Raw genomic sequence first — 106,931 nt, 5'->3', positions numbered from 1 at the left:
GGGCCTGGGTCTGCTCAGATGTCCCCTTGTCCCCCATCCTGTCCCCACCTTGGGGAGGAGGAGGAGGAGGGCAGTGAGCCCGGCCCGAACCTTCTCCCAGCATGGGTTCATGAGCATGGTGTGTGTGTGTGTGTGTGCGCGCGTGTGTGTTGTATCCGGTGTGTGCGGCAGCAAGCGAGAAGCAGAGTAAACTATCCTGGTAATATCGGTAAAATACAAAATGGGGAAAAAAAACCCCTCAAAAAACATCTCAGAGGGAAAAGGAAATTGACAGCAACACCACCAAAAATTTTAGAAAGAAAAAAAGAGAGAAAGAAGGAAAGAAAATTCAGAGAGGAAAATGCGTCCCTCTCCCCTCTCTCTGTCGTCCCTCCCCCCACGACACGTGTTCTGTCCGTCAGACATGGCTTGTCCCGCCCCCATGTGCGGCCCTGGGGGGTGGGAGGGTGACAAGTTGGGGGTAGGGGCCAGGACCCCTGGATGTGAAGGGGCTTTGGTTTCAGGGGGCCTGGCTGGGGCCCAAGATTGGGAGGATGGGATGTCGATGCATTTTTGGGAATGGGCTTTGGGGGCTCACCACTAGAGGGGGGGCTGAGGTAGCTCCTGTCCCTTTTCCAGTGGGTCCCCTTCTAGCCAGGTGGCGTGAAGGCAGGGCTGTAGGGAGGGTGGGAGCTTGGGGGGTGTGGGACTTCCTTCCTCTCCTGGAGCCCTTATTCCTGTTGGATCCCACCTCCTCTTTCCTGAGGCCTAGGGGACCCCCAGGGACTGGGGGAGGAGAACCCCAAAGCCACACCAGCAGACATGTGAGGCACTGCTTGGGAAAAGTCTGTTTTGGTATCGCTGGCAACAAGTCCTGCTGGGATCGCTCTGGGTCTGTCTCCCTGCCTTGCCCGGGGAAGGGGCCGGGGGGGAGTGTGGGCCTCTGGGGCCAGCTCGGACCCCACGCACTCTGAAACGCTTAGGGATACATGGATGGCGGAGAGGTGGTGTCAGTGTGGAGATGAGACCCTCAGGAAGTGTCCAAAGTGGCAGAAACAGGGAAAGATGGGAGGATGCAGGGGATGCTGGATTTGAGGATGGGTCTCTGGAACCTCTCGCCCATCACCCTCCCTCCCCCCCGCCCCACAAAAAAGTAAAAATCAGGGTCTCAGAGAATCCAGGCCAAAATAAAAAGTAGCCACTGTATAATCTGTATTATGAGAAAAAAATTCCAAAATTATACACATATATATATATAATGTATAGTATAGCCCTACGCTGGAGGTCAAAGTACCGTCAGAGAAGCCAGAGGAGGGGTGTGTGTGGGGGGGTCCTGTGTGCTGTCTCTTCCAGGGGTCTGGACGGTTGCTCCGGGCCCCGGGATCCTGCCTCACTGGCCGCTGTCCAGCCAAATCTGCTTGCTCTTGAACACTGCTGTCTCTGGGGACACAGAGAAAGTTCCGGAGCAGGAACCCCCCCCCCCATGTCTCCTCTGAGGTTCCTTTCCGGTCTGATTGTCTAGCTCAGGGTGGGAATCTGGGCTCAGAACTCGTCCAGAACCGGGGTTCCAGACCTGGGCACGGGGCACCCCGGACCCCCGCCCCAGTCAGATAGGGCCAGGTCAGCTTGACCACTCCACACCTCCCTCTCCACCCGGGTTGGGGTCCGGTGCCCTCCCTCATCCAAAGAGAGGGATGGGGGCAACTTGCATATATTGGGGAGGTCTCCTTAGTCTTTTCCACAGCAAGGGCTGGACCCCGAGGTCAGGCTGGGGGACTCTGTATGGGATGGACAATGGGCCAGTGGGCCGCAGGTTTGAGATGTCAGTTTCATCTATGTTCAAAAACAAAAACAAAAACAACACCCAACCCCCTGCCCGCCCCCCCTCCCCGGGCATCGACCCAAACTGCAAAGGCAGGTGAGCAGGCTGGTTCCTAGTGTTTCTGCCTTATCCTGACGCACAGCTGGGGGCGAGGAAGGGTGGAGCTGTGGGGCCCGGGGTGCTGTGGAGTGCGGCCCGTGAGGTGGTCCCGGTGAAGCCCATGGGGGAGGGGTCCTGCAGGGGCGGGCCACCCACCCCCTGTGCCACTGGCTGCTCCCACTTCCCTGGGGCGGGCAGGGAATGAAAACCAGAAATCAGCCCCCATGGAAACTGACAAGCATGGCCTTGGGCTCTCAGGCCAAAGGGCAGTTCTCAAGGGCAGTGTCAAGGCCCAGCTGAGGCCGTGGTCTGGGCTCTCCCTCTGGCCCCTGGGGCTTGCTGAGGTGACTTTTCGAAAGAAAACATGACATGAGCGTATGGTGGTGGATGAAAGCCCGGGCCTGTCTGCAAGGCCGCACCCAGCTCTGGAGACAATTCTAAAGTCTGAGGTGGTGGCCGGGGAATGAATGGGGACCGTCTGCCTGGTGGATCCCCAGAGGAGATGTCTGAGGGGCCCGGGGACGGCCAGCCAGAGGTGGCGAGGTTGGAGGACCTGGCCCTTTGGTCCTCCTGCCTGGACACCGCACTAACTGCTACTGTCTCAGCTTTGGTTGAGTGAAAGGCAAAGGAAATTGGGAAAAAAAAGAGAGAAAGAGAGACAGAGAAAGGAAGGAAGGAAAATACGAGAAAATAAAACCGAGAAGACAACAGCACGGCCAGCCCCCTGCCCACCCCTGCCAGGGCCTGGGACGCGGTGCCCCCGGCTGCCCCTGCCCCCTGGCCCCCCGGCCGGGCCTCCAATGGCTGAACTAGACCTACAGGTACAGACAGACAAATATTGCATATATTGGGTTCGGTTTTTGTCTTTTTGTTTGTTTCACACCAGACCCCCCTCCACAGTTACAGCTGGAAGACGTAATAGAACTGGGTGGGAGGGCAGGAGGGTCCTTCCTGCCACCCAAGGCCAGTCTCCAGGGGTGGGGTGGGGTGGGTCCTTTGGCAAGAAGGCGGGGGGCTGCACAGGGGGAGAAGGGGCTGGGGGCGGGACAGCGATTTGACCCTGAGCCAGGGGGACGCCAGCCTGTGGGAGAGGTGGGACGGGGTGGGGAGTCTGGCTGTCGGCAGGGCGGCCGCCCCATGGGCGGACCGCATGGGTCGCGGGTGCATGCGTGGTGTCTGGGGGGCTGGCCTGTGGCCCGGTGAGGGGAGAAGCCCTTGCCCGGTGTCAGGGGACACCCCTGAGGTCTGTCCGCCAGCCTCTGTGGGCAGGGGATTCGGAAACAACCCCTCTGGAGACCGAGGGTGGGGCTGGGGGGTCGCAGAGCACCAGGGGGCACCCCCAATGCAGCAGGAGACATGGAGACGCGGCCAAGGGTGGGCTGGGGGTGGAGCAAACCGTGGGGCGATTGTTCCGTGGATTGCTTTTTTCTCAGCAATGTGATTTTTAAGCGTGTGATTTTTTTTTTTAAGCAATGTGATTTTTCTTTTTTTTAATTCTTAATTTTTTTTTTACAAATAGAAATACATCCCTTTTCAATTTTTACTTTTTATTTCATGTCATTGCTTTGTCTTTTTTTTTTTTTAACTACACGAGCAGGGCATGCAGCTATCTGTGTGCGCTGATATTGTTTAAAGGTAATACTTATTTTTGGAAGGCAAGGCACATCATGTGGTAGAAAATTTCGTGCAAATTAGGAAACATGGAATTTTTTTTAAGGTTTTTTTTTTTTGTATCTTTTTTTTTTTTCTTTTAAAGAGGAGGGAGTGGGGGGGAGGGCTGGGGGAGGGCTGGGGGAGGGAGATAGAGCCAGTATCATTCGCCATGCAGTTTCAGCCGCCGCGAGCTGACGTCAGGAGCCAGGTCACAGGAATCCTCGACTAAGCACCATGCAAAGTTAGGTAGCTGGGGGCTGCCAGGCGCCCCCTCCCCTCCCCCACCTACCCGCACCCTAAGGTTCCCGGCTGAGAAGCTTTCCGGATACCCCAACTACACAACCCCCTGCTCTCCCGGAGAGCGGCCCATGCTTTGGTCCCCAACAGCCACCCGGTGGAGGGGCCCTGGGGACAGAGGGACGGACCAAGGGTTCTTGAACCCCTCCGGACAGCGGGAGTGGGGCTGGTGGGGAAGGGTCTGGGGGGGAGGGGTCGTTTCTCTTTATGATCGAGTGGGTTCGCCAAGCCCCTTGGGCTGGTTTGGGAGGAGGAAAGTCTCGTGTCTGGGGAGGTGGGGGGAGGCTGGCCAGGCCCGGGGCACGGGGGTTTCACCGGGAGAGGGAGGGGAGGGCCAGGCTGGGAGCAGGTGAAGCGGAGGCCTGCCCAGGGCCATGGCTTTGGCCTGGGCCCGGGGATGGAGGTCAGGATTCCCCAGAGCCAGGCATGGAGGAGGCCAGTTGGGGCTCAGACGGATGGGCCGGGAGGGGTCCTTGTGTTTGGGCCTGGTGACCCTAGAACACCTAACACCCCCTCCCAGGCTCCCCACCCAAGATGGCCATCCCGGGGTGGAGGCATGGATGGGGCCGGGCAGCTGGGGTGAGGGGGCACCCGGTGGCCCCAGGTTTAGTGTTTTTGGAGCGGCTCAACGGAAAATGTTTAGCAGATGGGAGGCCCCCTACAAGGCTGCAGGGAGCCCCGAGGCGCTGACCCTCCCTGCCCCCAGCCAGAACCCCCTGCCCTGTCCAGGCACACGTGGACTGCACCCGGCCTGGCCTTCTCTCCTTCTGGCGGCCCAGCTGCGATGCACCTCCCGGCTGTGCCCCACTTCGGCGGGGGGTGGGGGGATGAAAGTGCAAACCGTGGTCCCCCTTTGGGCCGGGAGGCACCAGGGAGGGGGTGTCGCTCCAGGATGTAAGGCACTGGCAGAGGAGGCGTTGACGGGGGGCACATCGCCTTCCCCAGATCCCACCCCTGTGCCCCAGCACGGCAGGACGCTGGGGGGATGCCCAGCTCTGCCCCTTGGGCCCACTGGGCGGGGTCCCATCGCTCTAGCTCTGAGGGGGGCATAGCAATGAGGGGTCAGCAACTGGAGGGGCCGGGTTGCGGGGGAGGAGGTTGGAGGATGCCCACGGCCACTCGCGTCCCGGCTGGACAAAGGGGAGGGGGGGCGGGCGGTGGGAATCAGGCACTTAAACCACTCGCTCTCACCTCCCACACCTCCATGGGCTAAGCGGGGTGGTGGGGTCCTCCCCGTTCAGGGCTTGGGTGGATGGAAAGTCCAGAGCAGCTCCGGGCCCCTCCGCTCCACCGCCCCCAGCCCCTTCCTCGGAAAGTGCATTTCTTACAGTGTGTGCAACGCGGGGCCCTCCCCCGGGGGCTGGGGTGCGCTAGGGTGGCCTCCTATGCCTGGGGGGGGGCGGGCTGGGGGTCATTTGCATAGAGATGTCTCCCAAACCGGGCCGGCACGCGGGGCTTCACCAAAGACCGAGTCCCCAGCGCGCTCTGGGGAGGGGGGCGGAGAGGTCCATGACCGCGGGGCACTCCTGAGAGAGTATTGGCCATGCGTCCTTGTCCCCCGGCGATGCCCGGGGTCTCCCCGCAACCCTCTTCTGCCCCCGTCGCACCCCTGCCCACCCCGGCCTCCGCGGTGGCCTCTGCTGCCTGCCGCCGGGGTCCTCGCCAGCCCCCCAGGGGCTGCCTCCCCACTTGGCAAACACTGTCCCGGTGGCAGTGGCGATGGGGGCGCGCGGGAGAGGCGGCCTCGCTGGGTGTCCTGCCCCGTCGGCCGGGCACGGGCACCAGGCTGCGCTCACCTGGTCCAGGGCGGAGGTGGGGGCAGCCAGCCCTCCCAGAGCAGCAGCGAGAGGAGATGAATAACTTAGGACGCCCCGAGCGCCCGCTCCCAGGGGCGGTGGGGCCTGTCCCTCCGGTCCGGTCCATCCGGCCGCGGCATCCCAAGAGTCCGAAGCGTTGCCATCTTTACCTTTTATCTTCTTGGTTGGGTGGGTTTATTTTTATGTGTGGTTTTCTTTTGTTTTTTTTTTTCCCCGTTTGTCTTTTTTTTTTTTTCTCCTTTTTTTTTTTTTCTTTTTTTTTTTTTCCTCCTGTGTGTTATGTGTCTGTGTGTTTTGTCTTTCGGCCGGGCTGGGAGTCAGCGGGGTGTTCTTGCTTGCTCTAGCTTGCCACCGAAAACGTGGGCCGGGGGCCGGCTGTGCGGCTCCCCGCGATTCCCTGGACGAAGGAGCAGGGCGTGGGAAGAAATCTTTCTTATCCCAGATACCAGGACTGGGCGGCCGAGGGGGACACAGAGAAAGAGAAAGAGAGAGAAGGAGAGAGATGGGGGTCAGGCTCTGCCAGCCACTGCCCATACCCACTGAGGCCCCCCTACCCCCTGGGACCTGGGACCTCTGTCTCCCCTATCCCAGACCTGGCATAACCTGCTGGGTGACCCTGGGCAAGTGACTTTGCCCCTAAGCAGAGCTGCTAGATAAACCTCAGGATGTACAGTGAAATCTGAATTCTAGATAAACTATGGACAAACCTGTTAATGTAAGTCCATCTCATGCAACTTTTGGGATATACTTATGCTAAAAAAAAATTTTTTTTTTTTAAATCCTTTATCTGGAATTGAAATCTGCCCGAGCATTCTGTGGTTTTGTTTGCTAAATCCGGCAACCTCACCCCCGCACCTCATTGCCCTGAGTATAAAATAGGGGAGGGGATCTGCCCACCTTGTCCGCGGAGGGTGACATTTTCCCATTTAATGGTTCCCCCAGAACCCCCATGAAACAGGGACTACTGCCCCCCGACCCCGTTTTGCAGTGAAGAAAACCGGGCTCAGAGAGGTAAAGTAACTTGCCCAAGTCCACCAGCGTGGGAGGGGAGAAGCCAGAATTCGAACTCAGGCCTGAGAGGCCTCAGTCCTCGCCTGTCCCCCTGCCTGGGGCTGACCCCTTAGCCTGGCCTTTCCAGAGGGGGAGACTGAGGCTCCGGGTCAGGTGGCCAGGTCTGCACGGACAGCTCTGGCCTGGGTCTCCACAGGGAAGCCGCTGTACAGACCCTTCCCCTGGAAATGCATCCAATTCGCCTGTGTGGGGCAGGCCTGGGGGTAGGTAACCCCCATCCCCACCCCGCTGGGGTCACAGCGGCGCTGCTCCCCCGCCCCCTGCTGTAAATCAATCGCACCCCCTCCAACCAGGCCGCCCTGCAGCCGCTGGGCCATCCCATCGAACTGGCGCCATGGCTCCCAGCCCCCCACCTCCAGCCAAGTTCAAGTTCATCTTGGCCATTACCTCATGTCTGGTTTCCGTTGGCAACCAGACAGATTCTGGGCGTGACCCTCCCTGGTGGTGGCCGGCCTCTCCTAGGCCCTTCCTCCCTGCCTCCTCCCCTCCTAGGCTCTCTGCCCATAACAGTGGGGGGGGGGGGCACCCTCAACTCAACATCGTCCCCCATCAGCTGAGGGGGAGACGGAGGCCACGCGGTGCCAGTAGTGAGGTCTGGGCTCTTCTGGCATCCCCCTGGCCTGGCTGGAGCCACCAGTGTGGCTTTGGGCATGTGGCTTAAATTCCTCTGGCCCTCGGTTTGCTCATCTGTTGAATGGGTGTGATGGGCAAAGGGCTTCTGGTGTAAAATGCTCGGCCGGGTGGACCCCTTTACACAGGGGAGGGGGCGGGGGTGTCAGAGCCCACAAGAGCCCCACTCTGGGGGCCAAAGTGATGGATGGCTCAGGACTGGGGGGACTGATGGAGAGAGACGGGGGTGGAGGGAATGAAGAAGGTGGGCAATTGATCAGGGAGAGATCAACCGACATCGATTGGGGGAGGGGCGCTGATTGGGGGAGAGGATATTGATCAGGGGGCAAGGCACTGACTGCGGGGAGGGCAGGAGATGGAAGGGCATGTGGTGCGGGGAGAGTAGCCGCTGCAGGCTGGGGGGCAGGGGCGGGGGGTGGGGGCAGAGGAAAGCCAACTGGCCAGGAATAATGAAGGCGGAGGAAGTGCTGACTGGGCCAGAAAGGAGAGGCCTCTGGGCTCTGAGCCCTTTGCACAGGGGCTCCAAGAGGAGGGAGCGGGTCTCATGGCCCCTTCCTTCCCCCCTTCCCTCCTTCTGGGGTCTGCCGGGGGTGGGGGTGGGGGCGCCTGAACCCACTGGGGGACTTGGGCGCCCTTAGTCCAGGGACCGGTGGTCCTGCCTGCGTGGTGCTGGCGGGGTCCTCCACCAGACCTAGATGGGGGGCCTCGCCTTTCCCATAAGCCTTGGGGTCTCTCATCTGTCTGTCACCTTCCGTGCCACCCTCCCCCACCAGCCCCACAAAGTTCTTTCCAACTCCCAGCCCTGGCTGTGCTCCTCCCTCCCTCTCATCCCTTCAGTGGCTCCCTTTGGCCCCCCCAGGCCAAAGCCCACATTTGAGGTCTTCCACATTCAGGCTGTTTCCCCATCATTTCCTGCCCTTGCAGCGCTGATCCCCCTGCCTGGACACCCTGCTCTACCTGACACCAGGCTCTTACCCCTCCCCACCCAGGCAGGGCCCTGGATGCGCCCCCCGACCCCCAGGTTCCTCCACAGCCCCAGACCCACTCTCTCTGGGTCCCCAGCGGGGCCTGCTGGCCAAGGGGGGTGGTGACCAAAGGTGCCCCCCTCCCTGGCACCTTGGTTTCCCCCCCCTTGCAGGCCATTGGCTCCGGTGGTCCCCCATCCCCCCATGCAGGGGTTGACAATGGGGTCGGGGGGAGGCTGGGGAAGGGTTAAGGGGCCAGGGCCCCCTCCCTGTCACTTTTATTAGCTTTGCTTTCTGCAGCAATTAGGACATTCCCAGCCTCCAGCGGGGAGGGCTGTCAGGTGGGGGTGGGAGAGGAAACGCCTGGCTCCCTGAGCACCGGGGGCGGGCAGGGGTGTCTAGGCCGGGACAGAACCCAAAACCCAAAGCGGGGAATCCTGGGGCCACCCCAGCTTGGTGGGTGACCCTGACCAAGTGATCCCTCTGTCTGGATCCTGGCTGGGGCTCTGTAAAGCAGGACACTTATATTTTGGGTGTGCGAGGGTGGTCTTGGCCTTTCAGTGCCCTTTCTGGATAAAATTGGTCCCCTAATGCTCCAGACCCTTCAAAGACTCCCAGGAGGTGCCCAAGGCCAGAAGAAGAGACTGAGGTTCAGAGCTCCCCGCTGTTAGCCCTGGTGCCCTGACCCCAGCACCCCCAGCTAAAGTCTGGGCAGGGAGGGAGGGGGATAGCCAGGTCCTGCCCACCCACTCTGTCCCACTGAGTTGCCAGCAGCAGCCTGGCCAGCCTCAGACGGTCGCCAGGGGCCCAGGCTGTGGCGGGAGGTTCCTTGGGCCTGGTCAGCCCCTCCCCATGAACTCCACTGCAGGGGACCCTCCCAAAGTGGCTTGAGGATCCGAACCTGACCCCTGGGGACCCCACAAATCCCCATACTCTCTGGCTCTGGGGATTTGGAGATGCTGGGGAGCCCTGAAGAGGTTTCTCTGTGCGTCTGGGCCTCAGTGGGCCTGCAGCAGCTGGTGCTGCCCTCTGGCTGTTTTATATCCCGTGACCCCCTCCCCAACACGCACCAGGGAGCACGGCTCTGGGGTCCAGCCACCGCCCTTGAACACCCCCCGCCAACACACTCCCGGCTTGCACGCAACACAGATGTGGACCTCGGCCCGAAGGCGGGTGTCGGGGACACGTGGGCAGGGGCTGAGGCCACCTCCCACCCCGAGGGAAGCTGGGAGCCATGAGTCTCAGTTCCAGACCCATCGAGGCTCTGCCCTGCACTGCTGTGCAGCCTCAGGCAACTCACTCCTCCTCTCTGAGCCTCCTTGTCTCGTCCTCAGCCAGCCTCATGCCCCCGACCCTGGTGCACACTCAGCTGTAGTGATGCCAACCCTGCCTCTGCCGCCCCACTCCCACTTCGCAGGCTGGAGCCAGGGGTGAGGGCTTGCATGTTCTACCAGGAGGCCCCGCCCCCTGCCATGGGCTGCCTCAGTTTCCCACCTGCCCCTGGTGTCCTGGGGTCCTCTGGCACCCCCTACCTCCCTCTCCTGTGGTCCCTCCCTCTGGCCGGCGTGGGAGGGGATGAAGGCTGGGGGGTTGAAAGCCTGGGCTGACGTGCTGTGTGATCCTGGGCAAATCCCCTTGCCTCTGCGAGCCTCAGTCTTCCCATAGGTACAAATGGGGCCAGAGCGGTGAAAACCCCAGCCCCACAGCAGCTCTGCCAGGAGCGTCCCCTGGCAGGATTTGGGGCCATACGACGTCCCCGGGCGTGGGCTCGAGGCCCTGGAAGGGGCTGGGAGGCTGGCCACCGTGCCAGGGGTGCGGCTGGCGGGAGCGGCACGGGACCCAGCAGGCCGGCCTCTCCCTGCGCGCCCAGGCCGGCCCCTCTGCCCTGCCCCTCCCACCCCCCCACCAGCCGGCCTCTTGGCCCCTACCTGTGCCTGATAAATGCCCGTTGGATCCCTTGGTCCTAATCCCACAAAGGAACGGTTTGCAGGGGACGTGCCGGGCGTAGAGTAGGCTGCGGGGAGGAGAGAGACCGAAAGCCCGTTAGCGCGGGGGCGGCGCGGGAGCACCAGAGAGGGTGGCCGCTGCCCAGGGTCACACAGCCGGGCCTTCACACCCAGCACCCGGCGCCTCCGAGCTTGCCGCCCTCCCCCGATGGTCCGGGCACCCCGAAAAGCCCACGGTCTCGGGCCCCCGGGGTCACGCGGGCAGGTGTCTGCCGAGAGGGAAGGCGCAGGATGAAAGTTTCATAATCCAGAAACCGCCTGTGAATTATTCAGAGTGTTCCACTGCCTGGTCCATCCTGCTCCTGCGGCCTGCATCCCACCGCGGGGGGTGCCATGAATTATTGAGGGCGTTTTATTTATTAATTTCCCTCCTGGAGAGGGCATGGGGAAGGCTGCGTGTGCGCACATATATATATGATTATATTTTAATCGCACTATGTTTCGCCGGTGAGTGAATGATTCGCAACCCAGGCTGGGGAGGGGACGGGGGTGGCGGGAGGGTCCCCACGTGGTCTCCACCAGAGCGCAGATAAGTGGGAGGTGCTGAGGGTTAGGGGATTGGGGGGGGGTGGTGGGAAGCAGGCTGCACCTGCAGTTCAGAAGCCGGTACAGGGGAAGGAGAAGAAATCCATGTTTCTCCCTCGTTTATTAAGCGTCACTGTAAGCCAGGCACTGGGCACCATCCCATTTTAACCCTCGGCAGCCTCAACGCGGCAGACGTGATCATTATGCCCATTTCACAGATGAGAAAGCAGGGAGAGTAGGTGAAGACCAGCGCCACATGCCAACTCTGTCCTCTGCACCCGGCCTCCCGCTAAATGTTCTCCCTGATCTATTGCACTGACTCACTCGCCACCACCCGCTGGTGACTCTCCCATTTTGCGGCTGAGAAAACTGAGGCTCAGAGAGGGGAGGACATTTGCCTAAGGTTACACAGGGAGCAAGATGCAGGGGCAGGATTGCAACCCAGTGCCCTGCGCTCCATCATGCTGTTTGGAGAAAGCCCGTCTGCACGTGAGGCTGCCCCGGGTCTCGGCAGGCAGTGGATGCTGGGGAAGAAATACTGGGGTGCTGCATGCGGGGAGGGGGGCCGATGGGGCCCAGGTGGAAGGGCTGGCCCCTCCTGCTTGGGTGGGGTGAGGAATCTCATCTGGGGAGCGAGGGAGAGAGAGACACCCAGAGAGGAAGGGGGTTTAGGGAGAGGCTGGGGGCAGAGCCACCACTGATGGGGTAGATAGACCCCAGGATGGGGATTCTAGGAACCTCTTCCCAGCCTGAAGCAGCCCTGGAGTGGGGTGGGGGGGTGGCGGGGGGTGGGTGGGTGGGAGGTGCCCTGGGGGCTGGCGAGCCGTAATCTGGAGCCACATCCAGAGAGTGGAAAGTTCTAGCAGGTTAGGAGACCAAGCCAGGGCCTCCCACCAGGCTACCACCTGGACCCACATCCAGAGAGCAGAAAGTTGTAGAAGGCGAGGCAGCCAACCCAGGGCCTCCTGGGGTCAGGTGGGCAGGCAGGGTGTGTCCTGTCTAAAGATGTGGCCCAACCCAGGTTACCAGCAGGAACAGGGCCCACTGGGGCCAGTTTCCCCGGAGAATCCGGAACTCTGGAATTTCTATGTGAGATGTCCTGATTTTAAAACCACCATCACCACAACAGATTCTCATTTTCCGCAGACAAAAGGCTTCTGGGGGCCAAGTCGGGCCCTCCCACCTCCAGTTTGAGATCTTCATCTACTGCCAGCTGCTTGTTGCATGGAAGAGGGTTTAGAGGCCCAGAGCGGGGACATGGGGGCCCCAGGCCACTCGGCCAATGGGGGTGGACCCCAGACTTGCCCCTGGCCATCCCCTCAGGCTGCCTTGGCCCTGTGTGGACCTGACCACGTGGGCCCCAGGCCTCCGTCTGGGGACCCACCAAACTCGCCGGTACCCACCGGGCTGGGCCTGAGACCCCGACCCCAGAAGCAGGGCCGGGGAGGGGAGGGGCCCCTCGGGGACGCCTTCCCGGGTGCTTACAGGGCGAGGTCGGCGACGAGCTTCCTCCCTCGGAGGTGGGTTTGGTGGCGGGGGGGAGCGCCAGCCGCGGCAGCCCGGGGGGCGGGGGTGCCAGCATCTGAGCAGAAAGGCAGTGACTGGACATTTTGAGCTGGCCACTTCCATTTAACTGGGGGGAACAGAGAGACAGGTGGTTAAGGCGGCAGGAGCCCCCTCCGCCTCGGGCTGCCGTCCACCCCAGGGCTGTGGACCGGCCTGGTGGGCACGGCCGGGACGAGTTTGGTGGGTGCCCGGTGCTCGCCTGACCCCGCGGGCCTCCAGCATCCTGGGATCGCCATGCCTTCCCTGCTTCCTCAGGCTACTGTGTACCCACTTGCTTTCCTTCCACGCCTCCTAAACAGCATCGCTGGACCTCATGGGCGGCCTAGACGCATCTCCCCGCATTTGCCGCGAGTACGCATTCATTCATCCACCACCTCGCCCGCGGTTCCCAGATCTGAAAGGCTCCGAACACCAAAAGCTTTGGTGGAAGTCTGGCCAAAGGCGGCCTGAGCTCAGCCGTAACCGTGTTTGATTTGGGGGCTTCCTAAAATACCGTCCGCTCAGACATCTGAAAAAGCCTGAATTCCCACCCGGTCTGGCTCCTCCAGGGGCTGCGGACCCCGCCGTTTGTAAAATAGAAGCTGCCCCTGGCAGAGGAAGGGTTGCCCGACACTCGCGCCAGGGCCCCAGGGAGGTCGTGCCCCCCAAACTCACCGGTCCAGGTTGCTGACTGGCCGGATCGCAGGCCAGTGAGACAAGATCTTTGAGCGGGTCCTGGGGGTTGAGGTGAGGTGGGTAGCGGATGGCCGTGTGCGGGAAGTAGGTGGAGGCCGTCTGGGGCAGGATGGACGTGGTGGGGAAGTGCAGGGCCGAGGACGGGTGAGGGCTCCGGGCGATCCCTGTGGAGAGGAGGGGGCAGTGGTCACCGGGGGCTCCCGCCAGGCCGCCCTGTCTCTGGGTGACTGTGCTTGTGGGTGTGTGTCACGCCCACGCTGCGGCACCTTTAATAATACGAGTATGTGGAGACCCAGTGGCATCTGCCATGACCGGGCCCTGCTGTCATTTACACGCCCAGATGCGATGACTCTACTGTGACCCCACAGAGTTCTGGCGTCACCCCTTTGAGCGTTTTTATTTATTTATATTTTTTAAAATTTATTTATTTTTGGATTGCAGGATCTTAGTTCCCCAACCAGGGATTGAACCTGGGCCCTCGGCAGTGAAACCGCTGAGTCCTAACCACTGGACCGCCAGGGAAGTCCCAGCACGTCTTTTTTTAAGGCAGAGGATGACCGTGGCTCTCAGAGGGAATGTCCTCTGCCCCAGTCACAGAGCAAGCAGGTGGCAGACCTGGGGTTCGAGCCCAGCCTGACTGGCCACACCCTGACCCGGGGCTCGGCTAGCTCTTTCCATAAATGGCTGGTGGGTCAATATTTTTTTTAAATTGAGATATTATTTGCACACTATAAAATCCACCCTTCTAAAGTGTACAATTCACTGTGTGTTTTTAGAACATTCTCATCCCCCTGAAAGGAAGCCCCGTCCCCATGAGCACCACCCCCATCCCCTCCCCCAGCCCCTGACAACCGGGAAGCCACTCTCTGTCTGTGGATATCCCATCAATGGAATCACCCACTGTGTGTCTTTCTGTGTCTGGCTTCTCTCACTGAGCACTGTGGTCTCAAGGTCCATCCACGTTGTAGCGAGTGTCCGTGCTTCACCCCTTTTCATGGCTGAGTAATATTCCAGTGTGGTATTTGCTTTTTTTTTTCTTTTTCTAAACAAGTCAGTGACTTTTAGTATATTCACTTTGTAATTCCAGAACCACTTCACTGCCCCCAAAAGAAGCCCTGTGTCCACTAGTGGTCACTCCCCCTTCCTCTCTCTCTAGCACCTGGCCAGACAGTAAATACTTTTGGCTTTCCAGGCCATAGGAACTCTGATGCAGCTACTCAACTCTGCCCTTGTTGCCTGAAAGCCGCCACAGATGACATGTAAACAGATGGGTGTGGCCCTCCGCCAATAAAACTTTATTTACAAGAACGGTAGCAATTGGGGGGCCTGCTTGGCTGGCTCCTAGTCTAAACTGTTGTGCTATTTTGATGTTTGCCTCTGCCCTGTATGTGTATTTGCCCTTGTATGGAACTAAATCACCATTATCACAACCAAGGGGCAACAGGTGACATTCAAGCTCTTATTTAACTCATTCATTTGGTCCTACGGACAGCCCTGGGAGGGGGTCGTTTATGAGCCCAGTGGACGGTGACGGGCTCAGCTCACATCCCACGCTGTGAGCGTGCTGCTTCCTGTCTGTGTGGCTGAGAGCTCCCGTAGCCCTGTGTGGCCTGTGTGTGTCCTTCTGGGTGTCTGCCTCCTATTGCGGCCATCCCGCCCCGGGGTCTGTCGGTGGGTCGCTCGAGTATGGCACGTGGGGAGCAGGTTGAGGGGTGAGTCCCAGGCTGCACCTCCATGTACAGAAGGGGAAACTGAGGCCCCCAAAGAGTCAGGCCCAGGTGCTCTCTACCATGGCACCTGCAGGATTTCCTGCCCGGGTGGGAGGCTACAGCAAGAGGACTCGTGGTCAGACGGCCGGTGGGACTTCCCCGGCCATACGGGGCCTGGTTAGAGGGCTCAGCCGCCCCTCCCCGCCCGGGGCCCGCGGCGCTCACCACTGTGCACGGCGATGACGGGCCGGTGGTGCTGGGTGAAGCTGGAGAGGCGGGGCGAGTCCTGGGGAGACGGACTGTTGAAAGGGGACTTGTCCATCTCTGTTTTCTTCACCGGGGATGAGATGCCTGCAGGGAGGGCCAGAGGGTCAAGGGCCGGCAGGCAGGGTTGTTCCACTCCCAGGACCCCTGGACCTCCCCGCAGAGCCCCTGCCTCCCCTTCTCCCAGCAACCCATGGGCGAGGGGCTGGGAGCCCACTGTAAGGAGGGGCAAACCAAGGCTGAGAGCTGGGAAGGGGGCCGCCCAGGGTCACACGGCCCACGGGAGGAGGAGTCTGACGCCACACGGGCCCCTGGACGACAGAGTCCGGCCCCCACCTTCTCTCCTTCCAGACATAAGTCGGCTCAGGGCTGCCCTCTGCCCCCCAGGGACACCAGAGCCCTGGAGAAGGCGGCAGGGTGGGCAGAGAGGAGGGATTGGTCCAAAGCCCCAAAGCCCAAGTGGCTCTGTGCTTGTGCCCCCCCCACCACCAATCCTTACCCGGGGGAAAGAACCTTCCCTGTAGGGTCATCGTGAGTATTAAATGCGATACAACATGTAAAGCCGTTAGATCAGGGCCTGGCACACACCCACGCACTGGAATTACTTGCTGCCATTCCTCTGCAGACGGGGGTCTCACTACCTCCCCTGGTGGCCCTGGGGAACCCAGACGGTCTCCAGCTCGGCCTCAATGAATAAAAGGTGTAAAATGGGCACATACAGACTCCGTGGAGGCCGTGGCACAGAACGGACGCTGGCTCAGGAGGAGCCTTGTCATGACATGGAAGACGGACCCCAGAGATGCGGGGCACACGTCCGCCCTGAAGAACCATGAATGCCCCCCGCCTGCCTCCCTGCATGCCACCCCCCACTCCCACCACCCTCTGCAGAGGCTTTTTCTAGTGACAGCAAAGGATGATGACGTGTCTGAAAAAGGCAGAGTCCTTGGCCTGGCCCCTTCTCTGGAATTGGGCTCTGGGGGAAGTGGGGAACTGGAGATAGACACGTTTAGGAATTGTTTTAAAATTCATTTTACGGTGAAACACACCCACTGAGGCCCACAGTGGATTCACACATGGTGAGGGTTGTTTTTTTTTTAAAAAATAGTTTTTTTTGGAGTATAGTTGATTAACAATGCTGTGTTAGCTTCAGGTGCACAGCAAAGTGAATCAGTTATACACATACCTATATCCCCTCTTTTTTAGATTCCTTTCCCACATAGGTCACCACAGAGCACTGAGTAGAGTTCCCTGTGCTACACGGCAGGTCCCTATTAGCCAGGTATTTTATACAGAGTAGTGCGTATATGTCAATCCCAATCTCCCAATTTATCCCTCCCCCTCCCTTGCCCCCTGGTAACCATAAGATTGTTTCCTACATCTGTGACTCTACTTCTGTTTTGTAAATAAGTTCGTTTGTACCATTTTTTTTTTTTTAGATTCCACACATAAGCGATATCATGTGATACTTGTCTTTCTCTGACTTACTTCACCCAGTATGACAGTCTCTAGGGACACACTGCCTGCCACCCCGCAAAAGGTGGCCTCTCAGGCTGCACACATCAGGGCCGGGGTCATTCTCTGTGGGTCGTCCTCGGTGCCGTGGGGTGTGGAGCAGCCTCCCTGGCTCTACCCACTCGACGCCAGGAGCCCCCCCAGTCATGACAACCACAGATGTCCCCAGACACGGCTCAGTGTCCCCTGGGGGCAGAGCCACCCCGGTTAGGACCCCCGCCCTCCTCCGAGGCCTGCCACCACTGTTTCTGGGGTCTCGGGTTGATGGTTCTGTGAGTGGGCATCTGCGTGGGTCCCCAGGGCTGTCCCACCTGGGATGCTGCTGCATTCCCCCCACCCCTACTGTGGCGTTTCCACGTGGGGTGCTTTCATCCTCTGCGATGGCACGGCCAGGGGTGAGCCAGATCTGGGAACCAGCCCCCCGACGGGCACTCAGGCCACCATCTGCTTTTGCTGTTACAGACGCTGCTGCCCTGGTCGGCTCTGGGTGCGCATCAGTGTGTGAGTGGGGGAGCGTGTCCTGGGATGCGGTTGGCGGCCCAGAGGGACCTGGCAGCCAAGCGGGGCCTTGGGTGCAGGCCCGGGCTTTCCCAGGGACAGAAGGAGCTGGTGGCATCCAAGGCGGCCAGCAGGGAGGAGGCTGGCCCTGCTGTGCGTGCGTGCGTGCGTGCGTGTGTGTGTTGGGCTCCCGGCTGGCTCAGGGCTGCAGGGGGAATGAGGTTACGGCTGTCAGACGCTCACTTAGGAGGATTTCCTAGAACAGCCTGTCCTGGATGGAAATAGCCCGGTGTGGACCCCGCCCCCAGCTGCACCTCCACAGGCCCTTCTAGAGCTTCCTGAGATGGGGCCTTCGGGAGCCAGGGTCCAGGAGGGGGGCGGGGGGCGCCTGGCGCTGCAAGAAAGAGTCACCCTCGTGCCTGCGTTCCTGCATCTGAATGTCCCCCGTTCCTTCAACAAACACGCTGGGAACGGCCCCACATGAACAACCGATGTTGGTTAACACAGTGCCCGTATATGCCCCATCAAAACACGCGTCTCTCCATTTAACAGGCGTGCCCTTGACCTCCCCGATCCGAGTGGCCATCTTTCTGCTTAACATACATATCTGCACGTCCGCGTCAAGTATCCCTACGTCCCCTGTCGAAGATACAAACCTTAACGGACGCACGTGCCTGTAGGTGCCCACCCCCAAGTATCTTTCCACTTGCCTGTCACACATGCCTGTCTGTCCCCCGTTTAAGCACACACGCTTCATCTAACAGGTGGGCCTGTACATCCCCCATCTGAGCACCCACCCGTCTGCTTGACAAACTAGCCTGTCCCCCTGCAATGCCAGCTCCCCTGGGGGGCCCACTGCAGCCAACCACTGGGTCTCCAGGGCCCGGAACACAGGGTGGGCAGAGAGTGTGCGGAGTGTACGGGTGGGTGGACGGAGCGCAGTTCTGCTGGGATCGGCCACCACTCACTGGGCACTTACCACGTGGGATGGCCTCCCCCACTACCCCCAGCACTGCTGACACGGGGGCCACTCATCCTCAGCGGGCCCGTCCTGGGCGCTGTGGGGTGTGGAGCAGCGTCCCTGGTCCCACCCACTGGATGCCAGGAGCCCCCCAGTCATGATGGCCAGAGATGTCCCGGACACCGCCCAGTGTCCTCTGGGGGCAGAAATGACCCTCTGTGAGGTCCTGGGGAGCCAAGAAGTGGTGCAGCTGGGATTCAAAGGCAACTCTGTAACTCCTCAGGCCACGCTCTGACACCCCCTCCTGCCCCCCCAAGTTCAAAAAGAGATGGGGGAAGAGGAGAGAGATGGGAGTTCCCCGCTTCACTCCGTATAATAACTGCCTGTGGGAGGCCCATGTCCCCTGGGGGAGGGCCACAGAAGCAGCAAGAGCAAAGCACTCTGGGACCCCCTTTCTGCCCCGCTTGGCTGGGTAATCAGGGAAGGCCTCAGGAGGAGGTGGCCAGGAGGAGAAGGGGCACTCCTGGTCCTCCTGGCCCTGGTCCGGAAGTGGCAAAGGGCTGGAAGCTGGTGTATGGGGTCTGAGAGATGTGGCTGCAGGGCTCTTGCCTGGGCGGGGTTGGCAAGATTTCCCCCAGGCCTCTGCCCCCCCAGGCCTCTGCCCCTCCAGGGCACCGGAGTGAGGAGGCTGGGGCTGGGGGGTTAGCTGGGCGCTGCCCATGGTGGCCACAGCGGAGGAAGGGAGAGAGTACTCTAATCAGCTTAACCCCCTTAATGAACAGCTAATTGGGGGCTGTCTAGACAGGAAGCCGGAGGAAGCCAGGAAGAGGAGAAAAAGGAGGAGGAGGAGGGGCAGGAAGGGGAAGAAGAGGGAGGGAGAAGAGGAGGGGGAGGAAAAGATAGAATTCATCTCCCCACGAGCCTGTGAGCACCCGGAAGGCAGGGGCAGGCACACACTAGGGGTTTGTACTGAGACTCCCACAGGGCGGAGTGAGTCTGCCATCACCTGAGGCAACCACTGGGAGCTATAGGAGGACTGACTCCCTCTGGCATTCCCTTCCAGCTCTGTGATTTCCCCATCGCACACCAGAAGCTGGTACGGGCTTCCTCCTTGTCCTCCCCCATCATGGCCACTTTATTCTCAGTGTAGGAAGGTTGGATCAAGCCCCAGTGACTCTCTCTAGCATTTCCTTCCTTTTAAAATTTTGTTTTTCTTTTTTGAGCATCCTGAATTGAATGCTGGGTTCTTTATTTCCAGCCTTTCTCTTTTTCCAATTAAAGCTATAATTTTTCCTCTCAAGGCTGCTGTGGCTACATCAGCACAGGCTGTCTTTCAGCTCTAAATAGTATTCACTTTATATGTAGACAACCTCTTCAATCACAGTGTTAGTGAGAAGTGCTTTTGAGTTCCCAATCAGTAAATGATAGGGCAGAAGTTAACTGTCTCCCAATATCTGCTTTATCCTTCTTCCTTAGTAACAGAACCCTTGATGTGAGATGGGCACATAATTGGCCCAAATAAGATTACATTTCCCAGCATCCTTTGCAGCAGAGTATGGCCTTAGGACTAACTCAGGGGCCCAGAGATAAGCAAAAGGGGTAAGTGCATCTTCTGAAAATTATTCTTAAATGGAGAGGACATGCCCAGACTTGACCCTTCTTTCCTGCTGGCTGGAAAGCAGACATGATGGCTGGAGCTCCAGCAGTCATCTTGGACCATGAGGTAGGAATGAAAACCACATTCAGTGGCGCATAAGGCAGGAGACTGAGTCCCTCACATCACACTTGCCCAGGGCGGCTGATGGCTGGACATTTATTTGTGAGAGAAATGCACTTCCTTTTGTATTTTCTGTTATCTACTATCAGACTTAAAGCTTATTGAATACAGGTCTCTATAGAGACAAACTTTAGAGAGATAGGGAAACCACAGAGACAGAACCGTAGGGACACTCTGACCCATAAATTAAAGCCTAATAAATAGAGAGGTCCTCCCAGCATTAGATACCTGGGAGCCCACACTGAGGAAGAGGGAGGAGGCTTGGGACCTCAAATGTCACAACCAGCTGTGTTAGAGACCGATTCCAAGAGATGGGAATTTTATAAAGACATGAACACCAAAGAAACTCTCCTGGGCTTCCCTGGTGGCACAGTGGTTAAGAATCCGCCTGCCAATGCAGGGGACACGGGTTCGAGCCCTGGTCTGGGAAGATCCCACATGCTGCGGAGCAACTAAGCCCGTGTGCCACAACTACTGAGCCTGTGCTCTAGAGCCCGCGAGCCACAACTACTGAGCCCACGTGCTGCAACTACTGAAGCCCGCGCGCCTAGAGCCCGTGCTCCGCAACAAGAGAAGCCACCACAATGAGAAGCCTGTGCACCGCAATGAAGAGTAGCCCCCGCTCACCGCAACTAGAGAAAGCCCGCATGCAGCAACGAAGACCCAACACAGGCAAAAATAAAAAAATAAATAAATTAAAAAAAAAAAAAAAAGAAACTCTCCTGTTTCCTGGTCACTTATGTGCCAGATGGTTGCTTAAGTCACATTCTACCGTGTCCTCCTTCCAACTCTCCAAAAGAACGATGGTTCTCATCACTCCCACTTTGAAGAGGAGGCAACCGAGGCTCAGAGATGTTAAGTCACCTACCCAAGGTTACACAGCCCACACAGTGAGACAAAGACAGAGCTGGGATTTGAACCCTGGTCTCTCTGATGCCTGAACCTGCCCTCTTTTTCTTTCTCTCTCTCTCTCTCTTTCTTTCTTTCTTTTATTGAAGAAGAGTTGATTTACAATAATTCAGGTATACAGCAAAATGTTTCAGTTCCATAGATATATATATGTCTGTGTATATATATATATGTATATATATATATATCAGATTATTTTCTGTTATAGTGAAGCTGTCTTCTGAATCATAATGTTATATTGCTTTTCAAGAATCCTATAGGTATGGCACTTTGTATAGACAGATCTTTATAAGAAATCAGACTCTACAGGGAAGAAGGAAAGAGGAGGAGGGGGAGAGAAGAAAACAAATCCTAAGGTATACTGGGTACCTATTATGTGCCAGGCCTGTTTTAGGGACATCAAATGTATTAATTCACTTAATCCCCACAATAACCCTATGGGGTGGGTACTGCAGGTATTAACACCCCCATTTTACAGATGAAGAAACCGAGGCCCAGAGAGGTGGGGTCACCAGGAAGCTGTAAGGGCTGGGGGACTCGAGTGTCCACGTTCATAACCACTAGGCTATACGGTGGGGTGAACCCTTGTTAAGGGATAAGGGACCGGGTAGAGACATGCTTCTAAAACTGGGGGCACAGACCCCGCTGAGAATCTGAGGAATGCCAGGGGCGTCCTCCCCACAGGCTACCCTGCAAACCATTTCCTTTAAGTGCAACGCTGGCCCGCTGGAGAGCAGAATCTTAAGGTGAAAGGGATTTTTTTTTTTTTTTTGGCCGCGCGGCGCGTCTTGCGTGATCTTAGTTCCCCTACCAGGGATTGAACCCGGCCCACAGCAGTGGTGAAAGCACCGAGTCCTAACCACTGCACCACCAGGGACTTCCCAGAAAGGGATTCTTTAGATTAGAACCGTGATGGAGATGGAAACTCCAAAGAAGGGAAATCTTTGGAGAATGCCCTTAGGGAGACGGTAAGTAAACAAAGAATCAGGAGGAGCCAGCGCTCAACAGAAAAAAGCTTCTACGGAACTGCTGACCCTACAGAACAGGAGCCCCATGAGACAGACACTCTGGAGAGGACCCTATGAAGACAGAGGAGCAACAAGAAAATCTACCAGGAAAAGGATGCTATAAGAAAAGAGGCGGGGCTCCTATGGAACTGGACTCACAGAGAGCAAGATCCCATGGAGATGGGAATCTTGCAAAAAAAAAAAAAGGACTCCAGGGAGGACCCCAGTGGAAAGGGAACCCACGTATCAGGACGCTCTAGTTGAGGGTCTACGGCAGTCCCGAGGATGAAGCACCCTGTTGATCAGAATCGCTGAGTCAATTCTGTATAGCAGGAACCCCACAGAGATGGGCCGTTAACAGGCAGAGGGCAGGAAAGTCGGGCAAGGGATAATCTCCATCCTCCCCGGCCAGAGCGGAACCAAAGAGCTCCGGGAACGCGAACCCGGACTTTACTTCCAACCGCGCGCAGCCTGCGAGACTACAATTCCCAGGAGGCCCCGCGGCTCCAGGCCGCCTCTCCGCCCCGGGGCGCCCGCGCAGTGCCTGCCGGAACACGTAGTCACTGCCGCGGTAACCTAGACCGGAAGGTCGGTCAGCCCCCGCCGCCAGCCCCACCTCCTTCCATGTCCTCCGTCCAGTTGCGGCTGCTACTCGTGGGAGAGCTGGGCGAGGTGTAGTAATCACCGCCGGGGCTCGTGTCCACGTCTTCCTCCATCGAGCCCGATTTGTGCCGCTTGCTCCTAAGGGGCGAGGAAGGAAGCCAGCAGACCGGTTACCACGGAGACGGGCCCGGCGGGCTTTGCTACTTCCGGCTCTTAGGGGGCAGGGCGAGGAGGGTGCTATCGCGAGACGTCACGCGAGCCGCGGACTTTCGGCCGCTTCTCAGATGACATCCACTTTAACCTGCCCATCACTTGGGTGGGACACCTGGGGCCAGAGGCAGGGAGGGACTCAGCAGAGGGCCAAGCTAGCAAGCTAGCAGAGTGGAGACTAAAGCCCTGAAAGCCTGGCTGATCGCTTGACCTACTGTAATCCTCAGAACAACCTGGTAGGATTATGATCCTACTTAGCAGGTGAGGAAACCGAGGCAAACAGAATGTGACCGGCTCACGATCACACAGCATATCTCAGCAAGAACCGGTGTCTGTGTTCTCATGGAGTCGCAGAGGCTAGGCCTGTAGGACTCGAGGCTGTGGGAGCCCAGCGTGGGATGTCAGGGCTGGGGAAAGAGTCACTTGGGGGCTGGGTTTTGAAAGATGAATAAGAGCTTCCCAGGTGGAACGTGAAAACAGGGAGAGGAATGAACCAGCTGGAGCCAGATGGAGGTAGGGGTGGGGCGTGAAATGCCCAGAGGTGGGGTCCCGGGGACATACCCGCTGGAGGATGTGCTGGGTAGCGTTCTTCTCATGCCGGTGCTGGCTGGATTTAGGTCATACGCCAGGTGTCCCTGCAGCTCCCCCAGGGAGAAGTTGGGTCCTGTTCCAGTCACCACAGGTGCTGTGGAGGGCGACAGAGAGGAGGATGAGGAAGGAACAAGGTCTAGGGCTGCACTTTGCCCTGGAGTGGTGGGGAGAGCCATCTGGGGGCTGGCAGAACGAAAAGGAACCGCTTCCCAAATTGGCCTGATTCCTAATTTGGCTGAAACTGGCCTTATACTATGGGTCACAAGAACAAGGCCATTGAGAGAGGCCAAGGTCACACTGTGAGGCAGAGGCATAGCCAGAGCTGGAGGCCAAGCTTCCCAGAACTCTCAGAGGCCAGGCTCTGCTGATCTGGATGGGGAGGGCAAGGGTTAGGGTTAAGGCAGGATAGTGCCCAGAGGTCCCTGGGGTAGGATTCAAATGGGGGTGTCTGGGGATGGGGGTGGGTCCCCAGCAGGTCCATAGGTAAGAGGACAAGAGGTGAAATAGGCGGGGGGGGGGCCCCTCTGGGGTCTCCTGGGTGGAGGTGAGGGAGGTCCCAGGAATGGGGGATACTGGGGCAGAAGGTTCTTTAGCCCTTCCACCCAGCATCTGGAGTCTTTTCTGGGGAAGAGCATGTCACCCTGACCTTGGACTCTGGGAAAGGCCTGGATACTGCCCTTCCTAGGGACTTAGGCTTGGTGACAAGGGTGGCTGGAGAGGACGTGGGGGAGTGGGGCAGGGTGATGGGCTCCTTCCTCCTCCCTCCCCGAGTCCCTTTCCCTCTTAGAGCCCCCATCCCGAAGGCATTTCTCCTTTCCGACAGTCCTCCCCTGTGTGAGCCCACCCCCCCCACCTCGGGTCCCAGCACAGGGTGGGCAGGGACACTTACTCCGGGACACTTGGATGAGCTCAGTGACGCTGAACACACCGGAGGTGACGAAGCTCTCCTGGAAGTCGGTGGTGTCTGGAAAAGAGAGGAAGGATGGGGGTCAGCAGGCGGCCAGCTGAGCTGGGTCTGTTCCACGCCTTGACACCTCCGGGCTGCCCAGACTCCGGGGGCTGGACCCAGCCTGGCCAGTCACCCTGTCTACCCCCCTCCCCAACCACCACAGCCCTGTAGCAGGAGGATGGCCAGCTCAGCCCCTCCAAGCCGACGGGGACTCCTCCACCCTAACACAGCTGGAGCGGATCTCCTTTCCTGAGTCTCTGCTCAGTCCTTCTCACTGCAGCCTCAGCCAGCCTCCCCTTCTCCAGCCTGGGCCTTCACACCGCCTCCCAGCCCTCCTCGGGAGCCCCCGTGCTGTGGCAGGCTGCACACACAAGTGGAGGCCAGACCTGGGTTCACAGCTCAGCTGCCCACTTGGCGTGTGATCGTGGATAAGTCACTTTACCTCCCTGAGCTTTGATGCTCCCTGATCTCAAAAGTGGGGACCATACACCCTGTTGTCTTGGGTGGTTGTGAACTATGAATGCTACTACCTAGGAGGGATCAGCTTGCTTCCTTTGCCTCACTCATCACCCCATGCAGTGCTGCAGTCTCTTAGCCTTCTGCCTCCAGGCTGTGAGCTCTGCGGTGTCCCCAGTGCCCGAACCAGAGCCTGGCAAACGGCAGGGGCTCAGAAACATGGGGTGAATGGAGGGTCCACAGACAGCAGTCAAAATCCCCAGTGTGCCCGGACCCATTCCCGCCTAATGTCAAAGGAAGAGGGACCCTCCTCTCTGGGCTGGGGTGGTTTAGACCCATTTCATGGATTTGGAAACTGAGGCTGGCCTCGAGAGGGCGGGAGCACTGGCCAACCCAAGACAGCTGGGAGCAGGCCTGTCCCACCTGGAGACCCTCACAGGCAGGACCCCTTACCAGGCACCTCCAGTGTCCGCCCCCTGAGCTGGGCACTGGGGACACAGTGGGGAACAAGACATACAGGAGCAGCTGCCCTCTTGGACTCACAGCCCAGGGTGGGCAAAGGACGCCACATAAAAGCAGGAAGTCAAAAACACTTGTACATGAATGTTCACAGCAGCATGATTTACAGTAGCTGAAATTGGAGACAACCCAAATGTCCATCAACCATGATGGATACACAAAATGTGGTCCCTCCACACACAGGAACGTCACTCAGCCGTGAAAAGAGGTGAAGCCCTGACACTCGCTACAATGTGGATGGACCCTGAGAACACAATGCTCAGTGAGAGAAGCCAGACACAGAAGGATACACAGTGTGTGATTCCACTGATGGGAAACGTCCAGAACAGGCAAATCCACTGAGACAGAGAGTGGGTTCATGGTCACTCGGGGAGGGGGAGTGACTAATGGAGATGGGGTTGCTTTGTGGGTTGATGAGAATGTTCTGGAACTAGACAGAGGTGATGGGTGCACAGCTCTGTGAATGTACTTAATGTCATTGAACGGTACATTTTAATAGGGTTAAAATTCTACATTTATGTGTGTTGTACCACAATTTAAAAAGAAAGTTATTAAAGATGATTCAGTTAAATGTGAGATGTGTCAGGCAGTGGTGAGGCAGTCAAGGTCGGGGGAGCCTGCTGGGGAGGGGACCTATTTTACACGAAGGGCTCAGAGAAGGCTTCTCTGGGAGGGTGACATTCAACCAAGATCTCAAGGTAGGGGTGGATAAGGCGAACACGTGAGTTAAAATTTGGGTAGTGCCCAGACAGCGCCTGGCACAGGGAAACTGCCTTGTGAGAACTGGCTGCCCCGATGAGGATGATCGTAAACTCGACGTTTTGCCACCTCCCTGTGGGTTACGATGTTCCTGGCAGCGGGAATGGCTTGTGCAAAGGGCCTGGGGTTGGGATGCACTTGGCAAATCGGAGGCCAACAGGGCTGGAGTTGAAGGAGCCAGAGAGAGTGGTCAGAGTGGAGGTGGGACCCACAGAATGGGAGCTCTTGGCTTTGGGGGGTGGTGGGAGCAGTTCTTGTCCAGGCCCCCAGGGGGCAGCAGTGGCCGCAGGGAGCTCACAGCAGTGCCCAGCTCCCCAGCTGTCTGCCACCCAAGCCCCCTGCTTATGAGCTTTGTGTCCACCATTCATTGAGCAATTACTACCTGCCCAGGCCCGTGATGGGAGGCTCGGGACCACAACATCCCGAGGAGGACAGGGTGGTGGCTCCCAGTGTCCAGGGGGAAGTGGCCGTGGCCACTTCCTGCTGACCCAGCTGGCCGGCTGCTGTCAGCACGCCCCTCCGCCCCACCCCCACCGGGGTTTCCTGTTTGTGCAGTGCTCGCCCAGCTCCATCTCCAGGGGACTCCCTGGCGGGCGGGGAGGAAGTGATTTCCTCTACCAGACGCTGGAGCTCCCCACGGGACCAGGCCAAGCGCCATGGCCCCCGCCGCCTGCCTTGAACATCTGGCTTGGAGGGAGGCGCCTGGGGATCACAGGAGGTCAAGGAGGACTCGGATCACAGATGGCCAGTGAGGTGTGGCCTGGGGGCCTGTGAACCTCCTGGAACCATCCAGCCTCCCTGTGCATGCCTGTGACGGACCTTCCAACGGGGATGCCCTCACCCACTGGCTGTTTCTTCCTTTCTCCCTTTTCATCTCTCCTCCTTCCTTGCCCCTAATATACTATCCCTCTAGTTTCTCTTTTTCCCTCTGCTTCATCCTTCCTTCTCTCCTTTTTTGCTTTCTAGAAATGTTTTTTGAGCACCTAGTGTGTACCAGGTCCTGTTCTAGGTACTGAGGACACAGTAGTGATCAAAACAAACACCTCTGCCCTTGAGGAGGTGATGTTCCACTACGTGAGATAAACAAACACATTTGCAATCACTAAGCAACTAAGCAAATACATACGCAATCACTAACTTCCTCAAAAGGAAATAAAACAGAGGGCTGAGATTGAGAGTGACTGAGGCTGCTTGAGCTGAGGGGCTCAGGGAAGATCTTTCTGAGAGGGAGGCATTTGAGCTGAGACCTGGGTGATCTGGAGCGAGAGAAAGCAGTTAGCTGTCCAGATAGCGGGCACAGCACGTGCAGAGGCTCTGGGACAGGATGGTGCCTGGCGTGCTGGAGGAACAGCGAGGAGGCCTGTGTGTCTGGAACAGAGTGAGCGAGGGGGGAGAGGGAGGAGGGGAGGGCAGGGAGGACTTGGGCTTTTACCCCCGGCAGGTGGGGGCCCTGGAGGGCTGTGGGCAGAGGATGGGCGGGGCCTGACTCAGGTGCTCACGGGCACCCTCTGACCACTTCAGGGAGGACAGACTGTGGGAGGGAGTAGGCAGGGAACCAGAGTAGAAGCAGGGACTCTGAAGCTTCCAAATCCTCTCTGTCCTTCTGGCTCTGCTCCCACACCCGCAACATAGAACTGAGTTGTCCTACTCATCCACTCAATGTCCCATGAGACTGCAGGGACCCCCACCCCCAGGGCCTCTCCCATGGGGGGAGCACCTCAGAGTCCAGACGCTGGAGCTCAGGGTCGTGGGTTCCAACCCCAGCTCCCTGGATGCCCCTGGGAAGGCCCATATTCCTCTCCGGACCTCAGTCCCCACCTCTGCAAAATGGAACAACAGCAGCACCTACTCTACAGCATGGCTGGGAGGAGTGACTCAGGTGCTCACACAGGACCACACAGAACCCACAGGGGGCGCTCCGGAAACGATTCCTAAATAAAAGATGTGGATGGGCCCGTGCCCTCTACCCCCGGCACCTCCAGACTCACCCAGTGTGATGGGCTTGCTGTCCTCCTGGTCGGAGCCCATCCCCGCCCGGGGACTGCCGCTTTGCTCTGCATCTGCAAAGAGAGGGAGGGGGAGTTGGTGACATCGCAGGGACCCCCACTCAGGAGGGGAGGAGACATCAGCCCAGTGCTAGGCTGGGCCAGCGCCGTGGTCTGGAGCATGGCATGGCCCCCTCCCTGGCTGCTGCCCCAGGGGGTCATGGACGTCTGAGGTCACTAAGCGCCAGCCTGCCTGTGTCCTGAACCATGGCGAGAACCCGAGTGGAGGGGCTGGCTCAGTCGTGGGGAAGTGCTCTCTGAGCCTCAGTTTCCTCATCTGTCAAGTGAGGATAACTCATTTAATCCTGCCTCTGCCGTATAAGGTGGGGACTCTCATGCCCATTTCACAGACAGGAAAACAGAGGGCCAGAGAGGTGAGTCCCTGGCCCCTCGGGCCCCCTCCCCACCGCCTCTGCCTTCCGAGTCCTGGGGGCCCAGCCTGTGGTCTTGGGTTGCCACTCAGGATCCCCGGAGAGGGGGCCGAGGGGCATATTTCTGCAGCTGTGACATTTCCGGCCCCACCCGCCTGGCTTGGGGGCTCCCTCCCACCCCGGCGCCCGCCCCTCCATCTTATCTAAAAATAATCAGGCTCCTTGGCAGCCGGGTAAAGCAGACAGACGCTGAGCTCAGCGTTATTGGCTCCGGAGGCCTAGATGGAGGGCGAGTAGAGCCAGCCCCCTCTGCAGCCCTCACACCCTCCACCCCAGACTGCGGGGGGGAGGAACTGGACAAGCCCAGCCAGACAGGACCCCTAGCCCCCCCCCCCATTTGTCTCTCAGGTCAAGGACAAAGGTGGCGGGAATCACCATCAAATGCCAGAGAAAGAGAATCAGGCCCCTCCCACCTGCCATATTCCAAGGCCCAGAGCTAATTGCTGTGTGACCTTAGGCAAGTCGCTTAACTTCCCTGAGCCTCAGAGTTTTCTCTTTCAAATGTGCGAAAGCATCTCACAGGCCTGACTGGGTTGCCAGGAGGTGGCAAGGAGCTGATACATATGAAGCGCTTAGGGCATACTGAGCTCTAGATCCATGGTAACATCCACCCCGTTATTATTATTACTGTTATTTTTAAGTCCCTAACATGACCACAGATGTGTTTTCTTGTTCTCATTTCATACTTTCCCTTAAATCATGAAGAGAGCCACAAATCTGGCATTGTTAGTGTTCCCATTTTGTACACAAGGAAAAGGGAGGGTTAGAATGACGAAAAAGTGCCCCGCCCCACACCCCTTGCTGTTGTTTTTTTACACAGTAGTGTATCATTTTATTTTATTTATTTATTTTTTGTCCGCACCGCTTGAGGGATCTTAGTTCCCTGACCAGGGATCGAACCCCTGCCCGCTGCGGTGGAAGGGCAGAGTCTTAACTCCTGGACCGCCAGGGAATTCCCCTGCCCCTTGTTGTTTTAATTCGGTAGCTAGTGCTTACATCCCGACATCCAGTACGGCGCTTGCGTGAGCCGCCTGGATTCTGTGATGAGACGCGCGCGTTCCCATCCCAGCTCTGGGAGCCTCCAAGGACACGTGGTCCCGGGGGGCGGGGCTCACTTCCCCTGCTGGGGCCTCAGTGCACCCAGGGTTGCTTTGGGGATAATAATAACGATGACACTTCGCACAACAGTCACTGGGCCCTCGCCGGCTGCCTGGCATCGCGCTTTTGCCTTTGCACACGCTGTGCGCTGAGCACCCACTGGCGGGCAAGACCCAGGGATGCTGTAAACAGCACAGAAGCAGCCCCACCTGCCTCAGTTTCCCCATCCACAATAGGAGTGGATGCAGGCAGCCCTCCTTGGCTGGGCTGAGCAGCCCCCACGTGGCCGACTAGGCTGGGCAGGCTGGGCAGTGGTGAGAGGGCTGTGCCCGGCTCGGCCCCGCGCCCTGTGGCTGCTCCCGGCCTCGGGCAGCCAGCGGCCCCTTGGAGCCGGCCCGTCCTGCTTGGATGGCCGCATGGCTGGGCACGGGTGGCCACTGGGTTGGGAAGGGCCCAGCCCGGGCAGCCAGCCGTCGGGCTCCAGGCCTTGGGCACAGACCCTCTTCCGGAACCGGCACCCACACGGACTCAGCGGGCAACAGTGCCCGGCTGGCACTCAGGGGCCTACCCGAGAAGGGGGATGTTTCTTGAGCGCCGCCGGTGTGCTTATGCTTTGGAACCAGGCAGCCCGGGCTGTGGGCCTCAGACGCCACCCCTCATCTCTCTGTGCCTCACTGCCCGCATCTGTGAAATGGCCACAATTACAGACTCTCCCTCAGAGGCTGCTCGGGAGGGAAAAGGTGATAATGAATGCAATCAAGGGCCCCAAACAGTGGCTGACATGTAGTAAGCACTTCACCAACTGGAGGGAGGGTTTTATTATTTTTATTATTGCTATCTCCTTGCTGTTTTTGTCTTGGGTGCTATTACTTTGTACCTTGAAAGCCATGGCCCTAGGCTACAGCTGGCTCTAGTCTGGAGCACTTATTCACTGCTCTTGACCTCAGGCCAGCCATATCACCTGTCCGAGCCTCAGTTTCCTCATCTGTAAAATGGGACTATAATAAAACCCACCTCCCAGGGTTTGTTGGGTCTCCAAGTCAGCTAATAACAAGTGTAAAAGGGTTGGTGCCAAGTTGATATTCAATACATGGTAGGTTTGAGGAGCAATTGTAAATGAGAGTGTGTTTTTAATTTTGGTTTCTAATTGATCATTGCTAGCATTTAGAAATGCGATTGGTTTGGGGGGTTAATCTTGTATTCTGCAACCTTGCTGAACTCACATATTAGTTCTAAGAGTCTTTTTCTTTTTCTGGTAGATTCTTTGGGATTTTCTATGAAAACCATCATGTCGCTTGCAAATAGGGCAAGTTTTATTTCTTTCTTCCTAATGTGTATGCCTCTGATTTCTTTTTCTTGGTTTATCGCACTGGCTAGGACTTCCAGAACCCTGTTGACTGGAAGTGGTGAGAGCAGGTGTCCTCGTCTTGCTTCTGATCTTAGGGGGAACCCATTCGGTCTCTAACCACTAAGAACAATGTTAGCTGTGGTTTCTGCAGATCCCTTTACTGGGCTGAAGAAGCTCTCTCTCTTTTTTCTCCTATACTCCTATACTCCTGGTAGTTCTTTTTAAATTTAAATAAGTGTAGTTTCTAAATAATATGATGCTGTAATTATACACCATCTCATTAAAAATTGTTTTAATTTGATTTTTAGATTGTGTTGAAATATACATAACATAAACTTTACCATTTAACCATTTAACCAGTGTACAGTTTAGTGGCGTTAAGTACATTCATAGTATCTTGTGACCATCCCCGCCATCATCTCCAGAACTTTCTCATCTTCCCAAACTGAAACTCTGTCCCCATGAAACACTGACTCCCCACCCCTCCCCCAGCCCCTGGCCCCCACCATCTACTTCCTGTCTCTGTGGATGTGACTCCTCTGGGGACCCCCTGTGAGTGGAATCACACACTGCGTGTCCTTCTGTATCTGGCTTCTCTCACTGAGCATCGTGTCCTCAAGGTTCATCCATGTTGTAGCAGGTGTCAGAATCTCCTTCCTTTTTATTGTGCCATCTTACTTTTTTTTTTGGCCATGCCGCAGGCCATGTGGGATCTTAGTTCCCCAACCAGGGACTGAACCCCACCCCCTGCAGTGGGAGCGCAGAGTCTTAATGCTGGACCGCCAGGGAAGTCCCTGCCATCTTTAATCACCTCTAAAACCTCGAACTATTTCTCACCCACCTGCTGACCACCTGCCTGTCATTTGGCTCCTGGAAACCCTGTCTTCTGGAGCTGTCCAGTATGGGAGCCCCGAGTCACATGCAACTTGAAATTTAAATTGGCTAAATTGAAATTAAATTTTCAGGACTTCAGCCGCACCAGTCACCTTTCAATACTCGACAGGCACATGTGGCTGGTGGCGACCGAATTGGACGGCACCGAATATGCCCACCATCACCACACAAAGTTCTATCGGGCTGAGCTGCTCTGGATGTTTCCATGAAAAATCAAGGGAAGAAAAAAAAAAAAAAAGAGGACACCGATAATTCTTCCTCCTCCCATCTAGAGGCCCAGTCCTAAAATGGACCTTCCTTTGGTCTGAACAGATGGGCCCAGAGTGTATAATGCTAAAGGCCAGCTAATGTCCAATGCCCCAAGATGCCCCAGACCCCAAGTGGGCAGCTTTCATTTGCTGAGTTTTTACTGTGTTAGGAGCTCCATAGTACCATCTGATTAAATTTACCCAACTGATGAGGTTGGTAAACTGAGGCCCAGCTCAGGGAGTCTATATCCCAAAGCTGATGTGAATTCAAAGAAATTGTCTGCCTAGCGCAGAGGTTCCTAACTGGGGTGATCCTGCACCCCAAGGCGATGTCTGGGGACATCTGTGTTTGTCACGACTGGGGGGCTCCTGGCATCGAGGGGGCGGGGACAGGGAGGCTGGTCTGGGATAGCCCCTCAGAGTCATCCGGCCCCCAGTGTCAGCAGTGCCGAGGCGGAGGGACTCTGTTCCAGATCCATCCATTCTCAGTAGGGGCAAAAACTGGTTCTTGGGGCGATGGAGGGGGCTAAAAATTTTTGCTCTTTTTATTTATAAAACATAGATAGATAGATATAGATACAGTATATAAATAGATATATAATATACCTGTGCTATTAAAATTTCATGAGGTGCAGTGATTAGGGAAAAAAACTGTCTAAAAGGGCTCTTTAGGGGGAGGCAATAATGAAAGAAAAGGGTCTTGTACAATTTTAAAGGGCTGTCAAAAGAGAAAGAAGAGTATGCAACAGAAACTGTAGGTGACCTACCAGGTCTAAAGCATTCACTTCACTGAAAGTCTGCCAACCTCTGCTGTGTGTCCTTGTGCAAGTACTTTGACATCTCTGAGCCTCCATTTCCTTATCCATAAATTAGAGCTGAACTGCACTACCGTTTACTTCTCTCCTTTGATCACTTGGCAAACTGATTGCTGAGCACCTCCAGGGTGCCATGTGTCTAACACGCAGCAGCAACCAAGATGGACACAATTCCCTGCCTTCGTGGCACTGACATCCTAATGTTGGAGTGACAGGCAATGAACAAGTAAGCAAATAAACCAGGAGTATAATTCCAGGCTGTGCCAGGTGCAAGGGAGGCCATGCAACCCAGAGATGTGAGTGGCAGCCCCTGGTGGGTGAGGGGCTGTGACTGGAGCTCCTGGGAGGGTCATCAAGGTCACACCGTGTGAAATGGTACATTCCAATAGTTAATATGTGGTGAGTCACTCCTTTGACTATGTTGAGCTACAAGTTTCCCCTCCACTGACTCATCTAATCTTCGAAACTCCCCCAAGAGGGATATGCGATTATCATCCCCATTTTCCAGATGGGGAAACTGAGGCACAAAGAGAGGCAGGCGACATATTCAAACTCAGGCAGCACCAGGTGGCACCAATGGGCCTGTGATCAACCCCCAGACACCCCGAGGCCTCACAATTGGGTCCTGTGCTTTTGACTAGGAGGTGTCCAGTGGGCCCTTGGAGGGGGGCTCAGTTGGTCCTGCCCCAACTCCAGGACCCCTTTCTTATCAGTGGTTTGGAGTGACCCCTTGTGTTTGGACCCTGTTGTCTGACCAGTCAGATAAAGGCCCCAGCTGGGGGTCCCCTGCTGCTCTGCTTTTGCCAAAGGTCCCTTCTGTCACTAATTGTGGTGCTGGGGACAGCTGGGGGCAGATAAATTGTTTGCATATCTCTGTTCCACTTATGCTGAAAAGCACCCCATGGAAGCAGAGCCCCCAGACCCTACTTTCCATGGGAGCAGAGGCACCAGACCCTGATGCACAGGCCAGGGAAATTTCAGAGCACCTCCACCTCACTGAGGTGGGAGCTGAGGTGTAGAGTGAGAAGATAGGGGATGATGATGATGATAATAATAATAACAATAACAACAATAATAATGGCAACTGCTAAGCACAGACAGCTTACCGAACACCAGATGTCAGGCTACGTATTTAACAGTTTTGTCTAACACCCTCCAGCAATCCTTGATCAAGGCTGACAACCATGGGTTACCCAGAGAGGGTAAGTAAGTTACCCAAGGCCATACAGCAAGGAAAGATGATGGGCCGACCAGGTTTTATCTGCTCCTCTCAAAAATGTATCCATGAAAACCATAATTCGAAAAGATACATGCACCCCAGTGTTCACTGCAACACTATTCACAGTAGCCAGGACATGGAAGCAACCTAAATGTCCATCAACAGAGGAATGGATAAAGAAGATGTGGTATATATATACAATGGAATATCACTCAGCCATAAAAAAGAATGAAATAATGCCATTTGTAGCAACACGGATGGAGATTATCATACTAAGTGAAGTAAGTCAGACAAAGGCAAATATCATATGCTATCACTCATATGTGGAATCTAATTTTAAAAATGATATAAATGAACTTATTTACAAAACAGAAACAGACTCAAAGATTTCAAAAACGAACTTATGGCTACCAAAGGGGAAATGTGGTGGGGAGGGATAAATTAGGAGGTTGGGATTAACATACACATACTACTATATATAAAATAGACAACCAACAAGGACCTACTGCATAGCACAGGAAACTGTACTCAATATTCTGTAATAATCTATATATGGGTAAAGAATCTGAAAAAGAATGAATATATGTATATGCATAACTGAATCACTTTGCTGTACACCTGAAACTAATGCAACACTGTAAATCAACTCTACTCCAATAAGATTTACTTTTAAAAAAGGGGGGGAATATTCTTGAATATCTTATTGAATTTTGTATCATGTCGTTCACCGGCTTTAAAACGTTTGCCTGTTAATGAGTTCTTTCCTGACCTGGCCGCTGTCCCCCAAATCCCCCACTGCCCATCCCTGAATACGTGGCTTTCTGCAGCCCTGCTTAGATCAGGCGTTCGATTTGGTGCTGCTCAGAATACATTCCCGACCGCACGAGGAAAACATGAACAGGCCAGAGCAGGACCACGGAACCAAAATGCACGCTCTCAGCTGCCGAGTAGGGGATTTGGGGGATTTTCTATGGGTGTGCCTTGGGGGTGTCTGCAGACTCCACCCGAGCGTGGAGTTCATGGTCAAAAAGCATGAACATCACTGCGGGTTTCTCAGGGCAGCTGTTGGACTCCTCAAAGTCTTTCAAATGCACTGGGGTCGTGAAGAAGAGGCTCCAGGTTCCAAACTCGTATGACCTTGGGGCATCTTTTAGAAGCTGGAGTCATACCCTGAAACCAGGGTTGAAGCCCCAGCCCTGGCACAACCCGGCGTGTGACCTGGGACTAGTCAGGCCTCTCTCCCCTCTGAGCCTCAGCTTTCCCCGTCTGTAAAGTGGGCTTTCTCCATTGTTGCCTTACTTTATACGGGTGTGAGCTTGAAATCAGAGGGGCCCCGGGAGGGGAGGGGCCAATCACAAAGGGATAAATACTGTTTGGGTGACAGCATTTTTCCAAACTCAGAAGTTAAACGAACTTTGTCCCCCCTCTGCCCACAGCCCTCCAGGGCTCCCACTTCCCTGGGGGTAAAAGCCCAAGTCCTCCCCGCGGCCTACAGGGACCTGCATGACCTGCCCTGTCCCCTCCCTGCCCTCCCCTCCTCCCTCTCTCCCCCTCGCTCATTCTGCTCCAGCCACATGGGCGTCCTCACTGTTCCGCCAAAACACCAGGCCTGGTCCTGCCCCAGGACCTTTGCACATGTGGTTCCCTCTGCCCACAACACGGTTCCTTCTGTATCTACGTGGCTCACATTCTCCCCTCACGCCGGGACCTTCCTGAAAGGTCTTTTTTTCCGAGACACACACAAGGCTCTCCAGCACGATGCATGAAGTGCAGCTAACCACACTCATGCTAGTATAAGTGAGACTGGCCCCGGACAGCAGCTGTATTTCAAGTGACACCCTGGTTTGGCCTGGGACCAGTTTTCTCGACTTCCCAGGTCCGCCGGGTGTTCATAGGCAGCCGGAACGTCACCACCGCCTGTGGCCTTTCCCTCAAACAAACACATGACCATACCGACAATAGAAATGTAAACTGGATCCCATTGACGGAGTGTACAAACTGTTCTTTCCTGTCCGTGGCCACGAGCCCAAATTTGGTCTGTCCCAGCCCATGACAAAGGCGCCGCCGTGGCCTCCGGTCCAGCCCTTCCCGCCCCAGAGCACCCGCCCCCTTTGCACCGGACAACTCCCTCCATCCTGGTTGCTGAGGCTCCCGCAGTTCCTAACTGGGAGATCCAGGCACCGCCCCGGCATTCATGTCCCAGATGTTTACCGACCACCTACCACTTGCCAGGCACTGGGGAAATGGCAGGGAGCCAAGGCGGGGGAGACAGACAGGAAACGAGCCGACAGAAGGAGCCCGAGATAATTTCGGTGGTTCTAAGTTCCACCGAGGCAATAAAACTGGGTGAGAGGACAGACAGTGGCTGGGGGTGGGGGAGGTGACTTTTGACGGAAAAGTCAGGCGAAACCTCTCTAAGGGCCTAGGGATGGGACGGAGCCAGCCATGGGGAGAGCTGAGGGCAGCTGGCACAGCAAGTGCAAAGGCCCCGGGGCAGGAACAAACATGGGATGTTTGGGGAAAGACAGAGCACGTGGCCCCAACACGTACACAAAGCGGGGAGACATGAGACCACTCAGGGCCCCGTGGGCCGCGTGGGAAGCTTGGGTTTTAGTCTCAAGGGCGATGATCTATGTTACATTTTAAAACGTCTCTGGTGATGAGGGTGTGGAGAAATTGGAACCTTCATGCACGGCTGACGGGAATGTAAAATGGTGCAGCCATAGCGGAAGATGGCTTGGCGGTCCCTCTAAAAGTTAAACATAGAATCACCAATGTGACCCACGCCCACGTACACGCCCAAAAGAATTGAAAACAGATACTTGCCCACCCATGTTCACAGCAGCATGATTCATAGTAGCCATAAGGTGGAAACACCCCAAATGTCCATCAGCAGGTGATGGATACACAAAATGTGGTCCATCCCTATAGTGGAATATTACTCAGCCTTAAAAAGAAAGGAAATTCTGACACTCGCTACAGCATGGATGAACCTTGAAGACATGATGCTCAGTGAGATAAACCAGACACAGAAAGACAAATACTGACTGATTCCACTCACGGGAGGTCCCTAGAGGACTCAAATCCATAGAGACAGGAAGTAGATGGTGGGGGCCAGGGGCTGGGGGAGGGGATGGGGAGTGTTTAATGGGGACAGAGTTTCAGTTTGGGAAGATGAGAAGGTTCTAGAGATGGATGGTGGGGATGGTTGCATGACAGTGTGAATGTACTTAATGCCACCGAGCTGTGCACTTAAAAACGGTTAAGATGGTGAATTTTATATTATATATATTTTACCACAATAAAGCGCGCGCGCGCGCGCACACACACACACACACACACACGTTAAAAAAGTCTGGCTGCTGAGTGAATTCTGGACTCTCAGAGGCTGGAAGTCCGGGAGGAGGGGTGGGCAAACATCCCGGTGGGCATAACAGCCTGGCCCAGGGTGATGGCCTGGGGTGTACAGAGGGGTCATATTTAATTTATCTTTGGGATTTACAAAGGACAGGACTTGCTGATACCATAATCGCACTTGTTTAAACCTGGCGGGATACGGGAGAGCCTAGGGTTCCCACTGGGGCCCAGCGGTGCGTCCGCTGGACCCGCCTCGGCTGCCACGGTGAGCTCGCCCGCAGGATTTCTCTTCCAACCTTAGCGGGCTTCCAAATGTAGCTGGCTCTGCCTTGCTGCCACGTCCGCCTCCCAACACCAGCCAGCTAGAGAGAGAACCAAAGCCAGGCCCTGGAATTCCCAGCTCCCCAGTGTCACCGGCCATTTTTAAACATCGCCGGCTGAGGTTCAACTTTCTCTGTCCTGGAAGGCCACGCCGTACACGCGACCCTGGCCTTCATCCTTCTCGCTCTTGCCATGAACCTTCCCTGCCCCTCTCGCTCTCAGGCAAACTCCAACCATCTCTCCAAGCCCGGTTCTAACGTCTCCTTCTCTGGAACACCCTCCCCTGGCCCCTTGTGCAAACCTTGTCCTAGTTCTCATCACACTGGACTGAGTCTGGGTCTTTAAACGTATGAAAGTCGCAAGTCCTCCCCAAGGCCCTGCACGACCTGCCCCGTCCTCTCCCTGCCCTCCCCTCCTCCCTCTCTCCCCCTCACTCACTCTGTTCCAGCCACACGGGCCTCCTCGCTGTTCCTCCAACATGCCAGGCAGAGTCCTGCCCCAGGGCCTTTGCACATGCTGTTCCCTGCCTGGAATGCCTTTCCTGCAAATGCCTGCCTGGTCTAGCTCCCTCTCTTGCCCAAGAGACCAAGGGGGGGATTATGTGTCCACAGGACCTGGGCTTGACGCTCTGGAAGTCTGGGTTTCATGTCCTCATATCCCTTCTAAGAAGTGTGACAAAGGATTCCCGTGTATGTCCAGCTATGTTACAACCTGTTTTGTGTCCTGAGTCTCCACCCCCATCCCATATGAGTGTCTGTGCAAACCCAAGCATAAGGGGAAACGGTGATTCTTTCACTCAACACATGTATTGAGCACCTACTGTGTACCAGGCCCTGTCCTAGGATCCAGGGACACAGCAACGAACAAAACAGACACAAAGTTCTGCCGCATGAGGTTCATGGTCAAGGCTTCCTCCCGGTCATCTTGAGGAGGGCCAGGAGTTGAGTCACAGCACGAAGGCTTCGGGCTAGACTGAACTTGGACTTCCCTGGTAGTGTAGCAGGAGGACGAGAACCGAAATTGCCCTGGGCTTCAAGCAATTCCAGTACAAACCCTGACTCTCCCTGGAGACACCCCGTCCTGCCCCTGCAGGCTCAAGACCGCAGGCCCCCAAGGCCAGCAATCACGAGAAATGGATGTCAGTCTCACCAATGCTGTGTGACCTCAGCAAAAGTACGTTCCTTCTCTGAGCCTCCACATCCTGGTACACAGGATCTAAAACCCCCAGGCGACACTCTTCCAAGGGCTGTTTGGACAAATCCAAGGGAAAAAAGCAAGATGCTAGACGTTCACGGCCTTCATCCACCCCCGGGGGAAATCTGGATAAGGCGTCAGGGCCGAGAGGCAGAAGGCCACGGCCGGGGTGACCTCCCGGACGCCGGCCCCCGCCCGGGCCTCCCTCGCCTTGTCCTTCCTGACCCGCCGCGTTCCTCGAGTCTGGACCACACTTTCCATCTCCCTCTGCCCTGCCGCCGGCCGCCTGGGCCCCAGCCAACCTGCTTCGGAATCACTTTCAAAGAAAAGTTTCTTTTTTCTTCCCACCCGGCCTGGCTCTCACCCCCGCCTGCTCCGCGGCCTGGCTGCAGGCCCTGCCGGGCACTGGTGGACACCTCGGGCCAGCGGGTCAGGGCAGCGGCCGTCCACCGCCCCCCGCCGGCCCCAGCGCATGCCCGGGCGGTGAACGCGCGGCCTTGGGCTGAACTTGGGGCGTCCGGCGGGCTCCAGGGGGGCTTTGGCACAGGTGGTTTGGGGGCGTCCGGGCCGAAAAGCCGGCGGGGAGGCCCCCATAGGCCGCGGGGCCCACTCTGAGGCCTGCAGGCCGGGACTCGTCCCACCCCGGCCGCTCTTGGCGGCCACGCCACCGATGACATCAGCGCTCTGGCGGCCATTTTCTCAACGCTCCCTCCCGGCTTCCAGATGCTTCTCTGGCCTTGGCGGCCATTTTGTAGGCGCGGGAGGAGCGGGCTGGCGGGGCCTGGAGCCCGGGCTCCCCTCCCGGGGTGGGGTGGGGGGGCGGCCATGGTTTGGGGGGGGGGGACTGGGGCGGCCTGCGCGGGTTAAAGGCACTTGTGCCAGGAGGGCAGCAGCCGTGCCAGGCTGGGGGAGGCGCCCGCCCGCTGCCACCCGAACCCCGCGCTCCCCACCACCGCCGCCGCCGCTCGGCACAAACCAGACTCCGGGTGGCACCAAGGATGTGAAAAACAAGGTTAAAAATACCCACACGCGCAACCTCGGCCCCCCCCTCCCCCCTCCCGGTCCCCTCCAATGTCAAATGTGTCAGCGCCACCCGGGGAGGGGGGCAGACTTAAAATAACTCGCTGTTTACATTTGGAGCAAATTCTTGGCTTTGCCAGCAGCCAAGCCAAGGCCTCGGCCTGCCTCCCTGGCAGCCCGACCGGGGTCGGGGGGGGCGTTGTTGGGGGGGTGGGAGCCGGGGAGCCACATGTGCCCACGGCCTAAGTGCTCACGTGTGGCCGCAGGAGGGGACGCGGCCCCGGAAGCCGTCTGCGGCCACGCGGTGGATGGAGGCGGCGGAAGCCCGCAGCATCCCCCCTGCCAGGGACGGGGTGGGGGCACCCGGCCGGCCAGCCAGGGGCTGCCGAGGAGCCCGGCCCCTCCCAGCTTCCCTTCCTTCTGAAGTTTCTCCGGCTGCGTCACCAACGCGGCAGCCCCGCGGGAGTCGGGGGTGGGGTGGGGTGGGGTGGGGTGGGGGGAAGGCCGGAGGCTGGCAGCCAGGCCAGGGAGGCGGGCACCAAGGGGAGGGCTCCAGAGCAGGGCAGGGTCCCGACCAGAGCTGTGTGCCCTCGGGCCAGCCCTGCCCCTCTCTGGGCTAAGATGGGTTCCCTCCCAGTGTTGCCCGGAGGGGTTTCTGGGGAGCCTGCCTGCTTAGTACCTCAGTTTCCTTCTCTGCAGAAAGTAGGTTTTGAGCTGCAAGCAGATTGCTGGGCGCTCCGCTTTACAGAGGGGGTCAGAGATCGGAAGGGGCTAGCCCCAGGTCTCACGCCAGTGAGTGGACAAGCGGATGGCGACTCAGTTACTCTGGTTCCAGCACCCACGTTTTAAACCCGATGCCTGGAATGCAGGAGGAGGGTGGAGACTAGAGGGCCCAAGCCTGGAGGGAGGGTTAGTGGGAGACTTTTCTCCTCCCCTGGGCTTCCTCTCTTCCCTGAGCCTGGCATGCAGTCGGTGCTCAAGCAGTGCTTACACATAGCTGGCAGTCGACAGATGTCTGCAGACAAGTGAGTGCGATTATTCCAGCAGAGCCTGGCACACAGCACCCAATACATGCCTGTTGCATGAATAATTGGGATGATCCTGATAGGGCCTGGCATACAACAGGTGCAAAATAAATGCTTGTCAGACAAAGGAATCTGAGGAATGTTGGGAAAACTGGGGGATATTCAGAGGGAAAGACCAGGTTTAAGGGCGTGGACTCCAACCAGTGGTGATACAAGGGATTTCTACAACAGGCCGAGGGCGGGGTATAGAATATCACCTAAGCATTGCCTATCTCGGGGCCCCCTTCATTGTTTGAGGATCAGCAGAAATCCTCTTTTGGGAAGCCCACCCAACTGCTCCAGGTCCTGGATATCAGAGGGCAGGACCTCTGGGCAGGAGGAACCCAAGAAAATAACAGAAACCTGGCCTGGGGGCCCAGGAGGACTTCCTGGAGGAGGGGACATTGGAGCTGGGACCTTGATGTCTGAGTAGGAGTTTGCCAGGCACAGAAGGGGCTCGTAGGGAGAGAGAACAGTGTATGAAAATGATAATAATAATCATAACTTCCATTTATTGAGAGCTTATATTGCCAGGAGCTACATATAATCCTAGGAGCTACATACAGATTTACAGAGGGGCAGAGGAGGCCTCAGGGAGGTTAGGCAATTGGGCCAAGTGCACAAAGCTGGGACTCGACCCACGCAGACAGACTTGGCCGCACCACCTGCTGCCTCACTGAACGTGTCTGGGTCTGGCAGAGGCTAGGCAGGCACATGGTAGGTATGCAGCAAAGACAGACAGCCCTGTCTGTCTGGGGTGGGCCAGACTGTCCAGCTCCAGCCCTTCTACAGGGCAGAGGAGGACAGGCCTGCTCCAACCAGACAGGGCTGCAGTTTCCAGGCAGAGGGGCCTTGGCTCCTACTGCCCCCTCCTTGGCCAGAAGGGCCCCAGCTAACCCAGGAGCCTCCAGGAATCTCCTCCTCAGCCAGCACCTAAGGGGAACTGGGTGATGAGGATGGGGGGAGACCAAAGACCCCCCCCATAGGTCATGCCAGTACCCCAGGAAGAAGGTGTCTAGACTGGCCAGATAAATCCTTGCAGCCCCTTCCTGGGTGTCCAGTAATTCCTACTGACCCCCGCAGTGTGCCTATTTCACGGGTTTGGAAACTGAGGCCCTCTGAATGGCTTGAAGCCAGGCCATCTGTTCCAGGGGCATCATCTTGCCCGATTGGCTGTGTGACTCCAGGCTAAGCACCCCCATTCTCTCTGGATCTCAGTTTCCCCAGGTGTCACACGGGGCTGGGACAGTGTGCTAGCAGCCTACATGCCTTTCTGTGCTGGCCTTTGACCAGGTGTCACAGGGGTTCTGTGACTGTGGTCCCATTTTGCAGGGACAAAACAGGGGCTCAGTCGCAGGGACTCAGTTAGTTGCCCAGTGGCTCATCTCAGTGAGTACCGTGGGTTTCCACATGCCTGCCTCCCATGCCGGGGGGCTCCCTCACTCCCAAGCCTCCTGCACTATTGCTGCTGGTCACTGAATGGGCGCCTACTGTGTGCCAGTGCTCCTGGAACCCACCGAGCAGTTACAGATGATCATTCCCATTTCACAGATGAGGAAACTGAGGTGCAAGGTGGGGCAGATGCCAGCCCAAGCTCACCTGGCAAGATGGGGAATAAAAACGGGAACAATGCAGCCACGCAGGTGGAACACCCAGCTTGGGGCTGGGCACCCGGCAGTTGCCCGCGCAGCCCGCCCAGAGCCCCGCGGGCCACCCAGGCACCAGAGCCCTACCCCAGCTTGCCCGCAAACAACGTCCTGACTCCAGGAGGGGCCTTGGGTGTGACCGGGGGCCCTGCGCTTGCCCGCCCCTCCTTTCCCTGCCTAGGTCCAAGCAGGAGGCAAGGGGGCCAGCGCCAGCCTCCGAAGGGGCCCCATAATCCAGGTGACCAACGTGCCCTGTCCTGCTCCACCCAGGCTGACCACTGCCACTGAATTCTCACGCTTCTGGAATCAGCCTCTGCCTGGCTGGCCCCCACTGTCACCCGCCTAAGCCTGAACCAGTGCGGTGGCCTCAGCGCTGGTCTCTCAACACCCACCCTCACCCCCCACAGTCTGTCCTCCCCACAGTGGCCAGAGGGCGCCTGTGAGCACCTGAGTCAGGCCCCGCCCCTCCTCTGCCCACAGCCCTCCAGGGCTCCCACCTCCCTAGGTGTAAAAGCCCAAGTCCCTGCCCTCCCCTCCTCCCTCTATCCCCCTCCCTCACTCTGCTCCAGCCGCTAGGGCCACCTGGCTGTTCCTCCAACACACCAGGTCCTGCCCCAGGGCCTTTGCATAGGCTGTGCCCTCTGCCTAAATTGCCCTTCCCCACTTCTTCACACAACTGCTTCCTCTTCACCCTCAGGTCTCAGCTCAAATGTCAAGTCCTCAGACAGTCCTTCCCCAAATAGCCCACCACTCTCTATTCCTTGCCTTTCTTTATTTTTCTCAACAGCCCTTATCACGAACTTGTTCTTTGTCCATCTCCCCCACCAGACTGTGAGCCCCGCAAGGCCTGGAATTTTGTCTGTCTTGTTCGCAGTACAGGGCTTGGCACACAGTAAGCGCTTAATAAATATTTATTGACTACCAAGAAGCTGTACTGGCTGAATGTGTGCTCGATGCCATCTTAACCCTTCGCATGTCTGAATTCATTTCCCTCTTAGTAACCTAGAGAGGCAAGCATATTTTACAGATGGGGAAACCAAGGCCCAGAGAGGATTGCCATTTGCCTGAGGTCACACAGCGAGCAGGTGGCGGGGCCAGCACCCCCGTTACGCCCCACTGCCTTCCTTCACTGACACCACCCCCCTTGCCCAGATGGGGAAACTAAGGCTCAGGGAGAAAAGGGACTGGCCGAGGGTCAGAAGCAGAGTGGGCTTTGTGCCTCCTGGGAAAGAACATAGTGATGATAAACAACATCAACAGCAATAATAATAATGATGGCAGTGATGGCGCTGATGAGTACAGAATCGGCCAGAGTTTATAAGACTCCCCTCCGTGGGTTGGCACAGGGCCCTGGAGGGGAGACTCGGGAGACACCAGCCCCTTTAAGAGCTTCCCCCTCCCCAGCTGGGGCTGGCCCGGCCTCCCCTTATGTAAGCAGACCAGCTGCCCTTGCATAACCTGGTTACATAAGGAAGCAGGGAACAGGCTTGTCCATCCGGCAGCAACCTGTCCCGGGCTGTCTGTGGGGCCAGCCTGGGGCACAGGAGCGCCGAGGCCGCCCAGCGTGGCTACCGGGTGCAGCCCCATTCGAGGCCCTCTGGGTTGGCTCCTATCTGGGGGATGCCCAGAACTCCCAGCCACAGCATCCTCGGGGCAGGAGAAGTGAAAGGCTTCTAGCCTGAAAGTGGGCAGGGGCGGTTTCCGTTGCTCTGAAGGGGAAACTGAGGCCCAGAGACGGCAAGTGAGCAACCTGAAGCTTCACAGCCCCAAGCGGAGGGTGGAGGTGGCAGAGTTGGGTGAAGTCTGGGCTGCGTAGCCTCAGCCAGAGCCTTACCGCTCAACTCCTCCGTAAAATGGGGCTACATAATTGCATGATGGGCACAGAAGAGCGCCGACTGTGTACCAAACCTGGCCCAGATACTATTCCATCTGCCCAACGACGCCCCCCCGCCCCCCGCCGGGTGGGCACAAGGAGCTGCAGATACAGATGGGGAAACGGCGGCCAAGACAGGAGAAGGAATTTGTCCCAGATGAAACCCAAGCCCCACCATGCACACACAGCCCCAGGGCCACCGTCTGATCACATGGGGCTGGGATGTCCAGGCGCGGTGCTCCCCCGCATGTATGCACTTCAGTTCCTCCATCCTTGGGAGGCTGGGGGGTGGGGCTTGAGAGCGAAGCGGCCCCCTCTTTTCCCCTCTCTCTGGGCGCTGGCTCTTTAAGACAGCAGGCTGCCAGAGCTTGTCCCGGGGTGACCCTAAGGGGAGGGTGTGGTCAGGAACAAGGGGCCCATTCAGCTGCTGTTGCCGCCTCCGGGCAGCCCACAGGCTGCCCGGAGGCGGTGAGGGGAGGAGACTGGCCTAGACCAGGAGAGACTGGGGTTGGGCAGAGACAGGGGCTGAGAGAGACAAAGAGACGGAAAAAGAGATCCAGAGACAGAGACTGAAAGGGAACACGTGACCTTGGCTACATCTCTCGCCTTCCTGGTTTCCCCATGTAGAGGGTGTGAGGCTAGCCACCCCCCTCACCGGGCCCCGGCCAGGCTGCAGCCCCCAAAGGTGCTCCTTGATCCAGCTGAACCTGGCATCCACTCACCAGCACCAAAATCCTCTAGGCCCAAAGGAGGGATCCTGGGACATTCTGGGGGAGGTCCCTGACACACCCCAAACAGCCCCTTCCCAGGGGACCGTTGTAGGCCCTCAGATCTGCCCTCAGACCTGGGTTTGAATCCAGATGCTACCTTTTAGCTGTGTGACCTCAGGTTGGGTCTCAATTTTCCCATGTGATAAATGCGGTTCATGATAATCTCTACCTTTGTGGAATTAAGGTGAAATGAAATGGTACTAACAATTCCTGACATTTACTGAGAATTTAATTTAGTAAGCCCTCAATATGCCTGCAGTTCCCCCATAAATGCACCCCAACACCCCAAACACAGACAGACAACCCCTGCCTCCTGCCAAATGTCACAATCCCCAACTACAGCCGCTGCCTTCCAGCGAGGACCTACTAAGCGCCCTCTCCCCACAACAGCCCCACAAGCGCCTCTGGAAACACACGCAGGGTCCCATGTCCAAACATCTAATAAATAACAGACGTTTACTGGGGATTAAACAAAGTCCTGATTCTTATTCCTGGGCCCCCCTAGTCCCAGGTTCTCATAGTCATGTATCCTCACAAACTGCTCCCAAACCTTTTCCCACAACAGGGCCCCCATCCACCTTGCTGCCCCCAAGCACGCAGCCCCTGACTCAGCCAGTCTGGAAAAAGCCTCAAAAAAATGAAAATTGACCTCCTTCTCCCTCTGCAGGCATCTTTTCTGTAATGTTCTGCTCAGTTACCCGGGGTCTGAGGACAGGCTTACTCGACTCTGACCTGAACTTTCTGGATCCCTGCCTCAGAGAATTCTAGAACCTGCCCTGGATGTTCTAGAACCCAGCTCGAGAACATTCTAGAGCTTGTCCTTGGCCGTGTGAAAACCCAACGAGTGGAATTCTGGAAACTGTCGTCCATGGTCACGAATACACTTAAGGGCTTCTTGGATATTGACGAAACCAATACTTGATTGGATAATTGATGATTGATTTGGGAGTTTTAGAATCGGTCCTCACATTCTCAAGAACCCAACTTGGGAGATTTGAGATCTGCCTTGGAATTCTCTGGAACGCAGATGCTCTAGTGCTGACACGGCATCCAATGGCCACATGTGGCGTTGAGCGCCTGAAATGTGGCCAGTCCGAAACACACAGTGAATCTCAAAGACTTAGGACAAAAAAGAAGGTGAAACATCTCAATAAATTTTTCATATTGATTATGTGTCAAAATGACAATATTTTGGATGTCCTGGGTTAAACAGAATAGGCTGTTAAAATTAATTTCCCCTGTAGGTTTATACTTTTAAGTGTGGATACCAGAAAAATTACCTGTATGGCTCGAGTTGTGTTTCTACTGAATTGTGATGCTCTGAACCCACCCGGGAGAATTCTAGAATTGTCAGATGGTAAAGATCCCAGCTCTGGGGGCTTCCCGGGTGGCGCAGTGGTTGGGAGTCTGCCTGCCAATGCAGGGGACACGGGTTCGAGCCCTGGTCTGGGAAGATCCCACATGCCGCGGGGCGGCTGGGCCCGTGGGCCACAATTACTGAGCTTGCGCGTCTGGAGCCTGTGCTCCACAACAGGAGAGGCCGCGATAGTGAGAGGCCCGCGCACCGCGATGAAGAGTGGCCCCCGCTTGCCACAACTGGAGAAAGCCCTTGCACAGAAACGGAGACCCAACGCAGCCATAAATAAATAAATAAATAAAATTAAAAAAAAAAAAAAAAAGATCCCAGCTCTGAAGCGTCTAGAACTCAGGCCTTGGAAATTCCAGAACTTGTCCCTTGGAGGATCTAGAGCAGACCTCAGCTCTGGCAATCTAGAGCACCACCAGCCACAGCCCCCACGCCCCGCCCTGGGCCTTGAAACCCCTTTCCCATTTGCAAGCCATTTACCCTGAAGTACCAGGGTCTCCCATCCTGGCACCCATCCAAGTCAGCCTAGGACAGAAGATGGGACAGAATGGACCAGAGGAAGGGCCCTTACTGGGCCGCCCTGGGCAATGCCCCGCCCCTCTCTGGGCCTCAGTTTCCTGATCTGGACAAGACATCCAGTGTTCCCACGTGCCCCCTCCCTTGTCCCTCACCGACTCTGACCATCTGTGACTTCCTGCCCACACCCAGCTGGAGGGAGAGGGGCCGGCCTGGCAGCTGTCTGCGGAAGTGGGGGGGCCGGAGATGTCCCTAGCTGCCCTTAGCCTCCCCTTGGCTCGCTGGGCACAGGGCCAGGGTGGCAACTGCAGCCCCGCCATGCTGGGGTGGCCGCCACAGGTGCATCGAGCTGCCTCCCGTTTTCTGAGGGCTCCGCACCTCTCGGGTCCTCAGGAGCCTCTGCGGCCCTGCGTTGGCAGGTGCAGGCGTGCAAGCTGGGCGCCCATGCAGGGGTGTCCATGGGGGAGGGAGGACCTACTCAGGCTACTCAGGAAAGAACTCCAAATATTTCTGAGCACTCATTGTGCTAAGAGGTTCCTTTCTCATAGATACAATCTTAACTCCAATCGCTGGACACTCCCTATGCTCAATTTGCAGATGAAGAAACAGAAGCACAGAGATGGGCACTAACTTGCCTAAGGTTGCCCAGCTGGCCTGAGGGCAGAGCTGGGGCTAGAAACAAAGGAATGATGATGATAATAAAGGCGGTGATGATAATAACTAGGATTATATTACCATCACTGATTTTATTTTTATTATTTATCATTGCAGTATAATAGACGAGGTACTATTATTCATTATTATTATCGGTTTTTTTGAATTTTTAAATTGAACTCTAGTTGATTTACAAATTATTATTATCAACAACAAATAATTTTTTAAATTGTGGTAAAATATCAGTAGCATAAACTTTACCATTTTAACCATTTTTAAGTGCACAGCTCAGTGGCGTTAAGTACATTCATAGTGTCTTGTGATCATCCCCACCATCCACCTCCAGAACTTTCTCATCTTCCCAAACTGAAACTCTGTCCCCATGAAACACTGACTCCCCAGCCCCTCCCCCAGCCCCTGGCCCCCACCACCTACGTCCTGTCTCTGTGGATGTGACTCTCTAGGGACCTCCTATGAGTGGAATTAAACCGTATTTGTCCTTTTGTGTCTGAATTCTCTCACTGAGCATCATGTTCTCCGGGTCCATCCATGGTGTAGCAGGTGTCAGAATAGCCTTCCTTTTTAAGGCACCAAATCATGTTTGAGCACTTACTGTGTGCCAGGCCCTGTCCTAGCACTCTTCATGCATTAACTCATTTAACCCTACCCAGCCCGGTGAAGCAGGCACCATCTGTATCATGCCCATTTCAGAGGGAAGGAAACTGAGGCCCAGAGCAGTGACATCACCTGCCCAAGGTCACACAGCTCACAAGCAGCGGGATTTGAACCTGGGCCATCTGGCTACAGATCGTGCCCCTACCTCTTCCGGACACTGGGCTCCCACCTGCTGGGTTAGCGGCTCCCTCAGCACCACTAACCAGGAGCCCAGAGGCCTCCTGCTGCCGCTATAAATACATCGTCAGCTGGTGTCTGGACCTCACCCCCGGGCAGCCACCTCCTCTGCACAGACAGACGGCTGGTCCACCTGGTTGCTCAGCCCCGGGGGAGTCCAGGCTGCCAAGAGCCCCTCACCCCTCCGCCACCCAGACACCTGGAGAGGCGGCTTCCAGCGGGGGCCCATCCTGGGTCACAGGTGCCCCTGCTGGTTCACTAGATGCACTGAGGTTCTTTGCCTTTGCCACCTGGGGCTGGGAAGAGGATCCGGGAAGGGACTGAGCGTTTATCCAGGGCCTCCTGTATGCTGTCCAGGGATCACTCCAATCATCAATGCAGTGGACATAGTTCTTATTTTCTCCACTTTCCAGATGGGAAAACTAAGGCGCGGAGAGGGGAGTGCACCTCACACAGCCTGGAGCACGTGTGGACACAAACTGTATCCATTACACAAGCCAACCGGTGCCCTCACACGCGCTCCGGTCCACGTCCGCCCTCTGTCTCCCCAGCACAGGGCCAGTGTTGGGATGAAGATTAACAGGGGCTGGAGGAGACGGCAGGACCCTCAGTCAGGGTCTGGCTTGTTTCTCTCTGTGGCCCCACAAGGCCCTACCTTCCTGGCCTCAGCTCTCCTCCAACCCCAGACCAGAGAGGGCAGGGCTCTGCCCTAAGTCACACAGCAAGCCAGGAGCAGAGCTGAGACTGATCCAGGCCCCCTTGCTCCAGGCCCTTTCTCCTGCCATCCGAGCCCAGAGTGTGCTTTATGGAGACCCCAGCCCCCAGGCTTGGGCACGGTAGGCACTTCGGGAACGTTCACCGATATTCATTCATTTGTTCACTGTGTATTCCGGGCCAGCTCTTTTCATGATCTGTACAACTAGGAAGGTGTGGGTTCCATCTGATAACCTCAAAAGCCGTTTTTAGGTTTTTTCCTTTAATGGTTTCAAGGAGTCAGGATCTGTGGGTTCTAATTTCGCCCTACCCCTTAGGACCTGTGTGACCTTGGGCAAGTGGCTGACCATCTCTGGGACTGCTTCCTTATCAGAAACAGGGGAAAAGGTAATAGTCCCTCCTTCCCAGAGTGGTGGAGAGAATGAAACCAGATGTAGGATGGGCTCAGCACCGGGCACACGATATGTGTTTGCTGTTACTATTACCTCTGTTGTTATTATTGTTTCCCAGGTCCATCCAGGAGGCGACGGGGACCCCTGCCCCCAGTTCCTCCTGACCCCTCCCTGGGCACCCTGGGCAGCTCCTCTAGCAGCTGCGAGCTTCCCAAGCCAGCCCCTGCCCACAGCGCCCTTCCGGGAGGTTGGCACCGAACAAGGCGGGAACAGGAGGCGGGAACGGGAGGCCAGCCCACGGCAGCGTCAGCAGATGGGCACCATCTGGGCTGGCGGGGCTCGGGGCGGGCTGGCAGCTGCCGGAGCGGGCGGGCCTGGCAGCCCCTCCCCCTCCCGCCCTGGCACGGTGCCCGCCCGCGCCTCAGGTTTCTCTGGCCGCCAGAGGGGGCGGGGAGGCCTGGCTGGGCTTCGGGGCTGGGCAGGCGGCTTCCCTCTCTGGGCCCTGCTTTCTCCAGACTCCTTCTCAAATGGGAGGCAGGAGATAGGAGAGCCGGCTCACCCACTCCCGGCCTCCCCATCGCCAGGCACAGGGCCTCACCTCCCCCTCTAGCACCTGTGCTCGGGGCCATTCCAGCCCCAGGGCCTTTGCACTGACTGTGCCCCCCCACTGCCCCACACACTCTCACTCAAATCCCTCTGCAGCTCCCTCACTTCTTTCAGGCCCTCCCTGGCCAGAGTGCCTGCCCCGCCATCCCTCTCCACACCCTTCCCTGTCATTAGGTTTTTATTAATTTAACTGAGAATTGTCAGGTTGCCCATGCCCTGCTTAACTGCACACATCCCTCCCCTTAAAGTGCAGTGGGCAGCCCCAATGTCCCAAGGTGGAGCTCATGTCTCCCCCTTGTCATGGCCCCCCCCCAGGAGCTGCCCCCTAGCCCACCTCCAGGGCACACATGGAGTCCACCCCTGGAATCAGGCCCCTGTGTCCACAACGGTGCCAGATGGATGCCTGGAGCAGCCAAATTTGGCCCCAGGCGGTGCCCTGGGCTCTGATCAGCCTGGCAGCCCCAGCGCTAAAGGGACCTCCTCATGGCTCGTCCCCACCCTTCTCTCCTCCAAAATAAACCCGAGGATGGAGGCCTGGGATTCCCCTTCGGGGTGCGGTTCCAGCAGTCCGCCTGACACCCCCTGGGAGAGATACGGACAGAGGCCGTGTGGAGAGCTGGACTTCGTCCCCTTGTCTTGGGACAGGGAAGGGTCGAGTGTATGATGCATCTGTGGGTCTCTCTGTGTCTCCCCATGTCTCTGGGTCTCTCTGTCTCTCTCTCTCACTGTCATTCCGTCGGCTCCAAGGCCCCGCTTCTGACACTAGAGGTGGTACCTCCTTTCAGCCGAATGGCGGGTGCCTGTCCCCCCACCCACCCTGTGACACCCGCCCCCGGAAGCCAACCGAGGCCCATTTCCCCCACTCCCCATCAATCCCATGGCCTCCTAGCAGGGCTGATTTGAGTGGGCACAGCACTCTGGCCTTGGCCTGGACCCCCTGAAGCCCTGGGACCCACAAGGTGAGAGGAGGGAGGTGACCAGTTGTCTCTGAGGTCAGATGACTACCTGGCTGAGAAGAGAGACATAACTCTGGCCCAGATGAAGACGGGGGTCCGGCGGGGGAAATTGGGGAGCTGAAGCTCAGCAGGGGGGTTCTGGGGGCCAGCCTCGGCCTGGGAACCCCGGATGAGGCCCTAGCTGGTAGGAGCCTAGAACACAGACTCAGCCCGGAGGTGGTCAAGCCACGTTGACTGGATACCCACATCCTACACTGTGATTTACTTCCATCCCCTTCCGCCACCGAGCGTAGAAGGCTAGCAGGGGTGTCAGCAACAGAACCTGCCCATGTCCAAACCCTAACTCTGCCCTTTCCTAGCTGTGTGACCTTGCACCGGGCAGTTATCTTCTTTGGGTTTTGGTTTCCTCATCTGTAAAATGGGTACAATGATCCCTGCCTTGCAGGGTTGCCATGAGAATGGAAAAGAATTGCTAAGTCCTCAGAAAAAATGCCTGATGGAGAGAAAGTGGAGCTGGGAGTTGGGGTTTTGAAGCACAAGTAGGAGTCTTCCAGACGGGAAAGGCATTCCAGGCAGAGGGAACAGCATGGGCAAAGGCATGGAGGCGGGAAATCATAATCCTAATGAGGATGATAACGTGGATAACAACGGTCCACAAAGCCCTAGCCCTGTGCCTGGTACCTGTGTTCACGACCGCATGGGGGTTATTTGTTGAACGCTTACCATCAGAACACAACATTCCTACCGGACAGCTATTTTTGAGCGCCCCATTTTAAAAACAAAGAAAGCAGGCACAGAGAGACTAAGTGACTTGTTTAGGATCACCCAGCCTAAGTGACTTGTTTAGGATCACCCAGCCGTTAGGCAGGCGGCTGAGCTGGGCGTGGGTTCCTGGCCCGGCCCTCACGCCCGACCCTCACTCCCAGCCAGCTGAAGCTGGGTCAGCTGGGGCCTGTCTGAGCAGCAGTGGTCCCCTGGGATGATGGAGCCTGCACGGGCGGGCGCAGCAGCCTTGACCTTCCCTGGCCCTCACGTGAGGATGCTGACCAGACCGGCCAGCAAAGTCATGGCAGTCGGACGCGAAGGTGTCTGGGGAGGCCCGGAGGCCTGGCCTGCCTGCTGAGCTGAGGGGGGTGGGGACCGATGGGGGAGGGGAGGCGCCCGGAGATTGTGCTGACGCTGGCAGAAAACTCGCTTCAAAATTTTATCAGCTCAGCGCGGAGGAGGAGGATGGATGTGGTGAGAGAGACCAGGACCTGCATGGTAATGGGCACTGCAGCCCCCAAGGCTGCCCCTGCCCACACCCTCAATCCCGCCCGCAGCAGTCACCTTGTCTACCACTCTGCCTCTGGCCCCCCTGCATTCAGTGCTAATTGGTGGGGGCGGGGGAGGGGCAGATGGGGTCAAGGTCAAGGAATCAAGGTCAAGACTGGGAAACTCTGCCCCAGCTCTCCCTCCCACACACAATGGAGACCAGGAGACGTCATGGAATCCTCACAGCATCGCTAAGAGTTGGCATGGTTGTTACCCCCACTGTACAGAGGAGGAAACTGAGGCACAGGACAGGGACTGAGGCAAAGTCACACAGCCAGCACACCACCTGGCAGGGCTGCGTTCGGAATCTGGGCAGTCCAGCCCCGGAGTTCCCTCTCTTCTCACCACCCCTCCCCCAGCCTTCCTCCATCACTTCTGGTTGTGATCACATGGGCTCCTGTGGGGTCTATGGGGGCTTGGGGCTGGGTTTGCAACCCGAGTGCACCCACCTGACACGCTCAGGCAGCCCTGGGTGTGTGCGGGTTCGCACCCACGTGTGTACCAGCCTGGGTGGGCACGGTGGGGCATGGGACATGTGCCTGTTAGGGTCTCCGGGCACACCTGATTCCATCCGCATGAAGACAGTCACAGCTGCCACCCGCCACGTGGCAGGCCAGAGTCCAACGCGCTACACACACGCACACACACACACACACGATCTCGGCGAGTCTCCCCAGGCCCAATCCAGGTAAGGATGCTGATACCTTCCATTTGACAGCTCCACTGGCCACACCACCAGGAACAGCGGGGCAACAGACCCCACTGCCCTCCCAGCCAGGGCCTGCCCTTGGCCACCAAGACCTGCCGACGGTCAGCCTCCACATCTCTGTCCAGGCGGCTGACCTCCTGGGATATCCCCACACTCATCACTGCCCAGTCGTTCTGCAGAGCTCAGCTCAGTGGAGCCCCCTCCTCTGGGAAGCTGCCGTGGATTTCCCCATCCCCGCAAACACTGCTAGTCTCCATCTGGGCCATCTGACCACAAAGCCAGCAAACACCCAGCTGGCTGGTGGGGGCCGCTGGAGACCAGAGAGACTGGTGACCTAGCCAAAGTCACACAGCGCCCCAGCTTCCCACTCGGCCGAAATATGGGACCTGTCAGGTCTCTGGGGGAAGTCCGAGAGTCGATCAACCATCAGTCACAAAGTGCAACCCCAGCTCTCCTCCAGCTTTCCCAGGAGGGATAAGATTGTCCCCCGCGCATCCGTCACTGGCCTATCCTCACCCCTGTTGCCAACAGACCTCCTGGGACAGGGTCTCACCTCCTGAGACCTGCCGCTCCCCTTGGACCCCTGACCCCCCAAGGTCAGGGCCTGCCTCTACGTTCAGAGCCCCAGGACGCACCTGCCCCCCACCCCAGACCCTCCCTGAACTGCACCTCGTCCCCTTGGCCCTTCACAGGGCTCACATCCTCCCCCTGCACCTGTCCCCGCCCTCGGACTTTAAAACCAGCCTCCTGGCTCCTACCTTTGCGTGCGCCCACCTCCCCGCCTCGGGTAGACCGCTCGCGCGTGGGCCCGCCTCCCCCGCCTCGACGACATCCCAACGCACGCCCTTTCGGCCTCCAGATCCGCATGCACGCGCAAGCCCCGCCTCACCTCGCTCACGCACGAAGTAGGCCAGGTAGAGGTCGAGCTCCTTGACCGCCACGCCGATGTGGTGCGGCTGCACGCAGAGCACCGGGTGGCCGCACTGCGCCGCCTTGACCAGGCGCTCGCCGTCGGTGCTCTCCAGCGGGATGCCCTTGAAGAGGATGACCATGACCAGGTCCAGCCGCCACACCTTGTCGGCCTGGCGCAGGCAGTCGATGCGGCGCATCTTGCCCTTCTGGTCGGGGTTGGAGAGCACGCAGCCCGGCGCCTTCTTGCCGGTGATGGCCAGCACGAAGTCCTCGCGGCACTCGGGCCGGATGTCCTTGCGCAGCTTGGCCAGCAGCCGCGACGCCCATTTCTGCTTGACCTCGGCCTTCTCGCCCAGCAGCTCGTCCTTCACCGCGCGCTCCTCGTCCTTCGACATCCGCTTCTCGTGCTTCTTGAAGTACTTGCGCTTCCGCGCCTGCAGGTTGAACCAGGTGTAGGCGAAGGCGCGGACGTGAGGCAACAGCGCCTCGATGAACGGGTGGAACTCATCCTGCGGGGCGGGAGAGACCAGAGGTCAGGAGCCACTGGGGCCCGTGGACCCACTGCCCCGCCCGTAAGAATGAGGCTGCAGGGGCCCCAGGCACACCCACTAGAAGGAGGGCCAGGCAGAGGTGTGCAAGGGGCTGCTGCAGATCCCTCCATGTCCTGGGGAAAAAAGTGGAGGCCAGTGGGGACCCAGCAGAGGTTCACTGGGTCGTTTGCGAACCCATTGCCCAGATGGGGAAACTGAGGCTTGGACCACGTGGGAGGCACAGGCCAAGGCAGCCGTTCATGGAGGACTGTCTTGAACCCCAATGTACAGGCAGGACAAGCTGGGGGTCCCAGGTGGAGGCTGATGGGGACCCTTTGTACAGATGGGGAAGACTGAGGATGGTGGAATGCTGGTGGCACGGATCCATTCTCTGCCTTCTAGAACTGGGGTCAGCAAACTTTAAAAGTACCATAAAGAACCGGATAGTGAGTATTTTTGTGTCTGTTTCAACTGCTCCACTCTGCACTGTAGTGCAAGACTGGCCACAGAGGAGATGTAAGGGATGGGCATGGCAGTGTTCCAATAAAACTTTATTTATAAAGACAGACGGTGGGCACTGGGCCCTGTGACTGTAGTTTGCAAACCACTGAACTAGAGTGTGAGCTCCAATGTCCAGAGCAGGGCTGAGCACACACTGGATGCTCTTGATTCCAGGAGCAACCAGGCTCAGAGGGTCACTTGGGGCTTGTGTGTCAGACCTACTGCTCAGCAGAGGAAGCTGACACCAGACAGGGGTCCAAGGGCTGCCTCAACCGGCTCTCGGCAGTGATGAAAAAAATGAGGACAAGACGTCATTCCTATAGCCCAGATGTACAGACAGGACTGGCTGAGGGCCACAGGCCAAGATGGGCCACCTGGATGTCAGGGGCTGATGGAAGGGTGGGGAGGCGGTTCCTGCACAGAGGGGGTGGTTCCTGCATAGACCCATTACAGGGGCGGGGAAAGCTGAGGCCCAAGGAGGCAAGAGAATAGAATGCACCAGAGAAAGGGGAGCTCAGCCATGGAGGTTTAGAGCTGGAGAGAGAGGCCCCTGGGGGCCAGTTCACCCTACCCTGTCCCCCACAGACCTATTCCACAGATGGAAAAACCGAGGCCTGGGAGGCTCAGCGACCTGGCCAGAGCTGTGACTTCAACATCCCCCTCCCTCTGCCTGAGTGGTGCTGCTGGGTGGCCACAACACCCATTTTACGGATGAAGAAACAGACCCCAAGAGGGGACCCAATCATGAGGGGCAGAGCTGAGACAGGAACCCACACCCATCCGACTTCCCCACGAAAACAACGGCAGCCCCCATCGGGCCCCTCAGAGAATAACGTGGGGCCGTGGGAGGCCCCCATCCCCTTCTACAGGTGTGGGAGGGGGCTGTCTCATTCTCGCCATTTTTCAGCAAGTGAAACTGAGTCTGCATAACATCCAGGACCTGGTTTCTCAGCCTCAAGGGATGAGAAATTCAAGGAGAAAGGAAGACAGAGAAGAGAAACTTCGGTCCCCCCTCCCCGCTCTTGCCTGGGGCCTGTGCTGGGCTTCTTGAATGGGAGTGATGTCTTTTCCTAGCATGTGAATCTCATTATCTGCCCAGCTCTCAAAAGCCTGCGTTATGCTATTATTATTATTATTATTTTTATTGACATTGTTGTCGCTGTAAAGATTATTTCAGTTGCTTACAATCTCCCAGGGGCAGGAAAAGGCCCGAGGCTCCACTACGCCTTGTGTGATGGAGAAACTAAGCTCAGAGAGGGGCAGAGACCTGGCCAAGGTCCTGGAGGGTCTCAGAGTCGGCGTAAGAACAAGAACCCAGGACCCCATTGGCCCCTTTCTCAGAGCAGTCTGCTCTCTGTGAGGCCAGGGTCTCTCGGGGAGACAGGGAAACCGCTGCTCTGGGCCACGCATTGGTTTTTCTAAATGGATGTGGCCAGGCTTGCTCCCACCTCCAGGCCTGGATGCACACGGTACCGCCCACCCAGCGCCCCCTCCCTGCCCTGAGCTCCATTTCCCCTGGGCCACCTCTGGCCATGGGGTGCTGGGGCTGGGGGATGACCTCAGATCTCCCCTATTACTGAGGCTCTGAAAATAGCCTCCTGCCCTCGCGGGGTGGGGCGGAACGGGGCTCTGTTTGTGCCAGCCCAGTTCCCCCATGCCAACAGCCCCCAACGTGTGAGTCACCGTAACAGCTGTGGTGGGGACCGGACCTCGGGGCCCTTTTCCGCCGCTCCCCCATCCCGTCCCCGCCCCAGCTGACCTGCTGAGGCAGAGGGAGGATAGAGGGGGCCGGTCCCCTGTCAGGTCCTATCCAAACTCAGAGGTGCTTTTTCTGTGTCACCATGTTACTTGACATGCCAGCCCCAGGGGTGGGGAGCGATTCGCCCAGGGTCACACAGCCAGTCAGCAGAGCCGGGAGCAGAGCCCAGGTCGTCTTGCCAGAGAAGCTGGGGTGGGAAATCGATGGGGGCGCAGGACACTGTCCCCTGTGGAGGGGACGCCAGGGTGGCAGGAGGCCTGGGCAATGGCTGTGGCTGCCACCCGAGGCCTGGAGCTTATTGGGGCAGTAATAAGAGGTAGCTGGGAAGGGGCAGCTGGAGTGTCAGCCAGCAGGCCTTCTTGAACAGGGTGCCATCTCTTCCTAGCATATGAACCCCATTATCTGCCCGGCTCTCAAAAGCTTGCATTACGCTATTATTATTATTGATGTTGTTGTTACGATTGTTTTGGGCCCAGACTCTTCCTCCCCTTGAACCCCTTTGTCTCTGAGCCCCCTCCCCCTTTTCCGAGCTCCTCTCCTCTTCTGGCTCCTCCCCTCTCCAAGCCCCTGTGCCCCTGCCTTATCCCTACCCCCTCCTCCCCGGGCCCTCTCTGGGGAAAGATGCCAGGGAGGCAGGCAGGGGCGGGAGCCTACGTCACTGGTGACCCCAGCTGGTCCTGGAGGAAGACAAACAGCCTGTAACTGGGTCATGGACCTGCTGCCCTAGCCTCCCACATCCTCTTGGGGAGGTCAACCCAGGTGAGAGGCAGGCCTGTCACTCTCTTTGTCCCATAAGACCTGTGACAACCAAGGCCTCTTCCCCAGGCACTTCCCAATGCCCTCACTGGCTGACAGGGCAAGGGAGACAGCCAAGGCAAGCTAGATGCCAAGAATCCTCCTGAACTCCTAGACATCCCTCAAGGCCCTCTCTCCAGTGTTCCTTCCTTCAGGCAGCCTTTCCTGCTCTCCTCAGGGTTCTCCCAGACCCAGCCTGGACCACACAACTTGGGGTCTCTGAGTCCAGCTCAGTTGCTCTCCCCCAACCCTGAGGCCCAGGGCTGAGGCACTCGCTGCCAGGCAGACTTGTTGAGGGAATGAGCTTGGGTGACGACAGCCTCCATTTTCACCTTCTGTATGATCCAGGAACAAATCACTGTTCCACCTTGGGCCTGTTTCTCATTCTGTACAAAGGTCAGAAAAGGACATTGCACCCTTTTGGGGGTTGGTGGGGGGGCTTATCCATTGCCCTGGTAATCAGAGCTGCAAGGTGAGGGGAGGCAGCAAGACCAGGCCTTTCCCAGAAACCCCACTTGGCCAAGGCAAGTTAGATGCCAAGAATCCTCCTGAACTCCTACACATCCCTCAAAACCCTGTCTTCAGTGTTCTTTCCTGCTCTCCCTGCTGGGACTTCCTGGCCAAAGAGGACAGCAGCAGCTGGGAGGTAGACACCTGGGTCCAAGCCCCTGCTGGGCGCTATGGACTGGTCAACTGCGCACTGGATTGTGCCCCACTCTGGGCCTCCCTGTAGCCCTCCCATCCTGACAGTCCAGGGCAGCAAACCAGGACGTGAAACTCCAATTCCCAAACCAAAAGTTTTCCACGAAGGATTGTCTCTCCTTCATTCACTCAGTGATTCAACAAACATTACTGAGAATCTCTTATCCATCCCTAAGCTTTTATCCCAAACCCCTATGCACCCTTCAAAGCCCTGGTTCCAATGTCCCCTCCTCCATGTTAAGTGTCAAACAGCAGAGCTCATATTCGAACGCAGGCCTATCTGGTGCCAGAGTAAGTGTTCCTAACCTAGAGTGGTTCCTCCCCTCAAGCTCAGAGCATCATAGCTTATGAACAGCTCTTATCCAATGAGGGAGAGATTCATTTGGTTGTTCAACAAACATTTACTGAGTATGTACTTTGTGTCAGCTCCATGCATGATGCTGGAGACCCAGCAGTGTCCTCGGCTCGGCCCTCACCCAGATCCTGACGTGGGCAGGGACGGATATTAAACAAGGTAATAAACATGGAATAAAATGCCAGGTTGAACAAAATGCTCTGGAGAAATTTAAAGGAGTTTGAGGAGGGGGCTGGGGGTTGTTTTTTTTTAGCTAGGGGTGGTCAGCGAGGGTCTCTCATAGGAGAGGACACTTGAACAAAGACCTACAAGATGACACTCCATGGTAGGAGCTTTGCAGGTGGAGAACACAGTACATGCAAAGGTCCTGAGGCAGGACCATGCCTGATGTTTGGGGAGAACAGTGAGGAGGCCAGTGAGGCTGGAGCAGAGTGAACAATAGGGAAAGTGGAGGTGGTGAGGGCAGGAAGGTAAGGACCCCTGAGGAGACTTTGGGTAAACTAAGTCCAGGGAGTAGAAAGTCCCCGCCAAAGTGACGAGCGAGTCTGAGCCCTGGGTCTCCTGACTTCCCTCTCCGTGCTGTGTTGTCCTGGGTGGATGCTGGGGGCTGAGCCAGAAGGCCACGGTGTGGGGGAGACAGACAGGGAGCGAGGCGGAGCATGTACTGAACTGTCAACTCTACGAAATGGGAACAATTGTTGTGCCCACTGCCCAGAGGGAGAGACTGAGGCACTGAGCACTGAAGCCACCGGCCCAAAGTCACGCAGCCAGGAAGGAGCCGAGCTGGGACTTGGACCTGGGTGCCTCCTGACTCCCTGGCCCCACTTGCCAGCTCCTTGAGTACAGGGTCTGGCCCCATCCTCGGGACTTCCCAGCAACGCCCGTTCTGCACCCCACCTGCTCTCTCTGAATCCCGTGTGGCCCGCTTCCCCGCTCAGCCCTGGGTCACGTGCCAAAGCGGCAGCACGGTCCTGACAGCCCCTCACCTACACTGTAGCCCCTTGAGGGCATGGCTTTGATCTGTTTCATCCACTGCTGCGTCCTCAGCATCCAGATCAGCAAAGGAGCAATCTCATCCTTTGCCTGTTACCTATGCACACACCCCGACGGACAAAGGATGCTGGTACCCACGTGGGTCTGGCCAAACTCAGGGAGACCCTGGACAGGGCTGGGCGGGCGGGGAGGAAAGACCAAGAGAAAAACCCTGGCTGGGGGTTCAGGGCTCAAGGTTTGGGGGAGTCAGCACTGTCCCTGTCACCCGGCCCAAGCTGAGCAGATAGCGACAGAAGGAAAGGAGGGTAAGTTGGAAAATGCCTATGGGATGTTTAATACAGTTATTACTTTAGAGGCAACCACAATCACAGCCAAGCTTATTTGGCACCTACTGTATACCAGGCCCTGTGCTAAGGGTGAAACATCTGAAGAAGGGCTAGGTCACCTGCCCAGAGACACACAGCCACCTGGGCGAGACCTGCATGCAGATCCAAGGCCGCCCTAGGTCTCTGCTCGGTGACCCGTCAGGGCACGCACGTGTGCACGTCTGCATGCTCACACGTGTGGGAGCGTGGGCTGCAGGCACTATGTGCCGAGGGTCTACACACACCCAGGTTAGGAGGCAGTGCACGCGCGTGCGGGTCGCTGTGAACACGTGCTTTCGTGGGGCAGGAAGTCCCAGGACATTCGGCGTGTCCCATCTATTTGGTGTGAGGGAGGTAGGAGGTTCAGGCAGAGAAAGAGACATTGGAGAGAGAGAGAGAAAGAAGAGAGATATTGGAGGGAGGGAGGGAGGGAGGGAGGGAGGGAGAGAGAGAGAGGGAGAGAGGGAGGGAGAGAACGCTGACTCGGCCAGAATCCCAGCGTCGTGATTTACAAGGCGCCCGACCCTGACGCGCCGAGGCACCTCCGCCGCAGAGAAAAGATGGGGGAGAGACACAGACACGGAGAGAGACAGAAAGAGGGAGAGAGACGTGGGGCGAGCTTGTGCGTACAGGAACCAATCAGAGGCCATCAGACCATGGGTGGGGGGGCCACAGGGAGCACCCACCTGCCCAGGCCTGGCCAAACAGCCAGGTGGGCAGTGGCCCCGAATCCCCAGACCCACCAGCCATGCTGTGCCACCCCGGGCAGGCCCTAGCCCTCTCTGGTCTTGGCCCCTGTCCCAGCCCTGAGGTGCTGGGGGACCCTCAATCCCAGCAGAGCCTCCCAGAACCCACACCAGGCTGGCCCCTCGTGCCTTCCCCCCCAAACCCGCAACAGACACCTGGCCCATAGGAGGTGCTTAATGAAGATCTATTATATTCGATCAAGCCAAAGTCGGGGACCCTCTCCCAGCCTCAGTCTCCCCACTGGAGAAATGGGGTAAAAAGAGTGCTGCCCAGCAAGGCAACGAGGTGAAGGAATGAAGGAAAGAATGAATGAATGAGGAAGGGGGCCCTGGCGGCCGCACTGCCGTGGCTGCAGCCCAGGCCCAGCCTGCGGCCCCGGGGAATCCTGGGCACTGCAGCCAAGAGGGATTTGGCCCCAAACCCGGAATAACTAACGTGGCGGTGGAGGCGGGTGGGAGGGAGGCCCAGAGCGGGGCAAGCGCGGGGAGGCCGGCCTTCCCGCCGGCAGGATTTATGGAAGTAACGGCTGCTCCACAGTTCCTCTTCAGAGTAAAAGTGAAAAGCACTTGAGTCACCACTGAAACAGGGACGGGACTCCCAGAATCCTCCAGGGCCACCCGGGCCGCGGCTGCCACCCCCTCGGTGGGCAGGACCCCGGGGGCACAGGGCAGGCTGGCACGGGAGCAGCCCCCCCCCCAACTTCACACGCCCCGAGCCGGTCTCGGCTCAGGATCCGGGTCGGATCGGCTAAAAGGGAGCTATTTTAGGATGGGCTCAGGTTGTAAAATTAGTCAAGGGGGGAGACAGGGAGAGACAGAGATGGAGAGGGAGCGAGACAGGGAGAAGGAGAGACACAGACAGAGAGGAATGGGTAGGGCGCGATGAGGTAGCCAGGAGTGGGGCTCCTGCATGGGTAGTCTGGGTCCTTCCGGGTTCCCCAGCTGGAGACCCCAGACCAGGCTGGGCCTGCAAGCAGCTGCGAGGATTACACTGAGGGGGTCCTGGGAGGGGGACCTGGGTTCCCCTCCAGGGTGGGGGCACCCATGGGAGAAAAAGCAGAGGAGGGGGAGCCCCCTGCGCTTGGGCCACCCCATCCCCATCCGAGCCTGGGAACTCCCTGGTCCTCTCTGCCTGTCTCTGTCTCCTGGTCGCCCTGTCCCTTGCACACAGCAACCTCAGGTATTTTTATTGTCACGTTTCCACCAAGAGCCTGCCTGGCTGATCCTTGCCCTGCGCCCCAGGGAAAGCCAGGCCCGGGGAGCACAACACCAGCTCTGGTTCTCACTGCCACCCACTCTGGGCAACGTGGACGGGGGCCTGTCTCCCGAGGAGTCCTGATGGGGGAATTCCAGGGCCCAGTGACAATAGGCTGCCGTCCAACCTCCTCGCCTGGAATAGCCTCCCTGGGCTCAGCCCCCTTGGGCGGCTCTGGGAGCGAGCGCGAGGAAAGGCTGGAGGAGGCGGGGGCACCCCGGGGCCACCCAGGCCACCCCCTGAGCCCAGAGACTGGGAGGTCCAAGGTCACCGGGCAACCCTGACTAGGACCCTCGTGGTTCTTGGGGAGCTTCGGGCGACAAGAGGCAGAGGGGGGCCAGTGATGACTGCGTCGGGGGACTCCCAAAGCTGCTTGGAGGGGAAGGAAGGTCTGGAGAGGGGCAGGGACGTGCCCAAGGTCACCCCGGGGATGATGAGTAGGACAGGTCCTGAGACCCCCTAAGCACCGGCCCTCACATTCCCCCATGGGGAGCCAGAAACTGGAGGAGCTGGAGGGGGCGGGTGAGAGGGAGCCTGCCATGAGTGAGGGGCACCCTAGGATCATGAAAGGGGGGACCCCCATTGGAGACTGGCATCCACATGCTCTCTGTACAGTGGTCCTCAGGACACTCAGCCACCCGCTTGACTCCCACCTCCCTGTGCCCCGCACTTTACAGCTTGGAGGCCACACTGCCCCTCTCTGGAACCTGCCTTAGCTCCGTGTCACTTCAGGGGAAACTGAGGCCGGGACCCCAATGGCCTAAGGACACACAAGGACCCGGGGTGGGGGCAGAGCTGGAGGGTGGAACCAGTAGACCTGGGAGGGTGCCCCCCCTCCCTGCCATGGAGCTGGGGGAGGGAAGGGGTCCCCCAGGGGCGACCCGGGACAAGGGCAGCCGCCCCCTTCCCACACATCCCCTGGGTCATTGCACAAGGGCCGAGCCCCGGGCAGTCTGGGAGCTCGGCCAGGGGTGAGAGGCAGCGGGCGGGGGCAGGGGCAGGTGCCGGTCTGGCGAGGGCGTCCGCAGCGCCGCAGTGCCCAGGCCAGACCCCAGAACGCCAGGCCTCCCGGCTCCTCCCGGCGGCGGCGGCTCAATAACTCACAATCGATGCGGCGAAAATATGGGGATGGGGTTGAGGGACGGGGGGAGGGGGGGGAGAGGGAGACCGAGCCGGGACGTCGGGTCCCCCCTCCCCCCACTGCTGGCGCCTCCAACTTTGCGGGCCCCCTCCCCCTCCGCGCACACGTGGGCCAATAATGGGGGAAAAGGCTGCCCAGGGCCGGGGTGGCGGCGCACAAGCTTGGGGGGGGTGGTCCGGGGAACGCATCAGAGGGGTCCTCGTCTCGAGTCCCCGGGCGTCCAGGGTCCAACCAGGACTCCCTCGATTCCTCCTAGGAGCAGGCCTGGGTCCAGGCCGGGGGTTCGCGCAGAGCCCCACCTTTGGCCTTCTCCCGGGCGCCCCCCGACCTTCCTGGCTGGGGTGGGGGAGCGCGTCCTGCGTCCGGGGAGGGCGAGGCTGTAGGGCGAGCCAGGGGGAGAGGTCGCGGGGGGCGGGGCGGGAGTCCCCGGTGAGGGTCCCGGGTTGGGGGGAGGTGTCCCCGGCCCAGTCCAACCCCCCACCGGACCCCGGCCGGCGGCGGGGGCATCCCGGCCGCGGCGGCGGGAGGGACGCGCGCCTTTTTCGTCCCGCCTCCTCGGGCTTCCAAACTCCGGGGCCGGGCTGCGGGGGACGCGGGGCCAGGGCGCGGTGGGGCGCGGGCCGGGGGCCGGGTGGGGGGCGTACCTGGGTCAGGCAGAGCGGGGACGAATACATCCCGGGCGCGGCGGGAGGCGCAGGGCCGGCCGGAGCGGGCGCGCTGAACTTACTGAGTCATTTTTCCAAACCCCCCCCCCCCCCGCGGCCGCGGCCGGCGCGCTCCTCGCCGCCTCCTCCCTCGGTCTCCCTCCCTCCTCCCTCCCGCGCTCTCCCTCCCTCCTGCGCCCGACTCCCTCTCTCTCTCCCTCTCTCTGTCTCTCTCTCCTCCTTTCCTGTCCCCCCCCACCTCCTCCTCTGTCTCTGTCTCTCTCTGTGTCTCTGTCTCTCCTCCCTCTGGCAACCTCCTCTCTCCCTCCCCCAATTTCTCTCCCCTCCCACCCCGAACCTCCCACTTCTCAACATCCAACTTTCAAAGAAACGAGGGAAAAAAGAGCGCGAGCGAGGAACGAAAGCCGCTCCCCCTCTCCATGCCTCCTGAACCCCCCTCGTTGCTTATTATTACGAATTTCCAGCCGCCCTGGGCCGGGCCACCGGACGGGGACCCACGGGCCCATGCACACCCGGACCACAGCGGGTCCCCCTGGACCGCCAGCCCGAGTCTAGTGGGCAGGGGGGTGGGCTGCTGCAGGACATTTGGGGGCCATAGGTGGATTCTGAAGACCCCCCCCCAACCCGCCCCGAGCGGGCCGGGAAGTTGGAGAAAGGAGCGGGGTGGGGGTGGGGGGGGTTGGGAAAGAACGAAGAAGTGACGTGTGCAGAGGCCCGGCGCGAGCGCGCCTCTTTCCCCTTAAAGATGTACAACCCGGGGTGCTTGGCGGGAGAAGGGGTCCCACGGCATCCTCTCCCCCTGCTCCTCCCGAGAGCCAGACAGGGGCTGCAGTTCCTAGGCAGAGGAGCTTGGCTACAACTGCCCTTCCGTGGCCAGAAGGGCCTCAACCAACAGGGGAGCCTCCAGAAATCTGCTCTCTCCTCCTCAGCCAGCATCAAAGTGGAACTGGGAGTTGGGGGGGCTTCGGCCTCCCCCATATGTCGCCCCCGTACCCCAGGAGGAAGATGTCCAGGCAGTACCTCAGGCTGGCCAGATAAAACCTCGCAGCCTCTTCCCGGGTGTCTGGTAATTCCTACTGACCCCCGCAGTGTGCCCATTTCACGGATCCAGAAACTGAGGCATGCGGAGTGGCTTGGAGCCCGACTACCTGGCCCCAGGGCCCACACTCTGCAAGCTCGGTTGTTCTCCCTCTGGAATAGATGGGCACAGACCTGCCGCTGACGACCTAGCCTCACCCCTCCCCCAGTTCACTCCGAGAATCCTCCCAGGCTCTCTCAGAGGCCTCTGCCACCTAGCAGACCAGGATGCTCCCCCATTGGTGTCCTCCCCTGTGAAGTGGACGAACAGTGCCCACCCCATGGGGTTGATCAGCATAAGAATACTGGCACTTAGCAGCGCCTTGACCTTCCGTCAAATATGCACAGAGACATTCTTAGAAAGCTTGGCCATTTTGCCCCGTGTGTCCCGAGTACAAATGATAACCTCTCGCCAACTTCAGGCAGCTGCCCCATGCCCAGGGGCATGGAAGACGCCAACAACTCTGTTATTCTCCCGTGTTACAGGGGAGGAAACAGACGCCCCAGGAACGGATGCTACTGACCTGGGGCCCTGGAGCTGGAGCAGAAGTGAGCAGGATTCACACAGGACACATATGCCCTCCGTCCCGCCGGCTCCCCCTGCACGTGGGTGACGGTCATTCAAATAGCACTTCACAGATGGTTTTTTTAAAAAACCCACTGTGCAGCCATGGGGGGCATTTAAACCCCAGAAAGAAAGGGAGAGGCAGGTGTCTAGGAATCCAAATGCCGACGTAACATAAAGCAATATTTTATTATTTAATAAAAACGCCATGAATACCTGGAGGGCAGAATCCCCAATTCACAGACATTTCCAAGTTCAAGTTGGCTTCGGCGCATTCTCCCAGGTGGCAGTGACCCCCAGACTTCCCACCACGCCCGCCCCATGGGCAGCCTTCCCAAGGCAGTTTAGGTTACTCTGGAAGGCACAGTTTAGAGAGACCACAGACTCTCTCTCTTTCTCTCTCTCTCTGGACCTCAGTTTCCACATCTGTAAAATGGCAACAATAGACGCATCTCGCATTTTGGAAGTCTGGGCGGATGGGAATCCTTAAGATAACGTGTGGGAAGACTGTGTTAATATATTAGTGGTGGCAGGTGCCAGTTCACAAACATCAGTGAAGAGTTACATATATATATATATATATATCATCCAGTTCAGCAGGAGCGGTCCCTACAGTGTACACAGTAGGTCCAAAGCAGGCCAGCTGCAGTGCAGGGTTGCAGCCTGGGTCTATGTCTTCTCCATCCAGGAGCTAAAACTCCCTGTGCCTCAGCTTCCCGCTCTGTGAAATGGGACGATAATAGTTTCTACCCCTCTGGGTTGTTGTGGGTAAACCAGCCAGCGTTTGGACCGTACCTAGTGTTTTCTAAACAAAGCAATTGCTGGATTGGACCTGTGTGTATAACATCCCAGAAAGGGGCCGCATGATTTAGCTCCTGGCACTTTGGCGCACAGTTTAGCTCATTTTAGTTTAAAAATGCACTCTCCCCATCACTCACTCTTAGGCTCAGATACGGACTGTATCTGTGACTGTCCCAGATACGGACGCACGAGGGTGTTGACTGTCACCCTGCAACACTAATGCCAATAATTTGGAGCCAGCCACCGTGTCCATCTGTGGGGACCAGTTCAGCAATGCCACCCGGGGGCACAGGCTGGAATACTATGGAGCTCCACAAAAGAACAAGGGACCCCCACATGGAGATGCCTCCAAGAAATGCGCAGGGGAAAGCATGCTGCAGCGCAGGGCTCCTCCCCCCTCAGCATTATGGACCATAGCTGGTGGGGCCATCTTGGGCACTGTGGGGTGTGGAGCAGCATTCCTGGCCCCCACCCCCTGGATGCCAGGAGCCCCCCAGTGTGACAACCACAGGTGTCCCCGGACATCACTCAGTATCCCCTGGGACAGAACCACCCCAGTTAAGAACCCTTGCTGTAGACTCAGCAAGTAGACTCAAGATCTCATTTGGGATTTTTAAAAAAAGAATATACATATATCCTTTATAAGAATATATGTGTATCCTTTATAAGAATGTGTATCTGTTACATGTGGAGTTGCTCAGACAAAGCTGGATGAAATAGGGCTTTTCTGGAGTAGGGGGTCCCAGCGGGGTGGGGGTGATGAGGAAGGTTTGATTTTTACTCTGGGTACTTTTGCATCCTCTTTAGATGTTCATGAGTCGCTCATGTTATTAAAAAGCAAACTTAAAACATGTGAGTGGAATTCACAGCAGCACTTTCAAAAGTGAGAGCAGCTCAGGGAGGGATGATCAAAGCCTGAGACCACCAGGGAACTCCACAGCGGCCGTACCCAGCGAATAGAGGACACAGCCAGGGGGCCAGGACCTGTGGATGCACGGCTGACATTGCCACCCCTCCTGCAACCTTGTGGGGCATCCTGTGTGTTCCCATTTTACAGATGAGAAATTGAGCCTCCAGAAGGGGATGTTAAGGTCCTCAGCCTTGAGAAGTAATGGGGTATGACATATGGGCTGGTACAGGCACAACACAGAGACACACACGCACAACATGCCACAAAGAGACACAAAGACACACAGAAACACACCACATGGAGACACACAGATTCTCACACGTCACACAGACTCCAGCACATACAGACACCCAGACCCGAGGGGACACACACAGACTCATGCAGACTCACACAGAGACACACAGGCCCACACGAGGTCATGCACAGCCCAAGCACAACACATGTGCAACCAGCCACAATAACACATACACACCAGAACACAAATATACACTTACAAGCACACGAACCCATGGACAGAACCCCTCCCACTATGTATACACTGGCACGCACACACACACACACACACACACACACGGTGACACACAGCACCCGCATTCCTGCTCCCCCTCGTGGTTGTCCTCCCCCCAAATGCGCCCACAGCTGGGGTCTTTGCTCTCCAGATCCTGCAGGGACCTGGCTCGGACGTGGAGGTGGGGGGAGGGCGCTATGGCTTGGCTCCTCCCCCTCCTACAAACGCAGGTGCCTGTTTACGAGTGTGTGTGTCTGCGTGCCTCTGTGTGTGGCTGTGTGTGCACCTGTGTGGGGGCAGAATTCTGTACACGTGTGGCTGTGAACAGATAGCTGTAAGAGCGTGTCATGAGCGTGTGCTGCTGACTGCGCACCAGGTGACAGGTGGGGATGGAGGCCAGTGTGGTGGAGGGCAGTGCCCGGGCGTGGGGTGGGGGAGCGCTGCGTCTGAGCACTGGCAGTGGGTGTAGGGCAGGGTGAGCACGGAGAACGGAGGGGCGTGAAGATGGGTGATCTTACCTGAGCTGGGATCCCTGAGTGTTGCGTATGGATGCATCCCTGTGTCAACGTGGGACCCCTTTTCTCCTCTTCCCAAACAGCCCCCCAAAAGGGAATGCAGGTTGAAAGTTGAAAGCAGAGACTCCCACCTGGCTTTGGGGCTTTTATATTTAGAAAATTATATAAAGCGCCCTGGGGTGGGGATGGGGGCGCGACGGGGATTCCCCTGGAGGGGAGAAAACAACCCTGTGTGCCCGCCCGGTCTGGCCCGGTCCCGGGCAAGCGCTGGGAGGTAGGGCTGGGGGCGCGTCTACCTGCCCATCCGGGCGAGGGGGTCTCCTTTGCCACCCCCCTGGTCCAGACTTAACCCACGCGCTTCGGTAACCACCCATCCCTCGAGACCTCCTCTGGGGGGGAGGGGGGACCCCCCCGCCGCCCCGCCCCCTCTGGGCCACGCGCACGCGCAGCCCCTGGCGGGAGACATCGCCGCCGAGTGATCGCGTCCCGGCGCCACCTCGCGCCCGAACCTCAAGCTGGGACCACCTGGGGCCGTGCAGATAGGGGACCCTGAGGCAGGGGTAATTGGAGCGGACGGGGTAGGGAGTGAGAGGAGGGGACAGAGCTTTGGCGAGGTGGAGGAAGCACCCGTTCCCCATCCGGCAGCCCGGGTTACAGGAAAAAAGGAACTGGGCGGGGGGGGGGGGGGAGAGTGTAGACCCATCCCCAGGAATAGTCACTCAGCGCCAGTCAAACGCACACAGCGACACCCAACTGTCCCCTGAGACGCAGCCACGCGACACAGTTCCCCACTCACTGGCAACCCCCTAACCTCCACACACTCATACGTGGACACCCCCATGGTCATCCAGGGACATCACGTCCCCCGGGACATCCAACTCAGCCACACAGCTTCACAACACCGCCCCACGGGGACCCGTGGCACAGTCGCCCAGTTATCCTAACACACACACACACACTGTCCCATAGCCGCACAATGCTTTAACAACACGCAACACAACACACACACAGCCACGTGGATGTGCAGACACACAGATACATAAAGGAGAGGACCCCACGCCCGGGGACCCACGGACCCACGGACAGGCATGGGACCACCTAGCTGCACAGACTCGCGAATGCACCCCCGGATTCCCGTGCTGACTCGTTTGAGAGCACAGGGGCCCCCAAACGCACCCCTCGAGTGAAGATGCCACTGACACCAGCGGACCGGACACCGGAACCCTCAAGTGCAGCTACCGGCGCTTGCGGGCCTGGGGCGCGCCCGGCCTAGACCCGGTGACCCCTCCCGGCTGGGACCGCGGCGGGGCTGGGGTCCGCCGGGGGGCGGGGCTCAGGCGGCGCTAGGGCCGGCCGGGTGGCTGCCCCTGCGCGGCGCCGAGAGCGGCCGCCCGCCCGGCTCCAAGTTCAAGGCGCCCGGCGGCGGCCGCTGCGCGCTCTCCGCCCCTCTCCGCAGCGGCCATTTTCCGCTAGCTGGCGCGCCGCGCTCGCCCGGGCCGGGGCAACCCGCGAGGGCCGCCGCGACCCCCACCCCGCACGGCCCCGTCGGGCGCCCCCTCCCTGGGCCCGGCTTCCCAGCCGGCTGCGCGCTTGGGGGTCTTGCGCCCGGAGCCGCGCCCTCCCGCCTACCTTCTCCCGCCGGGCCAGGGAGGGGGCGGAGGCCTGGCCTGGGGGGGACCCTCTCCCGGGAGCCCCGCCCTCCCCTCCAACTCCATGGTGCCCGCGAGGGCCCCCCACTTGGGGTCCCCCGCTGCGCCCCGCGCGCCAGCTCCGCCCCCAGCCGCGGGGGGGGTTGGACTGGCGGGCGGGGGTCCCGGGGCGGCGGGTGTGTGGGGGGGTCCCCGCATCGAGCCCCTCCCCCGGGCGGCCCCCGCCCCCTGCCCCCCCCCAGACCTCTCAACTTTCGCCCGGAGCCCACTCACCACCCCAAAAACTCCCCGGGCGAAAACGAAAGTGGGGGCGGCGACGTACCATGGCGCTGCTGCGAGGAGGCGAGGCCGGCGCCGGAGCGAGCGCGCTCGGTCCCCGGCGAGGGGGGGCCGGAGGCGGCGGGAGGAGGCGGCGAGGGAGGGCGCGCGGGGGAGGGAGCGAGCGCGCGAGGGAGGGGGCGCGCCGTGCCCGCCCCCCCAGCCCAGGACCCTCCCCTCGGCCCGCCCTCCCCCCGGTCCCGCGCGCAGCCCGCGCCTCAGGCAGCTCCGCGCCCCGGCCCCGGCTCCGGCGGCTCCGGCCGCGGCTCCATCCCCGGCCCGGCCCGCGCGAGGGGAGGCCAGGCGAACGGCCGCGGCGGCGGGTCGTGGGGCCCGGGTCGGGCTCGCTGCGGAGGGAGCGGATCCACCTTCACGGCGCGCGCGCGCTCACATACACACACACACACGCACACACACACACAGATACACACACACGCAGACAGCTGGGGACACTCGCGGCCCGGGCCTCCTCGACTCCGACACCGACACAGAACGCACACCGACGCCCCTGCGGCGTGTTACAGACACACACAGTCTGCGGGTGTCACCCAGATATACCGGGGCCCACGCTCACAGCCGATGCGGTTCTTGGACGCACACCTCCTGCAGGATGCCACGAACACAGACTCACATTCACAACCTGCGGTGTCACCCAGACAGACACACGGGGACCCACATGCTCACAGCCTTCAGGGTGTCACCCAGACACCCACAGCCTCCACGCTGTCACATACACAGACTCACAGCCAGCAGGGTGTCACTCAGACACGCACACAGATTGACAATCGTAGAAAGACATTTCAGACCGCGGACTGAGCCACATGCCGACCCCCCCCGGACCCCTCCCCCAGGCCATCGCAGCAGCCACCCTTGCCCCTGAGTGCAGGTGTCCCGGATACACAGACACAAACACGCACAGCGGGGAGACGGGACAGATGGGGACACAGACAGAGACTCGGACACTGAGGGTGACAGACCTGGGGGGCAGGGGTTCCCTGGGGGTCCCGCAGGGGCTCCAGACGGGGCGGGGGGCGGGGAGCGCGCGCGGCGGCTCGGTAGGTGTGGGGGGGAGCGGCCGCCCCCTCCCCGGGTGGGGATTAAGGGAGAAGCCTCCGCAGCGGGGGGAGGGGCCGGGCCGTGGAGGGTCAGCGCCCCCGCCCCTGCTGCGCGGGCTGCTGCGGGCTGGGAAGCCGTGCCGCAGCGCCCCCGCCCCCCGCCACGCGCTCTCCCGCAGTCCCCCCTCCTCCGGCAGCCGCAGAGTAGGCACCGCCCCCTTCTCCCCGCCCCCTCTCAGGCTCTGCGTCTGGCGCAACTAGGGGACGACGGGAGGGGGGCTTGCCGCGACCTGGTGGGGTGGAGGAGGTTCTGCTGCCGTCCTTCTGTCTGGGTTTCCCCCTGCCTGCGACCTCACTTCCCCCCAAATGGGGCTCCAGGATTCGGGGACCCCTTTGGGGAGGTGGTTCTCAGCTCCCCCAGGGAGGACACCAGGGTTTCGGGCGGGGGCAGGCAGCACCCCGGGAGCAGAATCAGGCCCTGGACCGCCCTTCTGGAGCCATGGCTCACTCTGGGGTCTTCTGGAAGTTAATTCTGTGCGTGGTTGGGCACCCCGGGGGCCGGAAAATCTCAGGCAAACGGTGGTTAACAGCAGCTCTGCCTACATAGTAGGTGTTCAGTGTGTAACCAATATCTCAGGCGTGCAGGGAGCGTTCGCTCTGGGACGCTAAGGTTTTCCGGCTTCATCTGCACATTCCTTTCCCCATTTTTAAGAAGAGAAAAGTGAGGCCCAGAGAGGGGGAGCTCCTCAACCAGCACGTCAGAAGCCCAAGGGTCCTAATCCTAACGGCTCTTCCAGGGTGCTTTGCAGGTGAGGGGGGAGGTTCTGGAGGTGGCCTCCCCTCTCACACACCTGAAGCCAAAAGGAGCCAGGGTGGATACACCGGCTCTGGCTCCGGAGAAGAAAGGGTCAAGAGGATAGACACCCCCTGGTCTCAGCTCGACTCTAATCGGCCTCTGTTAATCCCCAGCTTGAACCCTCAGCTCCTCCCCTGCCTCAGGGAATTAGGTACCTGGGAGGAGAGGCGAGGGTGGTGGTGGTGGATTGATGTCAGCCAGACAGGGATTCGGGTCCAGATGGCAGTAGTGGGGGCACAGAAGCTGCCCCCCACCCATCATTTTCCCCACAAGGCCACCCCTGGGCCTGCAGGCATAGAGTTAAATGCTTTACACGAGGCTATGCATTTGCCCTCATAGCAGCCCCATGAGGTGGGTGGTGCTATTACCTTTTTTTTTTTTAATTTTTATTGGCACGTAGTTGATTGCTATTACCTTTGTATCCCCATTTCACAGATGAGGAAACTGAGGCTCAGACTGGTTTAGAGTCTTACCCAATTTTACCCAGTCGGTAAGTGATGACTGATGGTCCGGAGGACGCTTTCCTGACAGTGAATCTCCTGATTTCGGCTTCTTTTGCGAGAATCTCCCAGGTTATCAAGTCCTGGTTCCTTTTTGCTTAACAGTTCTTCCCTCTATCTATCTATCTCTTTCCTCTCACATTTTGGTATAAGCAGCGACAAGAAATGGGGCTGCACCTTCGACACTTGACTGGAAAGTCCCCTCTGCTAAATATCCAAGTTCATCACTTACAAGTTCTGCTTTCTGTATAACTGTAGGACACAACTCTGCTAAGTTACTGCCACTGTATATAAAAGATCCCCTTTCTTCCAGATATGTTGGCTTACATTTCTTCCACCCTAGAACATTCCCAAAAGACAGACTGATTAGTAAACATATAAAAAATGTCCAGGCTTACAGAGACCAAAGAAAGGATAATGAACAATAAGAACCTACCATGCTTTGGCACCCATCAAAATCAGTAAAGATTTCTAAATTGATAAAACCCAGTGCTGGTGAGGATGTGGTAAAACAGGCGTGTTCATAAATTGCCTGGAGGTAAATGTGTATATGAACTGGGAAAGCAGTTTGGCAGGCATGGCAGAGGCCTAAGCCAAGTTCAGACCTTATGGTCCAATTTCCGGGAGTCTATCCTGAACTTGGGAAAAGGTATGTATGCCCCTAATCGCCATAGACTTGTGAAAATTGCTATATATCAGTGTTTCTCAGCCTTTTTTTCATTATCCCCCCAGTTGTTTTAGACATTTTTTTCCTAATCACCCCTTATGAAATTTTAATACCCAGATATACTGAATATTTGTTTATATACTGTATGTATATCTGTGTTATGTACATTAAAAGAGTAAAATTTTTTTTCACCCCCCAAGAACTGATTTTTGTCCCTGCTGAGAATGCATGCTATAAATAATGGTATAGCCTTCTGATGGGATGACACAATCCTTTAAAAAGAAGTTTCAGTATGAAAAAGGCAGCTACCCCAAAAGAAAATGTGCAAAAAGCACGCAAACAATGAAACATGGGTGGCCAATAAGTGCATGAAGAGATGTCCAACCTCTTTAAGGATCAAGGAAATGCATGACAAAGCCACATCAAGGCCCCATTATCATTGCCCCAAATTTAAAACGTCCAACAATACCAAATGATGGAGAGGCTGTGGGTACACAGGGCTCTTCCACACTGCAACCACTTTGGAAAACAGACTGATATTAATGACAACACTGAACATTCACGTGCCACATAACATAGCCTTTCCTCGCCCAGATACATATCCACAAGAAACCCTGGCTTTTTGCCCCAGGAAACATGCCACAAAATCATCATTACTGCACTGTGAAGAAGGCGGACACCCAGAAACAACCCAAATGTGCTCATCGCTGAGAGAATGGAGAAATGCATTGTGGGAAATTCATCCAGTGGCATATTAATCAGCAGCCACAGTGGTGTTCTCAGCCACAGGCAAACAGTAAGGATAGACTTAGCAACAGTACGTGGAGTGGAACAAAAAACTCCCAAACATTAGACACAGCATGAGTCCCTCTTTATGAATGCAGAGTAACTAAAATGAGACAACATTTTGGGGGAATATATATTTGAGATACAATTATTTTCAAGAAAAGAGAGGATTCAGGAGTATGGTTAACTTTGGGGAGAGGAGCCCAGAAAGTAGGAAGAGGAAGAAGCACTTTGAGGTGTTACTGTGAAAGTTCTGTTTACCCTGGTGGTATTTATTTTGAGGATTTGGGTATTTAGTCTATTAGCAAACATTTAAAGTTACTAATAAATGGAACAATGATAAGTGCAAGTCGTGAGTCAGACTGGGATTAAACTCATGCCAGCATCTAAAGCCCAAATAAACAGCTAAATCACGAACTCAAAATTAGGATGTGCTGGGAACAGACTGTCAACTCCATGTCAGGGGAGGGGATGCTGTCTGTATGGTTCACAGCTGTGTCCCTGACACTGAGAACAGTGCCTGGTACATAGTAGGTGCTCAATACAGATTTGTTGAATAAGTGAAAGTCTCAGAGGGACAACGCCTGTTTAAAATCCCATTTTTAAAAAGAATCATATGTGTGTGTATCTTAAGTCTTTATATACATATAAAAATGAATCATATAAAATTCATGTTACTAAACATGTATTATGTAGTATATATTATGAACACATGTATAATTATTATATAATTTATATTTGTACATTATATAATATGTGTATATGTTAAATGTATATTTAAAAGAATCACACACACATACACACACACACACACACACGCACCAGCGTTCCTCAACCACAGCACTGATATGAGCTAATCTCCAAGATCCTTTATTATGCAGAGGAAAAAAAAAGAAAACCCAAATCGCTGAATGATAAAGACATGCGTCCAACATTTACGTAAGAACATGAAGAAAGCCACACAGATACCCACACCTGTGCGTAGGTGATATGCCTAGCCCCATTTTTACAGATGTGGGAACTGAGGCCCAGAGAGTTACTTACTGACTACCCAAAGTCACTTACTACTCAGCTCTGTCTCTAGCACAAAAGCAGACACAGACAGTAAGTAAACCAATGGGCGTGGTCAAGTGTCAATAACATTCTTTTGTGTCTGGCTTCTTTCACTCAGCATAATTATTTTGCAGCTCATCCACATTGTTCCATGTACCAATAGCTTATGCCTTTTTATCACTGGCTAGTATTCCCTTGTCTGGATGTGTTAACGTTGTATCCCTTCACCTGCTGCGGGACATCTGAGTTGTTTCCAGTTCCGGACTATTACAAATAAAGCTGCTATGAACCTCCATGCACAAGCCTTCGTATGAACATTTGCTTTTGTTCCTCGTGGTGGTAAATGTCTGGCAGTGGAATGAGTCGTATGCTAAGTGCATTTATGTCAAAGTCTTTCATGGCCATAGGATTTCATTTCTCTTGAACAAAGACTTAGGAGTAAAAGCTGGATCCCACGGTGGTAGGTGTGTGTTTAACTTTTTAAGAACCTGCCAAACTATTTTCCAAAGTGGTTGCACCATCTGACACGCCCTCCAGAGGGATGGGGAATTTCAGTTGCCCCACATCCGGTGGCCAAGACTGAACAAACAGAGGAGCAGATGCATCATTGCAGACCTGGTGAGTGATGGGGAGAGTGCCAATCAGATGGCAGCAGGGGTGGGGGAGCGGGGAAGGTGAGGGATAAATCCAAAGCTTGCTGGATTCTGCAGAGCCCTGTTGGCCCCGCCCCCCTTCCCAGGCCCAATCGAAAAGCAGCTACTGGTTTGGGGCGGGGCCCCCAAATCCACACCTGGATTCTACCCAAGGGTTGTCACTTCCCTGTCTTGGCAGAAATGGCCAGTTCTCCTGGCTAATCTCAGAGTCCAGGGCCTGCCTTCGGGAGGCCTTAGGTGGGGCTCAAGCATCAAACGCCACGTTGGCCCTAAGTGATCTTCAAATACATCCAGTGAGGACAGTTTGCCAGTGAACCAATGGAGTCTTTGAATCCTTGTCCCCTCTGCTGCAAGGACTGGGCTTCTGGGTCTCTACCTCAAGGAACGAGGAGAGCGGCCCAAGGCACAGACAGTCACCCAGCCTGGGTTCAAATCCCAGCAGTGTGACCCTGGGCAAGTCACCTCAATTTGCTGAGCCTCAGTTTGCCCATCTGTAAAATGGGGGAGGGGAACACAGTAGTCATACCGAGGATGAAATAAGTTGATATTTGCCAAGTGCCTAGAACAGGACCTAGCACCCAGTGAATGATGGAGGATGTTTTTTGCATAAAAACAAACGAGCTTGAGACACGAGGCTGTCCACTGCAGCTCTGCCTTAGCAAATAGGAACAACCTAAGTGCCCAGCCGCAGGGGATTGTGGAGGAGATGGCACAGGATGGGGGAGTAAGGCAGACTTTCAAGAATCCTCAGTGGTGTGGGGAAAAAGCTGGAGATTAGACGTTGACAGGGGAAAAGTAGCCCAGATTTAATAACAGTAGTGGACACACCTGGACCAAGCTCATTTTGTGCCCACTGCAGTTCAAAGGAAGCCAGGGCTTGCAAACTTTTTCAGCAGAGAGCCAGAGAATGACTCTTTTCAGCCTTGCGGGCCAGAGGGTCTCTGTTGCACCCACTCAGCTCTGCCCTTGTAGCTCAAAAGCTGCGTTGGACAACATGTCAACGGATGGGTATGGCTGGGTGCCAATAAAACTTTATTGACAAACACCAAAATGAGAATTTCACATAATTGTCACAAAATATTATTCTTTATGATTTCTTTCAACCATTTAAACATTCTTAGCTCGATCACTGAACAGAAAAATCTAGCCCCTGGGATGTGGTTTGCTGACCTCTGCATTAACTCACTGTTACAGCTCCGAGTGGAAGGTACTGTCATCATTCCCATAGTATAGATGAGGCTGCTGAGGCCCAGAGAGGTTGAGGGAGTTGCCCAAGGTCACACAGCCAGTACGCCTTTTCAATGTTTCTGCAGGAGGTGTTATTCTAATGGAGGGGCGGGGGGGGTCCAGACTTCCCAACAGAAGTGATTGTCCCCACTTTCTCAGCCTTCACAAGGTCCCTCTGCAAAGCATCATTATTCCCCTTTGAATCCTCCAGGGCCCTGGGAGGTTAGCCATAGCAGGTATCATTATGCCCATTTTATAGATGAGGAAATTGAGGCCCAAGGGTGGCTCTGAAGCCCTAATAACAGCTTACATTGTGTAGGCAGCCATCTCCGGCTATTATGCCATTTCATGCACAAACAGCCCTCAGGGCCGGCAGGGAAACCCTTATTAGATTGTGTGATAGAAGAGGCATCATTCAGGCCCAGGGAAGGAAATGACTTACCCAGGGTCACACAGCAGGTAAGCTGAGTGTCCAGTGGGCCTCTCAGTGCTGGCGCTTCTCCATTATCGCTAGCGCCCGCGTGGCTCTCTCCTGTTCAGTGAGTGTCTCCAGTGATGGGGGCCGGACATCTGACCTTTGTATTCTTTGCCTTGTCTCCATCCCCAGGCCTTGGTTTCAGCCTGGCACAAACTAGATCCCCAGGGCTGAAACGTGGGTGAGGCCAGTAGAGGCACTTATAGAGGGGCACAATATTTAAGGGGGCACCAAAAGCTCAGTCATCAAGACAACTAATCTGTTAAAGCATCTGCAGAAAATCTGTGACAAACAAAATGTCATGTTTAAATAAAGTCAGGATTGGTATTATTGATTTTTTAATTTTCTTTTTGGCCTCAGGCTCCAACCTCAGGCCTCTAGGCCCAGGGGGATGGAAGACCAGATCCGAGGTGGCCTGGGGAGACCCTGAGATGGATGGGAAGGGCATCCAGGCAGAAGGAACAGCCTAAGTAAAGGTGTGGAAGCAGCAAAGCCCTTTGAGCAGCTGGTGGGAGATGGGGCAGCAGCCGGGGTTGGGGGTTGGTTGAAGGCCAGGTCTGCTGTCCTTCGAGGAGGCCACCCCCTTTTCTGAGGAGGTGGTGCAGGCAGAGGATAAGTGCCATTGTCCCTTCCCGCCAGCCCCCTCCAGCTGCCGAGCGCAAGGCCAGGAGCGTGATTCAGAGTGAGCCGGGCCCAGGCTTAGCTCCAATCCCTTCCTCCTGCCAAAAGCTCTCTCTCCTCCTTTGGATTCTGTTGGAAAAAAAACAAAAAACAAAAAAACCTCTCCCTCCCCCCACCCCCCAACTGCTGCCGGGAGGAATTTGACATGGCAGCGGGCCCAGGCCTCCGCCCTCCCCACAAGGCTGTCTTCTGCCAACCATGACGTGGCCAAACCGGGGGACCCTCCGAGGATGGCACCCCCCCAAACCCCGGACGCAGAGGCACTCCCTGCCCTGGTGATCCCTCCAGGGGGCCGCGGTGCCCCTCCAGGGCTCAGCCCGGCACCCCACTCCCCGCCAGGCCTGAGACCATCTGTTCATCATCGAAAACCTCAGCACCGGGGTTTGGTTGGCAGAGATTCTGGAGCTGCGGGGCAGGGACCCTGGGCCCAAATACAGGAGCAGAGGGCTTGCCCAGGCCTCAGCGCCCCCCAAGATGAGCCAAGCTGGGCTTCTGGGCCGGATGGGGGGTCAAGACCCCTACACACGTCTGCACACACCCACATGGACCCGTTTCCTCGGTTCCCTCCCGGGAATCGGGCCAGAACTGAGTCCCAGCCAGCCGCCTAGCAAGGCCGCGCCAGGCCGCCAGGCCACGAAGTCTTCCCACAAACACAAACACGGCCCGCCCTGATTACTCCCCCTCCTCTAATTCAAAAAGCAAATCCTGTGGACAGCGGAAGTGGCTGACGGCTGCTGGAGGGGGCTGCCCTGCTGCCAGCGCATGGGGGGCCCTGTCCAGACTCCGGAGCGCTGGGGGGCCCCTGCCTGGTTCTTCTCGCCACACCTGCTGTTCCCACTCTCGGCCCAGTGAACTCCGGGGGTGCCCCCAGGGCTGGGGGTGGTGGGGAATGGGTGGGCTGGAGGGGATACAGGAAGGGGGACAGGGGCTGAGCTGGAACAGTTCAGGGAGGGGGGTAAAGATAATTAAAGTCTTCTTTCATTAATTCATCCGTTAACATTTATAGAGCACCTCCTTGTGCCAGGCGCTGTTCTGGGCACTGAGGTTGCCACAGGGAACAAAAAAGGCAAAATTCCCGCCCTCATGGAGCTGATGGTGCAGTGGGGGAGACAGATGGGGAGCAAGATGTGGAAGGAGATGTCACGTGGTGATGAGCAACACGGAGAAAAATAAAGAAAGGGAGAGAGAGGGAGGGGAAGTGGGGGGTCAAGCTTGGGGGTGTAATATAATAAGCTGAGACCTAAAGGAGGTGGAAGGGGAGCCATGTAGGTGTCTGGGGGGAGAGTGTGCCAAAGGGCACAGCACGTGCAAAGGCCCTGGGGCAGGGCCATGCCTTGTGCAATGGAGGAACAGTGGGGAGGCCTGTGTGTCTGGAGCAGAGTGAGCGAGGGGGAGAGAGGGAGGAGGGGAGGGCAGGGAGTGGATGGGGCAAGTCGTGCAGGGCCTTGTGTGTCCCAGGAGGACTTGGATTTTTACTGGGAGGGAGGTGGGAGCCCTGGAGGGCTGTGGGCAGAGGAGGGGCAGGGCTTGACTCAGGTGCTCACAGGGGCCCTCTGGCTACTGCACGGAGGACAGACTGAGGGCACGGGTGGGAGCTGGGGACCAGGATGAGGGGATGTGCTGGTCCAGGTGGGTGGTAATGGGGGCTGGGCTGGATCAGGTGAAGGCTGTGTACCCACCATGTACCAGCTACCTTGCTGGAACCTTCCTTTACCGTCACATCAGCTCCCTAGGTAGGTATTATCACTCCCCAATTTGATGAATGCGGAGATTATGGCCCAGAGAAAGGAAGGACCGTACCCCAAATCCCAGTCCTTCGGTGGCACAACACATCTTCCCACTGTCTAAAGACCTCCAGGGCTCCGTTGCCCTCAGGATGACTAAAGTCCTCCCCGCGGCCCACAAGGCGCTTCACGACCTGCCCCGTCCCCTCCCTGCCCTCCCCTCCTCCCTCTCTCCCCCTCGCTTACTCTGCTCCAGACACATGGACCTCCCAGCTGTTCCTCCAACATGCCAGGCCCGGTCCTGCCCCAGGGCCTTTGCACGGGTTGTTCCTCTTCCCAGACTCCTCTCCTTCCAGTGTGGCTTTTCCTCCGCATCTGCCTTGCTCATCTTCACCTGCTCACTGCCCAGCACGTGGCAATTGATCAATAAGTGTTTAGTGAATGACTTACTGAACTTTTACGTATAATTCTGGCTTTGATAAGGTGATAACAGCCCTGGGGCACATATCTGAGCAAGGAGCTCCCTCAAACCAACCCTGAGGCCCCCCAAATTAAGAAGCACCAGCAAAGGGATGTCTGTAAGGGACCCAGAGTGCTAGATTTGGGGGACCAAATGGACCCACCCCGCACCCCTTCATTGGGCCAATGGGCTTCGCTTGGAGATGGGGCCTGACTCTTTGTGGCATTCTCATTGGTCAGCACGTACCCAGCCGTGTCCTGATAGGCCACACAGCAAGGCGCAGTCTCTGATTGGGTCCTTCTTCTCCCCCCCCCCGCCCCTCGCATCCCCATGCCTGGGTTTCTACCGTTTGTGCTGGTGCCCAGTTCTGAGTTGCTTTTTCTTTCCTGGCGGTGCCCACGGGGCCGAGGCAGTGGCACTGCCCAGGCATGCCGGCATGCCGCCCTTAGATTTTGCAACTGTGGCATGTCTTGGGCTCCTTCTGCCAGTTCCTGGAACCCTGGCGTGGCCGGTGGCGTTGACTGCCCACCTCTCCCCAGGTGGGACCAGAGTCCTGCGCAGCGCGTGCGCCTGGGGCAGCAGCAGGGGCTGGCTCCACCCTGATGTGCTGTGCGCCCTCTCTGAGCCTGAATTCTCTCCTCTGCTAAAGGAGATCTCTGAACGTGAGGGTGCTAATGAGGCCATGGAGATTCTCAAGGGGGCGGTTCTGCCCCCCAGGGGACACTGGACCATGTCTGAGGACATTTGTGGTTGTCATGACGGGTCGGGGGGACAGGGAAGCTGCTCATCACCCACAGTGCCCAGGACAGCCCCACAGAGAATGATGCGGCCCCAAATATCCACAGGGTCCACGGGGGTAGAATCTCTGCAGGAAAGGTCTAGGCGTTTTGGAAACTGGAAAACATTGTGTGCAAGAAAGAGACTGCCTGAATGTCACGATTTACTCAACAAGCAGGTATTTGCCTGCTGCCGCAGGCCAGGCCCTTACAGGGTGGACTTCACTGATCCTCCTGACAGCTATGGGAGGCATGGACAACGAAAGCACGACAGGTTTATCGAGCACCTACTCTATGCCAGGTACCTTCCATGCCTCTTCTACATGTGACTCCATCTCGTACACACACATCCCCCATTGACGGGCCCATTTCTCCTCAACCCATTTCACAGGAGTGCAAACCGAGGCACCTACCCACAATCACACACTGAGCCCGAGACCAGCTCAGGCTCCCTCTGCCTCACTACCCTGGTCCTGTCCTGGGCTCTCTGTCCTCTGCCCTGTGACCACTGTGTCTGCTTCTCCAGGCTGCCCTGGGCTCCACAAGAGCGCACAATTCGCGGGCCTGTGGTCCAGCTCACCCCCCCACCCCCCACCCCCCACAATGGTCGCTTCCCTGGGACACAGAGCCTCCTCTTCACCTATCCAGAGGTCGGTTCCCAGCGTCCATAGCTGAAATCTATTCTTATTAGTTAGCCTGGGCTCTGGTACTTGTTAAATGCTTTGCGTAGCACCACTGCCTGTAGTGTAGACAGACTCGCTCACTTGTATCATAATAGGAACATTAATAGCCGATATCAACCAGCGCCTGCTGGGGGCCCGACCCTGTGCTAAATCTTTTACACACTCAATGCAGGGATTCTCAAAGCCACCCTATGAGGGGGTGTAGTACTATTGCCCCCACTTTACAGATGGGGAAATTGAGGCCCAGAGAAGAGCAGGTCCGTTCCAGGGCTCTGTGGCCCCCTGCGACATACAAGTTCCCAGGTCACCTCAGACTTGCACCCCTGTTTCTGCCGACCTGGGCCCTCCCTAGCCCTTCACCCCAACCTTCCCAGAATGTGGGAGGTGCTGCTGTTGACCTGCTCAGGGTGCAGCACCCCCCCGCCCCCGGCTTCTCTGGGCTCGTCTCTGCAGCCCTCCAAACAGCAGGGAAGGGAAGCAAAGCAGCAAGAGAGACTGGGGCTAGACACCTGGTAGAACTTCCTGGGTTTGGAGACCCGGGGAACAGGAAATTTACCCCAAATTTCTCCCCCTCTGGACACATTTCACGCCCTTGAAAGTGGAGCAGAGCAAAGAGCAGGTGCATGATGACCCTTCTGGACGAGACAGGGAAACTGTGGCTCCGGAAGATGTGAGCCCTTGCCTGTGGGCAGGGGGACTCCTGGCTGGCCGGCGAGCTGTATCCCTGAACGCTTTGAAATTCTCCAGACGCCTTGGCTCTGGAGTCGGGCTGAGCTGGGTTGGAATCCCGCTTTTGCCACATGCTTGCCCGGTGACTTGGAGGGGCAGCTTGCCATGTTTGGGGACAGCGAGAAGACCATGGAATGTGGCGGCCGGAGTCAAGCCCAGCCCTCCACGGAGGCGATCGGGGAAGGCCTCCACCCAGCGCCTTTGCCGGAGGGCCTGGCGCGGGCACCTGGGTGTAGGCTCGGGCACCGCCTGGAACTCCGAAGCCTGCCCACACACGCCGGCCCCGGGCCCAGCCTCTGAGGTCCTGCTCATGTCTCTCTGGCATCTCTCCTTCAGTTGGAGAAACTGAGGCCCGATCTCACGGGGTGGGAGTTGCTGAGCCATCCAGGGCGGGCGTGGGGACACTGCCCACCTGGCCCCCAGTACTGCCCAGCTTAGGCGTCTCCCACTGTTGCGTGGGAACTCGGACAAGCTGCTTCCGGTTTCTGGGCCTCAGTTTCCCCATCTGTCCCAGAGGAACTCACTGATGTGCCTGGCAGGGGCCACTGCAGGGAAGAGACCTTCCAGTTCCGTGCAACAATGGGAGCAGAGTGGCACTGCGATTTCCAGCCCCAGAGAGCCCAGGAGACCTCCTCCCCTCACCCCCACCCGCCAGGCCCCAGCAGTCAGGCCTTTGGAGGCTCAGACCCTAGCATTGCTGCTCACAGATGGCGTGGCCTCAGGCAGGAGGCATCCTTGCCTCAGTTTGCCCATCTGTAAAATGGGCACAGTCATATGATGGCCGTGGTTGCCATTATTTGCAGGCTGCCCTGCTGGCTGTAAGAGTGTCCCCACAGATGCCCCCTCATGTCCCTTGAGCAGGGATGGGGTCTCCTCTTCCCACCGTGGGGGCTCCCTCCCACTTCCTGCCAGCAGCTCAGAAAAGTCCTGCCAAATGGGAGGTTTCTTTCCCTTCCAGAAATCAGGAGGCAACTCCTGCTCCTCTAGATCTGAAAAGGGAGCTCCTTGGCCTTTGCCCTTTGCCCTCTGACCTCCAGCTGTGGGTTAGGAGGCAGCCACGGTCACCCAGGTAGACATGCCACTTGAGGGGGTTGGCTTCCTGGGAGTGGGAGCCTCGGATAAGGACTGGACTCCCTGGCTCTGCGGCCCCGGGGGGGTGGGGTGGGGAGAGGGCGGCTGGCATCCAAGGTGGGCCATAACCGCAGGAAGTCGGTTACAGAGGGAGAGAGTCGTTGGCACCGTGATTTCCGGCTGTGCTGCTGGGTTACGTAAAGGGCCAGAGCGGCAGGGTGGGGAGGGCAGGCACGCTGACATCGCCGCCCACCCGGCCCATCTGTTGGAGGAGGGAAACAGAGGTTCAGAGCAGGGGTGGCCATGACTTGGAATCGGGCCATGGGGACTGATGCCCTCAGCTCAGTTCTCCATCTTAGCCTCCCCTCCACTGGGCGCCAACTCCCAGCCCTGTCCCGGACGCACAGGGGAACCCAGCCTCAGTTTGCCCGTCTGTGCAATGGGCCTGGCTTATGTATTTATTTACTTATTTTTAGGTTTTAACTTTCTTTTTTCTCAAGGATAAGAGGCTTTTTAATTTATTTTAATTTTTCAGATGACCACCATACATTTATCCATCATTCCATGTAGATACAAAATTAAAGAAATAGAAAAAATTTTTTTCCTTATAATGAGAACTCTCAGGATTTACTCTCTTGACAGGCTTAGCTGAGGGGAGATGGCCTCCCCACTTCACAGAGGGACGCACCGAGTCTTGGCGAGGGCCACCAGGGTCATGGGGTCCCAGGGCCAGTCCCGGGCTGTCCTGTACCCACTGCCCCATGGTGGGGGTGGGCATCCCACCTCTTGGTTCATCAGAATGGTGACCGGCCCGCGTTAACTGACCACCTACTATGTGCTTGCTCCTTTCGTGGCCTTCTCCACAACCTGGAGGTTGGGACCCCTACTTTCTGGAGGAGGAAACTGAGAGTGGGATCAGAGCCTGACTTGGGCGCCCTTGCTCTGGGCCCTATGCTCCCGTCTCTCAGACACGCTGCATCCGCCATGCCTGCCCCTCCCCCCGGCACCCCTTCCACCACCTCGACCTGGCCTTGGGGGGTGGCAGAGACCCCCACTTGGATCTTCACGGAGAGAGACGGGAGTGGCTGGGGTCAGGCTGCAGAGAGAGGCCTGGCCGGGAGCTCCGTTAACAGGGCGATTAAAGAATGACAGATGAGGGGAAAAGCCTGAAAGAATTAAGCCAACGAATGGAGAGGTTGGTTTATATAATCTCTAGTACAACGTGTCCTCTGGAGCCAGGATTAGGCGTTGGCGTTTCCCAGGCAGCCCTGGGGGTCAGTGGCGGCACCCTGCTCCCTCTCTGCCCTGCCCCAGTGTCCGCCCTGGCCACGCCCCTCCCCAGTCCAGCCCTCCTGGACCCCTGCTTGGGGAAGCTCAGGGCTGGTGGGGCCGGTGCAGTTGGGAGGATGCCAATTCTGCCCAAGGAGGGCAGGCAGGTCCAGGAAGTGTGCTGCCCGGCAGGTCCGCTCCCAGGCCCTGCCTGCACAACTGGCTTGTGACCTTGGACAAACCCGAGACCTCACACTCTCTTCTGGGAAATGCGTTTTGCAGGGTTAAGCCGCGATTGGAGCATGGTACACAGTTGGCACTAAATAATCCCAGGCCTTGGGAGGCCTTGTGTGGAACATGGGCTATCCACACTATCCACTGGCTATCAACAACGCCAGTTGAAACAGTAGTAAAGTCTAACGATCATTTCAGTTTTCCTTATGGCACTCAGTGTCCCTCAACACTGTGTTCTTTTTCCTTTGTGGTCTGTCTCTCTCCCTGGAATTCCAGCTCCACAGGGACCCGGCACCCGGGAAGCACCCTGCACACATTTGGGGAGCTCTTCGTGTGTACTGCATAGCCGCTCAGGACCATGCTGTGTTCTGGGATGCTCACGTGGGCATCCCTCGGGAGCCTCACAAAACCAGGAAAGGCTGTTTTATTGTTCCCATTTCCCGGAGGTGGAAACTGAGGCTCAGAAAGGGAGGGTCAACTTCTCAAGCTCACCCTGCAAAGAAATGACAGAGCTGAGGTTCAAATCCAGCTCCCTTTGATGTCCAAGACTCCCAGCCAAGTTGCTGCCCTGCTCCTCCTGGACCCAGGCGTCTGCGGGACCAAGGCTCGAGAATGCTTGGGGCAGCCAGGGATGCCTGGGCCTTTTTCTGCACCCACTTGTCAGACCTTGCAGGGAGCTGTGAGAGGGGTGGGCAGTGTCACTTCGGGGGGTGGGGAACCTGTGTTGGGGGCAGTGTGGGCACAGTAGGGGATAGAGAGTGCAGGGGGAGGGGAGGAGGAACCTTGACCCGATACACATCATGGCCATGGTACCCTGGTCTCCAGCAACCAGACTGGGGACCCAGAGTGACCCCAACCCCAGGAGGATGCGCTGCAGCCACTCAGCTGCCTGACTTATTTTTCCGGTAACGATTACTCAGCTCCGGGATCTGGGAGAAAGGTCAGGGCTCGGCTGGCAGCAGTAACTGGACTGGATGAGGGAGAGGCTGGAATTCCCACTCCTCCCAACTCCTGGGCTGGCTGCCCGCTGCCCCTTGCAGGTGTCTGAGGTCCCCGGAGGCAGGGAGGGGGCAGTAGAGGCTCCTTATATGGCCCAGGCCGTGCCACAGGGTGGTCCCCGTGCTGGCTCACCCCATGGTCCACTCCCCCCCATCCCGACCACCAGTCCCCAGCCTTTTCAGGAACCACACCCATCATAGTAACTGAATCTACCAGGAAGTTCTGGGGAACCCCCCACCCCGTGACTGGCACAGACCCAGGGAGAGTGAAATGGGAGAGGACAGGAGGGGTTCTGCCCCCGAGGACTTGCCAAGCAGGGCATGGCTTCAACCCTTCACCCTCTGCTCTGCACCCCCATCTCGTGCCTCTGTCTTCCTGAAATTGGGCATTTACCCAGTTTCCTCCACTGCTCACACCCTGTAGCATCCCTGCGGGCCTACTGTGTGTGGGGCACTGACAGGGCCTAGGTGGTTTCTAGCAGCTCAAGGTAGACCTCGGATCTTCATCCGACTCCAAGACCTGCGCGTGTGAACATACCGTGGGCTCTTGCTTTGCTGTGGAGTAAGTGGGTTTCATGGGTCCCATTTTACAGATGGGGAAACTGAGAATCTGAAAGGTGAAGCCATTTGCCCAACGGGGGCTGCTGCAGCTCCTTTCTGGTTTCCTGGATTTCACTCCTGCCCCTACCCCATCCCATTTGTAAAAAGGCCCTCGATTTCTCCATGGCTCCCCTCACCCTAAGAATAAAATCCCACTGTCCTCCCCACAGCCCACAAGGCCCTGCACGACCTGCCCCGTCCCCTCCCTGCTCTCCCCTCCTCCCTCTCTCCCCCTCGCTCACTCTGTTCCAGCCACACGGGCCTCCTCGCTGTTCCTCCAACACTCCAGGCCCAGTCCTGCCCCAGGACCTTTGCATGGGCTGTGCTCTCAGCCAGGGACATCTTTCCCCAATTTCTTCAAGGCTGGCTTCTCATCTTTCAGGACACTTTCTTTATGAGGCCTTCCCTCCCTTCTCCCCTCCCACTTGCCACCCACCTGTCATCCTGTTTTTTGTTTCATAGCCTCCTCATTGTTAGAAGTTATTCATTTCTGTGTTTGTGCACGTCTGTCTTGGTCACTGCTGTATCTCCAGTGCCCAGAACAGAGCTTGACACCCAGCAGGATTTGCTAAACATTTAGGCCAGTGGTCAGCAGACTACAGCCCAGGGGCCAAGTCAGGCCCACCACTTGTTTTTATAAATAAAGTTTTATTGGCACACAGCCATCCCATTTAGTTACATGTCATCTATGGCTGCTTTTATGCTGGAACTGCAGTGTTCAATAGTCATGACAGAGGCTGACTGGCCCACAAAGCTAAAAATATTGATTATCTACCCCTTTATAGAAAAAACTTGCGACCCCCTGCTTTACACTAACAGATATAAACAGAACCAATGAAAACACTCAACCTGCCCCAGCTTCCGGTCCTGACTCTACCCTCATCCTCCCACAGTATGACTTTGGGAGCTCTCTTCCCTTCCCCGAGCCTCAGTTTCCCCAACTGTCAAATAGAGTAAGTGTCCACACCTCACCAACGGCATCCAATGGGGCAAGATGTTTAAAATAATCAAATGAGCCCATCAGAGAGAGTTGAGAGCCCAGAGGTGCATCCATGGATATCTGCAGAGGTGATGCCTCAAGCCAACGAGGAAAAGACTGGGGTGGCTGGACCAACGGCATTGGGGAAAACTGGCTTGCTCCATGAGAAAACTCAAACTGGTTCCCTGGCTGATGTCACCTGCAGATGGATTGCCCCCCAGATTAAAGACCTAAATGTGAAAGAAAAAACAGGAACATTGATAGAAGAAGATGTAGGAAAAAAATTTTAGGACCTGGGGGTGAGAAAGAACTTCTTAAACAAAGCCTCGGAAGCACAAGCCAGAAGGCAAAGGATGTGTGAATTCCATGACATTAAAATTAAAGATTTCTGTCCAGTCAAGGACACTAGGAACAGAGTGAATAGAGAGATGATGGGACAGGAGGAGAAATGGCAGGGCCAATAGCTGGAGTATACAAGGAACTCCTACCCAGGGCTGCTGTATTGCATATTGCAGGGGAAGTCATTCTCACTCTAGTCTAATTGAGTTCTAAGACATCCCAGTGGGAATATTTGCCCTGGAGGTGTGCCATACAGTGGCCCTGCTCCTCAAAACCATTACAAAAAGATGGCACCCCTAGAGCAAAATGGACAACGTGTGTGAACAGGGGACTTTCAGAGGAAAGCAGAAATGGTCAACCCAGGAGCAATGCAGAGTAGCACAGCTGTATCACTTTACACCTGTCTGAGGGGCAAAATGAGAAAGATGGATGATGCTGAGGGTTGCTGGGAGCCCACCTGTGTGTGTGTGTGTGTGTGTGTGTGTGTGTGTGTGTGGACTGCGGCAGCCCACTGGGAAGCAGCCTGTCACTACCAGTTGACACAGGTAGGTACACACCTAACAGCAATGCTGCATCTATCCACCAGAAGGCACATATAGGAACGGCCATAGCAGCTTCACTCATAACAACCCCAAAATGGAAACAACCAGAATGCCCATCCTTACTAGGACAGATGAAAAAAGTGAGGTATATTCCTACAATGGAATATTATACAGTAAGGAGAAAGGACCATCCACATTTATAACAGGGTATTACGAGTCAAATTGTATCCTCCCCAAATGAGTACACGGGAGTCCTAAACCCCAGGACCTCAGAATGTGACGGTATTTGGAGATGGGGCCTTTACAGAGGTGATCAAGCTAAAAATGAGGTCATTAGGGTGGGCCTTAATCCAATATGCCTGGTGTCCTTCTAAAAAGGGGAAATTTGGGCAGAGATGTGCACCCAGGGAGAGGCCGTGTGAACATGAAGACAGACGTCTACAAGCCAAGGAGGGGGATGTGGAACAGATTCTTCGACGCGGCCTCAGAAAGAACCAGCCCTGCGGACACCTTGATTTTGGACTTCTAGCCTTTAGAGCTGTGAGACAGCAAATTTCTGTGGCTCGAGACACCTGATTTGTGACATTTTGTTCTAACAGCCCCAGGAAATTAAGACATGGGTGTTGGCACACTGTGGCCTATGGATCGAATTCAGCCTGGGATGGTTACATTTTGTGAGCCCTCGTCTAAATGTTGCTGTGCAAGGATTGTGTAGATGCCGTTCACATTTGCATCAGTTGACTTTAAGTGAAGGACATGGCCCCCCAGGATGTGGGTGGGCCACGTCAAATCAGTCGAAGGACCTAACTGCAAACACTGAGGTTTCCTGGTGAAAGAAGGAATTCTGCCTCAAAACTGTAACACAGAAGTCCTGCCTGAGTCTCCAGCCTGCCCGGCCTACAGATTTCAGGCTCAAGGCTGCAACGCTGCCTCATAACTGAATTTCCAGCATGCTGGCCTACCCTACAAATTTCAGACTTGCCAGCTCCCACATGGCATGAGACAACTCCTTAAAATAATTATCTTTATTTCTACATCTATCTGTCTGTCTATGTCTATACACACACACACACACACACACACACACACACACATACACACACACCCTATTGGTCCTGCTTCTCTGGAGAACCCTGACCAATACACAGCCCATCCCTGGCTATTATAAATAAAGTTTTATTGGCACACAGCCACACAGTCACTCATGCATCATCCTTCCAGGCATATTACCTATACATGCAACCTAACAAAATACATTTTCAATGACACATAGATGTAAAAAAGACACACGCTGAACACTTGAGACGTTTGCCTATGGAGGGACAGTAATAGGAAAAAAGGATAGAAATACAGAGGTAAATAAAACAAAACAAAAAAGGTGGGAAACAGAAAGGAAACCTTCAGTAACGTGCGAACGTGGATCAAAGCGTTAAGGCGGGTCTCCCGGTCATGTGCTGCCCTCTCGCGGGACCCATAAGCATTGCAGCCTTTATCACTTGGTTTGTCCTAAGAGATGGTTGCCCATCAACAGCCAAAGCAGCTTGTTAAGGACTGAAGTCAACTGCATGGATGCACACTTTAAAAAAAAAAAAAAATTGTGGTAAAAGATATATAACATAAAGTTTACCATGTTAACCATTTTAAGTGCACAGCTCAGTGGCATAAAGCACATTCACACTGTCATGCAACCATCCCCACCATCTCCAGAACTTTCTCATCCTCCCAGACTGAAGCTCTGTTCCCTTTAAACACTGACGTCCCATCCTTCCCCCCAGCCCCTGGTCCCCACCATCTCCTTCCTGTCTCTATGGATTTGACTCCTCTAGGGACCTCACGTGAGTGGAGTCAGACACTTTGTCCTTTTGCGTCTGGCTTTTCTCATTCACTACGATGTCTTCAAGGTTCATCCATGTTGGAGAGCATGTCAGAATTTCCTTCCTTTTTAAGACTGAATAATATATTTAATTGTGTGGATGGACCACATTTTGTTTATCCATCATCTGTCGACGGACACTTGGGTTGCTTCCACCTTTTGGCTATTGTGAATAATGCTGCTATGAACATGGGGTGTGCAAATAGTTCTTTGTGACTCTGCTTTTGATTCAGTTGGGGATGCACCCAGGAGTGGAATTGCTGGGTCATATGGTGATTCTATGTTTAATTTTTTGAGGAACCACCATCCTGTTTTCTGCTGACCACGGTTTCTATAAATTAGTCTTCTCTTGAGGCTAATTTTGGTTGTTGCCAGTGTTTGTTACCACAAACAATATGGTGCCAAATACCTTTACACATGTATGTCTGCAGACATGGAGGATATATTGCAAGAATTGGAAATGTGGTGTTAAAAGGTGTTTGCAGGGTTGGGGGGAAAGGTAAATTACGAGTTTGTGATTAACATATACACACTACAGGGACTTCCCTGGTGGTGCAGTGATTAAGACTCTGCACTCCCAATGCAGGGGGCCCGGCTTTGATCCCTGGCCAGGAAACTAGATTCCACATGTGTGCCGCAACTAAGAGTTCGCATGCCGCAACTGAGGAGTTGGCGAGCCGCAACTAAGGAGTCCGCCTGCTGCAACTAAGGAGTCCGCCTGCTGCAACTAAGACCTGGTGCAACCAAATAAATAAATATTTTTTAAAAACCATATACACACTACTATGTATAAAATAGATAACCAGCAAGGACCTACTGGATAGCACAGGGAACTAGGCTCAATATTTTGTAATAACCTACAAGGAAAAAGAATCTGCAAAAGCCATGCAGCAGCTAAGCCCGTGCACCACAACCACTGAGCCTGTGCTCTAGAGCCGGCGAGCCGCAACTACTGAGCCTGGGCGCATAGAGCCCGTGCTCCACAGTAAGATAAGCCAACCGCAAGGAGAAGCCCGAGCACCACAACTAGAGAAAGTCTTTGCACAGCAATGAAGACCCAACGCAGCCAAAAATAAATAAGTAAAATAAATTTTAAAAAAAAGAATCTGCAAAAGAATATATACATAACTGAATCACTTTGCTGTACACCTGAAATGAACACGACATTGTAAATCAACTATACTTCAATTAAAAAGAAATTTTTTTTAAGATGTTTGCACTTTAAACTTTGGCAGATGCTATAATACCAAATTGCCTCTAAAAAATGTATGTTCTCCCAAGTAATACACAAAAGAGCTGGCTTCCTAATTGACGTTTTGGGCTGGACCATTCTTTGCTGGGGGAGGGGCAGGCATCCTGTGCATTGTCGGGTGTTGAACCCCATCCCCTGACCTCCTCCCGCTAGATCCTAGTAGCCTCCTCCCCTTAGTCATGACAATCAAAAATGTCTTAAGACATCGTAGAGTATCCTCTGGGGTCAAAATCACTCCTGGTTGAGAACCAGTGCCCCATGACTTACAATGCAGCATACAAGAAAACTTTAGCTTTTTAGCAATCTGAACGATAGAAATCCCATTGTAGTTTTATTGTGAATGTCTCACCCTATAAGGTCAAACATCTTTTCACAGATTTTGAATCCATTTTTATTTCTTTCAGGTCTTTTCTGGGATGGTCCGTTCATATCCTTTGCATCTTTTTTCAGTTGGTCTTTTCTTGTTGATTTGTAGGCACTCTTTACATATTTGTTGTCTGGCAAAAATCTTTTGCAAGTATGCTGCAAATATTTCTCTCACATTTGTTGTTGATTTTGGGGCCTTTTTGCCCTCCATGAAATTTTATTTTTTATGTAATAAAACATAACATTTCTTTTATGACTTCAGGGGACTTTGTGCTTGCTTAGAAAGGCCTTTCCACTCTAATCCTATAAACAGTTTCTCCCATATTTTCTTCTAGTACTTTTGTGTTTTAATATTTATGGCTTCACTGTTGACCCATTTGTAATGGATATTGCTGAAAGATATAGTATAGGGAGGCAATTTAAGTTTTCTTCTCCAAGGCTTAAAAAAGTGTCCTTCCCCCTCACAGGAGCCACCTGAAAGAGCTCCAATGTCAAAGCCAAAAAAAATCAAAGCAAAAAAATGAATAATGCAGTATCAGATGATAAACTAGAACCTAACATTAACATGTCATCAGTCCATACTGATCATAATAAATGAATTAATAAATAAATAAATGGAGGAGACGAGAACAATCTTCCTTGCAGAAGAATTTTACATAATTCATGTAGCTATTCCTCCCTCCTGGAGGTGAGTCTAGGGGTGCTAGACTTAGTGACTGGCTTCCAAAGAACAAAGCACGAAAAGGGGACAAGGGTAGCCTCACAGTGGGGAAACCTGGTGGACCATCATAACCACGTGATCAAGGTTGATCTCAGGGTATAAACAGAATGAAAAGACAACCTATAGACTGGGAGAAAATATTTGCAAATGATGTGACCAACAAGGGCTTAATTTCCAAAATATACAAACAGCTCATACAACTCAATATCAAAAAAACAAAGATGCTCAACATTGCTTATTAGACAAATGCAAATCAAAACTACAATGAGGTATCACCTCACACTGGTCAGAATGGCCATCATCAAAAAGTCTACAAATAATAAATGCTGGAGAGGGTGTGGAGAAAAGGGAACCCTCCTACAATGTTGGTGGGAATGTAAGTTGGTGCAGCTACTATGGAAAATGGGATAGAGGTTCCTTAAAACGCTAAAAATAGAGTTGCCATATGATCCAGCAATCCCACTCCTGGGCATATATCCAGAGAAAACGCTAATTAAAAAAGACACATGCACCCCAGTGTTCACAGCAGTATTATTTACAATAGCCAAGACATGGAAACAACCTAAATGTCAATTGACAGAGGAATGGATAAAGAAGATGTGGTATATATATACAATGGAATACTACTCAGCCATAAAATAATGAAATAATGCCATTTACAGCAACATGGATGGACCTAGAGACGATCATATTAAGTGAAGTTAAGTCAGAGAAAGACAAATATCATATGACATCACTTATATGTGGAATCTAAAAAATAATACAAATGAACTTGTTTACAAAACAGAAACAGACTCACAGACATAGAAAACAAACTTATGGTTACCAAAGGGGAAAGGTGGGGGGAGGGATAAATTATGGGTATGGGATTAACAGATACACACTACTGTATATGAAATAGATAAACAACAAGGATTTACTGTATAGCACAGGGAACTATAGTCAATATCCTGTAATAACCTATAATGAAAGAGAATCTGAAAAAGAATATATGACTATATATGTAACTGAATCACTTTGCTGTACACCTGAAACTAACACAATATTGTAAATCAACTACTGTTCAATTCTGTTAAAAAGGTTATCCTCAGGGTGACGTTGTGTGCACGTCAGGGACCCCTGATGGGGTGTAATGAGAAGGGCATTTCACCTCTGTGTCTTCCTCCCCAAAACCCCGGTCTAATCATGAGAAAACATGCAAGAAACCCGGATCCGGGAATGTTCTCAGGACGCCAGCCAGTCCTCCTTGACACAGTCAAGGTCATGATAAACAAGAAAGGATGGAGAAATTATCATAGCCCAGGGAGCCTAAGGAGGCATGATGACTAAACGCCATGTGGGACCCTGGAGCAAAAAGAGGGCATTAATAGAAAAAATCGTAAAACTCAGGTAGTGATGTTAAAAGACGGAGTTTAGTTAATAGTACTATCCTGATGTTAATTTCTTAGTTGTGACAAATGCACAGCTGTTAAGAAAGATTTTCCCATCAGCGCAGTCAGGTGAGGGTATATGGGAATTCTCTGTGTTACCTTTGTGACTTTTCTCTAAAACTATACCAAAATAAAATGTTGGAGTTTTTTTCCTGAAAGCTGTCCTTCGATCAAAATTTATCGAAGAATCCATCATTTCTCCACCAATTGGAAAAGTCCCCAAATATATCGAGGTCTATTTCTGCCCTCTGGATTTGTCTTATCCCGTATGTAACTGAATCTTAAAAGTGGAAAGTGAAAAAAAAAAGAGTGGCATCTATGAACTACTATTTTAAAATTATTATCAAGTCAGCCAGAGCAGGGCGAATAAAGGTGCTGAGCTTGGAGAGATGGGAGTTTGTGACTGCTCTGTCATGCACATTATTTGTGTGTTTATCTACTCCTTTGTTCATTTTTCAATAAACATTTATTCAGCGCCTCCTGTGTGCCATGTCCTATGTGGAGCGCTGGGGACCCAGAGAAGGCCAGGGCAGAAATCCCTGCTCTCATTTGTGGTCCAGTGGGAGATACAGAATTACACAGAATATAATTGCAACTTGTGTTTGCTGCGTTCAGGAGAAGAATGGGGGAGGGGTAAGGACAGACCAGCAGAAAGACCTGCTTTAGTTGGGAAGGGGGGCTGTCCGAGGGCCATTTGAGCTGAGAACTGAGGAATGAAACAAAGCCAATTTGGCCAAAGGATATGGAACAGCATCTCGGGTGGAAGGCACAGCTCGTGCAAAGGCCCTGGGGCAGGACCAGGCCTGGTTCCTTTGGAGGAACAGCGAGGAGGCCTATGTGCCTGGAGCAGAGTGAGGGAGGGGGAGAGAGGGAGGAGGGGAGGGCAGGGAGGGGAGGGGGCAGGTCGTGCAGGGCTTTGTGGGTGGTGGGGAGGACTTGGGCTTTTACCCCAGGGAGGTGGGAGCCCTGGAGGGCTGTGGGCAGAGGAGGGAGGAGGACCTGCCTCAGGTGCTCACCTGCACCCTCTGGTGGTCATTATGGGGAGGACAGACTGTGGAGACCAGGGTGGGAGCTGGGGAATCAGGGCAGAAGGGATTGTCCTGGTCCAGGCACACAACACAATGACGGTATCAGGTTAGTTTATCTAACTGTGAGCCTCAGTGACTCCATCCCTAAAATGGGATTGCCCAGCACATAGAAAGTGTTCAGTAATTACCAGTTTGCCCTGAATAGCTCACTGAATCCACCCAACAGTTCTATGAGGAAGGGGTTATTATCATCCCTGTTTTACAGATGAGGAAAATGAGGCACAGAGAGGGAAAGTGACTTACCCAAGGATACACAGTTGGCGAGTGGCAAAGTGAAGTTCTTGCTCTTAACACCTGTGTATCCATGAGGATAACATTATACATACAGGTGAGCAGGGAAGAGAGTAAATGATTGGAGGAGTTGATCTGGTCTGGGGAGGGCTTCCAGGAGGTGGTGCCATTGGGCCTGAGACTTAAAAGATGAGCTGAAACTACCAGGCACCCCTGCAGGAGGGATTGCAGGGCAGAGGCCCTGAGGGAGGACCCACCAGAATGCAGGGCCCAGGCTGGTCCATACCTAGAGCTCAGCACCATCTTTTTCCTGGATTCCCATCACGACCACCGTATGGCCCTTCCCCTCTCCCGGCAGCACTGTTTCCAGGGACCACCCCCTCCCTCTCCCTTTCAGATTGGGTGGCTCGGCGCTGATGCCCACCCCCAGCCACCTCCAGCTGGTAACAATCCCCAGAAAGGGGTCATTAAGTGGCCCAGCTGAGGCCGCCGATAACCAGCACACAGGCACTATTTTAATTTTCCACTGATTTGTCTGCGGTGGGCTCCCCAGAGCTGAGCCATGTGTGTGTGGAGAGGAATATCTAGCCCCACAGCAGTCTATGGAGAGTGAGGACAGAGGAGAGGACTTGGGGGAGCCTCACTGCGAGAGAGTTATGGGGCAACTGACATGGTTTCTGGGCCACCCCCCAAATCTCACTGGCCTGGCCCTCACCAGGCTGTGCTGAGCCCTTTTGCCTTCACACTCAGGGTAGCCACTTCTGTCTTCAGCCTCCACCCACCCATCTGTCCATTCATCCATCCAATCGTCCATATGTTCACCCACCCATCCATCCACCCATCTATCCATCCATCCACAATCCATCCATCCATCCATCCATCCACCCATCCATCCATCCATCCATCCATCCATCCATCCATCCATCCACCCATCCATCCATCCATCCATCCACCCACCCATCCATCCATCCACAATCCATCCATCCATCCATCCACCCATCCACCCATCCATCCATCCACCCACCCATCCATCCATCCACAATCCATCCACCCATCCACCCATCCATCCATCCACCCATCCATCCATCCATCCACAATCCATCTACCCATCTATCCACCCATCCATCCATCCAACCACAATCCATCCACCCATCTATCCACCCATCCATCCATCCATCCACAATCCATCTACCCACCCACTCATCCATCCCTCTATCCTTCTATCTATCCCTCCCTGACCCTCTGTCCCTCCCTCCCATGGATAAGCAGTTACTGATCACGTAAGATGTACCATGCACTACTTTAGGCCCCAGTGGTCTTCTCCACACCCTACTCAGCATCCCCCCTAGGACATCCCCTAGGGTCCCTAGACTCAGCATCTTCCTGCCCCTCCCCCACCCCATGTCCCCACCTCAGGGACAATTCCACCGTTGCTCACCGCCCCTGAGGCTGGGATCGCAGCATCGGCCTCACCTCCTCCCCCTTCACTCTCTGCAGCCTGTGGGTCCTCACGTTCTGCCCATTCTCCCCCGCGGGGCTCTCCCCCATCCATCCTCAGGTCTCCTTTTCTACCATCTGGATCACCGTTTCACTCTCCTCCCAGCCCCCATTCCCAATCCCACAGCTGCCTGAGATCTGGCCATGCCCCTCCCCGCTCATTCACCCCGCATGGCTCCCTGCTGCCCGGGAGGGAAGGCCCAGCTCCGCAGCAGCCCGGCATGCAAGGCCCTCCAGGGTCTGGCTTCACACTTCTCTCTCGCCTCCCTCTGCTACCTCACTCACCTCCTCCCGCCTTTAGCTCTGTCACACCCAGCACATTCCCACCGCCACACCTGTGTCTGCACAGTTCCTTCTGCCAGGAATGCCCACACCACCATCTCTCTGAGCTGAAAGCCTTAGCATCCCCCCAGGCTTGGCTGAAATGCCACTTCCTCCAGGGAGCTCCCCCGCCGCCCCCGGCCAGGGCCCGCTCCCTGCTCCCTGAGTTTCCATCCAAAGACCAGGCACCGCCACCCTGTCTTTGGCTCTAGGCCTCGGGCTCTCGGAGCCTCTCAAGGCCACCAGGGGCAAAGGTGGACAGAAGCACCGTGTCATCAGCTTGTGTGGGGCTGGGGTGTGACACCCACTACCTGGGTGAAGTGACCTCCCAAAATAGCAGCCTCTCATGGATGACAGACAGAGGCTGATCCTGAGGGTAAACTCTGAACCACCGCATTATCCTGTCACATCCCTTCATCCTCATACAGTGACCGTCCCTCTCCGAGCCTGTATCCCCATCTGTAAGATGGTGATCATGGCAGTTCCTTCTTCATAGACTTGTTGGGAGGACTCCAATTGGCTATTATCTTGAGCTCTTGGCTCAGCGCTGCAAATTTACAGTAGTTTGCTGTGTGACCTTGGGGAAAGTACTGTCCCTCTCTGAGCCATGGGTTTCCCTTCTCTTGACTTCTAGAATGAGCAGCAGCCCGGCTCTACCCTGCTTTTGGTGGGGCAGCCTCAGGAGCCCCCAGGGGAGGCTCTGAACACCCCATGTTTGCCTGCCCAGGAGAAGAAAGGATGGAAGAGAGGAAAGACTTCCAGAAGGTAGGAAAGTGCTGGGACCTGGAGCCGGGGTGGGGTGGGGAGCTGATGGGTGCGGTCAGGTACTGGTTGTCTCAGGCTCAAGTGAGAGGCGGGGCCGGCGGTGTTGGCTGCCTTCATTCACTCAGTTGCAGAGACCATTCATTCATTCATTCATTCATTCATTCTTTCTTTCTTTCATGCATTCACTGAAAGAATTGCACTGACTCCTTTAGGGGTTAAGCCCACAAGCTCTGCAGCCCGGGTTCGAATCCTTGTGCTGCTTCACCCCAGCTCTGTGGACAAGTCCATTCACCGCCCCGTGCCTCCGTTTCCCCGTCTGTAAAGTGGGGGGGGCATCATGGTGACCCCTTCAGCCCTCTGTGCTGCCTGGGTCCGCCCCCCTCCCTGGCCCTGCTTTCTGTGTCTCCCCAACTCTCTTCTCCGGGGCTCCCCGCCCTTCCCCTCCTCACCACCGACATTCCCGGCTCGGGCGCTCCGGGAAACATTCCGTGGTTTGCAGCAGACTGTCCGGCTCCTCGGTCCCTCAGATGTGGGCAGAGTGGGCGGCGGCCGGGCAGGCACGGGCCGGGGGCTGGGGAGACTACGTGCCCCCCGAATCCCACCCCAGCGCCGGGCACACGGCAGGGGAGAGAGCGGGTGGCACTCACAGACGGGCAGAGGGACCCCCTCGGCAGATGGGGGAGGCCCTCTCCTGCTCACAGCCCTCCCAGGGCTCCCTAGTGCTCCTGGAATAAAACCCCAAGTCTTCCCCACAAGCCCACAAGGCCCTGCACGACCTGCCCCGTCCCCTCCCTGCGCCCCCCCCTCCCTCTTCCCCCCTCGCTCACTCTGCTCCACCCACAAGGGCCTCCTGGCTGTTACTCCAACACGCCAGGCCCGGTCCTGCCCCAGGACCTTTGCACGGGCTGTGCCTCCTGTTGGGAATGCTCTCCCCCCTTCTCTTCTAATGAATTCTGTCATCTGCCAGGTCTCAGATGAGATGTCACCTCCTCAGTGAAGCCCTCCTAGATTGCCCAGCCTAACTCAAAGCCCCCAGCTCCTTAGAACCCCTTCCATAATCATAATTTCACCTCCTCCCTCTCTCCCCCTCGCTCACTCTGCTCCATCCATATGGGCCTCCCGGCTGTTCCTCCAACACACCAGGCCCGGTCCTGCCCCAGGACCTTTGCATGGGCTGTTCCTGCTGGGGACGCTCTTCCCCCTTCTCTTCTAATGAATTCTGTCATCCATCTGCCAGGTCTCAGATGAGATGTCACCTCTTCAGTGAAGCCCTCCTAGATTGCCCAGCCTAACTCAAAGCCCCCAGCTCCTTAGAACCCCTTCCACAATCATAATTAAGTCCGATTTTGTGCACTAATACTTTTATTTTCCGTCTCCCTCACTGCAACATCAGCCCCAAGAGGACAGTGGTCTTTGTCTGGGTCACTGTTGTGTCCTCAGCAGGAGAACAGGACTGGAGACACAGTAGGTGTTTAATCAATGTTGGCTAAATGAGGAATGAAAAATGAAACCGACGCATGATGCTACTCAGGGATGTGGGAACATCTCTGTCCTCATGGACCCCAAAACCTTGATACTCTATAACTCCCGCTTCACCCAACCCACCTGAGTCACCTGAATCCCAGGGGCAGCAGTAATGAGGGGTCGTGGGAGGTCTTCCACCCAAGGCCCAGCTCTCCTTGGAGAACACTTGCTGAGAAGCCTGAGACGTCTAGGCCCCAAACCCATTTCCTTGATAGGGGAACCTGAGGAACAGAGAGGGCAAGCCACTGGCCCAAGGTCACACAGCACACCCAGGTTCAGACCTAGAATTGTATAGGTAGGTAGAAGATTTCAGAGTTCCACTTTGGGTGGCAGGTCAGCTCCTAGAGGGACAGAGGGATGGATGGATGGTGGGGCAGACAGTGGTGCACAGGCTTGTGGCTTCATGCTGGCTGAAGAGCCTCAGACAGCAAACACCCAGCCCCCAGGTGCCACAGCCTGCCTTGCCCCAGAATGTCTTCTCTCCCGTCAGTTGGGTCCCGACACAGGGAACATGGCCATCCCCCTCGAAGTTTCCAGAAGGGTGCCCAGTCTTAAGGGTGGATGCTACAGGGCGCCCATTCCCTCCCCAGGGTCTGGGGGCACAGAAACGGGCAGAGGTGTGGCCAGAGTCCCACAGCAGCTCAGACCTGAGTCTCCCGTCTCCTGTCTGTTAACCTGAGCCCTCCACCCAGCGCCCCTAGCCCCCAGACCTCGCTCTACTCAGAACTTCCCATCGTAGGCCCTGGGGCAACGGAGTCATGGCTCTGCAAGGTTTCAGATCCAGCTAACATACTGCAAACCTTCCCAGGCGACGGCCAGCCTCGGCACCCTCCTGGCCACAGACACCGGCACATTCAGACTCTTAACCGCCTCTGGGCAGCCCTGGCCACGCTTCCAGGTGGAAGACTCTGGAATGGCTTTCTCTCCATTGTCTGGCCTTGGTTTCCCCCGTTCTGACCACCTCTCCTCCTTTTCCAAATGCCCAGGGAGGGGTCACTGCTGCCGCCAACCACGTCTGACCCCCCTTCACCAATGTCCAAGTGTCCCCAAATCCGAGAGGCCAGAGAACGAGGCGCGAAGCCCTTCGGCTCCCCGCTGTCCCCTCCTGCCCCCCAAGACTTCCACCCGAGCCTCACCCGGCACTGGTGGGTGCCTTCCCACTCACCATCCACCACATCTTGGCCGTCATGTCGTAGCAGAGCTGCCATTTGACCGAGGTCTCGCCCGGCTTGCTGGACACCAGGGGCCTGGGCACCTCCATGCTTGGAAGGAGGCAAGGGCAGCCCGAGCTGCCTCACTCGGTCAGAAGCACAGGCTGGGCCGGCCGCCTGGGGTGCAGGTCCGGGATCCAGACTTCCATAGCCCCTAGCGAGGGGCTTTCTCTGGGGGCGTCGGAAGAGGGTGCCGGGGAATCTCGGAGCTGGAGATCACAGGCTTGAGAGAGAGGGGGAGGGATGCAGATGCATTGGTCTGAAACACACCAGGCCGGTCTCTTGCAAGTGGCCACCCACAGCCCAAGGAGACCATCGCAGGCCGTGAGTCTGTGTGTGTGTGTGTGTGTGAGAGAGAGAGCGGTCGGTACGTGGATTTGTGAATGAGCCTCTGATTGGGAATACCCCCCTCCCACCCCCGGAAGGCGTGTGGCTTGTCCTTCTCCCCCTCCCCTGCTGATTCACCTTCCCATCAACTCCATCAGGGAAGAAAGCTCGGGGGCCGGAGGGAGTTGGGGTGCGTGCAGCGGGGGGCCTCAACCCCCACTCCCTCCCTCCCACCCACCCCTGTCTTGGATGCTGGCTGGGGAGGTGCCCAGGCCCCGAGGCCTCATTAACTCCAGGTGGGGGCCCTGAAGCCAAGGCACAGCAGATAGTACGTTTTGAGAGGTGGGGAGAGAGAGGCACTCTCGGTGCACAAAGAGGGTGGCATGCGAGGGCCCTGGATCGTTGAGTCCTGGCTGTGTGATCTCGGACCAGTCCCTGGGCCTCTCTGGGCTTCACTCTCCCTGTCTTGAAGATGTCAGCTGACCACTGAGGACAGTGGTACGGGTGGGGATGGGGGATGAGACAAAACGCAGATGCGCATAGGAGGGGGTGGGATCGTCATCTCACTTTTTTCCTTCCTTCTCCCAACTTCTGAGCAGAAGCCAGCCAGGGGGATTCTTTTGGTCTCATCATCTAATGGTTGTTGTGCATTTATGGAGCGCCGAGGGTGTGCCTAAGCTCGATGAGAAGGGGCTGGTCTCTGCTCTGTGTGGGCTGATGCCCTGGCCCGACACTGGCAGTAGGAGAGACTGAAGGTGGACAGCAGGAAGGACCCCCCGGCCTGGCCAGGGGCTGCTGGGAGCTCTGAAGTGGCAGCAGAGCAGCGAGGTCTGGCTGGAGAGCGTGTGGCGTCTGGTTTTCCACTGGGCTTTAAGCCTGCCAATTAGGAGTGGACAGAGGGAGTGGGAGATGGTGGCAGTAGGACTGGACGTGAATGGGGACCGAAGCTGACCCCTGTGGCATCGGGAGTGAGCACGGTGGCACGCTGGGAATGGCTGCCCCAGGCCCGCCCCTTCTGCTCTGCCACCAACCTGGCAGATTCCTCCTAAAACATGGCTCTGACGGGTTCTCTTTCCTGCCTACCACCCTCCATGCTCCCCAGTGACCCCAGGTTAAGGCCCCCAGTGAGACTGGGCCTGGCTTCCTCCTGGTCCCCTCCGTCCGGCACACCCTTCCTCCTTTCGTTACCTGGGGACTCCTATGCATCCTTCAAAACCAGCCTAATATTCCCCACCTGTCCCTGAGGGTGAGCGATAGAGTCAGACAGAGATAAAGAGAAACAGAGACACTAAGAGAGAGACAGAGTGAGTGAGAGAGACAGAGAGACAGAGAGACACCCAGCCATGCCCTGTCCACTGTCTGGGCTACATGCTCTTACCTCCCACCCTGAGAGGCTTGGATTATCAGCCACCTTTTTCTTTTTTTAATATTTATCTATTTATTTGGCTGAGCCGGGTCTTAGTTGCTGCACGCGGGATCTTTGTTGCAACGTGCGGGATCTTTAGTTGCGGCATGTGAGATCTAGTTCCATGACCAGGGATCAAACCCGGGGCCCCCTGCATTGGGAGGGCGGAGTCTTAACCACTGGACCACCAGGGAAGTCCCTCAGCCACCTTTTTCTTGTTGGAAAGACATTGTGCAACCCACACCCTCTGGCCCTAGGTTCCAACCCTGAGCACACGGGACTGAGAGTTTCTGTGTCTGGCTTGGGGACTCCCAGAGGACAGGACCTGGGTCTGAGCCCTAGCTGGGACTCCCACACACAACAGGCTCCAATGATCCCTGACCAAGCGCAAAGGTGTGGATCAGATTTGATTATTCAGATCACTGTTATTAACAGCCACTGTTTCTTGAGCACTTACTACACGCCAGTAGCCGTGTAAGGTCAGTACAGACAGGAAAACTGAGGCTCCGTCCGAGAAGTTTAGTCACGAACCCAGGGACACACAGCAAGTAGAACTCACTTCTGTGATTTGGGGGGATGCTGAACACCTACCCAGCTTCCACCCTCGCCTCCTTCGGGTCTCAGCTCAGATGACACCTCCCGAGGAAGGTGCCCGCCCAGCCCCCTGCTTAATAGTGCTCGCCACCACGCACATGCAGCCCCCTCCCAGCTTTATTTCCCTTAATCACTTCACTTATTGATTGTCTGTGGCCCCCAGCTGGGGGGGATGTCAGCTTTTGTCTGTCTTCTTCGCGGCTTTGGCCTCAGTATCCGGAACAGTGCCTGGCACAGAGTAGGCACTCGGTAATCTATTTGTTGAAATGAATGAACGAAGAGCGGGTCAGGGTTTTGCAAACATTGGCATTTCCTGTTGACTCCCCCCAAAGGCATTTTCCTCTTGGCACAAAAGCTGCAGGTCTGGCAAGGGGGGTGGGGAGGGGCAAGGGGCCGGGCATGGCTCTCGTGGCCCGAGCGGGGCCACACCTCAGCCAGCTTGCCCAGCTGAGGCCGGCAGGGCCCAGCCCAGCAGACGCAGTTCACCCGCATGGAGGCCCCCGCCCCGTAACTATAATTTGCCTCAGTACCTTGTGATCGTAGGAGACCGTTACCCCACAGATGTGCACTGGGGGTCAGCCATTCAGACAGTGGGTCAGAGCCCCGTGGCGGAAGGCAGATGTAGGAGGTGGCTTTCAAACGGGAAGGGCGAGAGAAGGAGACTTCACAGGGAGAGCCAGGGAGAGACAGAGGGACCGAGACAAAGAGAGACACAGAGAGACAGACAGACAGACACCTAGAGACCCAGCCATGCCCTGTGCGACAGGGGAGCTGGTGAGGCTTCTGGGCCCCCCTCCCCGAAACACACACATCCGGTCGAGGGGCCTGGCTCATCAGCTACATCTCCATTCAAGGAAACTGAGACCCCTGCGGGCCAGCTGGATGCCCAAACCATCAGTGGCAGCTGAGCTGGACCAGGGCCCAATGAGGGTCCCCCCAGCACCTCCCCCACTTCCCACCCCCCAATCCCAAGGACAGAGGGCCCAGGGCCACTCTGAGCCTCAGTTTCCCCAGCTGCCAAAAGAGGAGGTTAGGTAGGAAAGCCCCCCTCAACCTCCTGCCACTCACAGACCACCCGCCCCCTTTTGTCTGTGTCCGAGTATTACTGAACATTTTTCTTCCCATCCGACCATTTCTAGAAAAAGACTTGGATGTGTTTAAAGAGAAAAGTACAACTCACCACTACAGGCTGCCACCAGTCAAGGTCAACTGAAAAGATAAATACAATAAAAATCCTCCCCAGTCCTATCCAACTCTAACCAGAAAACAAGCCTGAAGCCTGCTCTGCCTTTCCTAAAAAGATGATCAAGCATTAAAGAGGTGTTGTAGACAGGTTGGGAGCCCCCAAAGGCCATAGGACAAGCTCAAATGATCTAACAGATACACTGTAACTGGAATCTCAGAAGGACAAGGAAAAGTGGGCAGAAGAACATTTTGAGAGAGAATGGCCCAGCATCGGAAGCTCAGAGTCCTAACCACTGGACCACCAGGGGATTCCCTCAATTGACTTAAAAAAAAAAAAAGAGAGAGAGAGAGAATGGCCCAATAATTTTCCAAAATCTAAGACACCGAATCACAGTTCCAAGAAGCTCAGAAAATACCAAACGGAATAAATATTCCCACAAATACATACCCAGACATGTCATACTCAAAACGCAGAAATTTAAAAATGAAGAGAAAATTCTTGAAGGCAGCTGAGGAGAAAAAGACACATGGCTTACAGAGGGGCAAAGACAAGAATGATCACAGACTTAACTGTGAAAAAAATAAAAAAGAAAAAGGATGTCTTTAAAGTGCTGATAGGAAAAGACTGTCCACCCAGAAGCTTATACCCAGTGAAAATATCATTTGAATATGGAGGAGAAATAAAGGCTATTCCAGCAAACAAAAGCTGAGGAAATTCATGATTAGCAAGACACCCATTTTAAATATAAAGACATAGATAAAAGTAAAAGGACGGGGGAAATATACCAAGAAAATAGTCATTTAAAATATACTGGGGGGCTTCCCTGGTGGCGCAGTGGTTAAGAACCCGCCTGCCAATGCAGGGGACACCGGTTCGAGTACTGGTTCGGGAAGATCCCACATGTCGCGGAGCAACTAAGCCCGCGAGCCACAACTACTGAGCCCATGTGCCACAACTACTGAAGCCTGCACGCCTAGAGCCCGTGCTCCGCAACAAGAGAAGCCACTGCAATGAGAAGCCCGCGCACTGCAACGAAGAGTAGCCCCCGCTCGCCGAAACTAGAGGGAGCCCGCGCGCAGCCAAAAATAAAATAAATAAATAAATAAAATTTAAAAAGCAGACAAAGCAGACATCATAGCAAGGGACATATATGATAAAAGGGCCAATTTACCCATCTTGAATGTGTATGCATCTCACCACATACAACCAGCAAGCAATCTAACAATATACAGTCAAGACGCACAAAACAAAAACTGATAAAGATGAAAGGAAAAGTGACAGATCTACAATTATACTTGGAGACTTCAAACTATGCTCTCAGCAGTTGGTGGGAAAAGTAGACAGAAAATCTGCAAAGAACTAGAAGACCTTGATAATATTATCAACCAACTTGAAATGGCATTTCTAGAACACTCCACCCAACAACAGCAGAATATACATCCTTTTCAAGTTAACATGGGACATTCAACAAGATAGACCATATTCTTTAATCATATGCACCAAGGTAGGTCATAAAACGAACCTTAAATTTAAGAAAAGTCAAATAATCCAAAGTATGTAACAAAATTAAACTAGATATCAGTAACTATGTGACAAAAAATCAGAAAGCTATACGAAAAAAATCTCCAAAGATTTGGAGATTAAACCACAAACTTCTTACTAACCTAGATGGAAGAGCCACGAGAAAATACTTTTAATTCAATGAAAATCAAAATCAAAATTTGTGAGATGTAGCTAAAACAGTGCTTAGGAGAAAAATCATAGCATTAAATGCTTATATTATAAATTATATGAATGTACTTAATGTCATTGAGCTGTACTCCTAAAATGGTTAAAATGGTAAACTTTATGTTACATGTATTTAACTACAATTGGAAAAACCACAAGGGAGGAAAAAGTAACCTAACCGTGGGAGTGACGCCATCACCTTCGCATAGTCCATTGGTTAGAGCAAGTCTCAGGCCCCTCCCACACTCAAGGGGAGGGGGTGACCCCCAGTCTGGGCGCGGGGCAGATACGGAAGCTCTTTTCTCTGCACCAGACAGACCTTCCCAGCTCAGGACCTTTTTCCCCGACCTCCAGCCCTGCACAATCTCTCCATCAGGTTTCCAGCTGGATTTCATCCTCCTACCATCGCATGACGTGACGCTCGCTCATGCCTTTCCTGTAGCCAAGAGTGCCCTCCTCTGGCCCTTGACCTTCATCCCTGTCTTTCCAGGCCCCACTCAAATGCCACCTCCCCCTGGAAACCTTCCATTACCACCAGAAGCCTTGACCCTTGAGTCAGCCTGGGTTTGCTCAGGCATATTCCTTTCTTTGACTCTCAATTTCCCCATCTGTACAATGGATCCAATGATGTCCTCTTCGCGGTTTTGCTGTGAGGTCCCAATGCAATGTCAGATGTCTCCAAGCCAGGGTTCTGGGCATGGGACATTCCTTCCTTCTTTCCTTCCTTCCTCAGACTTTTATT

The 106,931-nt window shown here is 56.1% G+C and overlaps 1 protein-coding gene and 1 pseudogene across 5 annotated transcripts; both read right to left on the bottom strand.

Moving 5' to 3' along the window:
- Positions 1-3,430: 3,430 nt before the first annotated feature.
- On the bottom strand, positions 3,431-4,878 carry LOC133091469 (collagen alpha-1(II) chain-like; annotated as a pseudogene).
- Positions 4,879-5,900: 1,022 nt separating this feature from the next.
- On the bottom strand, positions 5,901-70,430 carry NFIC (nuclear factor I C). 5 transcript variants are annotated; one of them, XM_061190772.1, is made up of 11 exons: positions 70,318-70,430; positions 54,141-54,672; positions 27,818-27,889; positions 24,036-24,110; positions 23,117-23,240; positions 22,359-22,483; positions 15,040-15,165; positions 13,085-13,269; positions 12,350-12,497; positions 10,262-10,347; positions 5,921-6,118 (listed from the first exon to the last, which is right to left on the bottom strand). In XM_061190772.1, exons 1-11 carry the CDS (start codon positions 70,318-70,320, stop codon positions 6,101-6,103), a joined length of 1,494 nt encoding a protein of 497 aa, XP_061046755.1. In that variant the 5' UTR covers positions 70,321-70,430; the 3' UTR covers positions 5,921-6,100. The 5 variants fall into 5 exon arrangements, with proteins under 5 accessions (XP_061046758.1, XP_061046755.1, XP_061046754.1 ...); XM_061190771.1 differs by lacking the exon at positions 70,318-70,430 and adding an exon at positions 63,950-64,051; XM_061190775.1 differs by lacking the exons at positions 10,262-10,347; positions 70,318-70,430 and adding an exon at positions 63,950-64,051 and having other exon boundaries at positions 5,901-6,118.
- Between the last annotated feature and the right edge of the window lie 36,501 nt (positions 70,431-106,931).

Source organism: Eubalaena glacialis, chromosome 4, assembly GCF_028564815.1.
Source record: "Eubalaena glacialis isolate mEubGla1 chromosome 4, mEubGla1.1.hap2.+ XY, whole genome shotgun sequence".
Lineage (NCBI taxonomy): Eukaryota > Metazoa > Chordata > Mammalia > Artiodactyla > Balaenidae > Eubalaena > Eubalaena glacialis.
Note: the sequence above shows the minus strand (reverse complement) of the source record. Positions and strands in the feature narration are given on the sequence as shown.

Coding starts and splice junctions, on each gene's coding strand:
- NFIC (XM_061190775.1), bottom strand. CDS start 63,979: ATGTATTCGTCCCCGCTCTGCCTGACCCAG. Junction 54,673..63,949: donor CCCCGCTCTGCCTGACCCAG/GTACGCCCCCCA, acceptor CCCGCCCCGCAG/GATGAGTTCCACCCGTTCAT. Junction 27,890..54,140: donor CTACTTCGTGCGTGAGCGAG/GTGAGGCGGGGC, acceptor CTCTCTTTGCAG/ATGCAGAGCAAAGCGGCAGT.